The following is a 144,179-nucleotide window of genomic DNA, read 5'->3' as shown; positions in this document are numbered from 1 at the left end:
AGCAGCTCAGTAGCTAACATAACAACTGTGGTTAAGGCCTTTAACCAGCAGCTCAGTAGCTAACATAACAACTGTGGTTAAGGCCTTTAACCAGCAGCTCAGTAGCTAACATAACAACTGTGGTTAAGGCCTTTAACCAGCAGCTCAGTAGCTAACATAACAACACTGTGGTTAAGGCCTTTAACCAGCAGCTCAGTAGCTAACATAACAACTGTGGTTAAGGCCTTTAACCAGCAGCTCAGTAGCTAACATAACAACACTGTGGTTAAGGCCTTTAACCAGCAGCTCAGTAGCTAACATAACAACACTGTGGTTAAGGCCTTTAACCAGCAGCTCAGTAGCTAACATAACAACACTGTAGTTAAGGCCTTTAACCAGCAGCTCAGTAGCTAACATAACAACTGTGGTTAAGGCCTTTAACCAGCAGCTCAGTAGCTAACATAACAACACTGTGGTTAAGGCCTTTAACCAGCAGCTCAGTAGCTAACATAACAACACTGTGGTTAAGGCATTTAACCAGCAGCTCAGTAGCTAACATAACAACACTGTGGTTAAGGCCTTTAACCAGCAGCTCAGTAGCTAACATAACAACACTGTAGTTAAGGCCTTTAACCGCAGCTCAGTAGCTATAACAACACTGTGGTTAAGGCCTTTAACCAGCAGCTCAGTAGCTAACATAACAACACTGTAGTTAAGGCCTTTAACCGCAGCTCAGTAGCTAACATAACAACACCGTAGTTAAGGCCTTTAACCAGCAGCTCAGTAGCTAACATAACAACTGTGGTTAAGGCCTTTAACCAGCAGCTCAGTAGCTAACATAACAACACTGTAGTTAAGGCCTTTAACCAGCAGCTCAGTAGCTAACATAACAACACTGTAGTTAAGGCCTTTAACCAGCAGCTCAGTAGCTAACATAACAACACTGTAGTTAAGGCCTTTAACCAGCAGCTCAGTAGCTAACATAACAACACTGTAGTTAAGGCCTTTAACCAGCAGCTCAGTAGCTAACATAACAACACTGTAGTTAAGGCCTTTAACCAGCAGCTCAGTAGCTAACATAACAACACTGTAGTTAAGGCCTTTAACCGCAGCTCAGTAGCTAACATAACAACACTGTAGTTAAGGCCTTTAACCAGCAGCTCAGTAGCTAACATAACAACACTGTAGTTAAGGCCGGGGACGAGTGTCTGCTTTTATCTGAGTGCTACAGCCCAGACACTACGAGGCTTCAACAGCGTAGAGCGTACATCTATTTAATTAATTCCTTCTTTTTTTGCATTCGACTGAGAGATTGGCACTCGACTACGGCTCCTTTCGATCGATTAGTCGACTAGTCGAGGTCAGCCCTAATACATACATGCATAAATAAATACATACATAGTTGCAGAAAGGATTAGATCATGTAGAATGACAAGAGAAGCTATTTCTTTTATGAAAATTCAGAAAGTTGGCTCCCAATTTTTTTACACGCCAGAGTGGCTAAGTAGCCTCCGTAATTTACCAGCCAAAGACGACAGCTCAGTAGCTAACATAACAACTGTGGTTAAGGCCTTTAACCAGCAGCTCAGTAGCTAACATAACAACTGTGGTTAAGGCCTTTAACCAGCAGCTCAGTAGCTAATATAACAACTGTGGTTAAGGCCTTTAACCAGCAGCTCAGTAGCTAACATAACAACACTGTGGTTAAGGCCTTTAACCAGCAGCTCAGTAGCTAACATAACAACACTGTGGTTAAGGCCTTTAACCAGCAGCTCAGTAGCTAACATAACAACACTGTAGTTAAGGCATTTAACCAGCAGCTCAGTAGCTAACATAACAACTGTGGTTAAGGCCTTTAACCAGCAGCTCAGTAGCTAACATAACAACACTGTGGTTAAGGCCTTTAACCAGCAGCTCAGTAGCTAACATAACAACACTGTGGTTAAGGCCTTTAACCAACAGCTCAGTAGCTAACATAACAACACTGTGGTTAAGGCCTTTAACCAGCAGCTCAGTAGCTAACAAAACAACACTGTAGTTAAGGCCTTTAACCGCAGCTCAGTAGCTAACATAACAACACTGTAGTTAAGGCCTTTAACCAGCAGCTCAGTAGCTAACATAACAACTGTGGTTAAGGCCTTTAACCAGCAGCTCAGTAGCTAACATAACAACACTGTAGTTAAGGCCTTTAACCAGCAGCTCAGTAGCTAACATAACAACACTGTAGTTAAGGCCTTTAACCAGCAGCTCAGTAGCTAACATAACAACACTGTAGTTAAGGCCTTTAACCAGCAGCTCAGTAGCTAACATAACAACACTGTAGTTAAGGCCTTTAACCGCAGCTCAGTACGCTAACATAACAATACTGGTTACTGATTTATTATTTACATTGAAAAGATACAGAGATAATTTGTTAAAGCTGGACCAGCACACTACACTACACGACCAATGTACGGTGTACATGTCAAAATACTTCCCAAAGGTGAGTGAATACCACGACCACAACACAGGGAGCTCCACAAATCATGTTAAACCCAGATTCGGCTAACAGGGGAGCTAACAGGGGAGCTAAAGAGGCTAACAGGGGAGCTAACAGGGGAGCTAAAGAGGCTAACAGGAGAGCTAACAGGGGAGCTAAAGAGGCTAACAGGGGAGCTAACAGGGGAGCTAACATGGGAGCTAAAGAGGCTAACAGGGGAGCTAACAGGGGAGCTAAAGAGGCTAACAGGAGAGCTAACAGGGCAGCTAAAGAGGCTAACACGGGAGCTAACAGGGGAGCTAACAGCCGCAGCTAAAGAGGCTAACAGGAGAGCTAACAGGGGAGCTAAAGAGGCTAACAGGGGAGCTAACATGGGAGCTAAAGAGGCTAACAGGAGAGCTAACAGGGGAGCTAAAGAGGCTAACAGGGGAGCTAACAGGGGAGCTAACAGCCGCAGCTAAAGATGCTAACAGGAGGGCTAACAGGGGAGCTAAAGAGGCTAACAGGGGAGCTAACAGGGGAGCTAACATGGGAGCTAAAGAGGCTAACAGGGGAGCTAACAGGGGAGCTAAAGAGGCTAACAGGAGAGCTAACAGGGGAGCTAAAGAGGCTAACAGGGGAGCTAACAGGGGAGCTAAAGAGGCTAACAGGAGAGCTAACAGGGGAGCTAAAGAGGCTAACAGGGGAGCTAACAGGGGAGCTAACAGCCGCAGCTAAAGAGGCTAACAGGAGAGCTAACAGGGGAGCTAAAGAGGCTAACAGGGGAGCTAACATGGGAGCTAAAGAGGCTAACAGGAGAGCTAACAGGGGAGCTAAAGAGGCTAACAGGGGAGCTAACAGGGGAGCTAACAGGGGAGCTAAAGAGGCTAACAGGAGAGCTAACAGGGGAGCTAAAGAGGCTAACAGGGGAGCTAACAGGGGAGCTAACAGGGGAGCTAAAGAGGCTAACAGGGGAGCTAACAGCCGCAGCTAAAGAGGCTAACAGGGGAGCTAACAGGGGAGCTAAAGAGGCTAACAGGAGAGCTAACAGGGGAGCTAACAGCCGCAGCTAAAGAGGCTAACAGGGGAGCTAACAGGGGAGCTAAAGAGGCTAACAGGAGAGCTAACAGGGGAGCTAACAGCCACAGCTAAATATGCTAACAGGGGAGCTAACAGGGGAGCTAAAAAGGCTAACAGGAGAGCTAACAGGGGAGCTAAAGAGGCTAACAGGGGAGCTAACAGTAAATGTCCTAACCCGACCCCATCCAATGTACAGTAAATTACCAAACATGGTTTTGTCAATATTCCGGGATGGAGTGTGCTGGTGGAGGAGATCAGACAGGTATCGGGGGGGGGAGGCCATGGAGGGACTTGTAGGTGAGGAGCAGGAGTTTAAAAGAGATCGGGAACTTGACTGGGAGCCAGTGGAGGTGGATGAGGGTGGGGGTGATGTGCTGCCAGCTAGGGCTTGGTGTGAGTGAGAACCCTGGCAGCTGAGTTCTGTACATACTGGAGCCTGTCCAGGGCTTTGCTGGGTACCCCGAACAGGACTCCGTTGCAGTAGTCCAACCGGGAGGTGATAAATGAGTGGATCAGGGTCTCAGCCACAGAATCTGAGAGTGAGGGTCGGAGACGGGAGATGTTTTTGAGGTGGTACACTGTAAAAAATAAATGTTTTTTCACAGGAAATTCACTGTATTATTTTACAGATTACTTTTGTTTTTTTTACTTTAAGAGTAAAAGCCATACAAATTATTTAAGGGGACCGCAAGGATGTTCTGGTGGTGTCCGACTGATTTTTGGTCCCAGTCCAGCCCTGGTTGGAGCGTGCGGCTGTGTGATGTCCTGCACTCAGCTGACTTATCACTGGGGGCAAATGGTGTGTTACAAAAATATAGCCTATAATGTAATGTCATTCTAAACAATAATAATAAACAATTTAACATAAATATCTATTAGGCTATTCTAGACCAGATTTATGCCTATTCATGTATACACTTTATGCTACAATAAAAATTATATTTTAGGCTATTCAAATAATGTAATTATCAAAAAGTCACCCTATAATTCAGTGTGGCAGCTCCCACCCTCTGGAACTCCCTCCTCGCTGAACTCCGCAACGCCCCAACTCTGGACTCATTCAAAAAACTGCTCAAAACCCACCGAAATGTCATGTTCATATGCAAATGTACAAATCCAAAACTGCATAGTGCACTTTAAAGATAATTAGATTAGTATCTTTGTGAGGTTACTGATTTATTATTTACATTGAAAAGATACAGAGATAATTTGTTAAAGCTGGATTTTCTACACAAGATGTATTAATTCGAACATTATTTCATATTATTTTACTTGAAAAGAGAGCTATTATTATTATTAGTATTATTTTAAGTTATTCTTGTGCCATTGAGATTTGTCAGAGAGATTGTAGGCATAAAGCAAGTTGATTGAGTAACTGTTATATAAAATAATATAAATAATAATTGCCATTTGGCAACACTGACTAACAGCTGCGTTGCATTGTGGGGGGGGATCCCCACAATGCATTGTGGTTTTTGAAATTTTGAATTGATGCGCGTCGCGCGCGGCACAGTCAGACCAGACCAGTATGACACGGTTGCATTTCTTCTCATCTCAGGTAATTTATGCAGATATTTTTGATTATTTATAAGTAATACCGCTAATATAAATGAGTGCTGTTTAGTCTGTGTTTCAGTGAGTGTAGCGCAAGCTCACGTTAGCTACTAGCTCTACATACACTGAGTGTAGCGCAAGCTCACGTTAGCTACTATAGGCTACATACACTGAGTGTAGCGTGAGCTCACGTTAGCTACTATAGGCTACATACACTGAGTGTAGCGCAAGCTCACGTTAGCTACTATAGGCTACATACACTGAGTGTAGCATGAGCTCACGTTAGCTACTATAGGCTACATACACTGAGTGTAGCGCAAGCTCACGTTAGCTACTATAGGCTACATACACTGAGTGTAGCGCGAGCTCACGTTAGCTACTATAGGCTACATACACTGAGTGTAGCGCGAGCTCATGTTAGCTATATAGGCTACATACACTGCTACAGGCAGAGCCTCACGTTGTCACCAACTGTTCTCATCTCAGGTAATTGTGCAACACATATATAGGCTACATACACTGCTACAGGCAGAGCCTCATGTTGTCACCAACTGTTCTCATCTCAGGTAATTGTGCAACACATATATTTTATTATTTATAAGTAATGCGTGCTGCTGATATAAATGCTGTTTAGTCTGTGTTTCAGTGACTAGTCTACTGTAACGTTATTTACTCGATATTATGAAACTGGCGGGATCTGTAAACTACAAGCACTACTGCTAGCAGGCCTAGACTGTAGAATACTGACGTTAGCTAACCAATGCATATCACGCAGATCTTTCATGGTTTAATTTAATTATAAAATATATAATTTCATTGTTAATGTAGCAAATACTGTTACAGTGCTGTCTCTCAACAACGACATGAAAGCAGAAGACAGCTCAATAACAACTACCGGTATACTTCAAGTGGTCGTGGTTTTTATTGTGTGTGTGACTGTGTATATATAATATATACTTTTTAATCTGGGACATCATTTTCAAAGAGTCATCCTGTAATGCCTTCTCTCTCTCTCTCTCTCCCAAGACGGTCAAGATCTACCAAGTCTTCAAGATCTTCAAGTGGTCATGTTTGTAAGTGATGTATAAAATGTTTTATTGTGTGTGTGACTGTGTATATATATATACTTTTCAATCTGGGACTTTCATTTCAACAGCTGGAAAGAGTCATCCTGTGTTGATGGATGCTACAGTATATTGTATGTAGATGTGCATGACGTGGACTAAATTAGAGGTCCTAGATATGCAAAATAATATTGAGAATCACTGGCCTTAGACTATCTACTAACGTATTCTCGCTCTCTCTCTAGGTTCATGGCCACTAATGACTTCAGACCTTCAGAAGGACAGTATGCTGGATGAGGAAGGTCTTGGCCATGCTGCGATGGCTCCTAGAAGACAAGAACGGAGGTGCAGGACCTGGCTGTCAAATGGTTTGTAATGCTACAGTATATTGTATGTAGATGTGCATGACATGGACTAAATTAGAGGTCCTAGATATGCAAAATAATATTGAGAATCACTGGCCTTAGACTATCTACTAACGTATTCTCGCTCTCTCTCTTTAGGTTCATGGCCACTAATGACTTCAGAGCTTCAGAAGGACAGTATGCGTGTAGCTTATTGCCAGCGGAAGAGTGCAAGAATGCTTCCGCATTCGTCACCGCACGCCAGTACGGTAATGTGCCTTTCCTTTCGCCCCGCTCAGACAAATGTGTCACGTACCAGCGCTTGCGACCACAACTCGGCCCGCCCCTTTTTCGTCTACACGTGAAAACGTTTTTTTTTTTTTTTTTTTTTGTCTTTTTTTTTTTATATATTATTATAAATTGAATGTATAAGCACATATATACTATAAAAACGAACAGTTAGAATATTTAAAAATAGTAACAACCTTTGTTTAAAAGTAGGCTGTTCACGACATGATTTCAGTGGAACGGGAGGCGTAATAACAATTTGCATTTGAATCGAATCTAAACCTTGGGGGGGTAGCCAGCCCACAGCGCAACGCCCCCACAAGACCTATACATACACCTGTTGGCATCTGGTGACACTTTTAATGTGTCTTGCGTTGAGATTGAGAGATGGATGCGAAGACGATCGCTGCTGAACTCAACAAGATATCTGCTGCGGGGAGAGCCATCGATGGATCGCATTTAATGAGTGGGTACTTAACGGACTATTTTCACCCAGGTGTCCCCGAACCACCGCCCAAACCGGACTCTTCAGATGAAGAAGAAGATTCGGATGACGAAGTAGTGCCTGATATCGATCCGATACCGCAGCGCGCTGATGATTTTGAAGAGGAAGATGAGCACGCGGATCAATCAGATTTAGAGGATGATTCTATTCACAGCGGGACCGTCACACCGGGCTATTCAACGGAATTAACGGCGAGACATGTCGCAGATATGATGTCTGTTGTAACCGTAGACAGTGACACCAATGAAGAATTGAAAAAAATAAGAACGTTTGATTGCAAATGCTATAAAGAGCGGAAAGAGAATTCCGAACGGCAGGCGTTGTCGTGTACAACAAAACTGTCGGAAGAATTGATATACAATAGCAGACTGGACATGGCCTCATTGACGCCGAAAGAGAGGGACATGTGTCTGCTCTCGGCTATACAAACAGGCATCAATGATTCTGAAGTCACACAGAGCACGAAGAGAGTAAACACCATTCGCAAAGCTTCACGGACAGTGTACAGATTCCATAACGTCGTGGTCTGCCGGGCAACATTCTGCTTTCTCCATGGGTAAGTGTGCCATTATTATTCTGTGTGCATGTGTAACTATGACCGGTTAGTACAGGCTAGTATACATTCTGGAACATTCTGAATTGTGTTGTCATAGTAGTGATGTCATAGCAGACCCTTGATTGATTAAGTTTATTAACAGATTGCAGAATGGGTACAGTACAGTACAGCTCAATACATACAATTGTTAAGAGGATGCAGACCTGAGAAAGACTTTCGTCTTGTTTCCATCAGGGTCCCCCATTTTCAATTCATTATATGACACACATGACATACAGATAGACAGTACTGCTACATCTATACATTTATGACATACCAGATTTTCAAATACAGTACTGTTTGTGATACTAAAAAATATACATTTGACATAGAAACATGTGCATTGGGGAGGTTGGGTAGGTGGGGTGGGGCTGTACATTGGAGGTGGGGGGGGGGGGGTTGGGTAGGGGGGGGACACTGTACATTGGAATACTCACATACATTTGACATAGAAACTGTACATTGGAGGAGGTTGGGTAGGTGGGTTGGGTGGGGCTGTACATTGGAATACTGACATTTGTAGGGGCCAGTTTTGAATTGCAGTCTCCCGTAGGTGTTCTTTGAGAACTATAGAGAACTACAGTACTATACAATAATATTCTATATAGTGCAAAGCACGTGACTGTATTGAAGACATTATCATTGGCTCTAGCTAGCAGGGACTGTGTGTATGTGTGTATAATAATTATTTCACATTTGTTTAGGATAAGCTGTGGACTTCTCAAAGCTATTATCAAGCACTACAAGACAAATGGAATGACACCACGTGATAGGAAAAAACAACCGAGAACTCACAAAAAGTTTCTCTGTAAAGACGACTGTCAACGTGTGGTGGATTTTCTCACCAATTATGCAGAGGTCCATTCTATTGTCTTGCCTGGTAGACATCCTGGCCACAGAGACTACACTGCCAAGTTACTTCCAAGCAATCTGACAAAAGCGGCACTCTGGCGTCAATACAAACCTGCTGGGGAGGAAGCAGGTATGTGTGTTTGTTATTTATTAATTTATTTCATGACATGAGGTACAGCCGCCTGGACTGCAACATTCCATAATGTTGATAATTTTCTACTGTTCTATAATAAGCATGATCTGTTCAACTGTGAAATGCAATGTTGAAGGAGCCAAGCTGCTTTCATCAAATATCCTTCTCACAATACAATATCTCCAATGTACTTATTGACATCACTTAAGTTCAAGCCCCCCTCCATAAACCACTTGTGTTTACACATCAATTGTGTAAATTTGCAGCATAGACCAGTCCTCCTGAGTAGCCATCCTCTGGCATTGTGTATAATGTAATGTGTACTATTACCAAGACAAAGACATTAACGATCTAACATTCCATAAACCACTTGTGTTTACACATCAATTGTGTAAATTTGCAGCATAGACCAGTCCTCCTGAGTAGCCATCCTCTGGCATTGTGTATAATGTAATGTGTACTATTACCAAGACAAAGACATTAACGATCTAACATTCCATAAACCACTTGTGTTTACACATCAATTGTGTAAATTTGCAGCATAGACCAGTCCTCCTGAGTAGCCATCCTCTGGCATTGTGTATACTGTATGTAATGTGTACTATTACTATTTTATTCTAGGACATCGCGTTGTTGGTCAGGGGAGCTTTCTTCAGCTGTGGAAAACCCTTCTGCCCCAGATAACAATCATCAAACCGAGGACAGATTTGTGTTGGGAATGCTACAAAAACAACTACCAGTTGAGTCAAGCGGCTGGCAAGCCGGATAAATTGCAGACAGAAAAATTGCAGGTGCAATTACAACATCTGGCCCGTGTTAAGAGAGAGCGCAAGCTGTTGCAGGCTATGACTGCTTCCACCCAAAAGACCTGTGCGGAATTGCAGCTGAGTCTAGGCCCTGCCACACCGGCAAGCAAAGACATCACAATGCACTACAGCTTTGATTATGCACAGCAGGTGAGAATCCGATCCTATTACAATGTAGCTTTTTGTTGTTAACTTACTTGACAAAAATCGTTTGTTTGCTGTATTACAGCATTACATCATGTTGTGTAATATTTAAAATGACAATCACCATCACAATTACTACAGCACTACTGTACTACTACACTACAACATTATTTCAATGTATCATTATTCTTCCGCCAGGTACACTACCCCTCTCACCCTCTTCAAGTTGGGCCGATGTATTTTGCAACACCGCGCAAGTGTGGCCTGTTTGGCGTACATTGTGAAGGGCTGACAAAGCAGGTGAATTACCTTATTGACGAAGGGATGGCCACGAGTAAGGGTAAGAGACTCCAAGATACCAACATCTTCCCAGCCATAGCAGAGCTCTTGGTCACTTTATCTGTCTGTAAACTGTCCTTTCATTGTGTCCTTTAATATTTCCCATTACAGGTAGCAATGCTGTGATCAGCTATCTGCATCATTACTTCAACAATTACGGCGTTGGAGAAACGAAAGTCGACCTGCACTGCGACAATTGCTCGGGCCAAAACAAGAACAACTACGTCTTGTGGTATTGTGCCTGGCGTACACTCCACCGACAGCACCTGCAGCTTGGTCTCCACTTCCTAATTACAGGCCACACTAAGTTTGGCCCCGACTGGTGCTTCGGTTTGATAAAGCAGGTCTACAGGAAAACTGCAGTCGATACCCTGGCAGGCATCGCCGACATCGTGAGGAAAAGCTCTGAGGTAACCTAGTAAGGTTTAGTCGATAAACCAATGTACAGTTCCCCCCCCCCCACAATGTACAGTTTCTGCATCAAATACTCTCTTCTTCTTTTTTAACTCTTTTTGTATCACAAACCGTACTGTATTTGTAAATCACACACACACACACACACACACACAGATGGACCCTGCATCCATACACTCTGTAGACATTGACTTTTATTTTATCTTCCTAAAATTGTTTATTCTATTAGTCCTATACTGTCCAGATAGATGGACCATAGAAATGGACTATTTTATTGTATCTTCCTAATAATAATTATTGTTTATTAATTGTGCACTGTTGACAGCACTGTAAATCACACACACACACACACACACACACACACACACACACACACACACACACACACACACACACACACACACACACACACACACACACACACACACACACACACACACACACACACACACACACACACACACAGATGGACCCTGCACTCTGTAGACATTGACTTTTATTTTATCTTCCTAAAATTGTTTATTCTATTAGTCCTATACTGTCCAGATAGATGGACCATAGAAATGGACTATTTTATTGTATCTTCCTAATAATAATTATTGTTTATTAATTGTGCACTGTTGACAGCACTGTAAATCACACACACACACACACACACACACACACACACACACACACACACACACACACACACACACACACACACACACACACACACACACACACACACAGATGGACCCTGCATCCATACACTCTGTAGACATTGACTTTTATTTTATCTTCCTAAACTTGTTTATTCTATTAGTCCTATACTGTCCAGATAGATGGACCATAGAAATGGACTATTTTATTGTATCTTCCTAATAATAATTAGAAGAAGAAAGAGGGGGAAGGGATACCACTTATTTTGCTTGATTACAGACAGATTACAGACTTCTGAATGATTGTATTGTACCCATTCTGCAATCTGTTAATAACATTTTCAATCAATCAATCAATCAGGTGAAAGGAGTCAATATCCCCCAACTTGTGGGAAGCGAAGATGGGACAGTGTTTGTCCGAAGCTACGACTGGCAGCAACATTTGGGTGGCTTCTTCAAAAGGTTCCCACAGATAAAGAAATACCAGCACTTCAGGTAATTGTCTATATTTTATTGTATATTGTATATATATTTTATCATAATAAAATAAGTAGAAGAAAGCAGGAAGCCGGACCAGCACACTCAGGTTTTCGCAGCCGAATACAGACATGTTTCGGAACAGGTGTTCCTTCTTCAGTGTATTATTATTATTATTATTATTATTATTATTATTATTATTATTATTATTATTATTATTATTATTATTATTATTATTATTATTATTATTATTATTATTATTATTATTATTATTATTATTAATATTATTATTATTATTATTATTATTATTATTATTATTATTATTATTATTATTATTATTATTATTATTATTATTATTATTATTATTATTATTTTTTTTTTTTTTTTTTTTTTTTTTTTTTTTTACGAATGAGGAAATGTTTTCCTCCTGTTTTTTCTGTTCTTATCTTAGAGAATTTTGGTTTGCAAATATTGCAATAGGCTAATTTACTTAGCCCTATTAGCTATGATGAAGAAGGTTTATTTTGTTTCTGGTAATCAATGTACGAAATGTGTTGACATGGATGCTTGACTCACAGTGTCCTGGGACCAGTGTTTTCTTTACGAAATAGACAATATTTTAAATGTGTTCTTTATTCTATTACAGCTTCGATGCCAGCAGACCTGGCATGGTGACGGCGAAATTACACCGTGATGATGCTGAACCATTCGAGTTTCAACTGCTGAAAGACCCAAAACGCTACCCGACCATCTCCAATTTTCCAGTGATACCCCCACCCGGTCTTGACAATGACAGGCAGAATTATCTTTTTAAGGAGATAAGACAATACTGTTCTGATGCGGGAAAAGACATCACATGCCCGCGACCAACGTCTACAGCACCTCAGAACAAGACTGTACGATGTTAGATACCCTCAAGACCAACGTCTACAGCACCTCAGAACAAGACTGTACGATGTTAGAAGACCCAACACACACAAAGATACAGATAAGTGCTGAGATCACACACACACACACACACACACACACACACACACACACACACACACACACACACACACACACACACACACACACACACACACACACACACACACAGATGGACCCTGCATCCATACACTGTAGACATTGACTTTTATTTTATCTTCCTAAAATTGTTTATTTTTTATTGTGATGTTACCTACTAAGATAAGATGATCCTTTATTAATCCCCTTGGGGAAATTCTGGTGTCAAAGCAGCATGGGGGGGGGGGGGGGGTACATAGAAATGGACTATTTTATTGTATCTTCCTAATAATAATTATTGTTTATTAATTGTGCACTGTTGAGCTATATAACGCTGTCTGTATAATGACAATAAAGACTCTAGAAATATTCTATTCTATTTAATTTTATTAAAGCACTTTGGTTTGTGCTTAAGCTCCTGTCTGTACAAGCTGGCAGAAGACGAGCCAAATTAACTTCAATTAATATCTGAAACTACTAACCTTCATACCATCTTTTACTAGTATCCATCTTACTACTACTACCTACTATGCTAATAATGTCTATAGCTCAATACAAACAAGAGAATGAAGATCGGGTCCTGAGGAGAGATAACTGCCATGGCAGCACTTAATTATGTTAATGCTATTCAGGTGAGGGGCGTTGCTGGAGGGGGTTTGTTGACGCCCAGTTGAAACTGTCTGAAGTGTGAAAAGTTGCCTTCCTTTGAGACACCTTTTCACCTCTTAGGCAATCTAGAACACAGCCAGTTTTAGAAGTTATAATTGGGCACATTGTGTTCAAAACATTCTCAGATGTCAACATATGACACATCATTTGAAAGCTTAGATTCTGTACTTTAGCAATCTGGAATAATCTGAAAAATGAAAATGTAGAGATCTGGCATAAAGCGCTGTGAGGTGACACAAATGCATGTAGTACATTGCAACACAACGCAGCATTTCCGCATACATTGCAACGAATTACTTGGAGTTTGAAAGTGATATCAGAAGAAACTACTCAACCTCGGCTGTCTTTAACTAGCAGGACGCTAGTGGGCTAGTCGCTAAAATATATATCGTTTTATATATAATTGTACAAACACAGATATTAGGCAGTACGCACATTGTCCTGCAATACATACAGTGAATGCACAGCTACATTCGCCATATATTTCTATCGCTGCTGCGGTCTACAGTGAAATGCAATATTATTATTATTATTATTATTGTAAAGATTATCATTACAATCGCAGCCTGGCAATGTTACAAGTGTACGAGGGTTGTGTGCAAAGAGCACAGCCTCTCAATTTGCACAACGTGCACAAAATAATAATTGTAATGATCTTTACAATAATAATAATATTGCATTTCACTGTAGACCGCAGCAGCGATAGAAATATATGGCGAATGTAGCTGTGCATTCACTGTACATGTATTGCAGGACAATGTGTGTACTGCCTAATATCTGTGTTGGTACAATTATATATAAAACGATATATATTTGAGCGACTAGCCCACTAGCGTGAAGGGGCTCCTTTCCTCAGAGCAGCCCGCTTGTATCACCACGCTCGGCGCTGCTGCGATGGTGCAGGAGGTTGCCTCGCTAGTGGGCTAGTCGCTCAAATATATATATCGTTTTATATATAATTGTACCAACACAGATATTAGGCAGTACACACATTGTCCTGCAATACATATACAGTGAATGCACAGCTACATTCGCCATATATTTCTATCGCTGCTGCGGTCTACAGTGAAATTGTGAGGATTGGTTCTTTCCCCACCACAGGCTTCCTAAAGTACTGTGATGATTGGTCCGCTCCTCACCCACACGCTCCGTTCCTTTAAGGTATTTTGTTAATTAATTGTATTCCCCGCCACACGCTTCTTTCCTGTAAGATGCCGTGTTGATTGGTGCTCTCCCCACCACACGCTTCTGGAGCAATGATCAATTTCATCCCGCAGCTGTCACAGCTTGTCATTTAGCGCCCCGTGGCTTTATATACCCTGATCTCCCTAATATCGATGTTGGATCGTTTTGAATATTCCCTGCATCTGCCTTCTTTCCCGTCGCTGTCTGTTGCTCCCCAGGACTCTCGTGAAGTATCCCTGTTGGAGAACCTGATTCCCCGTACGAAGCTACGCCTCTTTTATCTGCCCGCTTTACGCGTTGCGCTCTGGTGAGTTTTTGGAAACAGTCCTTTTTGGATCAATCGTTTTTGTGTGTTTGTGAAACACCGAAGAGATCCCATTTTTGTTAGACTGTTCTCACCTATTTTTTGTTGTTGGATTTACACGTTGGATTACCATATTGTTTTTTCTCTGGACACTGCTAACTGTGTGTATCACACCGAAGATCAAGTCACTTGGATATATTGTTTGGATCAGTCACCTCTCTGTTTCTATTGTGCGCTGAGCTAACTGGGATTTCTCTCTCTCTCTTCGCTTCCACCTGGAGTGTATGCTGGGGGGATCTGCAGAGCGGCTCAGACGTCACAGGCAAATTCCTCACCATCACCTTCTGGGAGAATCTGCAGAGCCGCAAACATTCTTCACATGCCAGATTCCCCGTTTGTTCTGTTCTCCACCTAATTCAATCTTGTGACTATGTGAATAAACACGCCCTTGTTTTTGGCTAACTCTGAAACAACTCTCTCTGTGCCGTTGCGCTTGGGGTCGGTTACAAACCCTAACATTACGATCCAACCATGACGACCCCAGCCGACACAGAGAGAGCCCCTGCAGCTTGCCAGGCCTCTACTACCAGCATGGCCCCAGTCTGCTAGCTTAGCCCCGGCTGCTAGCACAGCCTCTATGTTAATGCAGCCCTTGCAGCTAGCATAGGCCCTGTAGCTAGCCATGCCCAGGCAGCTAACCCAGTCCCTCTGCTAGCCCCACTATATGTGTAGCTTCCCCAGCTAGCATGGCCTCCACTTTGTGTGTAGCTTTCCCACAGCTAGAACGGCCCTTTCAGCTAGCTTGTGCCCAGGCAGCTAGCCCTGCCTCATCGCCTGGTCCGGCTCCCACGCCTGGCCCGGTCCAGCTTCTACGCCCGGCCCGGCCTCCACGCCTGGTCCGGCTCCCTCGCCTGGCCCAGCCGCTACGCCTGGTCCACATAGTTCCTCCTGGTCTACATGGTTCCTCCTGGTTCCTCCTGGTCTACATGGTTCCTCCTGGTTCCTCCTGGTCCACATAGTTCCTCCTGGTCTACATGGTTCCTCCTGGTTCCTCCTGGTCCACATAGTTCCTCCTGGTCTACATGGTTCCTCCTGGTTCCTCCTGGTCTACATGGTTCCTCCTGGTTCCTCCTGGTCTACATGGTTCCTCCTGGTCTACATGGTTCCTCCTGGTCTACATGGTTCCTCCTGGTCTACATGGTTGCTCCTGGTCTACATGGTTCCTCCTGGACTACATGGTTCCTCCTGGTTCCTCGCCGGTCCTCTGTCCCCGTGCCCGGCCTCCGCTGTCGGGCCCCTGTCCCCGTCTCCGGCCTCCCTCGCCGGTCCTCTGTGCCCGTGCCCGGCCTCCGCTGTCGGGCCCCAGTCCCCGTCTCCGGCCTCCGCTGTCGGGCCCCAGTCCCCGTCTCCGGCCTCCCTCGCCGGTCCTCTGTCCCCGTGCCCGGCCTCCGCTGTCGGGCCCCAGTCCCCATCTCCGGCCTCCCTCGCCGGTCCTCTGTCCCCGTCTCCGGCCTCCCTCGCCGGTCCTCTGTCCCCGTCTCCGGTCCCCCTCTCCGGGCCTCTGTCTTTGTCCCCCTCTCCAGTGCCCCTGATCGCCGGCTTCCTTCGGTCCCGTCCGGGCAGGCCGGGGCAGAGTGGGTCGCCGGGTGGCTCCCGTGGAGGGGGGGGGTACTGTGAGGATTGGTTCTTTCCCCACCACAGGCTTCCTAAAGTACTGTGATGATTGGTCCGCTCCTCACCCACACGCTCCGTTCCTTTAAGGTATTTTGTTAATTAATTGCATTCCCCGCCACACGCTTCTTTCCTGTAAGATGCCGTGTTGATTGGTGCTCTCCCCACCACACGCTTCTGGAGCAATGATCAATTTCATCCCGCAGCTGTCACAGCTTGTCATTTAGCGCCCCGTGGCTTTATATACCCTGATCTCCCTAATATCGATGTTGGATCGTTCTCTCGTGAAGTATCCCTGTTGGAGAACCTGATTCCCCGTACGAAACTACGCCTCGTTTATCTGCCCGCTTTACGCGTTGCGCTCTGGTGAGTTTTTGGAAACAGTCCTTTTTGGATCAATCGTTTTTGTGTGTTTGTGAAACACCGAAGAGATCCCGTTTTTGTTAGACTGTTCTCACCTATTTTTTGTTGTTGGATTTACACGTTGGATTACCGTATTGTTTTTTCTCTGGACACTGCTAACTGTGTGTATCACACCGAAGATCAAGTCACTTGGATATATTGTTTGGATCAGTCACCTCTCTGTTTCTATTGTGCGCTGAGCTAACTGGGATTTCTCTCTCTCTCTCCGCTTCCACCTGGAGTGTATGCTGGGGGGATCTGCAGAGCGGCTCAGACGTCACAGGCAAATTCCTCACCATCACCTTCTGGGAGAATCTGCAGAGCCGCAAACATTCTTCACATGCCAGATTCCCCGTTTGTTCTGTTCTCCACCTAATTCAATCTTGTGACTCTGTGAATAAACACGCCCTTGTTTTTGGCTAACTCTGAAACAACTCTCTCTGTGCCGTTGCGCTTGGGGTCGGTTACAAACCCTAACAGAAATGCAATATTATTATTATTGTAAAGATCATTACAATTATTATTTTGTGCACGTTGTGCAAATTGAGAGGCTGTGCTCTTTGCACACAACCCTTGTACACTTGTAACATTGCCTCCAGGCTGCGATTGTAATGATAATCTTTACAATAATAATAATAATATTGCATTTCACTGTAGACCGCAGCAGCGATAGAAATATATGGCGAATGTAGCTGTGCATTCACTGTACATGTATTGCAGGACAATGTGTGTACTGCCTAATATCTGTGTTGGTACAATTATATATAAAACGATATATATTTTAGCGACTAGCCCACTAGCATCCTGCTAGTTAAAGACAGCCGCGGAAATGCTGCGTTGTGTTGCAATGTACTACATGCATTTGTCTGAGCGGGGCGAAAGGAAAGGCGCATTACCGTACTGGCGTGCGGTGACGAATGCGTAAGCATTCTTGCACTCTTCCGCTGGCAATAAGCTACACGCGGACAGTATGCTGGATGAGGAAGGTCTTGGCCATGCTGCGATGGCTCCTAGAGGACAAGAACGGAGGTGCAGGACCTGGCTGTCAAATGGTTTGTAATGCTACAGTATAAATTATTGTATTACATCACACTCACCATCAATGACTCCACCATCACCCCCTCCCCCCTAGTCCGCAACCTCGGTGTCATCCTCGACCCCACCCTCTCATTTGACCCCATGTCCGCTCCATTGTCAAAACTTCATATTTTCACCTCCGCAACATTGCCAAAATCCGTCACTGCCTCTACCCCCTGCTGCTGAATCCCTCATACACGCCTTCATCTTTTCCCTCCTGGACTACTGTAACTCCCTCATCACTGGCATCACCTCCCGCTCCCTCCATAAACTGCAGATGGTCCAAAACTCAGTTGCCCGCCTCCTCACTAACACCCGGTCCCGCGAACACATCACTCCTGTCCTCCATTCCCTCCACTGGCTCCCGATCAAGGAACGCATTAACTTCAAAACACTACTCCTCACCTTCAAAGCCATCCATAGCCTGGCCTCACCCTGGTCTTAAACTTTTTACACCAAGAGAACGGTGGGGAGAGAATATATACATATGATGGGGAGAGAATATATACATACAGTGGGGAGGAGACTGTACATTAGGAGGGGGTGGGTGGGAGAGAAATATACATATAATAGACTATGTATATATTCTCTCCCCACCATATGTATATTTCTCTCCCACCCACCCACCCCCTCCTAATGTACAGTCTCCTCCCCACCGTATGTATATATTCTCTCCCCACCATATGTATATATTCTCTCCCCACCATATGTATATTTCTCTCCCACCCCCTCCTAATGTACAGTCTTCTCCCCACCGTATGTATATATTCTCTCCCCACCATATGTATATTTCTCTCCCACCCACCCACCCCCTCCTAATGTACAGTCTCCTCCCCACCGTATGTATATATTCTCTCCCCACCATATGTATATATTCTCTCCCCACCATATGTATATTTCTCTCCCACCCCCTCGTAATGTACAGTCTCCTCCCCACCGTATGTATATATTCTCTCCCACCCCCTCCTAATGTACAGTCTCCTCCCCACCGTATGTATACATTCTCTCCCCACCATATGTATATTTCTCTCCCACCCCCTCCTAATATACAGTCTCCTCCCCACCGTATGTATATATTCTCTCCCCACCGTATGTATATTTCTCTCCCACCCACCCCCTCCTAATGTACAGTCTCCTCCCCACCGTATGTATATAGTTTCTCCCACCCCCTCCTAATGTACAGTCTCCTCCCCACCGTATGTATATATTCTCTCCCCACCGTATGTATATTTCTCTCCCACCCACCCCCTCCTAATGTACAGTCTCCTCCCCACCGTATGTATATTCTCTCCCCAACGTATGTATATATACCGCCATCTTTCTCCCGGGTTGGTGTGATCACATGACTGACAAAGCCGTGCAGTGATAGGCCAGAAGTCAATTCGATTGCATCCAGGCTCGATTGCTTATCCTGTCTGGGTAGCCCGGATGATGGTTTTTTACATCGAATTTTATACACCGCAATTATGCATCAAATTTTTTACATTGAATTTTATTATACATTCGAATTTTTTACATTGAATTTTTATTTCACATAGGTAAATTCGGAGCAAAAAAATTCAGATATTTTCAAAGTAATTATTTTCAATGCTATAAATTCGGTGTCTGAAAAAATTCAGATACATTTTTCAAAGTAATTATTTTCAATGCTATAAATTCGGTGTCTGAAAAAATTCAGATACATGTTTTCAAAGTAATTATTTTCAATGCTATAAATTCGGTGTCTGAAAAAATTCAGATACATGTTTTCAAAGTAATTATTTTCAATGCTATAAATTCGGTGTCTGATAAAATTCAAAAATCAGATACATGTTTTCAAAGTAATTATTTTCAATGCTATAAATTTGGTGTCTGAAAAAATTCAGATACATGTTTTCAAAGTAATTATTTTCAATGCTATAAATTCAATTCAGATACATGTTTTCAAAGTAATTATTTTCAATGCTATAAATTCGGTGTCTGATCAAATTCAAATACTTCTGTCACTCATTTGCTTCTATACTGTGGCTCTTGTTGTATTTTGTTATCTTGCTTTCCTTCTCTCTCTTCTCTCTCTCTTCTCTCTCTCTCTCTCTTCTCTCTCTCTCTCTCCTCTCTCTCTCTCTATCTCATCCTCTTCTCTTCTGTCGTTGAATTTGTGGTTCGTTCTTTTTATTTGCCTTTTTCACTTTTCGTGTAGGGCAGTAGTTCAGTGAGTGGAAGTCCCGTCCCCTCCACGTCGGGGACCAGCACGCCTCGCCGGGGCCGGCGACAGCTCCCCCAGACCCCCGCCACGCTACGCCCCCACGTCACCTATTCCCCCGTGGTCCGTAAGGCTATGCCCACGCCTCCCGGGGTGCCCCAGGGGCGCCTCCCGGCCCGGCCCCCTGGCGCTTTTCTCCGGAGCCCCCCCCAGGGCCAGGGGCCTCCCCCTGCTGGCCCCCCGCCACCCCACCATGGCTCACCTCGTCAGGGTCGCCACCCACCACCTCGCTGGGGTGACGCGGGAGGAGGGGGGTCTCCATGGAGGGCGACGGTTGCTTCTACAACCAGGACTACAAGCCACGCCACGAGCCGCCCGCCTATGAGCAGAGCCCCGCATAACATTGGGGTCTTGTGCTTGGCACTCCGAGCATGGCACTAACACTGTCACGGTTAGGGGTTTGATTCCTGCTGGGGCCACCCGTTGTGAATGATGTATACAGTCATTCCAAAGCACTTTATGTCCTAGTAATAGAGCTGTGCTATAGAGATGCTGTCATTCATTCATAACCAAACCAAAATAAATTTATAAACAACGTCTTACTAAATGCAGGCTTTCATTTACAACTGAACGGCCATATCACTCGGTTTTTGTATTAATTCTCCTAATTTTTTTTGCTAAGCTAGACTAACATGAACGTTTAAGTGAAAGTACACACTTGAGTAAAAGTCAAAGTTTCTACTTTTAAATGTATTTAAGTAGTAAACAGTGAACTTTTTTTCTGACTGTCTATATTCTTCTGATAGCAGGTGTTTAATCAAAGATCCCCTGTGGGAGAAGCTGTTGCAGGGGAACAATGGGTTCATTTCATTGGAGGCTTTGTCGTTGGGTTCAGAGAGGATGTGATATTTTTTGTTAATAAATGTTTAAATATCTATTCAAGTTGTCATTTTTAACTGGAAAAAGTAGCATGTATGGGGGTAATTGTTACTTTACTTGATATTTGAGCTTCACTGCAGAATGGTGTATATTGTGTACAATGTGCACATACACTGAGAATATATTTCAGTGAGGTAGGAGACAGCATGTAAACTTCTGAATTGTTCAATGAGGGACATGCCAATACTCCCCGGACCTGGCCCAGTGTACTCGGGCTGGAATCGGCCAGTCAGTCATTGCCGCCTACTTGGCCGACTCTGGCAACCGGACTTGGGCCGATTAATTTCTTCCGGCCTGCCGGATACAGGCCATTAATGGGCCGGAACTTTTTGGCCACCTGGGTGAAGGCATTCTAATCTGACATCAACACTGTTGCAAACTGGTACTGTATGTTCTGTTTCTCAGACAGACAGGCCTTTTCTGTTCTACACAATCACAGGCCGTTCAGCAGAATGCCAAGACATACTGTCATGTGTCATCATTCATAGCTAAAACAGTCGTACATTTTCATTTTAAGCAATAGTGCAGGTGGTAAAGTCAAATGGACATGCATGCATCTGATCACATGCAAAACTCCCAGCAAAAGCCAGCCATTTTACGTTAGATAACTTCATACTGTAACTGAACTGGCTAGTTTCCTAGTGAAAGTTCAAAGAGCCCACAGTAAAGTGAGTGAAATCTCAAAAGGTCACAATTTCAGCCAACCTACACTAATATGAACCATGCAGCCGGGGCGCCCCTAATAATATTTTGCAGTTGAGAATTTTGGAACAATAAATGAGCCCACAAAGAGAGCTATGCTAAGGAAATGAGTTGTGGAGAAGCAGTGGTCTGACTGTTTGGCTGTGAGAAAGTGTGTGAAGTATAATAATCAAGAATGAGACGCCTCTTCTCTCCACCTGCCATTTCTCCCTTTGTTCTGCATGGCTTGGATTTATAATTAAAACGGCCCATAAAGTATTGTGTCAAAAGCAATATAAAGCTGTAGGGAAAATGCTATGGCATGTTAAAATGCAAGGGTGAAGGGAAAGATTCTTAGACACATTGAGATGACATCTTGTTATTTAGTTTAACCCTTTCGCTACCATACTACAGAAGGTTAACAGCCTATAGTGTGGTAGTGAAATGTTAACCCTTTGTAGTGTGGTAGTGAAAGGTTAACCGTCTGTAGTGTGGTAGTGAAAGGTTAACCTTCTGTAGTGTGGTAGTGAAAGGTTAACCCTTTGTAGTGTGGTAGTGAAATGTTAACCTTCTGTAGTGTGGTAGTGAAAGGTTAACCCTTTGTAGTGTGGTAGTGAAAGGTTATCCTTCTGTAGTGTGGTAGTGAAAGGGTTCTGTATCACACTAGCTCCCGCTCAGCATCTCATTGCATATATCTCGCTTCAGCATATATACACTGAATAAATTTCAAAATGTACCTTTAAATGCCAGCATTCATCTGGCCACACCCCCATCCGCTTACCTACATAAGCAGGGGTGGTGCCACACACTCATCTCCTTCTCAAATTTCATCACAAGCAACGTGTTGCTCATATGGGGGGGGGTACTGTGAGGATTGGTTCTTTCCCCACCACAGGCTTCCTAAAGTACTGTGATGATTGGTCCGCTCCTCACCCACACGCTCCGTTCCTTTAAGGTATTTTGTTAATTAATTGCATTCCCCGCCACACGCTTCTTTCCTGTAAGATGCCGTGTTGATTGGTGCTCTCCCCACCACACGCTTCTGGAGCAATGATCAATTTCATCCCGCAGCTGTCACAGCTTGTCATTTAGCGCCCCGTGGCTTTATATACCCTGATCTCCCTAATATCGATGTTGGATCGTTCTCTCGTGAAGTATCCCTGTTGGAGAACCTGATTCCCCGTACGAAGCTACGCCTCGTTTATCTGCCCGCTTTACGCGTTGCGCTCTGGTGAGTTTTTGGAAACAGTCCTTTTTGGATCAATCGTTTTTGTGTGTTTGTGAAACACCGAAGAGATCCCGTTTTTGTTAGACTGTTCTCACCTATTTTTTGTTGTTGGATTTACACGTTGGATTACCGTATTGTTTTTTCTCTGGACACTGCTAACTGTGTGTATCACACCGAAGATCAAGTCACTTGGATATATTGTTTGGATCAGTCACCTCTCTGTTTCTATTGTGCGCTGAGCTAACTGGGATTTCTCTCTCTCTCTCCGCTTCCACCTGGAGTGTATGCTGGGGGGATCTGCAGAGCGGCTCAGACGTCACAGGCAAATTCCTCACCATCACCTTCTGGGAGAATCTGCAGAGCCGCAAACATTCTTCACATGCCAGATTCCCCGTTTGTTCTGTTCTCCACCTAATTCAATCTTGTGACTCTGTGAATAAACACGCCCTTGTTTTTGGCTAACTCTGAAACAACTCTCTCTGTGCCGTTGCGCTTGGGGTCGGTTACAAACCCTAACAGAAATGCAATATTATTATTATTGTAAAGATCATTACAATTATTATTTTGTGCACGTTGTGCAAATTGAGAGGCTGTGCTCTTTGCACACAACCCTTGTACACTTGTAACATTGCCTCCAGGCTGCGATTGTAATGATAATCTTTACAATAATAATAATAATATTGCATTTCACTGTAGACCGCAGCAGCGATAGAAATATATGGCGAATGTAGCTGTGCATTCACTGTACATGTATTGCAGGACAATGTGTGTACTGCCTAATATCTGTGTTGGTACAATTATATATAAAACGATATATATTTTAGCGACTAGCCCACTAGCATCCTGCTAGTTAAAGACAGCCGCGGAAATGCTGCGTTGTGTTGCAATGTACTACATGCATTTGTCTGAGCGGGGCGAAAGGAAAGGCGCATTACCGTACTGGCGTGCGGTGACGAATGCGTAAGCATTCTTGCACTCTTCCGCTGGCAATAAGCTACACGTGGACAGTATGCTGGATGAGGAAGGTCTTGGCCATGCTGCGATGGCTCCTAGAGGACAAGAACGGAGGTGCAGGACCTGGCTGTCAAATGGTTTGTAATGCTACAGTATAAATTATTGTATTACATCACACTCACCATCAATGACTCCACCATCACCCCCTCCCCCCTAGTCCGCAACCTCGGTGTCATCCTCGACCCCACCCTCTCATTTGACCCCATGTCCGCTCCATTGTCAAAACTTCATATTTTCACCTCCGCAACATTGCCAAAATCCGTCACTGCCTCTACCCCCTGCTGCTGAATCCCTCATACACGCCTTCATCTTTTCCCTCCTGGACTACTGTAACTCCCTCATCACTGGCATCACCTCCCGCTCCCTCCATAAACTGCAGATGGTCCAAAACTCAGTTGCCCGCCTCCTCACTAACACCCGGTCCCGCGAACACATCACTCCTGTCCTCCATTCCCTCCACTGGCTCCCGATCAAGGAACGCATTAACTTCAAAACACTACTCCTCACCTTCAAAGCCATCCATAGCCTGGCCTCACCCTGGTCTTAAACTTTTTACACCAAGAGAACGGTGGGGAGAGAATATATACATATGATGGGGAGAGAATATATACATACAGTGGGGAGGAGACTGTACATTAGGAGGGGGTGGGTGGGAGAGAAATATACATATAATAGACAGTATGTATATATTCTCTCCCCACCATATGTATATTTCTCTCCCACCCACCCACCCCCTCCTAATGTACAGTCTCCTCCCCACCGTATGTATATATTCTCTCCCCACCATATGTATATATTCTCTCCCCACCATATGTATATTTCTCTCCCACCCCCTCCTAATGTACAGTCTTCTCCCCACCGTATGTATATATTCTCTCCCCACCATATGTATATTTCTCTCCCACCCACCCACCCCCTCCTAATGTACAGTCTCCTCCCCACCGTATGTATATATTCTCTCCCCACCATATGTATATATTCTCTCCCCACCATATGTATATTTCTCTCCCACCCCCTCGTAATGTACAGTCTCCTCCCCACCGTATGTATATATTCTCTCCCACCCCCTCCTAATGTACAGTCTCCTCCCCACCGTATGTATACATTCTCTCCCCACCATATGTATATTTCTCTCCCACCCCCTCCTAATATACAGTCTCCTCCCCACCGTATGTATATATTCTCTCCCCACCGTATGTATATTTCTCTCCCACCCACCCCCTCCTAATGTACAGTCTCCTCCCCACCGTATGTATATAGTTTCTCCCACCCCCTCCTAATGTACAGTCTCCTCCCCACCGTATGTATATATTCTCTCCCCACCGTATGTATATTTCTCTCCCACCCACCCCCTCCTAATGTACAGTCTCCTCCCCACCGTATGTATATTCTCTCCCCAACGTATGTATATATACCGCCATCTTTCTCCCGGGTTGGTGTGATCACATGACTGACAAAGCCGTGCAGTGATAGGCCAGAAGTCAATTCGATTGCATCCAGGCTCGATTGCTTATCCTGTCTGGGTAGCCCGGATGATGGTTTTTTACATCGAATTTTATACACCGCAATTATGCATAAAATTTTTTACATTGAATTTTATTATACATTCGAATTTTTTACATTGAATTTTTATTTCACATAGGTAAATTCGGAGCAAAGAAATTCAGATATTTTCAAAGTAATTATTTTCAATGCTATAAATTCGGTGTCTGAAAAAATTCAGATACATTTTTCAAAGTAATTATTTTCAATGCTATAAATTCGGTGTCTGAAAAAATTCAGATACATGTTTTCAAAGTAATTATTTTCAATGCTATAAATTCGGTGTCTGAAAAAATTCAGATACATGTTTTCAAAGTAATTATTTTCAATGCTATAAATTCGGTGTCTGATAAAATTCAAAAATCAGATACATGTTTTCAAAGTAATTATTTTCAATGCTATAAATTTGGTGTCTGAAAAAATTCAGATACATGTTTTCAAAGTAATTATTTTCAATGCTATAAATTCAATTCAGATACATGTTTTCAAAGTAATTATTTTCAATGCTATAAATTCGGTGTCTGATCAAATTCAAATACTTCTGTCACTCATTTGCTTCTATACTGTGGCTCTTGTTGTATTTTGTTATCTTGCTTTCCTTCTCTCTCTTCTCTCTCTCTTCTCTCTCTCTCTCTCTTCTCTCTCTCTCTCTCCTCTCTCTCTCTCTATCTCATCCTCTTCTCTTCTGTCGTTGAATTTGTGGTTCGTTCTTTTTATTTGCCTTTTTCACTTTTCGTGTAGGGCAGTAGTTCAGTGAGTGGAAGTCCCGTCCCCTCCACGTCGGGGACCAGCACGCCTCGCCGGGGCCGGCGACAGCTCCCCCAGACCCCCGCCACGCTACGCCCCCACGTCACCTATTCCCCCGTGGTCCGTAAGGCTATGCCCACGCCTCCCGGGGTGCCCCAGGGGCGCCTCCCGGCCCGGCCCCCTGGCGCTTTTCTCCGGAGCCCCCCCCAGGGCCAGGGGCCTCCCCCTGCTGGCCCCCCGCCACCCCACCATGGCTCACCTCGTCAGGGTCGCCACCCGCCACCTCGCTGGGGTGACGCGGGAGGAGGGGGGTCTCCATGGAGGGCGACGGTTGCTTCTACAACCAGGACTACAAGCCACGCCACGAGCCGCCCGCCTATGAGCAGAGCCCCGCATAACATTGGGGTCTTGTGCTTGGCACTCCGAGCATGGCACTAACACTGTCACGGTTAGGGGTTTGATTCCTGCTGGGGCCACCCGTTGTGAATGATGTATACAGTCATTCCAAAGCACTTTATGTCCTAGTAATAGAGCTGTGCTATAGAGATGCTGTCATTCATTCATAACCAAACCAAAATAAATTTATAAACAACGTCTTACTAAATGCAGGCTTTCATTTACAACTGAACGGCCATATCACTCGGTTTTTGTATTATTTCTCCTAATTTTTTTTGCTAAGCTAGACTAACATGAACGTTTAAGTGAAAGTACACACTTGAGTACAAGTCAAAGTTTCTACTTTTAAATGTACTTAAGTAGTAAACAGTGAACTTTTTTTCTGACTGTCTATATTCTTCTGATAGCAGGTGTTTAATCAAAGATCCCCTGTGGGAGAAGTTGTTGCAGGGGAACAATGGGTTCATTTCATTGGAGGCTTTGTCGTTGGGTTCAGAGAGGATGTGATATTTTTTGTTAATAAATGTTTAAATATCTATTCAAGTTGTCATTTTTAACTGGAAAAAGTAGCATGTATGGGGGTAATTGTTACTTTACTTGATATTTGAGCTTCACTGCAGAATGGTGTATATTGTGTACAATGTGCACATACACTGAGAATATATTTCAGTGAGGTAGGAGACAGCATGTAAACTTCTGAATTGTTCAATGAGGGACATGCCAATACTCCCCGGACCTGGCCCAGTGTACTCGGGCTGGAATCGGCCAGTCTGTCATTGCCGCCTACTTGGCCGATTCTGGCAACCGGACTTGGGCCGATTAATTTCTTCCGGCCTGCCGGATACAGGCCATTAATGGGCCGGAACTTTTTGGCCACCTGGGTGAAGGCATTCTAATCTGACATCAACACTGTTGCAAACTGGTACTGTATGTTCTGTTTCTCAGACAGACAGGCCTTTTCTGTTCTACACAATCACAGGCCGTTCAGCAGAATGCCAAGACATACTGTCATGTGTCATCATTCATAGCTAAAACAGTCGTACATTTTCATTTTAAGCAATAGTGCAGGTGGTAAAGTCAAATGGACATGCATGCATCTGATCACATGCAAAACTCCCAGCAAAAGCCAGCCATTTTACGTTAGATAACTTCATACTGTAACTGAACTGGCTAGTTTCCTAGTGAAAGTTCAAAGAGCCCACAGTAAAGTGAGTGAAATCTCAAAAGGTCACAATTTCAGCCAACCTACACTAATATGAACCATGCAGCCGGGGCGCCCCTAATAATATTTTGCAGTTGAGAATTTTGGAACAATAAATTAGCCCACAAAGAGAGCTATGCTAAGGAAATGAGTTGTGGAGAAGCAGTGGTCTGACTGTTTGGCTGTGAGAAAGTGTGTGAAGTATAATAATCAAGAATGAGACGCCTCTTCTCTCCACCTGCCATTTCTCCCTTTGTTCTGCATGGCTTGGATTTATAATTAAAACGGCCCATAAAGTATTGTGTCAAAAGCAATATAAAGCTGTAGGGAAAATGCTATGGCATGTTAAAATGCAAGGGTGAAGGGAAAGATTCTTAGACACATTGAGATGACATCTTGTTATTTAGTTTAACCCTTTCGCTACCATACTACAGAAGGTTAACAGCCTATAGTGTGGTAGTGAAATGTTAACCCTTTGTAGTGTGGTAGTGAAAGGTTAACCGTCTGTAGTGTGGTAGTGAAAGGTTAACCTTCTGTAGTGTGGTAGTGAAAGGTTAACCCTTTGTAGTGTGGTAGTGAAATGTTAACCTTCTGTAGTGTGGTAGTGAAAGGTTAACCCTTTGTAGTGTGGTAGTGAAAGGTTATCCTTCTGTAGTGTGGTAGTGAAAGGGTTCTGTATCACACTAGCTCCCGCTCAGCATCTCATTGCATATATCTCGCTTCAGCATATATACACTGAATAAATTTCAAAATGTACCTTTAAATGCCAGCATTCATCTGGCCACACCCCCATCCGCTTACCTACATAAGCAGGGGTGGTGCCACACACTCATCTCCTTCTCAAATTTCATCACAAGCAACGTGTTGCTCATATGCCCACTTGACGTGGAGAAAAATATTGGCTGGAAGAGCAATGTTTACGAGGAAAGGAAGAACAAGGAGATACGTTGACATCATATCTTTATTTTCTCTCTCACTATTTTCGAGAAAATACGGCGATATTGTCTTCGTCACTGGAGTGTCTGGAAGATGGTGATCATTCTAAAATCCTCCACCGGTTTTCGTATTGGGAGCACGCCGCTGCATGCCTCTCAACTGCAGTTCCTTGCTGTGTTGGTTGGGGTGAAACCTTTCAGGACACAGCTGAACTATAGGACGCGCCGCTGTTGTGAGAAGCGGTGGGTTTCAGGTTGGTGAGTACTGTTTTGCTTGCGGCTCCACTTGTCTGTTAGTGCTATGGGGGCTAACTGACAATGTTTACGAACACCGGCCCCAGATTAAGGTCTTTTGTTCAGCCTCTTAGGCAGCAGCGGAAGATCTTGATCTGAAGCCCATTATAGTTTAACTAGTGGGCCACGACCATTAACACTGGTGATCCCTGTGTTTTCTGGACGAGTGGATGTCTCTCTGTCACCGTGTTAGGCCCCATCTTTCATATCCAAATGAGAGTATTCCCTCACGAGGAGATATGGGCATAGATGTTCATTAGCGGAAGATCTATGTTCAAGTCAGCTACACAGGCCAGTTGGGTATTGTGCTGGCTCCGTCGGGTGTTGGTAAAATCACCGTTGTAAAACTGTGTTAACATCTTGTTTCTCTTTTCTCTTAAAAAGTGAGGAGGGTTTCAGAATGGCAGCCTGTCTGGGTGAGTGTTATATCATTGTGTACAAGTTCAGGTGATAGCTGCTTAGCTTACGTGCTAGTGGTGGCCTACTGTTAGCCAGTCAGCTGTTAGCTGCGGCGCTAGCCTGCTGTGATCACTAGGTGGCCTACCTGGGTTAGGCTAGGAAACGTTAGCTTGCTGCTATCGCTGCTTAGCTTACGTGCTAGTGGTGGCCTACTGTTAGCCAGTCAGCTGTTAGCTGCGACGCTGGCCTACTGTGATCACTAGGTGGCCTACCTAGGTTAGGCTAGGAAATGTTAGCTTGCTGCTATCGGCCGAGGCTACGGTGCCTTGAGACTGCACTTCGCTTGATCTACGCTCCGGGTAGGCAAGGTTTGGCAAGACCTTGTACACTTCTTCTGGCTTTCCCTTCTAAATGTTTTGTAAATAACGATGTTTTCAAAAAAGAGTGTTGCTGCACTACATTTAGGATACGACGCGAGTTGTGTGTGAATTGTCTTGTCACTGGTATTTAGCTTCTCCATGCAAATCGGGTTGTTGTTACAGACGTGAGAATGATCTGGTTTGTTGTGTTGAGAAACATCATGTGTGTTTATATGTACCGTGTACTCACAACTAAGGGGGTTAACTAACCTATAAAGCTATGCTTAGTGACAAATGAGTAAAGAATGATTCTTTTCTCAGCCTGTAATGACAATGAACAGTGTGTTCACATATTAACAGGTTTTCCTGTTTTAACTGGCCGTATTAAGGGTAAAGTAGGAGGATTGTGTTTCCCCCCGGTTCCCTGGGGACTTCTTCATCCTCCTCTCAGACATGTTGTTGCACTACATTGTGTCACTGTGTGGTAGGGATACGATGTAACCCTTAGCTTGATTGCTGAGGTTGTGCTAAAACTGAGAAACTTTATTTTCCTAAAAGAAAAGATTGTTTGGTCGCTTTCGTGTGTGCTTAGCAAAGCCTGTGGCCGATACTAATCGAGAATTATGTATTCTCTCATTATGGAAAACGGCGTTCCTCTGTAGAGTGTTTTTTGCCATTTTTTGTAGGTGATGATGGGTTGTGTGTGTCATGTGACCTACAACTGGGTTGGACTGGCCACAGAAGCACATGTGTAAGTTTGGTACCGGGGCTCTTGGAGAGCCCTCTCTATTCTGTGTTTTTTCCTTAGTAAAAATCAGATGGCAGGTTAGCTCATGCGCTGTGTGAAGCTGTCAGACGCTTCATGGAGCTGACTATGACTGTGTCATACTCTCTTTTTGTCATTACATCGTATCATGGGTGTGGGGTCGTAATGGGGTGAACTGGTAACGTTTCCTCCCCCTTTTTTCTGTTGGTCAGGGGTAAACCCACCTGTCCTTCAAGGTTCCTGTCACGTTGCATTTCGGCACGTTTCAGGGGGGGGGGGGGGGGGGGGGAGTTTCCTGGTCCCACGCCCTGGAATATTGGGCGTGTGCACCGCAGAAATTCCCCCGCCATAGAGTACGTCACCATGCGCGTCTCTGTTGGTAGGACTTCCGTGTGCTGTTCAGGTCCATGTGATGGATCTGTTTCGGGGGGGTGGTCAGGGCTCCTCCTCACCAAGCTCCTATTCGGGCCTTCTGTGAGTTGGGACTCCTTCCGTGAGGAGGGAGCCTCCTTCAGAGTACAGTGCCTCCTCCTCAGATTGTCAAGGTGAGTGGACCCTCTAAAAGGAGTCCTACTCTATTCTGTATGTATTCGATTCAATTCGATTATTGAGTGTGTATGGGTTCAGTGCCTCCTCCCCGGAGAGCCCTAAAACCAATTTTTTACATGGCTCAAGGTGCAATATATTCTTTTCAATCTGTACAGCTCGCGTGGGAAGTCTCTCTGGGGATTCCCGTCTCCTTCCTATGGGAGGGTGGTGGGATGTAAAAATGTGAAAAAAATTTACCCCCGGCTGTGTAGACTGGGATACATACTGTTGGTGCTTCCTTCTTTTCTACTAAAAAAGAGTTGGAGTTGGAAGTATCACACCCCTCTTGTCGTTCCCCTGGGCGCCTTGGGGATTCAATGACAGGTCTAAATAGCCTGTTCATTGATGTGGGTGTGTCCCGACGCACGTATAGTGCTAGCTCGGGGTGTTCTGTAAACAGGCGACTGACTGGCACGCCTTGGTTGCTTGAGGTTAAAACAGCGTTTTTATAAAGCAACTGGGATGGAGGTTTTTCCTCTTCCGACGACCAAATCCGACGACCTGGTTTTGGTTATCGACGGATTCTCGTTCATATCTGGGGGATGATGATGGAATGGATCTGAACATATGTAGAGGGGTCTCACGCCCTGGGGGTGGGCCACCGGGCGCGGTTCGCCCGAACGTCTGGGTGGCGCCTTCTTTTCATGTTTAAGATCAACTGGTTCTGGTCACGCTGGTCCGGATCAGTTGAACCCGTTGTCCGCCGGGGATGCAGATCTGCTGTTCTGGTACCCTGAGGGACTTGGGCTTTTTTCAGGGGGAAAAATGCCAGGTCGGTCCGGGTGTCACAGGGTTAAGCACTATGGAGACCCTGGTTGGGTACGTTTTTTACTCAGCACTGTCGTAATGGCTTACGGCCATGCCAACCTGTACACGCTCAATCTCGTCAGATCTCGGCCGCTACACAGGTTGGTCCTGGTTAGTACTTGGTTGGGAGACCGCCTGGGAATACCAAGTACGGTGTGCTTGGGGCTGGTTCTCCATTCTTTTTCGCTCCTCTCTCACGCATGGCGAAGAGGGGCCTGTTGGGGTGGTCTTTGACCTCCTCTGGTGACCCTGTGCTTCCCGTATCGCCGGGCCCGGTCCGAAGTAATGTTTTGTCGACCCGTAGGCCTGGGTTAACCCTTTTTTGAAAAACTGAAACACTTGTACTGCGGTATAGCCGGTGTATACCCGCAGGTGTGTTTTGGAGTTTTTTTCTTGAGGGGTTATAGGAACAACCACCGCATTGGGTAACACCAAGGTGGTTGATTCCCTGGTGTGTTGGAGCAGTGTCAACTCCCGGGTTCACCGGTTGAGGGTGCCCCTGCACGTTCATGACGTCTGCCAATCGTGTCAGCCTTCTCTGCCTCAACCCCTCTGGGTGGGTTTTTTTTAAATGGAGGCTTGGTCATGCAACACCACCAGCTTATGCCCCTTCCGCCGGTGCGGCTGTGTTCAGCTGTCCACTCTGGCGCCTGTCTCGTCCGCAGTCTCCAGGCTAGGGTTAACCGCCTGTTGCCTGGTTTTTCCCCGGTGCGCTGCCTGCTTCCGTTGGTTAACCTTTTTTGTGTGCTTACGGCCATGCTGACTGCCTGTTCTGCAGGGTCAGTGTGCCAGGCGGTGTACTATTTGGGGGGACAGGGCCCGCTCTGCTGAGGGGCCTTTGTCCGAATACGCTGGCGATGTGGGGGGCGGGGTCACTAAGTGCCCACCTGGTGGGGTCTTGATGCTGCCATCATGGACTTCTCCGGGCCCCCGTTCCAGGCGGTCTCCCAACCAAGTACTAACCAGGACCGAACCTGCGTAGCGTCCGAGATCGGACGAGATCGGGCGTGTACAGGTTGGTAAGCCATTACGATAGTGCAGAGTACAATATGTACCCAACAAAGGGTCTCCATAGCGCCTAACCCTGTGACACCCGGACCGACCCGGCATTTCCCCCCCCGAAAAAAGTCCCTCAGGGTACCAGAACAGCAGATCTGCATCCCCGGCAGACAACGGGTTAACTGACCTGGACCAGCGTGACCAGACCAGTCCCGTGTCCTAACCACGCCGACATGCCCACTCCAGAAGAGGGGGTAGGTATGTGTGTCGATCTAAAACATGAAGGGCGTGAGACCCCTCTACCTATGATCAGATCTATTCCGTTAACATCCCCCAGATATGAACGAGAATTCATCGAGACAACCTAGTAAACTGGCGCTCGGAAGAGACAAAACTCCATCCCAGTTGCCCTATAAAAACGCTGTTTTAACAAGCAACCAAGGCGCACTTAGCCCCTGTGTGATTCTTTAACAGAAACACACCGAGCCAGCACTATGTATGCGTCGAGACCCAAACACATCAATGGATAGTCTAGCAAGACACCAAACATTGTTCCTCCAAGTCGCCTGGGAGAACGACACGGAGCCGTCGTGCTTCATGTACCTTCCTCTTTTTATTCAAAAAAGAAAAAACACAGACTGACATGAATCCCTCGTGATGCAGCTGAGGGTATTCTTTTTTTTCATTTTTACATCCCACCACCCTCCCATAGGGAGGAGACTTCCCACGCGCGCTGTATAGATTGAAAAGAATATATTGCAACATTGAGCTATGTAAAATTTGGGTTAGGGCTCTCCGAGGAGGAGGCACTGAACCAATACATACTCAAAAATCGAATTGAATCGAATACACACACAATAGAGCAGAACTCCTTTTTGAAGTTCTACTCACCTTGACAATCTGAGGAGGAGGCTCTGAACTCTGAGGAGGCTCCCTCACAGGGAAGGAGAGTCCTAACTCACAGAAGGCCCAAGGAGGAGCTTCGTGAGGAGGAGCTCTGACAACTCCTGAAACAGATCCATCACATGGACCTGAACAACTCACGGAAGTCTTACCAACAGAGACGCGCACAGTGACGTACTCTATTGCGGGGGAATTTCTGCGGTGCACACGCCCAATCTTCCAGGGCGTGGGACCAGGAAACTCCCCCCCCCCCTCTTAACCTGTAACGTGCCGAACAGCAACGTGACAGGAACCTTAAATGACAGGAGGTTTTAACCCCTGCCCATCAAAAAGGGGAGGAAAGGATTACCAGTTCACCCCTTTACGACCCCACCCCCATGATACGATGTAATGACAAAAAAAGAGCATGACACAGTCATAGTCAGCTACATGAAGTGTCTAACAGTGTCACACAGCTCATGTGCTAACCTGCTATCTGATTTTTACTAAGGAAAAAACACAGAATAGAGAGGGCCCCTTTAAGAGCCCCGGTACCAGACTTACACATGTGCTTCTGTGGCCAACCTAACCCAGTTGTAGATCACAAGTACAACCCTTTATCACAACAAAAAATGGCACGTACACTCTTGCTACAGAGGAACGCCGTTTTTCATAACGAGAGAATACAGAATCCTCGATTATGTATTGTATCGGCCACAGGCCTTGCTAAGCACACACGATAAGCGACCAAACAATCTTTTCTTTAGGAAAATATAGTTTCTCAAGCGGTTAGCACAACCCTAGCAATTAACACTTTGATCGCCATGGGTTAAATTCATAATTTACCATCCCTTGCCAGCTCTATTTGTCTATGGAGAAGTTCCCCTTCTTTGCAGGGCTATAACTTTTTAAATTCTATTGCTAAATTGCCATTATTATGGCCCATTCAATGTCCTATATGTATTGTTCAGGGTGTAGCAACGTTAAACTTTTTCATTCACATATTCATACAAAAATATGGTCTAAAGTATAAGTATGTTTTTATCGTTTTCTGCAGCTTTCTCCAGAACTTGATTTATAGCTCCAAATGCATTATATTGATGATGAAATGCAGTTTGATAGCAATCGGCGCGAGATATACAATTTCAACTGGACGTACTTCTAGAATGATCTACGTATGATCTGATGATGACCGGATGAGCGGGGGATCGTTTATAATTCCGTGGGCAGCGTTAGATGATTCATCCAGAGTGGGTCATATGTTCATCATAGCAGTTTATATGGAATACGTTAGAAAATAACGCTGAATCTTACCGTATGTTCCTCGCGCCGTTTGACGATCAGCGTGGAGTAGACCGTTTTCGATTATGGGATGTTGATCCTGATGAACCATTTCCAGGTTGTATAATACTCTATACGTTCAAATAACGTTGTTTATTGAGTTAGGGCGAGCGATTGATCATCCAGTGTGTTGAGATGGAGTCCGGCTACCGATCGCGAGTGCCCCGACCACATATGGATGAACACTTCCTGTTTGGCGCGCCCCTCCCTCTTGGCAGATCTGCCGATCGGCCACCAGATGGCGCTCTCGAACCGTTAGACAGTTGAGTGGAGCTCACCAGTACATCTCAGGGCTCCGGAGGGGAAATATGATTTCGATCACAGATTTTTGAAATATTGACATCAAAGACAAGTTACGGCGTCTTCGGCAGAATGAGCATGGCTAGGAATGACGTCTTAACTCGTCCCCGGCGATCATAGTGTTAAGCTAAGGGTTACATCGTATCCCCACAAACACAGTGACACAATATATTGTAAACAACATGTCTGAGAGGAGGGTGGGGAAGCCCCAGGGAAACCGGGGGGATCACCCCTCCTACCTTACCCTTGATACGGCCCACTTGAACAGGTAACCCTGTTAATATGTGAACACACTGTTCATTGTCATTACAGGCTGAGAAAAGAATACATTCTTCACTCATATGTCACTAAGCATAGCTTTATAGGTTAATTAACCCCCTTAGTTGTGAGTTCACGGTACATGAACACACATGATGTTCTCAACACAACTAACCAGATCATTTTTACACATGTAAAACAACAACCCGATTTGTATGGAGAGAGAAGCTATACCAGTGACAAGACAATTCACACACAACACGCGTCGTATCCTCAATGTATTGCAGCAACACCCGTTTTGGAAAACATCGTTATTACAAAACATTTAGAAGGGAAGGAAGAAGAAGTGTTTAAGGTCCGGTCGGGACCTTCCTACCGTGAGCGCAGGCCAAGCGAACTGCAATCTGGCTAACGGGGCACCGACGTTAAACACAGCATTCCTGTGTTGACGACGAGGGCAGCGTCGCTGCGCCACCCAGCCGCTACGGTTCTCCATGTTGACGCAGTCCTCGCCGGCCGGGCTCCCGGTAGGTTCGACTAACATCCTCTGTCAAAGATGACGTCGTAGTCAGAGTGTTTAAGGCATGTTATAGTCACATTCACGTTCGGCTGATAGCAACAAGCTAACGTATACCAGCCTGGTAAACACAGCGAGCTAACGCCGCAGCTAACAACTGCGCAGCTAACAGCTGACTGGCTAACACAGTAGTCCACAACTAGCACGCAAGCTAAGCAGCTATCACCTGAACTGTATACAATGACATAACAAGCCACACTTCAGACAGGCCGCTGTCCCAATCCCTCCCCTAACAGGGAAAAGAAAAAGAAATGTCAGAACACAGTTGTCAACGGTGATCCAGACATACACAGGGCCCTTTGAGCATGGAACTTCCGATAAAGAAGATCCTATGCCCACATTTCCTCGTTAGGGTATACTTCCATTTGTATATGAAAGATGGGGCCTGCACGGGACAGAGAAGCATCCGCTCTAGAATCCTGGGATCACCAGGACCTAGCGCGGCCCACTAGAGTAGCCATCATGGGCGTCAGACCAAGATCCCCCGACCGCCGTTTAAGCCGAGCAGAGGACCCTAGCCTGGATTCAGCGTTTTGTAAATTGTTAGCTAACCCCCACAGCATCAACAACAACCAGAGCTCGCAAGCAAAACAGTACGTACCCAACCTGGAAACAACCGCTTCTCACAATAGTCAGTGCGTCCTACAGTCCAGCTGTGTTGCTGGAGGGTAACCCCATCCAGCCGCAGCAAGGAGGATTGTAGTTGGGAAGCATGTCAGCGGCGTGAGCTCCTAATACGAAAAAAAATGTGAAGGTCGGAATGATCCAGACACTCCAGTAACGAAGACAATATCGCCGTATTTTCTTGAAAATAGTGAGAGAGAAAATAAAGATATGATGTCAACGTATCTCCTTGTTCTTCTGTTTTCCTTTCCTCAGACTAAATATTTTTCTCCACGTCAAGTGGGCATGTGAGCAGCACTTAGCTTGTGATGAAATTTGAGAAGGAGATGAGTGTGTGGCCCCACCCCTGCTTATGTAGGTAAGCGGATGGGGGTGTGGCCAGATGAATGCTGGCATGTAAAGGTACATGGTGGAATTTTTTATTCAGTGTTTATTCAGTCTGGATATATGCAGACAGGTGCTGAGCAAGCCATAATGACATAGAACTATGCTTTTTAAGAGATTTCCCAGGAATCTAGCTAGACCCCGCTAGACTAGAGTCTCGGATAAGAGCTGTAGTGGCTGTGGATAAGAGCTGTATCACGCCAGCGGCGCCGGATTGTACCACGGGGACACAAAGGGACAATCGCGTTTACTCTAATGAAAGTTAGAAGAACTCCAAGCACAACATTGTGTTTAAAAAAGGACTCGTTACTGCAGCAGGGTCTCTCTTACAGCAGCAGGGTCTCTCTTACTGCAGCATGGTCTCTCTTACTGCAGCAGGGTCACTCTTACTGCAGTAGGGTCTCTCTTACAGCAGCAGGGTCTCTCTTACAGCAGCAGGGTCTCTCTTACTGCAGCACGGTCTCTCTTACAGCAGCAGGGTCTCTCACATTACTGCAGCAGGGTCTCTTACTGCAGCAGGGTCTCTTACAGCAGCAGGGTCTCTCTTACAGCAGCAGGGTCTCTCACGTTACTGCAGCAGGGTCTCTTACTGCAGCAGGGTCTCTCTTACAGCAGCAGGGTATCTCACGTTACTGCAGCAGGGTCTCTTACTGCAGCAGGGTCTCTCTTACTGCAGCAGGGTCTCTCACCAATTATTTCCCCATAATACCTGTAAGTGGGGGGACTATTCCGGTGCAAATGTACCACACACAATAATCACAGTGGATAAGGCTGAAAAGCTTTGTCTATTTTATTTAGCGTGGTGAGCTCTTGTGGTTGTTGAGAAAGTATTTATGACAAAAGGTTTTTGTCACTTGGCATCCAAAATTAAGATGTTCTCCCATTGGTCAAGGACCTACAGTATCAGTCAGTTGCATGCTGCTACTCATTGCTGCCATATGCTATTACTACTCATTACAGGTTATGACGTTGTATATCATCCTGACAGCTTTAACAACACAGATAAAGCGGCCTTGAGACTGGCTGGTTCATTAAATACTACATCATCCTGTTCAGACACCCATTAGACATTCACCCTTTTTGGCTGAAAACTACGAAATGTGCAAAAACCTTTTTTGTCGCACAAATGTGTAACGTTCTGGGTCTCTGTCCTCTCCCAGGAGTATAAACCCTACTGCCATTCTGGAGTACTTCACCCTGTTATATATCGTAATAGCTTACGCTCTGCTCGTAGTGGAACTATCCCTTTATCCAGTCTAATAATGAATAATTTTCTCCACATGCACACACCCATCCGCCTGGCCACACCCACATCCGCTCCTCTACATAAGCGGGGTCGTGGTCACACCATCAGCTCCTTCCCTATTTTCACCACCGAAAAGTGTCTGTAACACACCACTTTAAGTTTAGTGCCGAAGATAGTTGTTGGAGAGTAGACCAGGTGTGTCAGTTGTGGGGGGACAACTGCACAGCTTACGAAGGTCGGCTTCAGGATAGAATCCTTTTCGCTGCCCCGTAGCGGCGTGGAGGGGGTTCTAGTCTGATGCCCCACGATAACATTAGCTCCTCCTCAGTGAAGTCTTCATTTAAACTTGTGTAATTCAGCAGTTCAACAAGTTGAACGTACTAAACTCCTTGGACTGATGCTGGATTGCACTCTGTCTTGGTCTCAGCATATTAATTATATTGTTTTAAAAATGGGAAGAGCAATTGGTATTTCCAGGAAATGTGCTTCTTTTGTTGCCCGTCCTCTTTTATGTCAGATAGTGCAAAGTTTAGTTTTATGTCATCTTGACTATTGCTCTGCGATGTGGTCATCTGCTGCCAGTGGTGACCTCAGGAAGCTCCAGGTGGTCCAGAACAGGGCAGCACGATTGGTACTGGGCTCCTCACTAAGGTCTAATGTGAGCCGTATGCATGCCCGCCTCTCTTGGCTTAACGTTGAAAATAGATTGTCTTTTAATATACTTGTGCTGTTCAAGTTGGTCATGAGCAGTAAAACTCCTGTTTTTATACATAATCAGCTTGTTTTTAGTAATACTGTGCACGAGCATTACACTAGGTTCCAGTAGTGGGCAGCTTGAATTGCCAGGTCCTAGAACCAGCGCTTTGGGGAGATCTTTTATTTTTAGAGCATTAACTCTTTGGAATGGCCTGCCTCGGAACCTCTGCTGCATGTACAGTAGATTCACTTTTAAAAAGAATCTTAAATTGTTTTTAAATTGTTTTTAACACTGTAAAGTAATTTTTTGTTTTTGTTTTACACTAATGTAATTTTAGCTATCTTAATTGTTACAGTAGTTTCATTATGCATTGTGTGTACTGACTTTTAATCATTTTGTTTTTGCAATAGTGATTGTTTTTGTATGTTTTTTTTGTGTGTGGACCCCAGGAAGACTAGCTGGTTGCTATCGCACCAGCTAATGGGGATCCCTAATAAAATCAAAATAAAAAAAGTCGTAGCTTTGTTTTCCTGGGAGCGTGATTCAGAATCTGCGGTTCAATTCCCCGGGTCTCTGGACAAACGGATACCTTCTGCCGCCGCGCTGGCCCCGCTTTTCAAGATGAAAAACAACCGGCACGAGGGGGGTGAGCTTGGTGTTTCGTTATGAGAATATCTCTGAGCTCAGGTCAGCTGCAGCCCGCGTACAACGAGGGGCTTGCTGCCGATACTGCTGTGTCTGGTAAACACCGTTCTGACGAGGGGCGTGTGTTGCCTTTTTTCCTTTTTTCTTCGGATAAGAAGATGAAAAGACAGCGACTGTCTGAAGTGTTGGCCTGTATTGCTATTTCTCACGTTGTACAGTTTTCAGTAGTAGCCGCTTAGCTTGCCACTGTGTTAGCTGGCGGCTACGCTCGGCTAGAAACGTTAGCTTGATGCTATCAGTTAGCCTAGATTTTGCTGTTTAGCTTATGCTACAACCATTGGCGCACTCTGACTACGACGTCATCTCTGGCAGAAGATGTCGTCAGGCTTGCGCCATGTTCAAGCAGGAGGGGGGTGTCACGCCGGAGCGAGGCTCCAGCCATTGCCTCTTCTGGCCTTGCCAGCGAGAGGCCTTCGTCAACGTGGTAGACCAACCTGTGTTGCAGCCTTTTGTCCTGCGTTCGTAGGTGCAGGTAAGATGTCCGTAGGACATTGCTCCACTCTTCCTTCCTCCCCCTCCCAAATGTTTTGGTTAATAACGATGTCTTTGTTTAAACTAAACATATGTTGCTTCACTACATTTGGAGATACGACGTGTGGTGTGAAAATTGTCTTGGCCGCTTTGTATAGCTTAGGTTAGCATTGGCCAAGGCTTATGTCTTCTCTCTACCTGAAAACCTGTTTTCAAATCGGCTGTGGCTAGCGTGCATGATGTAAAGCTTTACTCTACAGTAGGGCTGACCCCTATTAATCGATTAGTCAACTAATCGGTCGAAAGGAGCCGTAGTAGTCGACTGGCCAACCTCTTAGTCGAATATAATAATTTTTTTATTTTATTTTTTTTTATCATTCTTTCCAAAAGAAAAGAGGCCTAGAAGCGTGGCTAACGCTAATGGCACGCATACCAGAGGCTAACTGCCTATGGAAACAGGCACAGAGGCACTGAAAGAGGATTTCACCCATCTAATGAACACACTAGACTAGACAAATAGTTCAAGTTCAAGTTTCTTTATTAGTTGACATGCAAAAATACAGAATACCTTCACATGGAATGCTTTTTTCTGTTATGCTCATATGAGGATCGTAGGACGCTTGGATCATACATATACAGCTCATTACAGTAATATTCCACAATTATTACATTTGAGATAGTAATAATGGTACAGAGCCTTGAGACAAACATATGCGTATTTTCACCACCGCAAACAGACTGGCAGCCGTCATAGGCAGCGCCATGTACGGAAGGAGGGGGGAGTGGGTTGGGGTTATTACAGGGCTGTAGGGGGGGGGGGGTGGGAGTGGGTGATGAGACAGTCATTTAGGCTCCCCCCTCCAGCGCGCGTACTAGTCGGCTGCCGTCACCATCGTGGGAGTGGCGCCGGGCGTACACGCGGAAGGGGGGATTGGGTAGGGATTGGGGGTGGGGGAAGCCGCTCGCCACTCTTATCTCCCAGAGGGCCTTCGACTCCAGCAGCTCCCTGTTTCGACCATGGTCCAGGAATTAGTTTTGGCTGACTGACTGGCACATTTATCCCAGCCACGTCACTTTAAATTTGATTTGAATAGAGTGAAATATAACTCTATTGATTTGAGTGGAGTGAGTTTTAACAACTCCGTCCAAATGACTGAATGCATTATTAGTCCAAGTGTCCAAGTGTCTTAATCAGTTCATTTTGGTAGGTCCTGTGCGCGGTAAACAGATCCAAAATCTTCTTATTGCAATCCAAAAGCTTCGATAATCCAAAAATGACCACGTCCTCAAGTTGGTAGCCCGATTATGATGTCCCAATAGGCAGAGATAGCCTTATTCTGCTTCTTGAAGAGAATATGCAATCCACTGATTAGATCCATTTAGAGTTGATTTGAGTATAGTCCGGCCACCGGCACGAAGCAGAGCATAGCAGCGTCGGGCTCCATGGAGCAGTAGAGGCGGCGGTAGGAACGGCCTTGAGGAGCCTGGGGAGAGGAGAGAAATGCGACTGTCTCTGGGAAGGGCTGGGAAGAAGCCCTTCAGTATCCAAGCCCTTCAGTATCCATCAGTGGACCAATTGCATGCTTTTGCAGAGCACAAGAAGCCTTCAGTCGACTCCTTCAGACATTAAGCACCCCCACAGCCCAAATGGAATGATAAAAAAGTTAAAAAATAAAAATAAAAATAAAAAGGTTTAAAAATATTATATATATATTATATACCAATAGTCGACTAACGGCAATTTTTGGCCAATCCTAGTCGACCATCCAAATCCTTAGTCGGGGACAGCCCTACTCTACAGGTATAAGTATGTGCTTCATCTGGCGCGCCATGCGCCTGGTATCACGGCTCTGTTTTTTCATTTGGCGTCGTATCAGCGGTGAGGTGGTGAGGTGGTGGGTGAAGTTATTCCCCGGTTTGCACCTGGCCCTCCCCCAATCCCCTCAAATATGATTTTGTTTACAAAATGTGTGTTGATTAACTATATTTTTGGGGATACAGTGTAAATCCCTCAGCTTCTGCTGGGGTTGTGCTCTTGCTTAGGGAGAGGCAGTTTTCTCTGAAAATTGTTTGGTCGCTGTTATGTAGACTTAGCAAGACCTGTTACCAGCACTTGATCGAGGACTTATGTCTTCTCTCATCATAAAAAACGGCGTTCCTCTTGCAGTAGTGAGAGTGAACTTTTTGCCCTTTTTTATTGTGATAGAGGGTTGTGTGTATCGTGTTTTCATGTTTGAGTAAACATTTACTCATTGAATCCACAACTGGGTTAGGTGTTGGCCTACAGAAGTTTACATGTGTAGCTCTTGTACCAAGGCCTTTGGCCCCTCTCTTTGGTCTGTGTTTTTCTTACTTTAGGGTAAAGGTGTAAAAAATTCAGGTGGCAAGTTCGCACATGAGCCTGAAGCCATGTATAAAGCCAGTTGTTGCACAGACGAGGTTATCATCTGTGGCTGGCGTGCAGAATATGAAGCTGTTACCCTAACAGGTATAATGCGCTTTCATGTAGCACGCTACGACTGGTGTCATGGCTCTGCTTGGCTGTTGCATCGTATCAGGGGTGAGGGGTTATAAGGGGTGGGCTAATAAATCCTTCCCCCCCCTTTACTGATTGGCCGGGAGGTGGGACCTCCTGCCTGTCAGTCTCCCTGTTGGCTGAGGAGCAGCGCGTCACAGGGAGGGGGGAGGTGGGGGAGGGTTCCCTGGTTCCACTCCATGTTAGGATGGGTGGGTCACAGGATTTCCCCCCGGCCATGGGATACGTCACTGGGCGCGTTTTTCTATTGGCCAGGAGACATCCGTGAGGTTACAGGCTCTGTGCTGCAGACCGCTGTCTTTGTCAAAGTTGGATGATGCCGTTGGTCACTTGGCCCAATTATGTATCTTTTTCAATTGTTACTCACATAGAGGTCTCTCTGGGGGAATTTCTGTCTTCCCCTCTTATGTAAGGAGCAGAATTGACGGGGTTGCCCTCAGACGCGTCATATAAGACCCGTGTCTGTGTCTTATTGACCGGCTTCCTGCTGCTCGTCTCAGACAGCATGGAGGGAACATTGTCTGGTGTTTCTTATTAGAATTCACCATTGATGTGTTTCGGGTTCTTGACGTGCATATAGCGCTGGCCCTGGGTGCTTCCAATGTGGAACCACATTATGGGCTGGCGCGCCTTGGTTGCCCAATTCATAGAAACAGTGTTTTTTATGCGGGCGACTAGGAAGGATATTTTTAGCTCTACCGAGCGCCAGTGCACTAGGTTAGACTCGATGACTCACGTGCATCTCCGAGGGGAGATGACGGAGTAGATCATTACATTGGTGGAGGGGTCTCACGCCCATGAGGTGAGCCGCCAGGAGCAGCGCATACCCCCCTCTTACGACTGGAGATGGCGGCGTGACTAGGACGCGGGACTGGTTCTGGTCGCGCCGGACCAGGTCAGTTAACCCGTTGTCCGCCGGGGCGCAGATCTGCTGTTCTGGTACCCCGAAGGACTTTGTGCTTTTCCGGGGGGGAAATGCCGGGTCGGTCCGGGCTTCGCGGGGATTGATGTCATGGATGTGTGTGTCATATATATGCCACTACGACTTGCCCATAACAGTGACGTGCTTGGTCCATACCAGGCCCAGGCATAGCTGTCAACCCTCCCGTTTTTCCCGGGATTCTCCTGTTTTTTCAACCTTCTTCACGCCCTGTTCACGGTTCACGGAATTGGCACGTATTTTGTACTTATTAATTTTTACAAAATGGCTGCAATTCCCCTCCGTGACAACAGGAGGGAGCAGTGTAGATTAGAACATTATCACAGGAAGTCAGACCGTTGCAACCCGAAGAAGAATAAGACCAGCGACCGGATAAAGCTCAGAGCTCAGGGGAGAGACTGATGCACCGAGGGTGTCAAATCAACTTAGCCAGTGTCTCTTGATTGCCCACTCTGTGGCTTTTGTCTCTGGAACAAAAGGTTTGCAAATCTTCTGTGGATAAAACAATACAAAGTTACTGTATGTGATGCAGGAATGTGTAAATGTGTTGGTGAACAGCCATTTGCTCTGCGCCTCCCCTGTCGTCCCCTAAGGTTCACGCGTCCCCTCCTCCCATTCCTCCACGGAGAGCATGCCTTCACTCTGACGCCCAATTTCCTGAATGCAATTTATAAATATAAATTGATCCGTTTTAAAAGTTGTCGTGAATTGTCATGGTATGACAAATACAGTTACTGGTAACTCGCAGGCATTGCAGAGATATTGAGAAAAACACAAAATCGCATTGGCTTTTTTTCTATCTCACTTTTCTCTGTAGACACACACACTGTTCCAAAAATATGTAGCCTACAGTGATGAAGGTATAAAGACACTATGGTAATACATTGATTGATTTCTAAATTTAACAGATTGCAGAATGGGTACAATACAGTATTGCGCAATACACAATTGTTATGGGGATGCAGACCAGCTGGGACTTCCCCCATTTTCAATTCATAACATTTACAGTCAAATCAAATACATTTACAGATTACAACCTTTATTTAATGGTTAATATTTTGATAAAATGTAATTTACTGTATTTTTATAGCATTTTGCACTTTATAATATTTTATTTTCAGCTTTTATAGTTTCACAAACACACATCAAGACAAATCACAAACACAAAGAAAAAAGAAATAAAAAGAACACAAACAGTATGTTGCCAGACACTGTCACATCAATGAACAAACATACACCATGTCATATGTTATACACTAATGACGCAAGGGGCTGATTCTCTGACATATATACACACATTACATATATACACATACGCATATATAATCAGGGCCGCCTCAGGGGGTGTGCGAGCAGTGCAGTCGCACAGGGCCTCGCGGGAAGGGGGGCCTCGCAAAAAAAATATAAAACATTTTTTTTTTTTTTTTTTTATTATTATTTATTTATTTATTTATTATTATTTTTTTTTTGCGAGGCCCCCCTTCCCGCGAGGCCCTTTTTCATCACAGACATACAATCTAGTTTTGCTTATATGCTTATATATTTCACATTAGACACGTTTGTAGAATGTGTCTGACTTGTTCCTGGGTCTGCAGACATACTCACTATTGGAGCTCTGTCTGGGGCTCTGCAGCAGACATACTATTGGTTTCAACGAAGGGAGTGGTTACTTACATCATGTGTAGTACGCCGGCGCGCGTCAGCTGCGTTTGACTATTTCGCGCGTGCAGCTTTTGACTATTATGCTTAGTTATGCCAGCCAAGACGAAGAGGTCGGTCATTATCAGTCGGTCGGTCACCAAGGAACGTTGACGAAAGGCCTCTCGCTGGCGGGACAAATGGCCGGAGCCTTGTCATGGTGCAGTCGGGATATAGCCATGATGATGTCGGCTAGTAGCTAGCTTAGCTAAAGGCTAACTAGCGTTAGCTAACCTAGAGACCGCGCATGCAGCCAAGATGAAGAGGATGGTCGTTTGGCAGATGAACTTCGTCAACTCCACGCGGTTGTCTCCATCCTCTTGGACGTTTGGTGAGTTTTTAACCTATTCTATTAACTCTATTCTATTCCCGCCGTGGACATCTCTCTCTCTCTCTCTCTCTCTCTCTCTCTCTCTCTGGAGCTAAACTGGCCGACTAGCTGTTGTAGTACTACTAGTAGCTAACGGTGTGTGGCCTGGTGTCAGCACCTGTATGTAGCCGCATAGCTTGCTTCTGCGTTAGCTAATGGTTAGCGATAGCCTGGTTGAGCTAACTGTTAGCCAGTTAGCTGTTTAGCTACGACGTTAGCTGCCGGCTGCGCTCGGCTGGGAACGTTCGTTTGATGCTATCAGTTAGCCTAGAGACTAGTTAGCTGTTAGCTTGTGCTACGACCATTGACATTAGCTGTGAGAATAGCAGGGGGTTCTGGCACTCTGACTACGACATCATCTTTGACAGAAGATGTAGTCGGGCCTGCACCATGACAAGGCTCTGGCCATACATTAGCTTATTTTTGTCCTGCCAGCGAGAGGCCTTTCATCAACGTGGAGACCTGTGTTGCGGCCTTTCGCCCTGCGTTCCTTGGTGCAGGTAAGATTAATGAAAATGTCATGACATTACCCCACTCTTCCTTCCTTCCCCTCCCGAATGTTTTGTTAATAACGATGTTTTTTTCCAGGCAAAACATATGTTACTTCACAACATTTGGAGATACGACATGTGCTGTGTGTGAATTCATTGTCTTGGTCGTTTGTGTAGCTTGGGTAGCGTTGGGCCGTTGGCCAAAGCTGTGTGTGGCCTGGTGTCAGTAGCCTACCTGGCTAGCCTTTAGCTGATGTCGGCCAAATGGCTCTTTGCTGCTTTGTTTTCTCTGGTATAGACCCTCTTCTCTTTGGATTTAAGTGTTGATCTTTGTCCTTTTGGATCTATGTATATTCATGTTGCCTTTGTGAAGTTATCTTTTCCTTCTGTTTTGTTCTTTCATTAAAAGTTGAATATCCTTTAGGGGGTCATCTTTGCTTATCTCTCTCATACATGCTCTCTCTCTAACACACACACACACGACAAACACACATGCTCTCTCTCTCTCTCTCTCTCTCTCTCTCTCTCTCTCTCTCTCTCTCTCTCTCTCTCTCTCTCTCTCTCTTTCTAACACACACAGTTTGCCTATGGCGTCCTCTCGATGGCTAGGCTGTGCTCGCTGAGTCTGTACCTAGTCAAGGATCTTCAGTCACAGTGCTCAGGTATTCTGCCACTGTCTACTCTCTGTTTAGGGCCAAATAGCATTTCAATTTCTTTCCAATGTGTCTCTCTCTCTGTACACTGTATATTGACTGTAGAACGGGAGCTCTCTCTCGCTCTCTCTCTTGCTATATGTTGACTGTATCATGCCCAGCCTCGGGCAGCGCTATTATTTAAGAATATGTTGATTTTTTTTTTTTTTTACCCTTTGGGGGGGGGGGGGGGGGGGGGGGGCTTGCGTTTAAATCTCGCACAGGGCCTCGCATTTCTCCCAGGCGGCCCTGTATATAATATATACACCAGCGCCGCCAATAGATAAAAAAATATTAACTAATCAACCTCACAATTTTCTGTAATCAATCTAGATTAATCTAGATTAAAAACAGCATTTTTCTACATAAAACCGAAGCTTGTAACAGATATTTACTTGAGTAAAATCATGGAATTAATGTAAAATCAACACAAAGAAAGTATATTTAGATTCAAAGACTATTTTAATAGCTTTCTTTGAATACAGTTTCTCTCCTGTGAAATACAAAAGTTCAACAAAACCATCATTTACATAGCATTTACACTTAAAGTAGGAAAAGTTTACCCTACAACGAATGGCTGGGTACATACAGGTTTTGACCAGCAGATGGCAGCGACGATGTAGCTCCATTGGGAGGGGGCGGGGCCGAGGCCGGGGGAAGGGGCGGGGCTAAAATGTACACGTTTTGTCTCCTGCCAATGTTGACAGCTATGGGCCCAGGTCCGGACTCGTTCTCGTCGGCCTGGGTTAACCCTTTGAAAACTGAAACACTTGTACTGCTTGTATAGCCTGTGTATACGCGCAGTTATGTTTCTAAGTTTTCTTGGTGGGTTAAGGGAACAACCGCCTCCTGTTAAACTAAACATAGGGAGGTGGTTGGTTCTCCGATGTGTTGGTAGCAGAGTCGACTCTCGGGTTGACGCCGGGCTTGACCCTGTCTGCCCGAGAGTATGCCCCCGCATCTTTCATGACGTCTGCCAATTGTGTCAGCCTCTCCTTTGATTTGGTTTGTGGAGGTCATGACATGGTGCACAGCATACCGAACACCCCTTCCGCCGGGTACTGTTCTCACAGTAGACCCCTTAGGCGCCTGTCTAGTCTGCAGTGCTCCAGGCACAGGTCGAGTTCTGGCCTGTTGCCTGGATTGAGGGATCAACCCCCTTGGGGGTTGTCTCCCCAGCGCGCCGTCTGGCCCCACAGTATTGTGGGGGGGTAGCATCTTGGGGCTTACGGCCATGCCAACCTGGACACGCCCGATCTCGTCAGATCTCGGAATCTAAGCAGGTTCCGCCCTGGTTAGTTCTTGGATGGGAGACCCCCTGGGAATACCAGATGCAGTAAGCTAGAGTGCTTCAGAGCGGCGTGCCAAAGGGGGGAAGGGCCTACTCTTGATTTGGGCCCTGTCCGATACGCTGGCGATGTGGGGGGTGGTGTCATCAGTGACCGTCTGGTGGGGTCCCGATGCTACGGCATTGTTGACCTCAACAGGCCCTCTTTTTCGGGGGGTCCTGGCCCTCAGGTTGTTCCTAGGGCTGGGTCCTCCTCCGCGCTCCACTGCTACGGCCTTGCCACAGGGTTGGGTTCTTGACCTTCGACCCTGTGATGTTGGGGACTGTGACGGGGGTGTTTTGCTTCCCGTCCGTTCCCTGGTGGCATATGGGATGCGCGTCTGAGTGGTTGCGGGTCCTTCTGTGTAAAGGTAAGTCCCACAGTCTGCTCACCCTGTGCATTTTGAGGTGCTAAACCCTCTTCGCACAGTCGGATCCGATTCCCTCCCGTCCTCCTCTAGGGGGGTCCAGGGGGCTCGGGTCCTCCCCGGTTCTGATGGTTGTGGGAGCAGAGCGTAAGCTATTACGATATATAACATACGGTTATTCTATAACCATAGTTATATGAGTATAACGAGCGCTCTGCTCGGACTCACTGAGGGCCCCGTGGTCTTCGCCTTCGGTGGTGAAAGACTTGGGAAGGAGCTGATGGTGTGGCCACGACCCCACTTATGTAGAGGAGCGGATGTGGGTGTGGCCAGGCGGATGGGTGTGTGCATGTGGAGAGAATTATTCATTATTAGACTGGATAAAGGGATAGTTCCACTACGAGCAGAGCGCTCGCTATACTCATATAACTATGGTTATAGAATAACCGTATGTTCTCTATAATTAGCGCTGATTGACTGTCACCTGTGGTTTGTTGTCACTAATTACTGCGTGTGGTTTGCTGGGATTTTTCCTTCTTTCTCTGTCTGTTGTCGGATCTTCAACAGAACTACTGCGAGCAGTCGGCCACAGACAAGAAATGGAACCTCTTGTCTTTGCTGTTATTATTTAATTCTCTTTTCCTTATATACCCTCAGTTGAAGCCTGGCTTCTTATTCGTTATGGTTACAGTTTCTTAGTGATTCTGATCATAAAATAACACGTTTTCTTGAGAAGAGCAACCACATCTCTGTCTCCTTATTACCTTCTACTATTGGAACTCAACTCCTACCTTGACTCGTAACACAGATGTACCACCAAGTGCTCATAAGAACACATGCAATAGATCTTTATACATTTCCTGTGTAAATATTTCCAAAAAAATCTTCCTTAGTGTGAAAAGGCTTTTAATGAAAATGGAAATTTTCGATAAAAATACTGAAATTCAAGCCAATAAACTAAATGTATTAGAAACTCGCTCAGCTTCCAATACCTGTAGTTTCTTCTCTGTAAATTCTGGTTCAGATAGATAAGGTCTGTCCAGAAGTAATAATCCTCATCCTCTCGAACAAAGTTGGTCATGATGCTAGATCCTAATGTGAAACACTGTGATTTACCTTACCTTGTTAACTCTCTATCTTTTTTTATGCTTGCTTATGCCTGTATTTTTTTACTGTTGTGAAGCACTTTGAACTGCAACTTCTGTATGAAAAGTGCTACACAAATAACGTTTATTATTATATTATTATGATTAGCAGTCTTTCTTCTGTAGGTTAGCTTGTTGATGGAAGTTATGGTTTTTAGATACTGCGTGTGGCCTAGCGGTTGTTCATTAACACATTCCCTGCCACGCATTTTGAGCATCTTATACCATTCTCTGCCAGCACTGTAAGTCTATGGAGATGTTCACCTTCTTTGCAGGGCTATAACTTTTTAAATTGTATTGCTAAATTGACATTACTATGTCCCATTCAACATCGATTATCTATCGTTCAGGATGTAGGAACGTTTTACTTTTTCATGCATACATTCATACGAAAATACCGTCTAGAATATAAATATGTTTTTATCGTTTTCTGCAGTAATTCCTAGAACGTGAGATATAGGCATAAACGCATATATAGATTATCAAATGCCGTTTGTTGCCGATCCACGCTATATAAAAAATGTCAACTGTACATGATCCTAAACGTTATGACTGATCATGCGCGGATGAACGGAGGGGGGGGGGTCGTTTATAATTCCGTGATCGTCGTTAAATGCTTTATGTAGTATGGGTGATATATTGATCAGAGCAGTTTGCATGGATAATAATAAACAAACAGGCTGAAAGTAACGTCAGCGTCCTCTTACCGTTCGACGATGAGACTGGAGGAAAAAGATCCCACTTATTTGACGGCGATCGCCTAAATCCATTTCCGGTTTGTATAATCATAATACACGGCCAAATCGTATCGATTATTGCGTTATGGCAGCGATCGCTACACACGGACGTGTGTCTACTGTCCGCAACAATATGCGAGTGGCCGGACGCATTTTGAGACGCGCCGAGAACGACTCAGCCATTTCCGGTTTGGCAACTCGCCGATCATCCACCAGGGGGCAGTATTGAAGCGTTGCAGAGTTGTGCCGGCTCACACTGCATCAGACCAGGCTCCGTGAGGGAAATATGAATAACATGTCGAAAAAATGAAATATGATCTCAATAACGTTGTACGCCGTGGATTGGCAGAATTAGCATGAACTTGAAACACGTTGTACAACGTTTTTGGCGCAGGATGTGTTAAGAAAATGATCTAAAACTCAAATGTTTTCATTTGTACGTGGTTATTTCTGTGGATATGATACAACATACTTTATTGTCCCCATAGGGAAATTAGTCTTGGACTCAATTTCTGCACATGACAAATGTAAAAGCATAGTAATAGTAATAGTAAAAGCACAGGGTTGTGTTTAGCGCGGGTTGTGTTTAGCGCTGGGTCGTGTTTAGCGTGGTGTGGCCTTTGCAGAATTTACAGCACAACGAACACACATGCATATGTGATGAAAGAGTAACATTGCACACCACTGTGAATATTGGCCGAGATACTTGTAAAAACAGACCTGAGTGATTGGTTCATCATGTATGACCACTTGACTATGATCCTCCACTGACCTACACTGTAAGAAAAAAATCGGTAAAAAAACAGTAGAAGTCCGGCAGCTTGGCGCCAGAGATATTCTGTAGAATTTACATTGAAATACCCTAATTAAAATAAAGTGGAAAAGCAATAAATTTACAGATAATTCTGTTTATTATTTGAGAACCAGAGAACAGAGAACCACTGTTAATTGACAGGTTAGGTTCAGCAGTGAAACACTGTTATTTTACAGGTTTTTTCCTACATTATTATGATCAAACACCTTCAATAAAGTGACAGAACTTAAAGTTCAGCAGTGAAACACTGTTATTTCACAGGTTTTCCCTACATTTACGATGAAACTCCTTCAATTAAGTAAGTTCAGCAGTGAAACACTGTTATTTCACAGGTCTTTCCTAAATTATTACGATCAAACTCCTTCAATAAAGTGACAGAACTTAAAGTTAAGCAGTGAAACACTGTTATTTCACAGGTTTTTCCTAAATTATTATGATCAAACTCCTTCAATAAAGTGACAGAACTTAAAGTTCAGCAGTGAAACACTGTTATTTTACATGTTTTCCCAGAATTATTACAATCAAACTCCTTCAATTAAGTGACAGCACTCAAAGTTCAGCAGTGAAACACTGTTATTTCACAGGTTTTTCCTAAATGATTACGATCAAACTCCTTCAATAAAGTGACAGAACTTAAAGTTCAGCAGTGAAACACTGTTATTTTACATGTTTTCCCATAATTATTAAAATCAAACTCCTTCAATTAAGTGACAGAACTCAAAGTTCAGCAGTGAAACACTGTTATTTCACAGGTTTTTCCTAAATTATTACGATCAAACTCCTTCAATAAAGTGACAGAACTTAAAGTTCAGCAGTGAAACACTGTTATTTTACATTTTTTCCCATAATTATTACAATCAAACTCCTTCAATTAAGTGACAGAACTCAAAGTTCAGCAGTGAAACACTGTTATTTCACAGGTTTTTCCATAATTATTACAATCAAACTCCTTCAATTAAGTGACAGAACTTAAAGTTCAGCAGTGAAACACTGTTATTTCACAGGTGTTTCCTCAATTATTACGATCAAACTCCTTCAATAAAGTGACAGAACTTAAAGTTCAGCAGTGAAACACTGTTATTTTACAGGTTTTCCCATAATTATTACTATCAAACTCCTTCAATTAAGTGACAGAACTCAAAGTTCAGCAGTGAAACACTGTTATTTCACAGGTTTTCCCATAATTATTACAATCAAACTCCTTCAATTAAGTGACAGAACTCAAAGTTCAGCAGTGAAACACTGTTATTTCACAGGTTTTTCCTCAATTATTACGATCAAACTCCTTCAATAAAGTGACAGAACTTAAAGTTCAGCAGTGAAACACTGTTATTTTACAGGTTTTCCCATAATTATTACTATCAAACTCCTTCAATTAAGTGACAGAACTCAAAGTTCAGCAGTGAAACACTGTTATTTCACAGGTTTTCCCATAATTATTACAATCAAACTCCTTCAATTAAGTGACAGAACTCAAAGTTCAGCAGTGAAACACTGTTATTTCACAGGTTTTTCCTCAATTATTACGATCAAACTCCTTCAATAAAGTGACAGAACTTAAAGTTCAGCAGTGAAACACTCTTATTTTACAGGTTTTCCCATAATTATTACAATCAAACTCCTTCAATTAAGTGACATAACTCAAAGTTCAGCAGTGAAACACTGTTATTTCACAAGTTTTTCCAAAATTATTACGATGAAACACCTTCAATTAAGTGACATAACAGTGAAACACTGTTATTTGGCAGGTTTTTCCAAAATTATTACAATCAAACTCCTTCAATAAAGTGAGAGAACTTAGTTCAGCAGTGAAACACTGTTATTTTACAGGTTTTTCCAAAATTGTTACAATCAAACTCCTTCAATAAAGTGACAGAACTTAAAGTTCAGCAGTGAAACACTGTTATTCCACAAGTTTTTCCAAAATTATTACGATGAAACACAGTGAAACACTGTTATTTGGCCGGTTTTTCCTAACTTATTACAATCAAACCCCTTCAATAATGTTATGCCACTAAAAACTCAGCAGAGAAACACTGTTATTTTACAGATCTTTCCTAAATTGTTACAATCAAACTCCTTCAATAAATTGGCACCACTAAAAGTTATTCAGACAGACACTTTTATTGTACAGATTGTTAGAAACAAAAAGCTTCAAGTGTTAACAAACGCTCAGGATTGTAAAACTGCTTTATTTTGGAAGCAAGTGTGCTGTATAAAACAGATTCAAATGATTTAAAACTTTAGCTTGCAGTGTTTGTTCAAATGTAATGTTTAAATACAGTATGTAAAGTTAAAAACCTATAGAAGTACAATCTAAACACTATTTATGGATCAATATGCATGGCAGCTGCCACCATTGGTGTGTGAATGTGTGTGAATAGGTGAATGAGAGGCCATACGCGCTTTGGATAAAAACGCTATTGCTATATAAGTGCAGTCCATTGAACATAACATAATGGCCAAGTAGTAAATTAAACTTTATGTCCACAATTCTGAACTATCCCTTCAATGTCATCAGATGATTTCAACTTTTAAAAGCGGAGAAAGCAACATATTGTGCTGTTGAACCGAGGGGGTTGTGGTCAGGTCTACAGTTTTTTAGCTTTACCATTTCAGTTTTATATTGTTTTCCACAATATTCTCCCGATCCCTGGGGGCTCCATAATATATGTGAACATTATACTGTTTAATTCAGAATCCCAACTATACAGTGTATTACTAAGTAAAAATCAAAACATACCACACCACAAAAGGTCAATGAATCAGTGGCACAAGTGAAGAGCAGATAAGGAACAATCCTCCAGATTGGCAGTAATCAGCTGGATCCTTGGTGCATGGTGCATCTGGGAAAATGAAAAAAAAGGACACTATGATTCACTGGAAAGTCCGGGACTGTACATTAGGAGGGGGTGGGTGGTAGGAAAAAAGATATATACGGTGGGGAGGAGACTGTCTACAGATACACCTGTGTGATGTTGCTACGGAGTTAAGCTAATAAACGTATACTATACTCACAACCACAGCAGGGGACACAACTATTTTGTTACCCTGCCATGTGGCGGACAGACCTCGCAAATGTCACTCGCCCAATAGCCTCCAGCTGCAACCACTCGAGTCCCTGAGTGATGACTGCTTGGCGCCGCCTCGGTAGAAAAAATTCCCTTTTCATGATATTTGGCGCCTCTGATTGGCTCAATTTTGTTTCAATCTGTATGCATCTACAAATCATATTATACCAGGTAGTCAATTCCGTTAGACTGCGAATCAAATTGACGGATCTCCCCAATCAAATTGACGGAAATCCGTCTTGAGACGGAACACTTTAATGCCTGCATTCAACATCGATTATCTATTGTTCAGGATGTAGGAACGTTATACTTTTTCATTCATACAAAAATACAAAAATACCTTCTAGAATATAAGTATGTTTTATCATTTCCTGTAGTAATTCCTAGAACGTGAGTTATAGACCTAAATGCATCGATTGCCGTTTATTCCCTAGACACGCTATATTAAAAAATTCAACTGTATATGATCGTATACGTTATGCGTCATCATGCACGGAGGAAAGGGGGGGGGGGGGGGGCGGCATTTATAATTACGTGATCGTCAGTAAATGCTTTATGTAGTATGGGTGATATATTGATCAGATGGTTTGCAGTGAAATGAATAAATTGGGCTGAAAATAACCAAGGTTTAGCCCAGTCAGATTTAAGGCTTTAAGACTTTTTAATGCCAATCAGAATTAAATTATAACAAAATGGCAAAAATCATGGGTACTCTCAGTACTCATTCAAGGGTACTACGACTATGCCTGCACCTCATGGTACCAAAGCACCTCAAAGGCACTAAAAACAAGATTACAAACATCACAAAACAAACTGGTCAGACTACTGCTTAACCTCACTCCTAAAACCCACTTTACCCCTGCCCACATTCAAAACCGCTCTTAAAGAGCACCTACGGGAGACTGCAATTCGAAACTGGCCACCGTAAATGTCCACCCCCCCCCCCCCCCCCCCTCCTCCTAATGTACAGTCTCATCCCCATCATATATATATAATATTTTCTGTTAGGATCTCTGGGTAACAGTACTGTATATTATTTGCATATCGTATATGTCACAAATGTAACAGTACTACAGTATATACCTGTATGTCATGTATGTCCCTATGCCATAAATGTCATGATGTCATGTATGTTTTTACTGTATTTATTTCTGTATATGTTCGGACAGAGATACGGGATGGTTTGAAAGCTCGGCGTTGCTAATAAATATTTTTAATATTTTTTTATAAACTGCTCAAAGCGGCATTATTTCCGCCGTTGGGTGATCACAGCGCCTGCGCACCATCCCGTATCTCTGTCCGAAACCCTCGTGCAACTGTGAGCACATTTGTAATGTCTCTGTGATACTTGTATAACGAACGGTTCGGCCAGAACCAGTCCTTCAGGGTAAATCTAGGTTGGTTTCCCATTGAGGAGCAAGTGACTGTGGATTCGCTCGGTGCAGCACAGTCACGAAAGGGGCTAGTATGGACCCTGATGTAAACAAGACAAACGTCTTTCTTTTTTTTTTTTAATTTTTTTTATTATTGCAAAACAAAACTTATTAAAAGTCAGTACTCAACACACAATGTATAATGAAACTTTCAGTAAAGGTGGTTAAAATATATGCAAGTACAGAAACAGGATAAAACAAAAATAGTCAATAATAACATTTTAACCGTATACCGTGTATATCCAGCGAAGTTACAATTATATAAATGTTAGTATATAATATACCCCGAATACCTATTTTCTAAAACCCTACACACATATGCTCCAGCTCAAATCCCCCCCTCCCGGACCCCCTCTTGGATAGTACCTCCATTATCCCTCACTCCTAACCAGACATCACCATTATAGGCTAGCTTTTATTCTCTCCACCACTTCTAACCACATTAACATTTTGGATTCATTGAGCCCTAGAATTCTTGCTGTTGATATTTCTTGATATATCACATCAAGATATGTAAGAAACCACACTTTCCGGCACATTTTTTCCGGTTGAAACCAACGTGATGCAATCAGTTTTTTAGCTACTGTGATACCCGATAAAACCAATCTTTTTAGTTGTGGGTTCACTGCAAACTCAAAAACATCATTCAATAGCAATACCGCGGGGTGTACAGGTATATTCCAAAATACGAGTATTGATAATTGTTGGGACACATCTTCCCAGAATGCCTTAACTGGTGGGCAGTCCCAATACATGTGCATAAATGTTCCTTCGTCCCCATTTGTACATTGGGAGCATTTGGAGTCTTGTATAAGCCCCATTTTGCACAGCCTTATAGGAGTCAAGTATGTCCTGTGAATATAGTTCAGATTGATTTGTTGATGATCCGGGTTCCTTGATGTAAGTCGGACATTTGCCCAGGCTCCTTGCCAATCAAAGTCATTTTCCAGGTCTGGTATATCCCTCCTCCAGACATTGTCTAGTTGAAGGGTTTCGTACGAGGACGTTAGTAATTGTGAATAAAAACCTGATACAAAACCTCCCAATGTATCTCTGTCATAGAAAAATTTGTGGTATCTGTGGTGTTCAATTGGTATGTGTAATGGAACACCGTGAGATCTCATACAAAGTCGTAACTGTATGTAAAAAAGCCATGTGGACTCGGTGAGGTTAAACTTTATGCATATTTCGACATAACTACAGAGGCCCTTGTTATTAAAAATATCCCCTAATGAGTGTATGCCTCTTTCTTCCCATACAGGGAATCTTATAGGTCGTTTTCCCATTAAGAGAGCATTGTTATTGAATATGGGAGTGTGATTATGCCATACTTGATTGTTAGGAAATTTCCTTTGAGTTTCCCGCCATGTCCTGATTGCATGGGTTATTATTGGGCCAAATTCTCGCTCACAATGCTTGATTGAAAGTTTAGTGTATGCTATGTCTTTCAATCTCTGTGGGGCTACTATGTTTTCTTCTAATTGTCTCCAAGATACCAAAGCCTCGGGGTCAAACCATATCTTCTTCAATGGTCTTAATGTGAAGGCATTAAAATATTGTAAAAAATCTGGGACTGCCATGCCACCGTCTGCTTTACTTCTCTGTGCGGTGGATCTTTTTATGCGAGGTGGTTTGTTATTCCAAATAAATTTGTATGTGGAGGTTTGTAATCTTTTCCAGTAGCCCTCTGGAGGAGGTAACGGAAGCATTGAGCTGAAGAAATTGATTCTTGGTAATACATCCATCTTAACTATTGATACCCTTGCCTGTACTGAGTTTTTAAGTTTTGCCCACCTGTCCAGGTCGTCCTTGATTTTGTTCTGTATTTTTGTGTAATTGTGCTTCACCGTTTGTCTTATGGTGGGGAATATTTCCACTCCCAAGCATCTGAAATGTTTTACCATCGGTATCGCACCTGGGAGGGTTATATCTTTTTTTGCAGGGGTGTTAAGTGGAAGGAAAGCCGACTTCGGCCAATTTATCTTAAATCCCGATAAATCACCAAAGTTCTCAATCAACTTGAGCAGATGAGGCAATGTGGTGTTGGGGTTTTGCATGAACAATATTACGTCGTCCGCATATAAACTAATTTTTTGTTGTGTGCCCTTGATTACGATTGGTTCTATGGATTGGGATTGTCTTATATATTGTGCTAAAGGCTCTAATGATAAATTGAATAGTCCGGGACTAAGAGGGCAACCCTGTCTGGCAGAGCGTGATACCGGAAAGATTTTGGAGATGATTGTGCCTGTTGTAATCATGGCCGATGGGTCCTTGTATAGTACTTTAATCATATCAATGAAACCTTTTCCTAACCCCATCCTTTCCAATACTGCCCATAGAAACGACCATTCCAACCTGTCAAATGCTTTCATAGCATCCAGGGATAGTATCGCCTTAGGTGTGATGTCCTCTTTGTCTGTATCTAGTACGTGCAGTATTCGCCTTATGTTATCATTGATCAGGCGACCTTTTATGAAGCCTGTTTGGTCCGTATGAACTAAAGACGTCATATGCTTTTGCAATCTGATGGCTAATATCTTAGAGTACAGTTTGACATCGGTTCCGAGGAGGCTTAAAGGACGGTAACTACCGCATTCAGTGGGGTCTTTGTCTTTTTTGTGAAGAACTGAAATGAGTGCGGTATTTTGGTGTTCGATGAAGCTTCCCTCTTTGACTGAGTATAAGATCATATTTAGTAATAAGGGTCCAAATATGTCCCAGCAAGAAATGTACATTTCTGATGGGATACCGTCAATTCCCGGAGCTTTGCCGTTTTTCATTCCGGATATGGCCTTCTTGAGTTCTTCTAATGTGATCGGTACTTCTAACTGTTTAGCGTCTTCATCCGTAAGTTTAGGGAGAGTAATTTGATTAAGATATGTGTCTAATTTGTCTTGATCAAAGGTCGTTTCTGAGTTATATAAATCGGAGTAGAATTCTTTGAATGTATCGTTTATTATTTTGGGTTCTGTTACTAGAGCTTGTTGTTTCCTAATGGCAGTTATATCTGCAAATTTTGCATTAATTCTTAGTCGCATGGCTAATAGGTGACTAGGTTTAGAACCTTGGAAGTACTGCTGTTGTCTAGTGCTGCGTATTTGCAATTCCGATTTTTGTCTGTACATTGCTTTGATCTCGGTCTTTAGAATGTTAACTTGGTTATCTAGTCTAGTAGAGTTGTTGTATTTTAAAGAATTAAAAAGCATTGAGTAAAGCGTTTCCATTTCAGACAGTTTTGTGTTTTGATTTTTGCGCAATATGGAGGTAAATCTATCCGAGAAATCCTTGATCATACTCTTTACCGACATCCATAATATTCTGGGATCTTGCACCGAGTTAGCATTAACTTGTAGGAATACTGTGAGAGCTTCTTTAATTTGTGTAATGAATTCCTTGTTGTTAAGCAGCATCGAATTAAAACGCCATCTTGGGGCCCGGGTAGATAATGTACCAAATGTTGCTTTCAGGATTAAGTAGCAGTGATCTGATAGCGCATTGGGTGTCATTTCCACTTCGTATTTATCAAATATTCTCGGGGATGCAAAGACGTAATCAATTCTGGATAGTGTGTTGTGTCTCGCCGAACGACAGGAGTACTTGCGGGTCATGGGGTTAAGTGAACGCCATAAATCAGTTACTCCTGTTGATTTCGACCAATCTTTTAATGCTTTAGATGAATTCTTTTGTTCGCTGGAGAAGGAAAGGTAAGTTTTGTCCATCCTTGGGTTCCAAATGGCATTAAAATCCGCACCTATTATGTATGAGTACTCGGGATGGTTTAACATTTCTCCTGTTAGTGAAGTGAAGAAACCCACTTCGTACAAATTCGGGGCATATACCGCTGCCAATGCAATTTTCCTGTTATTGTGTATAATCCTAGCTATAGTTATGCGCCCCTCAGCATCCGACCATACCCCTTTCAATTCGATATTTAATTTGCGTCTGACGACTATGGCTACCCCTCTAGTTCTCGTAGCAAAAGAAGAGTGACCAATATTATGGTATATGTTATCCGCTAACGTATTTATGTCTCCCTCTAAAATGTGCGTTTCGCTTAATAGTGCCACGTCCACATGTTCTTTTTTCATCAGTGTAAGCACGCTTTTGCGCTTGTGTTGTTTGTTTATCCCACCGGTGTTCCATACCATTATATTCAAACTAGCCATAGTCTATGCATGTTTTCGTGTAGTTTTTGGTAATGTTTCTGGAGTATGAAGCTACAATAGATGCACATCCAATTAATGAGGTCCCGTTGAGAGCTGAGCTTAAAAACATATATATATACAAATAAAAATCCCCTATTTTCCCCTCTCCCAGAAAGTCGAACATGCCTGTGTTCCAAGAACACATCCTCCGCGATTGACTTTCTCCCATGGTCCACCGGATTGCCCAACCTGAGCATTGTAATCCTAATTTTCCTATGCTCATTGCCATAGGATCTAACATTTCCATTCTATTGCAATAGAATGTCGCTTTTGGTCTTGCACCTTCCCTTACTGTAATGAAGTATTGTGATAAATAACCTAAAGATAAAAATAAAAAATAAAATAAAAAGAGAATAAACCTTTATCGACATATTCCTTTGAACCCTCCACCAACGTGTGAGGGAAAAAAAAAAAAAAAGGAAAAGATTGTAGATCAGTATTGACACTTAATGTGAAGAACATTGGAAAAGAATAATGTAAGTTACAATATATTTAAAAAATATATAGTAATATTGACACCTTAATGTGAAGAACATTGGAAAAGAACAATGTAAGTTAAATTATATTTAAAAAATATAGGGTGATGAGAAGAAAAAATTTAATAAAATAAAAATCAATGGAAAGATATAGATAAGGAATAAGAGATAAATAATTATCAACGTGGAGAAGCCACTAGAACCGATTTAACTGATTAGATAAGATAGAAAAGCAGCGCCTTTTAGCGCTTCAATGTGCCTTTAATGGAGTGATTACTTAAATTGTTAGAATAACCTTGCTGTGCTCATACGTTTATGTGTGGATAATTTTAAAGTATTATTAAGGGCTGATTGCACTTCATTTAATTTATATATGCTATGTGTATGCTGATATGATGATATTCAGACTCTAGATCTATTTGCAGAGCCAGATGAGATGAGGCAACCTGTGCGATTGGCTCTTGACAACTAATTTTGCACGTACTGTATAGGCTACAGACAGTATGTGTGTATGCGCGCACTGCGGGATGTGGCCAGAAGCGCGCAACTAGCCAACTACTATTATTACTACTATATTAATACAGTTTGATCCATCGCAAAGCGCTCCAGCGCTTGAATACGGCCGGGGGATCCGCTCTATACAATGCAGACCCACGGCTCTCGTATTATAATGAGCCCGCGAGGCGTGTTATTATTAGAGTTAATAATATTGTATATTGTTTCCACTGCCTTTTTATTCTATTTTTACTTCTCCACTGTACTATAATTATGTGACCTGTACCTCTATGTCTTCTACTACCTGTACCTCCCCTCCCCCCGGCCCTCCCCATGCTGCTGAATTTATATTATTTTATGAATACAACGTTTAATGTTCGCTAACGTAGAGAAACGTCAGACGTAATTCGAGATACGTCAGACGTACTTCGAGATACTTCCGTACTTTCCGCCAATCAGCGCATTGCTCTGTCACAGGAGTAATAGTCCTGTGGCAGGGCGGAAGTTCCAATCTGGACGAGGCTCCGAGCGGAAGTTCCAATCTGGACCGAGGCTCCGAGTCTGCAGCTCGACCCTACTCGCGAGATCTGGCGGTCAAAGCATGGCGGGCAATAACCCTTTACAGCGTGGATGTGTTAATAATGATTTGAAGATGTTTACACTTTTTTTTACAACCCTACTGTTCTCCCAAGAATTAAATAAAGGTTTGATGATGATGACATGTCCTAGAAGAGAGATATAGATAGAGTGGGTGTGTTTGTGTTTGTACATGGAAGTTATACTCACATCAGCTTAAGGGAGATGCCATCCATGTCAATTCAGCATAGGATGATTCAGATGGCCTTGTGGTCAGCAGGGTCCCCCTCTGGCTGCTGGCCTCTGGTAGAGGTGTAGATCACCAGTGTCATCCCTCTGAGAACACAATTAGACTTTAGACAGTGGCTTGCGAGCACGATGAGCCTAATTTCTTTATTTTGTGATTGCTCTATCTATCTGATCTTATTACAAAATACTTGCCTCCTAGATCACTAAATGCGGGGCTCCTATCCTATTGAACATATTTTACTTTGTGTGTTTATTTTAACAATAATTTGTGATGCCATCACACAAACGGGCATTTAAAGGGTAAAATTTCAAAAAGTCCTGCACCAGAATGCAGGAAATTAAGTTTTTGTAACAAAATAATTGTGTGTGTGTGTGTGTGTGCGTGTGTGTGTGTGTGTGTGTGAGAGAGAGAGAGAGAGAGAGAGAGAATGATGGACAATTGCTTGCTGTGTGAGAGAGAGAGAGAGAGAGATAGATAGAGATTAAGTACATTTGCTGAAATACAGTTGTTCTTAATTTTCTCACTTGCTATGTGAGAATGTTAGTTATTATGTTCTCAATGCCCTTGCATTGTATGAGTTGTGTGGACGCGTTTGCTAGTTCTAGTGCTATCCCTTTGTACATTGTGGCTGTGTCTGACAAAAGTTAACAATAAATAATGGTATTAGGAATACATTTGCCTCCTGCGTGAACTGTGCATAGCTGAATAGACTGTATTTTAACACCGGTCATATGGTGGTACTTGGAGAGCCAGCTACATTCTCAGGTGGTACTTGGTGTAAAAAGTTTGAGAACCACTGATCTATCATGTATAAAATTCAACTCACAATTCTACATGGGCTTCAGGTGGTGGTCTGCGTCTTCAGGTGGTGACATACTTCCCGCAACTGGCGAAGAATCTCTGAAATATTGGATTGTTTGACAGTGACACACAACAGAATATTATTTTATGCCTGAATTTCCCCAAAATGGCTAATTGGACAGCACTTCTCCACCATCAGTGGCTATACGTGTCAGATAGGTGCAGATAGGAGAATCTGTCTGAATGACAAAGAAATCGCTTAACTCTCCCTCCCTCGGCCGCTATTGGCGCGACGGTGTAGCGGTCATTCCTATATGGCTATGACTATAAGCCCAGATGCAACGAGTACTTGTCTACTCAAAATCAACTAAGTGTCATGATTACGTCATTACAACCTGGGACTTGGATGGGAGAGCAGGAAAGATCCAATGGTAATTCAGGAATGGCTTCAAGTTCCTCTGGCGAAGAATCTCTGAAATATTGAATACGACAATAAAAATGTTATGCCAGTGAGAGAGGGAGACGGAGATAGAGGGAGAGACAGACATAGCACTGCTGTGTCATCAAATGACAAAGGCTTTGGCAATGTAGGTGTTGTGTGAAGTGGAGGGGGTCGAGGTGAGAGAGACAGAAAGACAGAGATGAAAACACAGATAAAGGTGTGAAGTTTGAAGTGGGGTGAGAGAGACAGACAATATTGAATTGAAAGATAATACTTACTGAGCTGAATCAATGGCAGTGTGGTAATAGGGGCTGGAGTTATACATTGGCATTCCTAGAGAAAGAGCAACATAATTAACAAAATAAGGAACAAATAAGCACCATCAAAGTAGTTATCAATGAGCACCATATAACCTACAGTAGCAAGTGTACCTAGCTCCATATACCTAGCGCATGTCTGGTGGTAAAAACAAAACATGATTTGAGAATGTGTTAGTTAACTCACCTTGATAGCGGCGATGATTGCCAGCGAATTCTAAAAAGAAGACGATCAAAATATTCAAAAAACCTTGTATGCAATTTATCAAGACTGTGTATATTATATATATATATATGTTTAGAGTAGCAGGAGCTAGAAGTTCAAATATGTCAGTCTTTCAAAGCCCCATTTTTTATATATAACAAAAGGCAGAATGAACATCACTGCCGCCCTGCTGGATTAAATTCTGAATTGCAGGTAGGCCTGAATAAGTATTTACTGTGCAAAATAACCAAAACCAGATAAATAATATCTTTTTTTTATGAAGCACAGATCATGTTAATTAAGTATTCTGAGTCTGAGCAGACAGAAAACCATCTTACCCTCAGCAAGGGATTACTTTGTGCTGAAGACCCACAATGCAACACAACAACTGCAAGCTAAAATGCCTCACATACAAAACGAAATAAAATAGAGCCATGGCTGTGTCCCAAGTTTAACACAATTGAACTATAATAAAGTATTTGTTAACACTAGTTACAACAATGCTTATGTAACTATTAAAAACGTACATTTTAATCACGAAACAAAATGGCAGAATAACGTTAGCTAGCATGCTAGCTAGCTAACGTTAGTAGCTATAATAATATGCATCACTATTTGCTCAAACAAGCTCCAAACTATTTGCCACGGCACAGAGATAACATTTAGTCAAACGATAACAGCCTGGTGATGGTATCTGAACGGAATCATACTATTCCCATAAGAACTCACTTACCAGTTAAGTATACCATCTAGCATGTTAGCTAATAATGCTAACAAGCTTCGTTCTAGCCTACTAGTTGCCACCACGGTAATAATTCACAAAGTAGCATGTAGTCAAACGATGACAGCAAGATTATGGTATGTGAATGGCATAATACATAATATTGTCAATGACTTACCAAGGAGTTTGGCTCAGACTATTTGTCAAGCCAGTCAGTGAAGACACCATCCATCGCGCCAAAGTGTTTGAATACCTCAAGTCCCGTGAGATCTTCTAGGTCTTGCGAGTTGCTTAGGACTATACCCTCTCGAAGGGGAGGGGAGGGGGAGGAGGGGAGGGGGAATCTACTAAATTGATTCAACGACAGTTTTTCAAATGTTGAAATGGTATCTGTAATTAAATATTGAATCAACATAGCTTTTTCAACCTCAACCAAAAATAACCAATCTGACTGTACATTGGAGGTGGTTGGGTGGGTGGGGGGGTTGGGTAGGAGGGGTGGGTGGGGGACACTGTACAACTGTATAAATATTACAGTGACAGTCCAGTTGAGTTAATGGATGGAGGGGGGGGGGGGGGGGGGGGGGCGTTGACTTGCAACGGATGGACTATAGTGCAGCAATGCAAGTTCAATTCACAGTTATTACTACAGACCGGTGGCACTCACCTCTGTGGTCATGAAATGTTTCGAGAGGCTGGTCAAGGACCACATTTGTGCCTCCCTCCCCAGTGATATGGACCCTATGCAATTTGCATACAGGACAAACAGGTCCACTGACGACGCGGTCTCCCAGGTACTGCACAGCACCCTCTCTCACCTTGACCGTCAGAAGGGGGGCTATGTGAGACTGTTGTTCATACAGCTCAGCGTTCAACACCATAGTCCCCATCACCAGACTGGTGGACAAGCTGATCGAGCTGGGTCTGAGCTCCGCCCTGAGCGCCTGGGTACTGGACTTTCTGAGTGAAAGACCCCAGGCGGTCAGGGTGGGGGGTCAGACCTCCAACACCATCACCCAATTCAATTTCATCAATTTCATCTCTGTGCGTCAGAGTAAATTTTTTTACAGAGCGCTAGCTGCTCCCTACTTCCAGTCCTTGTGCTAAACTATAGGCTATAGTTGCTTGCTTCCAGCCCTTGTGCTAAGCTATAGCTAGCTGCTCCCTACTGCTTCCAGCCCTTGTGCTAAGCTATATAGCTAGCTGCTCCCTACTGCTTCCAGCCCTTGTGCTAAGCTATAGGCTAGCTGGTCCCTATACTGCTTCCAGCCCTTGTGCTAAGCTATAGCTAGCTGCTCCCTACTGCTTCCAGCCCTTGTGCTAAGCTATAGGCTAGCTGGTCCCTATACTGCTTCCAGCCCCTGTGCTAAGCTATAGCTAGCTGGTCCCTATACTGCTTCCAGCCCTTGTGCTAAGCTATAGCTAGCTGCTCCCTACTGCTTCCAGCCCTTGTGCTAAGCTATAGGCTAGCTGGTCCCTATACTGCTTCCAGCCCTTGTGCTAAGCTATAGCTAGCTGCTCCCTACTGCTTCCAGCCCTTGTGCTAAGCAGGCTAGCTGGTCCCTATATGCTTCCAGCCCTTGTGCTAAGCTATATAGCTAGCTGCTCCCTACTGCTTCCAGCCCTTGTGCTAAGCTATATATCTAGCTGCTCCCTGACACATGCCTCCTCTATTTGAACGACCACATCAAACAAGAGGTGGACGCGGGCAAATACTGCGGCATGGTCATGCTGGACCTACAAAAGGCCTTCGATACTGTCAATCACTCCATTCTGATTGACAAGCTAAAAGCAATTGATTTTGATAGCTTATCAGTGAGCTGGATGCAATCCTACCTGGAGGGGAGAGAACAGATGGTAGAGGTAAACGGTATACTCTATCCCCCCCCCTCACAGTGAGCTGTGGTGTTCCACAAGGAAGCATACTAGGACCGCTACTCGTCCTAATTTATGCAAATGACATGTCGTCAGCCTGTGACTGCAACTTGTTCCTGTTTGCGGATGACTCAGCCATGCTGGTCTCTGACAAGAACAAGTTGCAGGTTGAAAAAACCCTCAGCTCGGAACTATATAGGCAAAATCTGCATATGGCTCGCTGATAACAAACTATCATTACACATGGGCAAAACAGAGTCCATTCTCTTCGGTTCAAATAACAAACTCAGCAAGACCGACGGCTTCTCAGTTGCAGTGCATGGGTGACAATATTGTCACAAGGAAAGACGAAATTACCTACCTGGGTTCCATCCTAGAGGCAAATCTTTCCTGTGACAAAATGGCATCCAATGTAATAAAAAAAAGTCAACCAACGAACTAGATTCTTGTACCGGATCTCCTCTCAAGAAACAAGAATACCCTGAAGACTCTGGCAGGAGCCCTCATTCAATATACTACGACTATGCGTGCACCTCATGGTACCAAAGCACCTCATAGGCGCTTAAATCTAAATTACAAACATCACAAAACAAACTGGTCAGACTACTACTTGACCTTACCCCCAGAACCCACCTCACCCCTGCCCACTTTGACAACCTAGGATGGCTTAGAGTAGACGACAGAGTACAGCAACTTGCAATGGGCCTGGTCTACAAGATACACTATACGACTAAGGTACCCATGTACATGTCAAAATACTTCCCAAAGGTCAGTGAATACCACAACCACTAGAGGAAGCTCAACAAATCATGTTAAACCCAGATTCGGCTCAAACAATGAACTAAACACGTTTCGCAATTATGCCACATCAATGTGGAACGCCCTACCCAAAGCTGTAAAGGAATGTGAATCACTACCCACTTTCAAAAACACCCTCAAAGAACACCTATACGGGATACTGCAATTCGAAACATGGCCCCTACAAATTTACATTTACATTTACATTTAGTCATTTAGCTGACGCTTTTATCCAAAGCGACTTACATGTTCTGTACGACAAGCCATCAGGAAGGGCACAAGCTGAGCAACAATGTTCATCAAAGTGTTGAGTGCTGGTTAGTTTATTAGGACAAGTGCATGACAGTACGGTTAGTTAGGGTTAGATTTTTTTTTTAATTCAGATAATGGTTGAAGAAGTGCGTCTTTAGTCGACTGCGAAAGATTGGACGTGTTTCGGCTGTCCTAACTGGGGTGGGTATAGTTCATTCCACCATTGTGGGGCAAGGACTGAGAATAGGCGACTTCTCTTTGATGACCCTCCCGGAGCTTGGATAGGAGTAGGTCTGAGGCGGCCAGAAGATGCAGAGCGTAGGGGTCTTGAGGGTGTGTAGTTAGAAACCATTGACCGGAGGTAGGCGGGAGCGGTTCCCTTTGCCGCACGGTATGCTAGGTCGAGGGCCTTGAAGCGGATTCGTGCAGCAATGGGGAGCCAGTGCAGGTCCCTAAGAAGTGGGGTGACATGGGCCGACTTCGGTAGGTTTGAGATCAGGCGGGCCGCTGCGTTCTGAATGAGTTGAAACATTTCCTAACCCAGTTGTCCCCCCCCCCCCCTGCCCAACCCCCCCCCCCCCACCTCCAATGTACAGCCCCCCCCCCCCCACCCCACCCAACCCCACCCCACCTACCCAACCTCCTCCAATGTATACAGTTTCGACGTCAAATGTATATACACTCTTTTTCTGGACACTTTTTGTATCACAAACAGTACTGTACTTGCAAATCTGGTATGTCATAAATGTATAGATGTAGCAGTACTGTCTATCTGTAAGTCGTGTACATATGATGAATTGAAAATGGGGGAAGTCTTTCTCTGGTCTGCATCCCCTTAACAATTGTATGTATTGAGCTGTACTGCACTGTACCCATTCTGCAATCTGTTAATAAACTTTTAAATCAATCAATCAATCAATCAATCAATCAATCAATCAATCAATCACATTATAATTACATTGTCATTTAGCTACCGGCAAAAGACACAGATACCTATGCAAGCTGTTCTGCGCATGGGAGGTTCTTATATAAATCCTCATCACACAAAAAAAAAAAAATGTCCGCCCTGAAAGACAGGAACAGCAGCAAGACCCGACCCAGTAAGACATTTATATTAAGTCATTGTTTTCAAATAGTCATTATATAATAGAAATCTGCGACTGTCGTCTTGTCTTAAAATGTACATTTCCACGTATTTTACCGTAACAATATGCTAGCGTACATGTTTGTTCGTGCAAAGCAGCTAAAGCAATGAATGTGTTCATGCACACATGTAAGAATTAAGAATGGGAAATTCAGAAATAAAAAGTATACACTTGGTAGAATCAATATGAACAAAACTTTGCATTATATTCGAAAATCATTTAAGGTGTATTCGTGCACACGTGTCCCGCATGTCTTTGGAAAGACCAGATTACTTATTTGCCATGAAAGAGTTCTCTGCAGTATATGACAGCAGTCATAGAGTGTATATTTTCAGCAATACGTTTGTTTAGGTTAAGGTTAAAACTTAGGAGATTTTATCTTTTTTTAAATGTGATAATATTTCCACAGAGGTTGTTACAGCAGGATCTCACTGCCACCTATAGTATAGCCTATGTACATGTATGTACCACGTGGATGGTTTGCAGGTTATTGTTACGAGACCGCCGCCATCTTATGACCGCCGCCATCTTATGAGTGAAAACAAACGAATTTCTACCATCAAATGGCATTTCACTATTTCGAAAGCCTTTCTAGGCGAGATATGCGTCAAATAAGCTTGCCCTGATTGACTTGTCCAAATTGGTTCAGTTATCTGCAATATTGGCTGAGATATATTAAACAGATTTGTTTGCGGTTTTTTGATAATCATGTCCTTAATTTGCATATAAATGATACATGGGACACTCTGACAACTTGTTAACATAAGCCTATAATTTTTTTCAAATCTAGAAACACTGGTTAGAAGTATATTTCCGGGGGGTGCATGATACCCCCCTCTATCCTAAAGATGATTAAAGCCCAACCTCCAGGTTAAACCCTACTGATCAATTATGGGTAGTTGTCGAATGCCCACGCTCGCTCTTAGGTCAGATCGATAACTTCATAACTCATTGGTCTGCCTATCTTGACCTCAAACAGCGTCCTGTGAAGTGGTTGACACGCAGAACCAACCGAGTCTACAAAATGTTGTTGTTACCACTGACCGACAAGAGACAGCGAATGCACCGTTCCGACCCCCGTCAGTCATCGACCTTAGGTGGAGTGATTGAAGTTGCGGAATCTTTTATTTTATTTGCACTGGGACGGACTCTCTATATTCAGAGGAGGTCCATTTCCCTAATCCGTTACACGTATTATCACTATATGGCTTTACTTGATAATCCCATTATACAGAATCCACCTTTAGTCCTTAATGCAGGGATAAAGCCACTTATTCTATTTTGCCTTAATACATAATCATATGTCTCCTAAGTACACGTATTATCACTATATGGCTTTACTTGATAATCCCATTATACAGAATCCACCTTTAGTCCTTAATGCATAATCATAAGTCTCCTTTTACTCCGTAGGGATAAAGCCTATAGTTATAGTTATATCCCCATTATAGCTAGGGATAAAGCCACTTACACATATTATCACTATATGGCATTACTTGATAAAACCAGGTTTATCAGAATCCACCTTTAGTCCTTAATGCATAATCATAAGTCTCCTTTTACTCCGTAGGGATAAAGCCTATAGTTATAGTTATATCCCCATTATAGCTAGGGATAAAGCCACTTACACATATTATCACTATATGGCTTTACTTGATAAAACCAGGTTTATCAGAATCCACTAAAGTTTTTATCATTAATCAAAACGCAATAGGGTGAAGTTACAAGGCAAAACACATTTCATGCTTACCCGGTCGTCTGGTCAGAAGAAAGGATACAAATCATATTTATAAAGAGGTAATTTTAATTAGAAAAAGCTAGTTACAAGAAGAGACTGAAGTGGAAAGCACCCAATTCAGTTTAAAATAAGCAGAAAACAGAACATCTCATCTCTGTACGGCTTGTGCCCCGTGTCTGGCACCATTCTTCTTCTCTCCCCAAAAAGTCAGGCTCTTGAAAGGGCAACCGTCCCTTTTATATCCATCTTACAATATTTCCGATTGGTCTAAACACAGTGAAGTCACAGGCTGTCATTTTTGTTTAGCAAACCAGAGTACAATACGTAATTCGTATGAGCTCCTCCTTCTTGGTACTAACGTTACTTCTCGTTACCTAGTGGTTTTTAAGTAACAGAAAGTCCCTTATTCCTTCAGAACAGACAACTGCTTTGTCTGTGGGGATCACGTGACATGGTACCGGGCACGAAGCCATCCCTAGGATTTCTTATCAAGCTTCCTAAAAGATCTCCTCCAGAAAGCAGTTTTTACCCATCATTCTTTTAGTATTATTCTCTAATGACAGTTAATTCCTATTAATTATAAGCATGCCATTTATGAAAACTTTTACTGTACACATTAAACATTTAATTGTTATATAGTTTTTTTAAGATTTCCCTCTATAGATTCAGGACTCCCTGTTCTTGGCCTTGCATTCCAGCCGGTCACTCCCTTACTGCATGGGGCCTCTTTCGTTCTGACTCACTCTAACAGTAAGAGAAACAGGCAGAACAGTACAGAACAGGCAGAACAGTAAGAGAATGCAGGCAGGACAGGCAAGGGTTATGATACCTTCTGTAGGTATCATCGCCAAGCATATCATTCTTTTTAAGCAGAGAATTATGAAACATATAATTAATATAGCATTATATATATATACCTTTATACCAACAGTATATATGTTTCCATAATTATTACATGTGAAAAATAGTTTATACGGCTATAGTGGCCCCTCTCTTCTCCATGGCCTCACATTCCGCAGGTTCACTCCCTTTTCACAGACACCGGCCCCTTCTATGGAGACATTTAAAGGCTCAGTTCCATTTTTTATAAGTAGAGCCATCATAGAGCTATTTATACTGGTCATATAGGAACGACCCAGGATGTCATTGTCCAAAAGTGTCACTTGTTCTGTGGCACTTCACACCCACTCTGTCATTCTGGGAGATCATTGTCCATCATCAATTGAATAATGAAGCATATAATTACATGTGAAAAATAGGTATATACGGCTATATTGGAACGACTCGGGATGTCATTGTCAAAAAGTGTCACTTGTTCTGTGGCACTTCACACCCACTCTGTCATTCTGGGCGGTCATTTTCCATTGTCTTAATAGCGTCTGTACTGGGGGACGAGATGGCGATTGTGGGGTCACGTGGCTGTGACTCTCCACACCCCCTCTGCCATCTCGGTACCTTGTTACCCTGGTAGCCGGCGGGAAGACTTGCATCTGTTGTTCCCTGGCTGGACGGCTCGACAGGATAGGGGTCACGTTGTTGCTTGGTATCCGGCGGGAAGACTTGCATCTGTTTTTCCCGGCCGATGCACCCAGGTTGTTGTCGTCTTCGTCATCTGGGTCATCTTGGTCATCTTGGTCATCTTGGTCATCTTGGTCATCTTGGGGTCGCCCCCTCTGACCTCTTGGATCTCTCCCATAGTTTGAGGTAGGTTGATTTGTCACTTCTCGGGCAACCCCCACGGATCCCAGAGAATTGTAGCAGCAGTCCTCTATTGAAGTGTGGTTGGCCTGGTCTTGTGACCCTGTCCGTAGGCCTCGCAGGACATCACAGATACAGTCCACAGAGGACTCATTCCTTTTCTCTCTTTCAGGTCCATTCAGGGCTCTCGTCGCCCTGTAACCTGAGTCCAGGCCGATGTCTCTCTGTCCGGTCTGGGAGGTCTAGGAGGTCTGGGAGGTCTGGGAGGTCTGGGAGGTCTGGGAGGTCTGGGAGGTCTAGATGAGGACCCTGAGGATGCTCTGGAGCTTGACCTATCCCGGTCTTCCTCCATTTCCGATTTCTGACCTGAGTCAGTATATTCCTTCTTGCCATTCGCTGCTTCTTCCACTGACTCCGGGGGACTGCCCCCCCCCCGGAGTCAGTGTGGCACTGGTTCAGGTTTTGTCCCTTTACCAGCGCACCTTTACCAGCGCACATTGTTCACAGGCCTTTCGGACTGTTATCGCTCTTTGTTTGGCTTTAGGTATGAGAATGTTGTTAGTTCTCAGGTATACCAACATCCTCTTACTTCCGGCATGTCCAAGGTTATCATATACCTGTCTGATCATGTGAGTAGCCTCGTCCTTTTAGCAATGGCTAGTTAGCCTGCTATTCGCTCCTATTTGCAATGGCTATTTCAGCCTGCTATTTGTCTCGATGGTACTGGTTCAGGTTTTGTCCCCCTTACCAGCGCACATTGTTCACAGACCTTTCGGACTGTTGTTTCCGTCCACTTCCTTCTTGCACAGGGGGTCTACCCTGTGTTGTGCTTGTCTCGGTCCAGACTGGGTAGTTAGTTACTGTTTATGTCTGGTATTAGCTCCGGCTAGTTAGCCAGCTTGTAGATTCAGGCTATGTAGCCTCTTATAGACTCAGCTCCTGCTGATAACACCAGCCTGTATTATTACGCCGGTTCCATTTCCGTCACAGTAGCAGGACTTATGCAGGACTTATTCTGATTTTAAGTAAACATTAGGTTATTTCTAGTTCAGGTGACCTGGTACCTATTTTTCTACTTAGGTTTCGACTGTAAGTAAACATTACTGCTCGCAATGGCTATTTCAGCCTGCTATTCGTAATGGCTATTTCAGCCTGCTATTCGCAATGGCTATTTCAGCCTGCTATTCACAAAGTAGAGTTTTTTTTCTACTTAAGTTCTGACTTTAAGTAAGCATTCAGTTACTTCAAGTCATGAGTAAACCTTTTTACCGTAATCACAAAAATATACTTTAAGCGTGATTATTTCTTTAAGTAGAACCTTCTACGTTTTTGACTGTAAGAAAACATTACGTAACTTTTTAGTCATGAGTAAACCTTTTTACCGTAATCACAAAAATATACTTTAAGTGTGATTCTTTCTTTAAGTAGAACCTTCTACGTTTTTGACTGTAAGAAAACATTACGTAACTTTTTAGTCATGAGTAAACCTTTTTACCGTAATCACAAAAATATACTTTAAGCATGATTCTTTCTTTAAGTAGAACCTTCTACGTTTTTGACTGTAAGAAAACATTACGTAACTTTTTAGTCATGAGTAAACCTTTTTACCGTAATCACAAAAATATACTTTAAGCGTGATTCTTTCTTTAAGTAGAACCTTCTACTTTTTTGACTGTAAGAAAACATTACGTAACTTTTTAGTCATGAGTAAACCTTTTTACCGTAATCACAAAAATATACTTTAAGCGTGATTCTTTCTTTAAGTAGAACCTTCTACGTTTTTGACTGTAAGAAAACATTACGTAACTTTTTAGTCATGAGTAAACCTTTTTACCGTAATCACAAAAATATACTTTAAGCGTGATTCTTTCTTTAAGTAGAACCTTCTACGTTTTTGACTGTAAGAAAACATTACGTAACTTTTTAGTCATGAGTAAACCTTTTTACCGTAATCACAAAAATATACTTTAAGCGTGATTCTTTCTTTAAGTAGAACCTTCTACGTTTTTGACTGTAAGAAAACATTACGTAACTTTTTAGTCATGAGTAAACCTTTTTACCGTAATCACAAAAATATACTTTAAGCGTGATTCTTTCTTTAAGTAGAACCTTCTACGTTTTTGACTGTAAGAAAACATTACGTAACTTTTTAGTCATAAGTAAACCTTTTTACCGTAATCACAAAAATATACTTTAAGCGTGATTCTTTCTTTAAGTAGAACCTTCTACGTTTTTGACTGTAAGAAAACATTACGTAACTTTTTAGTCATGAGTAAACCTTTTTACCGTAATCACAAAAATATACTTTAAGCGTGATTCTTTCTTTAAGTAGAACCTTCTACGTTTTGTTTTTTTCAAATTTGTAATTAATTCTACTCCAGAGGCACCTGACAGCAGTCATTTCGGTTCATATTCTTTCGGCTTTTGATACCTATTTAAATAGTATAAAGCCCAACTCACTTGAACTTATGTTCTTAGCCCCGGAACCTCCAATCCGTTTTGACAGACCTATAAACCAGTGACTTGGCCGCCCAAGCACCACAGCGTCCTGTATGCTGAGGCTTCCAAGTCCCCACAAATCTGATAGGCCCGTCGGATACAGAGACCCTGATGCTCGCTCTGTCCCCCCGCGTCAAGGTGCTAAGCTTGATGAGAGTTTGCAGAGTCTCAATTTTTTACCCATAGGCGCCGGTGAGTGTACATCTCATGCAGCTGATATGGCTGGTAGGGTGCTAACCCACCAAATGGTTGCTGTCAGGAAATCCCTTCCGACTGAAATAGATTACAAATTCACTTTACTTTACTCTGGGTGTAGAGCAAGGACGGACATCTTTACATATTATACTTAGAATATACACAAAATGCATGTAGTATTCTATGTCATGTTTCTTCCTAAATGACAATAACACTTTATATTATTCCTCTTGACAGATGAGCTGTATGTCAAGTGCAGTTTGCACTTGCTTGAGTCACTTGTGTCAGGGCCCCAGAGGGTAAGGATACTATTGATTCTCCTTCCGGGCTTTGAATTCCTCCCTTGTTGTCCTCACCTCTGCTTGCTGTTCTGGGGTTAGTGCGGCCCACTCGTCTGGAGGTAGGTATATGTAATTCTTCTTCCGGGATCTAAATTCCTCCCTTGTTGTCCTCACCTCTGCTTGCTGTTCTGGGGTTAGTGCAGCCCACTCGTCTGCAGGTAGGTATTGGTACTTCCTTTTCCCTGTTCTGTCCTTGGTTGTTTTCGGGGGGAACTCCTGGGAGGCCCCCCTTTTGTCAGATAGCATGTTGGCTTGGTCATACAGCATACATTCGATACGTAACTGGTCTTGTGACCATGCTGCGCATCGGGCTGCCAGTGGGTTACCCCCTGGGACTCCTCTGAATAGCTTTTCAAGCAGTAAGCATGATCCTTGCATAGGTGTTCCATTCATGACTGATCCTGCTGCATCATTGAGAGACATGCTCCCGCCTCGCACCTGTGGGATTAGTTTCTCCACCATCTTATACCCTGGATCTTGACCGGGGGTCCTTACTTCTCTTTCCATCAGTTGGTCCATTGAGGCCCTTTCGGGGATCTCTAGTCCTTTGAGATGTCTCAACATGCGAGCTAGCGTCTTGTGTGCTTGTATCTCCTGAGCGTGCATCTGCTGCGCCAGCTTCTCATGAGCTAGCACCTGCTGCACCAGTTTCTTCTGAGCTACCCGTGCCAACTTCTCCTGAGCTAGCATCTGCCGCGCCAGCCTCTCCTGAGCTACCCGTGCCAGCTTCTCCTGGGCTAGCTTCTCTTGTGCTAGCTCCTCCTGAGCTAGCTTCTCTTGTGCTAGCTCCTCCTGAGCTAGCTTCTGGCGTGCCAGCTCCTCCCGAGCTAGCATCTCCTGGGCTAGCTCCTCCTGAGCTAGCGTTGGTCGTGCCAGCTCCTCCTGAGCTAGCTTCTCTCGTGCTAGCTCCTCCTGAGCTAGCTTCTCTTGTGCTAGCTCCTCCTGAGCTAGCTTTGGGCGTGCCAGCTCCTCCTGAGCTAGCTTCTCTCGTGCTAGCTCCTCCTGAGCTAGCTTCCCTTGTGCTAGCTCCTCCTGAGCTAGCTTCTGGCGTGCCAGCTCCTCCTGAGCTAGCATCCCCTGGGCTAGCTCCTCCTGAGCTAGCGTTGGTCATGCCAGCTCCTCCTGAGCTAGCTTCTCTCGTGCTAGCTCCTCCTGAGCTAGCTTCTCTTGTGCTAGCTCCTCCTGAGCTAGCTTTGGGCGTGCCAGCTCCTCCTGAGCTAGCTTCTCTCGTGCTAGCTCCTCCTGAGCTAGCTTCCCTTGTGCTAGCTCCTCCTGAGCTAGCTTCTGGCGTGCCAGCTCCTCCTGAGCTAGCATCCCCTGGGCTAGCTCCTCCTGAGCTAGCGTTGGCTTGTTAGCCGATGGTGAGCTAGTTAGCTTGCAGTCCTGTGAACGGTCTTTTTGACTGCGCTTCACATCCAGTCTCTCCTCCTTACAAACAGTGTATTTGGGCTAGGGAGCCCTCGCTTTTCTGTGAACGGTCGTTTTGACTTCGCTTCACATCCACACTCCGCTCCTTACAAACAGTGTCTCTGGGCTAGGGAGCCCTCGCTTTTCTGTGAACGGTCGTTTTGACTTCGCTTCACATCCACACTCCGCTCCTTACAAACAGTGTCTCTGGGCTAGGGAGCCCTCGCTTTTCTGTGAACGGTCGTTTTGACTTCGCTTCACATCCACACTCCGCTCCTTACAAACAGTGTCTCTGGGCTAGGGAGCCCTCGCTTTTCTGTGAACGGTCGTTTTGACTTCGCTTCACATCCACACTCCGCTCCTTACAAACAGTGTCTCCGGACTAGGGAGCCCTCGCTTTTCTGTGAACGGTCGTTTTGACTTCGCTTCACATCCACACTCCGCTCCTTACAAACAGTGTCTCCGGACTAGGGAGCCCTCGCTTTTCTGTGAACGGTCGTTTTGACTTCGCTTCACATCCACACTCCGCTCCTTACAAACAGTGTCTCCGGACTAGGGAGCCCTCGCTTTTCTGTGAACGGTCGTTTTGACTTCGCTTCACATCCACACTCCGCTCCTTACAAACAGTGTCTCTGGGTAGTTGGCTCTCGTCTTGGGTAGGGCCAGTTCGCTTCCCGGTCGTCTGGTCAGAAGAAAGGATACAAATCATATTTATAAAGAGGTAATTTTTATTAGAAAAAGCTAGTTACAAGAAGAGACTGAAGTGGAAAGCACCCAATTCAGTTTAAAATAAGCAGAAAACAGAACATCTCATCTCTGTACGGCTTGTGCCCCATGTCTGGCACCATTCTTCTTCTCTCCCCAAAAAGTCAGGCTCTTGAAAGGGCAACCGTCCCTTTTATATCCATCTTACAATATTTCCGATTGGTCTAAACACAGTGAAGTCACAGGCTGGTCATTTTTGTTTAGCAAACCAGAGTACAATACGTAATTCGTATGAGCTCCTCCTTCTTGGTACTAACGTTACTTCTCGTTACCTAGTGGTTTTTAAGTAACAGAAAGTCCCTTATTCCTTCAGAACTTACAACTGCTTTGTCTGTGGGGATCACGTGACATGGTACCGGGCACGAAGCCATCCCTAGGATTTCTTATCAAGCTTCCTAAAAGATCTCCTCCAGAAAGCAGTTTTTACCCATCATTCTTTTAGTATTATTCTCTAATGACAGTTAATTCCTATTAATTATAAGCATGCCATTTATGAAAACTTTTACTGTACACATTAAACATTTAATTGTTATATAGTTTTTTTAAGATTTCCCTCTATAGATTCAGGACTCCCTGTTCTTGGCCTTGCATTCCAGCCGGTCACTCCCTTACTGCATGGGGCCTCTTTCGTTCTGACTCACTCTAACAGTAAGAGAAACAGGCAGAACAGTACAGAACAGGCAGAACAGTAAGAGAATGCAGGCAGGACAGGCAAGGGTTATGATACCTTCTGTAGGTATCATCGCCAAGCATATCATTCTTTTTAAGCAGAGAATTATGAAACATATAATTAATATAGCATTATATATATATACCTTTATACCAACAGTATATATGTTTCCATAATTATTACATGTGAAAAATAGTTTATACGGCTATAGTGGCCCCTCTCTTCTCCATGGCCTCACATTCCGCAGGTTCACTCCCTTTTCACAGACACCGGCCCCTTCTATGGAGACATTTAAAGGCTCAGTTCCATTTTTTATAAGTAGAGCCATCATAGAGCTATTTATACTGGTCATATAGGAACGACCCAGGATGTCATTGTCCAAAAGTGTCACTTGTTCTGTGGCACTTCACAGTAGTTTACATCATTGGTATATAATTTCATTATTTATTTTTTTCCATTTGACACCGGAAATGCCACTCTGAAAGAGTTAAAAAGGTCCACGCACGAATAACATGCACGTGCGAATCAAAAAAGCTTATCAAACGCCGACGTCACTACAGCCAGGTGCATATTAATGAGCCGAATCTAAAAGCTAGCACGGCCGTGACGTCACTTCAGGAAATGCCTTGCCCGTCCGGGTCATAGTACTAGTTCAATGGTGGCCCACTAGGTGCATCACAGTTAGCCTATATAGCTCCGCCGTCCCTGCTGCCTACAGTCAGGACCACTACACTGACGTTAGCCTATGGTTCTCTCCTCTTTGTGTGCCCCCGTCCTCGCGGGTGTCCTGCGGAGGAGCTTGTGGACGCGACAACAGCGGCGGCCGTTGTTAGCTCATAGCTATCGTGAACCACTAGCCTTTACGGGCTCGAGCACCCTACAGCATAGACATCTATATTCTATTATAGATATCTATGCCCTACAGGCTGCCACCATTGTCGCCGTTGTCGCGTCCATGGCCCCCCGGCAGGGTACCCGTGGGGACGGGGTGTACAGAGAGGAGAGAACCATTTTGGGTCGGCCGTCCATGCCGGCCAGCGAGCCGGATGTCGGGATATTTTGTTAGCACAATAGCTACCAAGCTAAGCTATGTTAGCTACTAACGTTATAAACACAATATGTGTACAACGACACAATGATTTACATTATTACAAATATGGTAACGTGGTTGTGGCTTTAGAGATGGGTGGTGGCTTTAGAGATGGGTGGCTATAATCACGGAGCAATAGTGTTAGGTGAAACAGATACATTTTCATTCGGCTAGTAGTAGCAAGCATATATCAGTGCCTGCCACTAGCTGTGTGTGACTCTCAGCGCCCCCTGGTGAGCCCCCTGGTGCCCTGCAACTGTTGTGACGATCATTTCGATTACACACGCACGTTATGAACCATTGATTAAAATATGCACGTGCGTGGTGATTGTGTTGGGCAGACAAAATGTTTGATAAAAACGCTAAAACTGGGTCAATTTCAATACTTTTTTTCCCCATTCTTCATGAAAGTCACTGTTGGCCTAGTCCACATTGTTTATTGAACAAAAATACAACAGAAGGTTTTGTAGATACAGTACTGAATTCTGCCATCCGGACACATGCAATTTGAAATATGATTATAGAATATAAAATATCAGGCCTAAAATGGTTATGCGGTTAAAATGCGATTAATTAGATAAATTTTTTTAATTGCCTGACGGCACTAGAAATAACCTTTTTTGAAGTTTATTTGTGCTTCACTTACACTTATTTTGTCTCAACAGTTTGGATTGCAGTTCCGCTTCATCAGTTGCAACATTTAGCCTAACTGTATACACAAGTTTGCTAAACACCAATACCTTACTTGTTGTCATATCCATACACATGCACACACACAGAACTTCCTGGAATTGTTAGATGGAACATGAGATTTGAGGGAATACTTAACTTCTGAAAAATGCCTGGTCATACATGTAAATGTAAGTCCTGTGGCCTGTCATTCAAATCGCTTAAACGTTATGTTGACCATCAGTTACTTCATAGACATGAAGCAAACAAGCAATTCCCTTGTGGTGTGGCTGACTGCAAACATCAGTTTCTGAAGTATACTGCTTTGAAAACACATATGTACCGTGACCACAGGACCATCTCTGCTTCACAAAGAAATTATATAGGATGTTCATTCAAATGCGAGGCCGCAAGTTGTCAGGAGCAATATACTAATCTCAGGGATGTCATTGCACATCTGAAATTGCATATATTGAAAAAAGAGACAGTAAAATGTCCATTTGCAAATTGTGACAAAACCTATAAAGTAAAATCATCATTCACTAGCCATATCGCACGGTTGCATATGAATCAAACAGAGTTGTTTGTAACCCCTGGCCCTACACAATCGCAGTCTACTCAGGATTCCGCTGAGGTGCAAAGGGATTTAGATGAAAGTCATGTAGCAAGTTCATCTGACGACATGCCAGATGACACTGAAATGAGAGCCCTGTATCAAAAAAATCTATGCCTTTTTTACATGCGTCTGCAGGCTAAATGCCTCATTCCATCATCAACAATACAGATTATTGTTGAAGAAATTGACAGTTTGAATGATACGTGTCATCGGTACACTAAGAAGGAATTCAAAAAGTTAATGGGAGCTAAAACAAACTTGTCTGAGACTGATATTGACAGTGTTTTGAGTATTTTGGGAGAAGCAGATTTGCATTCACTGTGCAGCTCTCACCTTTCCACTGGGCACAGAAGAAAGATGTTCTTCCAAAAGAACTTTTCATATGTGCACCCACAGGCTATTTATCTTGGCACAGACGAGAATAGAAGGGAGTGTTATGCACAATATATCCCACTTCAGGATACTTTACGATCCATGTTAAAAGACCCAGTTGTGTGGCAACAGTGTGTGAAGCCACAAAATAATGCTGCTTCTACTAATGTGTTCACTGATATTTGCGATGGATCTGTTTTCAAGTCCAACGACTTATTCATGGAGCCAGGTATAAGCTTAAAGCTTATCTTGTACCAGGATGCATTTGAGGTAGTGAACCCTCTTGGATCATCAAAGAAGAAGCACAAAATTGTAGGAGTTTACTTTACACTTGCCAACTTCGAGGCCATCTATTATTCTAGTGTTGACAACTTGCAGCTTTTGCTTCTGTGTCCTGAGAGGTACTTTAAGTACTTTGCACATGAAAAGTTGTTTGCACGGATGCTGTCAGATATTAGAGAACTTGAGAGGCATGGACTGGTCACTTCATCTGGCCAGGTGGTGCGGGCAACAGTCGTATGTATTCTGGGGGACAATTTAGGCTCTCACTCGATCGGTGGCTTTACTGAGAATTTCAGTACTGCTAGTCACTGCTGCAGGTATTGCTTAGTGCCTACAAATAAAATGGACAACCCGACAGACCAGTTTCCGGTAAGAACAGTTGAGACCTACAAGGAAGCACTGCGACAACTACAGGACTCTGAGGCAACACATGTAAAGGGACTCAAGTTTGACTCTGTTTTCAACTCTCTTAAGTATTTCCATGTATGCCAGCCAGGGCTCCCACCATGCATAGGCCATGACTTGTTTGAAGGCGTAGTAGCCTATGACCTTACCCTTTACTTGAGGTATTTTGTAAAGGTGAAGAAATGGTTCACATACACACAGCTGAACCGACGAATCGCACAGTTCAAATATGTGGGTTCTGATGCTGGTTCTGCTCCTTGTGAAGTAAGTATAAGTGGTATGAAGATTGGTGGTCAGGCGGCTGAGAATTGGTGTCTTTTGAGACTTCTACCAGTGATTATTGGGGATAAGATGTCGGATACTAAGGATCCAGTGTGGCAGTTACTGATCTTGCTGAAAGAGCTTTGTGAGTTGGTCTGTGCCCCCAAGATATCTGTACCTCAAATCTGTTTCCTCAATGTTCAGATTCAAGATTATCTTGAAACAAGGAAACAACTATTTCCCACAGAGAAACTCAAACCAAAACATCACTACCTCGTCCACTATCCCTCTTTGATCATGAAACTTGGTCCACTCATACGGTTGTGGACAATGAGGTTTGAGAGCAAACACTCATACTTCAAAAGATGCATAAGGAGGACACAGAACTTCAAAAATGTGTGTAAGACACTTGCAAACAATCATCAGCTGCTTCAGTCATATCTGAACTCCAGCTCTTTCTTTCCTGCAACTTTGCAAGTAAAAAACATGTTTCCTTACCACACTGACTTGTACAGTGACCAAGTGCGTGATGCGGTTAAAGCAAGCTCGCTCCCACATCCTGAGTTGGTGTCCACAGAAGTGCAGTGGAAGGGTACCCTGTATAGGAAAGGCTATTTTCTATGCATTAAGAATGAAGAGTCAGTGGAATTTGGACAAATTGAGCTCATTCTGATGAAGGAAAACAAGTGTGTGTACTTCCTGGTGATACCACACTCGTCATCCTATCTGGCAGAGTATGGCCTCTATAACCTTGGAGAAGCAGCTAGACAAATGGTTTGCATCAATGCTGAACAGTGTTTGGACTTTTATCCACTAGCTGCATATAGTCTATGTGGAATGACAGTCCTGTCCCTTAAACACAGTGTTCTGGATCAGTAGCTTACTGAATTCGCTACTGACGATATATGGGGTGGCTGATTAGTTGGGGAGGGGATGGGAATCTCAGTTATATTTGATCTTGATTCTTGGGAGTAATGATTCGATTCATAATTGATTGGGTACATACATTCTAAATTCTAAATTGCTGCACGAGGCATATATAACATGTAGTATAGGCATCCAAATCATTCTCATACACACACACACACACACACACACACACACACACACACACACACACACACACACACACACACACACACACACACACACACACACACACACACACACACACACACTGAGGACAGACTCAGGCAAAGTGGCAGGATAGGTGTCAGCAGTTGGGCGTTCAGTGTCTTCACACACTTCCACACACTGCAAGGAGGAGCTGGCATCAAACAGCTGTGCCCCTCAGCCAATGGCACCCCAGGTGAGCCAATAAAAACAGCCGTATTTATTTAGCATTGAACTACCATCCTAAACAGCTTTCATTACTGTTTTTTTTTTTTTTTTTTTTTTTATCTACTTTTTCTGCCTTTTCTGTGATTTTTCTCCCCATCCCAATTTACCTCTTGTGCCAATTCTCCCTCCCCTGTCCTGATTGTTGCTTGCATATGCCCCCCACTGGTCGGTTGTAGGGAGGATCGAAGCCTTGCATCACATGTCCCCTCTGATACATGTGGAGGCAGCCTGTCGCATCTTTTCACCTGCTAGCTTTTAGCTAAATCTGGGCTCAAGCTGTGTTTATCTTTCTTTGTAGTCATGGGTGACCTGGCCAGTTACATAAATGCCGTGCTTCCAGGCTCTGGACTACAACCTTTACTACTGGATTTACTTGACGGCCTCGGAGTGACTAGTGTGGACGATCTACAGTTTTTGCAACCGCATGAACTTGAAGGTGTACTGAAGCCGGTGGAATCCAGAAAGTTACTTGCTCATGCCAAGCGTAAGTGAAACATTGACTGTCACTCTATTTGAGCATGTCTTCATTTTTATATAGTAGAGTGTATGTCAAACTGACTTTTGTTTAACAAAATGGGATTAATAAAGTATCTATCTTTAGGTTACAACCGCAGAGAATCGGAAGAAGATTCCAGTAGCCCGTCTACAGCCTTTCCTGCCAGTTCAGGCATTTTTTCTTCTAGCAGCAGTAAGTAAAACCATTGTGCACACTTTCCTTTCAAATGACAATACTTGAGAGGTCTGTTACGACCAGAAAGGAGATTGCACTGTGCTCATTACATAATTAGCTGCTGCCTTAATGAGGTACACATGGAATGAGTTCAAGTATTAGGGTTCTAATGGGTTCTCCTATTAAGGGGGGGGGGTAGGCTCCCAGATATACACAGTACATTTCACAGAGTAAATTTTACTCAAACTGAGTAAATTGTACTCAAACTGAGTACATTTTACTCAAACTGGTTTGGGTAAAATCTTACTCAGTTTGAGTCAAATGTACTCAGTTTGAGTAGAATTTACTCTGTGAAATGTACTGTGTACTTTTTTTTTTGTTATAACCTCTGCATTTGTCATGTCTCGATGGTAATCAATAAATTATGATGTCAAATCAAAATCCATAATGGATAAGGGGTCAGGGGAAGATTTACCTCCACCCAATCAAAACTCAAACCAGCAGGTTTAATTGGACGGCCTAGTTGTGCGTCAGAAGCCGAACCAGAATGCACCTATCATCATAATCTATTGATTACCATCGAGACATTATGACAAATGCAGAGATTATAATAAAAAGTACATAGAAATCTGGGAGCCTACCCCCCTTAAATACACTGATTTAAGCTTCAAATTTGAGTTTCATATTGTGGGCTCAATTTGTTGCCGTCTTCACTGTTAACATCCAACCATGGTCGCACTGAGTAGTGTACTTGCAGAGGTGGTGGTCCAAACAATATGATAATACTCCTCTGTGCCTGTTTTGAAAATAACGTTATCATTCACTACCATTTTGGACCCCTCTACAGACTTTCCCAACAACACTCCAGACAGAAATGCGGATGCGCTGTTTGACTCCTGCTCGCCTACAAGCTCCTTGTCACCTCCGTTCACGCCAAGACTATGCCCCATCACAAATAAACGTGCGTACATTTACCATGTATACTGTTGGGGATGTTGAATTCAATTGGTAAATGGTCGGCCCAAAACTGTTCTTACTGACTATGTAAATGTGTTTAAAAAAAAATAAACACCTGTCATACAGAATGGCACTATTCTAAAATGGTTCAATGTATGTTAAAAAATAACACATGAATTGAAAGCAGACATTCTGAACTTTTACCTCATAGTTCATTGTTTCATTTAAAATATAAATGATATTGTCTCAGAGGCAAAACAACCAATCTCTCATATCTGTGCTAATTATGGCTTACTGTATTCCAGGTCTGCCGATGTCCTCATTGTCCTCCACCAATGAGTGCTCCATCAGCCGTGAGAAGGGAACAGCAGCACTGGACAATAACTGGCACTTCAGTTTCAAGATACAGTGGAACATCATGCCGTCGAATATACAAAAAATATTGGAGAATAAAGAGCGGCCAACGGCGAGGGATAGAAGAGAAATAGTCAGGTTGATTTCCGCAGAAATCCTGGTTGTCTGCAAACATCCTCAAAAGAAACATTTGAATGAAATTGCCCGCAAGATGGTACAAGATTATCCTAAGTCATTCAAGGATGTGATTGAGGATCAAGTCATAGGTAGTGGCTACGATGCTCTAGCAAAACAACTATGAGTGGACAACCACAAAAGGATAGGTCCACCAACGATGACTCCCAGCAGTGTTGACAAGGGAAAGACAGGAAGGAAAATGTCTTATGGATGTGTGAACCCAGAACCTCAACTGCGTGCTGCAAATGACGAATCACAGAGGAAGATGAAAGAGGACCTACATAAAATGTTTGAGGAAAATGAGAAAGATGAGAAGAAAATAGAAGCATTGATGACTAACACGTTTGCCTCCCAGAGAAGAGATGTCCTAGATGAGAAAGACACACGGACTTTGAAAAAAGAATGGCCCTATCTTTTCAACACAACTGGCTTGAAGGCTCATTTCAATGAACTGACTGGGGTCCAGATAAATGAAGAATTCCAAGAGGCCATGAATGTAAAATACAAAAGAGTCCTGGGATTTTTCAAGTGTCTGCGCCCAGAAAGAGATAGTGTTGCAGGAAAACTCCAACCTCAAATCCAGGCTGCGGGTTGTGATGACTCCGTTGGGACTGTGTTACTGCTTTTAGCTCACTTCAAAGAAGACCAAAACAAGATGCTCATAAATGTTGACGATACCGATCTTGCAGCAGATGTGAACTCGCAGGATCTTCCCACAACCCCATGCATATTGCTGTGTGGTAAGTTAAGTAAAGGATAATGTATAGCTATACTCTGTCATTGTCGCAAAATAATTGACAGACACTGCGTTCTGGAACACCGAGGCACAGCCGAGGTGTTCTAAACCCAGTGAAGGTCAATTATTTTGCGACATTGACAGAGTATAGCTATACATTATCCCGCTTATTACATGGCTAACTTACTAACAATGTACCTAATTCATTTTACACCATCGACAAGATGAGATCAAATGCAGACTCAGTTGTTCTGTGGCTCCTCTGTCATCGCCGGCACCCGGCAGGTGTGTGGACTTGATTGCACTGATGTAGTGCAGTTGTGCATAATGGTAATGCTTAGCTTTCGTGACTGCGATCAAAATGCTTGATTGTGATTGGTCAATAGCGCTCTGTTGCCCCTGACAGCGGTCATTATTGCGCGTTGCCCATGACAGCGGTGAATTATCGAAAAATAAATGTTTTTTTTTATCTACTTTTTCTCCCCATTTTTCTATTTTTCTCCCGTCCCCAATTTCGTATTGTCCAATTACCCTACCCTTCCCCCTACCCTCCCCTGTCTCGAACGCTGTTAGGCCATGCCTCCCACAAGCCGGCTGCAATGTGGACGAAGCCTTGCATCACGTGTCCCCTCCGGTACTCAAGGAGGCAGCCGTCGCATCTTTTCACCTGCACAGCGTGATCTCTCATCGGCGAGGGTCTGCGTGGGAGAGACACGCCGCCCTCGTTGCTTCCTGATTCTACTGCGCAGGCGCACCAACCGACCTGTAGGAGTCGCTGTCCACAACGTCCAATCCCCACCCACCAGCTTCCCACCCCCTAATACTGCCAATTGTATTAGTATGAACAACCAGCCAAGCTGGTAGCAACGCCGAGAGCTGGGCTCGAACCCAGCATCTCCTGCATTGGTGGCGAACGCCTTGCCCACTGCGCCACCTAGCCGCCCGCATTTTGGCTAATGTTAAAACTTGTCAGCTCAGTTTTGTCTATTTTTCTGTGTGTGTGTGTGTGTGCGCGTGTGTCTGTCATACCTTCACAGGACAAAGCCCACTGACTGCATCTGTCTTCATGGTAGCAGTGGACCAGGTGGTGGTCAATGATGGAGTCTCAACGTTCACTGAAGCAGTCAATGCCATGTTCATGATCTATTATGCCCTCAACATCGACTATCCTGTAGAGCTGGGTGCAACAATGGAGTTTCTTCAAAGGTAATTGTATATTTTTTTCATCTTTTTATTCATTTACCAGCATAATGAACTTTTTTTTTTTTTTTTTTTTTTATCTTTTTCCCCCTCCATTTTCCTCCGATTTTCTCCCATCCCAATGTTAGTCGTATGCCAATTCCCAGTCCCTTCCTGGTCGCTGCGCACTTACCCCCCACAGTCAGATCATCTGGGAGAGTGGAGGCTACCACGTGCTTCCTCCGACACACGTCCAGCCAATCACCGCTTCTTTTCACCTGGCAGCGCGGATTCTCATCGAGAGGGCGTAGCGTGTGGGAGGATCACACTATCCCCCTCAAGTCCTATCCGCGCTTAGCAGGCGCCCCGACCGAACTGTAGGAGTCGCTGTTTACAACGACCCGGACCCACCCCGCCAGCTTCTCCCACCCTCTAATACAGCCAATTGTATTAGTGCAGACGGCCAGCCAAGCTGGTGACAACCCCGGAGCTGTGAGCTGGATTCGAACAGGCGAATCCAGCTCACAGCTCCGGGGTTGGTGACGAACGCAATCTCCGCTCGGCCACCTAACCGCAGCATAATGAACTTTTAATCATAAAGTCCTTGTAGCAGTTTGAGAGTGAATCAATGCAGTGCAGAAGGCAGGGCATGAGTGACAGAGCCCATTCTTTCAAACATTCATTGAGAGCAGCACACACATAGGCTATAGCAGTATCACGGTATGCAGCCAAGGCCCACCAATGTGAGAATGAACGGAATTGTGTAAATGTACACCATTTGATAACGATGTCAATCCTTTTATGTACCACTCCTCTACAGATGCATGTTCAAGATAAATCCGGACAAGGGCTCAAAAGTCCACAAACAAGGCAATAAGAAGTGTCTCGCAGTCAATCCCAAGGTCCTGTCACTCATATCGAAGATATCAGAGCATGACTGGCTGGAATGACTGGTGAGTTTGCTGTTAATTCATTTGATTACTTGTGATTTATTTCATGTCCCTTTTTTCAAAACTATTTGGCAGGTGATCGGATCAACCTCTATTCAGGTAAATCTAATTCTTTCCACCACAAGGTCGGGAGTAAAGCGAATACAGTTTCCACAGGAAAGAAAACCTTCAGTGCTGTTCTTTGCTCTTCCAATTAAGAAACTCATTTAATTTCAGATATAACTAATGTTAATAGCAGCATCTACGCTAACCTCCGCCATTGGTGTTTTGAAATGAACAGTTGCTTCTCACTGTTGTCACACCTAAACCACCTCTTCTCGTAGATTACAAACTTCTCTCTATGGAGATTTGCCAGATAGATGTGGGCAGTGAAACGTGAGCTCACAAGATCAGAATGGTCTCATGTCCAAATTCTGAAGATTTGGACATCAATCTGATGCAATTTCTTCTTTATTTCTCCATGAGGTTGATTGAAATAGTATTTCTGTTTGTGTGTATTACAGAGAATCCAGAGCCATCAGGACTAAAATGAAGCGAAACAAGATACAGCAGCACTGGAAGAAAGAGGATGAATAACATTCTTGTTTTCAGTTCAGTTAATTTTTATATTGGACACATGACAATGGTCATAAATCGCAAGTTTTACCAGCTGCTGTTGCAGCATTGTCCGAAAAGGGCTAGGGAGAAGCACTATATAGCTTGCCGGGCCTACGCCTGAAGACTCCCATTTTTTATACACATATATACCTGCACATATTCATTCATGATACATATTCATACATGATGTTTATAGCATTGTTCTGTATATACTGTATACATACACATATACACACACGCATATATATTTATCCCATAAATACTGTATCATATTATAAATAATAAGCTGTACACCAACTGGGGTGCTCTTTGCCATGGATATGTATGTGTGTGTATGTATATATATATATATATATATATATATATATATATATATATATATATATATATATATATATATATATATATACATACACACATGGCAAAGAGCACCCCATAGTTGGTATACACAGCTTATTTACAATATGATTAATAAATTAGTGTTGGCATGTATATAAAGTGATATACAGTACATATACACATTATAGTATATTATGGTTGAGCACTTTGGTTCCGCACGGACGTTTACACTGTTATAGAATACAGCACTGACCATCACCAACCGTAACTTAGGGGTTAGAGTTAGAGGTGGTCTAGGTCTGGTTAGGGGTTAGAGTCAGAGGTGGTCTAGGTCTGGTTAATAGAGGCCATAACCAGACCTAGACCACCTCTAACTCTAACCCCTAACCAGACCTAGACCACCTCTAACTCTAACCACTAACCAGACCTCTTCCATGTGGCACTTTAACAGTACACTGACCTCAGAATGTATATTTTTATGCAAGCAGATTGCAATCAGTGTGTACTACTAGTACTACTGTATTTAGTTTACAGTATCATGTTGTTATAGAATAAACCGCTGCCAGCAGCAGCCCAGCACTGACCAATGACCATCACCAAACTTAACTTAGGTGTTAGAGTCAGAGCCTAGGTGGTCTAGGTCTGGTTAGGGGTTAGAGTCAGAGGTGGTCTAGGTCTGGTTAATAGAGGCCATAACCAGACCTAGACCACCTCTAACTCTAACCCCTAACCAGACCTAGACCACCTCTAACTCTAACCACTAACCAGACCTCTTCCATGTGGCACTTTAACAGTACACTGACCTCAGAATGTATGTTTTTATGCAAGCAGATTACAATCAGTGTGTACTACTGTGTTTAGTTTACAGTATCATGTTGTTATAGAATAAACCGCTGCCAGCAGCAGCCCAGCACTGACCAATGACCATCACCAAACTTAACTTGGGGGTTAGAGTAAGAGCCTAGGTGGTCTAGGTCTGGTTAGGGGTTAGAGTCAGAGAGGTGGTCTTGGTCTGGTTAGGGGTTAGAGTCAGAGGTGGTCTAGGTCTGGTTAATAGAGGCCATAACCAGACCTCTAGACCATCTCTAACTCTAACCCCTAACCAAACCTAGACCACCTCTAAATCTAACCCCTAACCAGACCTTCCATCACCATGTGGCACTTTACACAACAACCTCAAAATGTGATTTATCATTTTATGTTTATGCAAGCAGATTGCAATCAGATTGCTACTGTGTGTACTATACACTATTGTACTGTACTATTATCTACTCAAGTTCAACTACTACTGTGTTTGTTTGTTTACAAAACACAGTATCCTGTTAGTGTTGTTGACACTGTTACACTGGCTGCTGTTACTGTTATTTAATATTTTCAAATAAATCGCTGCCAGGTGAGCAAGGCCAGACATAATGTGACTGTCTTATTAAGTTATTTCTCCATTCACAGATCGACAGTGAGTGCTGCACCCTTCCTGTTTATTACTTGTGCCGCCGACTCAGATTCCCCTATAGGTTAAAAAATAAATACGCAATTTAAATCAGAATATGTTCCATGTTGACTATTTCTGACTTCTGTTTTTTTCCATTGACTAAAAATAGACAAAAATGTCATCCGTTTACTAAAATGCTCAGACATTTTAGTTGACTAAAACTGACTAAACGAAAAAAATTAATGAAAATGACTAAATATGATAAACGAAAAAGGAGCACTTGACACATTACTAAGACTAAAACTAAAATGAAAATAGCTGCCAAAATGAACACTGGTTTACAGTGACATTCCATATAAATGTTGTGATTTCCATATAAAATGTTGTGCTAATAAATACCGCTCTCCTTCGAGACACCACCGCCGACTCATCTCTCAGCACTATACAATATTATGCTAGATATAGTCGTTTCCTTTTCACCATTGGCAGATTATCATCCACATTGGAGAATAGAGCTTTTAAATGCTTATTTCTACTTTTGACACATTAACTGTACTGACTTTTACAAGGTATATCAACTGTATATATAAACTGTATGTACTCCAAATATACTGAGAAGAGTGCTTGCTTGTGGGTTGTTGAACTGGAGTGCAGCTGAGACCATGCAAAATGAATACTTAACCCATTTAGACATAAAACGCCTGCTAAAAACTCCTATTAAAACCTATGCAATTAGGGTGTTTTGGAAAGATTTTCAGAATTGTCAGTTAATAAAACCTTTTATATCAGCCTCTGGAGCAGATTGAAACATGAAATGAAAACCGATAGATTAGAACTTGGGCTTTTATTTGAACATCATTCATTTTCCCTAATGTGCATTGACATTTAAAAAAGAAAAATGTCTTGTCTAGATACTTTTAAAGGGATTTCAAATAATAGGTAATTTGAATGTAATTTTGAATTTGTATACAGCAGTTGGGCTGTAAAAATACAGAGAATATATAGCAAATATCTGTAAAAAAAAATTCACTGCTGAACTTTGTGTTCTGTCACTTAATTGAAGGAGTTTGATTGTAATCATTTTGGAAAAACCTGTAGAATAACAGTGTTTCACTGCTGAACGAAGTTCTGTCACTTAATTGAATGAGTTTGATTGTAATAATTATGGGGAAACCTGTAAAATAACAGTGTTTCACTGCTGAACGTTAGGTTATGACTATAACCAAGTTCTGTTAGTTAGGGGCGATGCTTGGCATCGCCTTCTGCACTATCTCGCGTACGTGCACGCGTACTGAATAAACCACAAATGTACCTCTAATACCAGTATTAGTCTGACCACACCCCTCATCAGCTTACCTTCATAAGCAGGTGTGTGGTCACCTGCTCTCCTCCTTCCCAAGCTTTCACCACAAGGTGAGTACAAGGGCTGCAGCGGCGTCCGATGCCAAGCATCGCCCCTAACTAACAGAACTTGGTTATAGTCATAACCTAACGTTCTGTATCGTTAGTGGCTTAGCTTGGCATCGCCTTCTGCACAAGGGAGGCCAAGCGGAGCCACTTGGCTGACAAATACACCCCGCTGACAGCCCCCCAAAACCATCAGAACAGGGAGGGCCGAGCCCCCCCGACCCCCCCTAATGGAGGGTAGCCCCCCTATTAGGGACGTCACGGGAGGGCGACGGACCCGACCGTGCGAAGAGGCACTCAAGCAACTCAACGCACAGGGTGAGCAGACCGTGGCTTGACCCCACGACTACACACACGCACAACCCGCATGCCACCCGGGAACGAACGGAGGAACAACCTCGTTACTGCCCCCAGAATCACGGGGTCAAGGGCAAACCCAACCCCGTGGCAAGGCCGTAGCAGCGGAGCACGAAGGAAGACCCAGACCCACCAAAAGGACTGGACTCCCTGGAATGGGGGCCCGGAGAAGTCCATGATGCCAGCATCAAGACCCCACCAGGTGGGCACGTAGTGCCCCGCCCCCCACATCGCCAGCGTATTCGGACAAAGGCCCCTCAGTTACTGCACCTGGTATTCCCAGGCGGAACCAACCAGGCCAGAACCTGCCCAGCTTCCGAGATCGGACGAGACCGGGCGTGTTCAGGTCGGTATGGCCGTAAGCCGAGCGGGCCCCGTCCCCCCAATAGTACACCGCCTGGCACACTGACCCTGCAGAATAGGCAGTCAGCATGGCCGTAAGCACACAAAAAAGGTTAACCAACGGAAGCAGGCAGCGCACCGGGGAAAAACCAGGCAACAGGCTGTTAACCCTAGCCTGGAGACTGCGGACGAGACAGGCGCCAGAGGGGACAGCTGAACACAGCCGCCCCGGCGGAAGGAGCGTAAGCTGGCGGTGTTGCATGACCAAGCCTCCATTTAACAACCCCCACCCAGAGGGGTCGAGGCAGAGAAGGCCGACACGATTGGCAGACGTCATGAACGTGCAGGGGCACCCTCAAACGGTGAACCCGGGAGTTGACACTGCTCCAACACACCAGGGAATCAACCACCTCGGTGTTACCCAATGCGGTGGTTGTTCCTATAACCCCTCAAGAAAAAACTCCAAAACACACCTGCGGGTATACACCGGCTATACCGCAGTACAAGTGTTTCAGTTTCCAAAAAGGGTTAACCCAGGCCTACGGGTCGCAAACATCACTTCGGACCGGGCCTGGCGGTACGGGAAGCACAGGGTCACCAGAGGAGGTCAAAAAACCACCCCCACAGGCCCCTCTTCGCCATGCGTGAGAGAGGAGCGAAAAATAATGGAGAACCAGCCCCTAAGCACACCGTACCTGGTATTCCCCGGCGGTCTCCCAACCAAGTACTAACCAGGACCAACCTGTGTAGCGGCCGAGATCCGACGAGATCGAGCGCGTACAGAATGGCATGGCTGTAAGCCATGACGACAGTGCTGAGTAAAAACATACCCAACCAGGGTCTCCATAGCGCTTAACCCTGTGACACCCAGACCGACCTGGCATTTTTCCCCCTGAAAAAAGCCCAAGTCCCTCAGGGTACCAGAACAGCAGATCTGCATCCCCGGCGGACAACGGGTTCAACTGATCTGGACCAGCGTGACCAGAACCAGTCCCGTGCCCTAACCACGCCGACATGCCTACTCCAGGAGAAGGGCAGATATGCGTGTTGATCTTAACATGAAAAGAAGGCGCCATCCAGACGTCGGGACGAACCGCGCCTGGTGGCCCACCCCAAGGGCGTGAGACCCCACTACATATGTTCAGATCCATCCCGTCATCATCCCCCAGACATGAACGAGAATCCGTCGACAACCCACCCAGGTCATGGGATGTGGTCGCCGGAAGAGGAAAAACCCCCATCCCAGTTGCTTTATAAAAACGCTGTTTCAACCACAAGCAACTAAGGCGTGCCAGTCAATCGCCTGTTTACAGCGAGCTAGCACTATACGTGCGTCGGGACACACCCCCATCAATGAACAGGCTATTTAGACCTGTCATTGAATCCCCAAGGCGCCCAGGGGAACGACAAGAGGGGTGTGACACTCCCTAACTCCAACACTTCTGGAATAGAAAGAAGGAAGCATCAACAGTATGTATCCCAGTCTACACAGCCGGGGTAAAAAATGTTCACATTTTTACATCCCACCACCCTCCCATAGGAAAGAGACGGGGATCCCCAGAGAGACTTCCCACGCGAGCTGTACAGATTGAAAAGAATATATTGCACCTTGAGCCATGTAAAAAACTGGTTTTAGGGCCTCCGGGGAAGAGGCACCGAACCCATACACACTCAATAAACGAATTGAATCGAATATACATACAATAGAAAAGGACCCTTCTAGAGGGTCCACTCACTTTGACAATCTGAGGAGGAAGGCTCTGTACTCTGATGGAGGCTTCCTCACATGGAAGAAGGAGTCCGAACTCACAGAAGGCCTGAGTAGGCGCTTGGTGAGGAGGAGCCCTGACCACCCCCCCTGAAAACAGATCCATCACATGGACCTGAACAGCACACGGAAGTCCTACCAACAGAGACGCGCACGGTGACGTACTCTATGGCGGGGGAATTCCTGCGGTGCACACGCCCAATATACCAGGCCGTGGGACCAGGAACTCCCTCCCCCCCCCCCCCCCCCCCCCCCCCGTAACGTGCCGAACCGCCACGTGACGGGAACCTTGAAGGACAGGGGGTGTACCCCTGACCGACAGAACAATGGGGAGAGGAAAGGTTACCAGTTCACCCCTTTACGACCCCACACCCATGATACGACGTAACGACAAAAAGAGAATATGACACAGTCATAGTCAGCTCTATGAAGCGTTTCACAGCTCCACACAGCGCACGAGCTAACCTGCTATCTGATTTTTACTAAGGAAAAACACAGAATAGAGAGGGCTCTAAGAACCCCGGTCCAACATACACATGTGCTTCTGTGGCCAGTACAACCCAGTTGTAGGTCACATGACACACACAACCCATCATCACCTACAAAAAATGGCAAAAACACTCAACAGAGGAACGCCGTTTTTTTTCACAATGAGAGAATACATCATTCTTGATTAGTATCGACCACAGGCCTTGCTAAGCACACATGACAGCAACCAAACCAATTTCCCTTTAGGAAATAAGTTTCTCCAGCAGATTTAGCACAACCTCAGCAATCAAGCTGAGAGTTACATCGTACCCCTACCACACAAAAGACACAATTAATGCACAACATGTCTGATAGGAGGTGATAAAGTCCCCAGGGAACCGGGGGGGGAAACACAATCCTCCTATTTTACCCTCAATACGGCCAGTTAAAACAGGAAAACCTGTTAATGTGTGAACTCACTGTTCATTGTCATTACAGTCTGAGAAAGAACATTCTTTTACTCACTCGTCACCAAGCATAGCTTCATAGGTTAGTTGCCTTAGTAGTGAGTACACGGTACACATAAACACCATGATGTTTCTCACACAACAACCAGATCAATACATCACGACCTGCACGGAGAAGCTATGCCAGTGACAAAAACAGCTCACACACAACCCGCAACGTATCTCAAATGCATTGCAACAACACACGTTTTGGGAAAAAACACCGTTATTCACAATACATTTAGCAAGGTAAAACCAGAAGACGTGTTTATGAGGTCTGGCCAACCCCGTACCTGCCCGGAACGCAGATCAGCGAAGTGCAGTCACAAGCCACCGTAGAACACAGCCGTCCCGTGTTGTTCGATCCGGGCAGCGTCGCCGCTCCACCAGTCGCTACAGTCCTCTTTGTTGACGCAATCCCCGTCTAGGCTCAGGCAGGGTTGACGAACATCCCCTGTCAAGGATGACGTCGTGGTCAAGAGTGTAAAACATGTTAAAAATCAAAGCACGTTCAACAGAATAGCATCAAGCTAACGGCTGCTCCAACCGTTCGGGTGCTATTGCTTCCGCTCGCGAGACGCCGATCTACGACGCACGCGATCAGGAGCGAGCTCCCGGCGGCGCGCGAGAAGCCAAGCTACCCCGCGCCAGGCCACCGACCGGCTAACCGTAAGCTATGAACATGTAAACAATGACATAACACTCACCCAGACAGGCCGCCGTTCTGAACCCTCCTCACTTTTTAAGAGAAAAGAGAAAACAAGACGTCAACACCGCTTCACAACGGTGACATTAACACGTCCGGCGGAATCAGCACAGTACCAACTGGCCTGTATAGCTGACTTTGAACATGAATCTGCCGCTATCGCACATTACATGCACATATCCCCTCGTGAAGGAATACTCTCATTTGGATATGAAAGATGGGGTCTTAACACGGTGACAGAGAGAATCCACTCGTCCAGAACACACAGGGATCACCAGTGTCAATGGTCGCGGCCCACTAGTTAAAACTATAATGGTCGCCAGACCAAGGCCTTCTGTCGCCTAGACGGCTAAACAAAGGACCCTAGCCTGGGGCCGGTTTCCATAAACTTTGTCAAGTAGCCCCCATAGCACTAACAGACAAGTGGAGCCCGCCAGCAAACACTACTCACCCAACCTGGAACGCACCGCTCCTCACAACAGCGGCATGTCCGACAGTTCAGCTGTGGCCTGACAGGTTTCACCCCAACAAACACAGCAAGGAACTGCAGTTGAGAAGCATGCAGCGGCGTGCTCCCAATACGAAAACCGGTGGAGGGTTTGTAGAATGATCATCATCTTCTAGACACTCCAGTACGAAGACAATATCGCCGTATTTTCTCGAAAATAGTGAGAGAGAAAATAAAGATATGATGTCAACGTATCCTTGTTTCCCAAGCTGTTCCTAATCCAATTTCTTCCATCATGGTGTCAAGTGTGGGGATCTACCGAGGCACCTCTTCCTTGTGGTGAAAGCGAGAAGGAGGAGAGCAGGTGACCACACACCTGCTTATGAAGGTAAGCTGATGAGGGGTGTGGTCAGACTAATACTGGTATTAGAGGTACATTTGTGGTTTATTCAGTACGCGTGCACGTACGCGAGATAGTGCAGAAGGCGATGCCAAGCTAAGCCACTAACGATACAGAACTTAAGTTATGTCACTTAATTGAAGGTGTTTCATCGTAAATGTAGGAAAAACCTGTGAAATAACAGTGTTTCACTGCTGAACTTTAAGTTCTGTCACTTAATTGAAGGAGTTTGATTGTAATCATTTTGGAAAAACCTGTAGAATAACAGTGTTTCACTGCTGAACGAAGTTCTGTCACTTAATTGAATGAGTTTGATTGTAATAATTATGGGGAAACCTGTAAAATAACAGTGTTTCACTGCTGAACTTAAGTTATGTCACTTAATTGAAGGTGTTTGATCGTAATAATTTAGGAAAATACTGTCAAATGACAGTATTTCACTGCTGAACTTTTAGTTATGTCACTTAATTGAAGGTGTTTCATCATAAATGTAGGAAAAACCTGCCAAATAACAGCGTTTCACTGCTGAACGAAGTTCTGTCACTTAATTGAAGGAGTTTGATTGTAATAATTATGGGGAAACCTGTAAAATAACAGTGTTTCACTGCTGAACTTAAGTTCTGTATCGTTAGTGGCTTAGCTTGGCTTCGCCTTCTGCACTATCTCGCGTACGTGCACGCGTACTGAATAAACCACAAATGTACCTCTAATACCAGTATTAGTCTGACCACACCCCTCATCAGCTTACCTTCATAAGCAGGTGTGTGGTCACCTGCTCTCCTCCTTCTCGCTTTCACCACAAGGAAGAGGTGCCTCGGTAGATCCCCACACTTGACACCATGATGGAAGAAATTGGATTAGGAACAGCTTGGGAAACAAGGATACGTTGACATCATATCTTTATTTTCTCTCTCACTATTTTCGAGAAAATACGGCGATATTGTCTTCGTACTGGAGTGTCTAGAAGATGATGATCATTCTACAAACCCTCCACCGGTTTTCGTATTGGGAGCACGCCGCTGCATGCTTCTCAACTGCAGTTCCTTGCTGTGTTTGTTGGGGTGAAACCTGTCAGGCCACAGCTGAACTGTCGGACATGCCGCTGTTGTGAGGAGCGGTGCGTTCCAGGTTGGGTGAGTAGTGTTTGCTGGCGGGCTCCACTTGTCTGTTAGTGCTATGGGGGCTACTAGACAAAGTTTATGGAAACCGGCCCCAGGCTAGGGTCCTTTGTTTAGCCGTCTAGGCGACAGAAGGCCTTGGTCTGGCGACCATTATAGTTTTAACTAGTGGGCCGCGACCATTGACACTGGTGATCCCTGTGTGTTCTGGACGAGTGGATTCTCTCTGTCACCGTGTTAAGACCCCATCTTTCATATCCAAATGAGAGTATTCCTTCACGAGGGGATATGTGCATGTAATGTGCGATAGCGGCAGATTCATGTTCAAAGTCAGCTATACAGGCCAGTTGGTACTGTGCTGATTCCGCCGGACGTGTTATTGTCACCGTTGTGAAGCGGTGTTGACGTCTTGTTTTCCCTTTTCTCTTAAAAAGTGAGGAGGGTTCAGAACGGCGGCCTGTCTGGGTGAGTGTTATGTCATTGTTTACATGTTCATAGCTTACGGTTAGCCGGTCGGTGGCCTGGCGCGGGGTGGCTTGGCTTCTCGCGCGCCGCCGGGAGCTCGCTCCTGATCGCGTGCGTCGTAGATCGGCGTCTCGCGAGCGGAAGCGATAGCACCCGAACGGCTGGAGCAGCCGTTAGCTTGATGCTATTCTGTTGAACGTGCTTTGATTTTTAACATGTTTTACACTTTTGACCACGACGTCATCCTTGACAGGGGATGTTCGTCAACCCTGCCCGAGCCTAGACGGGGATTGCGTCAACAAAGAGGACTGTAGCGACTGGTGGAGCGGCGACGCTGCCCGGATCGAACAACACGGGACGCTTGTGACTGCACTTCGCTGATCTGCGTTCCGGGCAGGTACGGGGTTGGCCAGACCCTCATAACACGTCTTCTGGTTTTACCTTGCTAAATGTATTGTGAATGACGGTGTTTTTTCCCAAAACGTGTGTTGTTGCAATGCATTTGAGATACGTTGCGGGTTGTGTGTGAGCTGTTTTTGTCACTGGCAGTAGCTTCTCCGTGCAGGTCATGATGTATTGATCTGGTTGTTGTGTGAGAAACATCATGGTGTTTATGTGTACCGTGTACTCACTACTAAGGCAACTAACCTATGAAGCTATGCTTGGTGACGAGTGAGTAAAAGAATGTTCTTTCTCAGACTGTAATGACAATGGACAGTGAGTTCACACATTAACAGGTTTTCCTGTTTTAACTGGCCGTATTGAGGGTAAAATAGGAGGATTGTGTTTTCCCCCCCCCGGTTCCCTGGGGACTTTATCACCTCCTATCAGACATGTTGTGCATTAATTGTGTCTTTTGTGTGGTAGGGATACGATGTAACTCTCAGCTTGATTGCTGAGGTTGTGCTAAATCTGCTGGAGAAACTTATTTCCTAAAGGGAAATTGGTTTGGTTGCTGTCGTGTGCTTAGCAAGGCCTGTGGTCGATACTAATCAAGAATGATGTATTCTCTCATTGTGATGATGATGGGTTGTGTGTGTCATGTGACCTACAACTGGGTTGTACTGGCCACAGAAGCACATGTGTATGTTGGACCGGGGTTCTTAGAGCCCTCTCTATTCTGTGTTTTTCCTTAGTAAAAATCAGATAGCAGGTTAGCTCGTGCGCTGTGTGGAGCTGTGAAACGCTTCATAGAGCTGACTATGACTGTGTCATATTCTCTTTTTGTCGTTACGTCGTATCATGGGTGTGGGGTCGTAAAGGGGTGAACTGGTAACCTTTCCTCTCCCCATTGTTCTGTCGGTCAGGGGTACACCCCCTGTCCTTCAAGGTTCCCGTCACGTGGCGGTTCGGCACGTTACGGGGGGGGGGGGGGGGGGGGGGGGGGGAGGGAGTTCCTGGTCCCACGGCCTGGTATATTGGGCGTGTGCACCGCAGGAATTCCCCCGCCATAGAGTACGTCACCGTGCGCGTCTCTGTTGGTAGGACTTCCGTGTGCTGTTCAGGTCCATGTGATGGATCTGTTTTCAGGGGGGGTGGTCAGGGCTCCTCCTCACCAAGCGCCTACTCAGGCCTTCTGTGAGTTCGGACTCCTTCTTCCATGTGATCCATGTGAGGAAGCCTCCATCAGAGTACAGAGCCTTCCTCCTCAGATTGTCAAAGTGAGTGGACCCTCTAGAAGGGTCCTTTTCTATTGTATGTATATTCGATTCAATTCGTTTATTGAGTGTGTATGGGTTCGGTGCCTCTTCCCCGGAGGCCCTAAAACCAGTTTTTTACATGGCTCAAGGTGCAATATATTCTTTTCAATCTGTACAGCTCGCGTGGGAAGTCTCTCTGGGGATCCCCGTCTCTTTCCTATGGGAGGGTGGTGGGATGTAAAAATGTGAACATTTTTTACCCCGGCTGTGTAGACTGGGATACATACTGTTGATGCTTCCTTCTTTCTATTCCAGAAGTGTTGGAGTTAGGGAGTGTCACACCCCTCTTGTCGTTCCCCTGGGCGCCTTGGGGATTCAATGACAGGTCTAAATAGCCTGTTCATTGATGGGGGTGTGTCCCGACGCACGTATAGTGCTAGCTCGCTGTAAACAGGCGATTGACTGGCACGCCTTAGTTGCTTGTGGTTGAAACAGCGTTTTTATAAAGCAACTGAGATGGGGGTTTTTCCTCTTCCGGCGACCACATCCCATGACCTGGGTGGGTTGTCGACGGATCCTCATTCATGTCTGGGGGATGATGACGGGATGGATCTGAACATATGTAGTGGGGTCTCACGCCCTTGGGGTGGGCCACCAGGCGCGGTTCGTCCCGACGTCTGGGTGGCGCCTTCTTTTCATGTTAAGATCAACACGCATATCTGCCCTTTTCCGGGGGCATGTCGGCGTGGTTAGGGCACGGGACTGGTTCTGGTCACGCTGGTCCAGATCAGTTGAACCCGTTGTCCGCCGGGGATGCAGATCTGCTGTTCTGGTACCCTGAGGGACTTGGGCTTTTTTCAGGGGGAAAAATGCCAGGTCGGTCTGGGTGTCACAGGGTTAAGCGCTATGGAGACCCTGGTTGGGTATGTTTTTACTCAGCACTGTCGTCATGGCTTACAGCCATGCCATTCTGTACGCGCTCGATCTCGTCGGATCTCGGCCGCTACACAGGTTGGTCCTGGTTAGTACTTGGTTGGGAGACCGCCGGGGAATACCAGGTACGGTGTGCTTAGGGGCTGGTTCTCCATTGTTTTTCGCTCCTCTCTCACGCATGGCGAAGAGGGGCCTGTGGGGGTGGTTTTTTGACCTCCTCTGGTGACCCTGTGCTTCCCGTACCGCCAGGCCCGGTCCGAAGTGATGTTTGCGACCCGTAGGCCTGGGTTAACCCTTTTTGGAAACTGAAACACTTGTACTGCGGTATAGCCGGTGTATACCCGCAGGTGTGTTTTGGAGTTTTTTCTTGAGGGGTTATAGGAACAACCACCGCATTGGGTAACACCGAGGTGGTTGATTCCCTGGTGTGTTGGAGCAGTGTCAACTCCCGGGTTCACCGGTTGAGGGTGCCCCTGCACGTTCATGACGTCTGCCAATCGTGTCAGCCTTCTCTGCCTCGACCCCTCTGGGTGGGGGTTGTTAAATGGAGGCTTGGTCATGCAACACCGCCAGCTTACGCTCCTTCCGCCGGGGCGGCTGTGTTCAGCTGTCCCCTCTGGCGCCTGTCTCGTCCGCAGTCTCCAGGCTAGGGTTAACAGCCTGTTGCCTGGTTTTTCCCCGGTGCGCTGCCTGCTTCCGTTGGTTAACCTTTTTTGTGTGCTTACGGCCATGCTGACTGCCTATTCTGCAGGGTCAGTGTGCCAGGCGGTGTACTATTGGGGGGACGGGGCCCGCTCGGCTTACTGGCCTGGTTGGTTCCGCCTGGGAATACCAGGTGCAGTAACTGAGGGGCCTTTGTCCGAATACGCTGGCGATGTGGGGGGCGGGGCACTACGTGCCCACCTGGTGGGGTCTTGATGCTGGCATCATGGACTTCTCCGGGCCCCCATTCCAGGGAGTCCAGTCCTTTTGGTGGGTCTGGGTCTTCCTTCGTGCTCCGCTGCTACGGCCTTGCCACGGGGTTGGGTTTGCCCTTGACCCCGTGATTCTGGGGGCAGTAACGAGGTTGTTCCTCCGTTCGTTCCCGGGTGGCATGCGGGTTGTGCGTGTGTGTAGTCGTGGGTCAAGCCACGGTCTGCTCACCCTGTGCGTTAAGTTGCTTGAGAGCTCTTCGCACGGTCGGGTCCGTCGCCTTCCCGTGAAGCCTCTAATAGGGGGGATACCCTCCATTAGGGGGGGTCGGGGGGGCTCGGCCCTCCCTGTTCTGATGGTTTTGGGGGGCTGTCAGCGGGGTGTATTTGTCAGCCAAGTGGCTCCGCTTGGCCTCCCTTGTGCAGAAGGCGAAGCCAAGCTAAGCCACTAACGATACAGAACGTTAGGTTATGACTATAACCAAGTTCTGTTAGTTAGGGGCGATGCTTGGCTTCGGACGGCCGCTGCAGCCCTTGACCTCACCTTGTGGTGAAAGCTTGGGAAGGAGGAGAGCAGGTGACCACACACCTGCTTATGAAGGTAAGCTGATGAGGGGTGTGGTCAGACTAATACTGGTATTAGAGGTACATTTGTGGTTTATTCAGTACGCGTGCACGTACGCGAGATAGTGCAGAAGGCGAAGCCAAGCATCGCCCCTAACTAACAGAACTTGGTTATAGTCATAACCTAACGTTATGTCACTTAATTGAAGGTGTTTCATCGTAAATGTAGGAAAAACCTGTGAAATAACAGTGTTTCACTGCTGAACTTTAAGTTCTGTCACTTAATTGAAGGAGTTTGATCGTAATAATTTAGGAAAATACTGTCAAATGACAGTATTTCACTGCTGAACTTTTAGTTATGTCACTTAATTGAAGGTGTTTCATCATAAATGTAGGAAAAACCTGCCAAATAACAGCGGTTCACTGCTGAACGAAGTTCTGTCACTTAATTGAAGGAGTTTGATTGTAATAATTATGGGGAAACCTGTAAAATAACAGTGTTTCACTGCTGAACTTAAGTTATGTCACTTAATTGAAGGTGTTTCATCGTAAATGTAGGAAAAACCTGTGAAATAACAGTGTTTCACTGCTGAACTTTAAGTTCTGTCACTTAATTGAAGGAGTTTGATCGTAATAATTTAGGAAAATACTGTCAAATTACAGTATTTCACTGCTGAACTTTTAGTTATGTCACTTAATTGAAGGTGTTTCATCATAAATGTAGGAAAAACCTGCCAAATAACAGCGTTTCACTGCTGAACGAAGTTCTGTCACTTAATTGAAGGAGTTTGATTGTAATAATTATGGGGAAACCTGTAAAATAACAGTGTTTCACTGCTGAACTTAAGTTATGTCACTTAATTGAAGGTGTTTCATCGTAAATGTAGGAAAAACCTGTGAAATAACAGTGTTTCACTGCTGAACTTTAAGTTCTGTCACTTAATTGAAGGAGTTTGATCGTAATAATTTAGGAAAATACTGTCAAATGACAGTATTTCACTGCTGAACTTTTAGTTATGTCACTTAATTGAAGGTGTTTCATCATAAATGTAGGAAAAACCTGCCAAATAACAGCGTTTCACTGCTGAACGAAGTTCTGTCACTTAATTGAAGGAGTTTGATTGTAATAATTATGGGGAAACCTGTAAAATAACAGTGTTTCACTGCTGAACTTAAGTTATGTCACTTAATTGAAGGTGTTTCATCGTAAATGTAGGAAAAACCTGTGAAATAACAGTGTTTCACTGCTGAACTTTAAGTTCTGTCACTTAATTGAAGGAGTTTGATCGTAATAATTTAGGAAAATACTGTCAAATGACAGTATTTCACTGCTGAACTTTTAGTTATGTCACTTAATTGAAGGTGTTTCATCATAAATGTAGGAAAAACCTGTGAAATAACAGTGTTTCACTGCTGAACTTTAAGTTCTGTCACTTTATTGAAGGAGTTTGATCGTATTTTTTTTAAATACTGAAAGTTGCCTTATTTTCACATTCAGTAAAATGATTAGTATCTTATGTGTTTTTACATACAATTCAATGTAATTTAACATTCAACACAATTAAGCAAATACATGTATTTAAAAAGAATTACCTGTAGAATAACTGAAGGTTTTTACTGTTTTTTAATTATATTATTCTCTTTTTTAACATTATTTAACATTACATTTAAAGTTTAACAGCAAAAACACAGAAAGTTGCCTTATTTTCACATACAGTAAAATGATGTATATTCTAGGTGTTTTACATGTAATTTAACATTCAAGACAATTAAGCAATGGAATAATCCTGTAAAAAAAAGATAATTTCTTATTAAATCAATCTACAGATTACAACCTTTATTTAATGGTTAATATTTGTATTAAAGGTTATTTACTGTATTTTTATGGAATTTCCTGTATTTTTATGGGATTTACACTTAAAGTAGAAAAACAAAAGTATTCTGTAAAATAATACATTGAAAGTCCCGTAAAAATACATTTTTTTTTAAGAGTGTAGGGTCCAATACCATCTGCTCAGTTTTTCTCACATTTAAAAATGAGATGGTTGCCATCACACCACTGCACAAACCTCACTATGTCGGTGAAATAGGCTGAAGGACCGATGTCTTTGTGCAGTAGGCTGAGGATAGCAGTGCCATCTGAACATTTTAAAATGTGGTTCCTCGGCTGGCTGCTTGTACACTCATTTGTGTTTGAGTGTTGGCTGCAGAGGGGGAAGTCAGGGGTGACTCACCAAAGTAGCCATAGGGCCGGGGTGAGTTAATTGACACAGGTGCACTGCAGCTGGTCTGTGTAATTAACCTCTCTCTCCTATTACAAAGTGAGATTGGACTGGAGACACACACAGACCATGGAACAAAGCACGAGTGGTGAAGCTTGTGGGCAGTAGATGGCCGATATGGGCTTTGAGTTAACATGATTGTACAAGGTACATTATTGAATCTAAAGGAACATGTCAACATTATTGGAAATGTGCTTAGCGTCTTCTCCAGAGTCAGACAAGAAGATAGATACTCTCTGTGCATTCAGCAGAAAGTTATCCGGCTACAAGCTAGCCTAACTTAGCACAAACTAATGCAAATGGATACGGATCAGCTAACCTAGCTGTTGACCAAAAACACCTCTGCTGGAGTTTTTAGCTAGGCTAGTGGTCCGTATCTGATTCCATTAATTTGTGCTAAGCTAGGCTATAGCTTGCAGCTTGATAGCATTCTACTGAACACAGAGAGGAAATTGAAAAGCCCTCATGGTAGACTTCTGGATATAGACCTGGGGAGTCATGTGATAGTCCAGAACCGCCTGGTTCCAGACACAATTTTTCCACAAGTCTTACGCCTCTTTTCTATTGCATGGTACCTACTCGACTCTACTCTACTCTACTCTACTCGCTTTTGGTACCTGGCACTTCGTTCGTTTTCCACTGCAGGTAGTATCCGCCATACCATAGGAGTTTCTCAATGTAGCAGGGTTTATACGACTTATTTTTGGTCTGACATTTGATGGGAAAATAGTTGAGCATAATTAAATCAGCATTTTTACATTTGAGAAAAACAAGAAAAAGTAAAGGTACAAGACTGTGTACCTAATGCAAACATCTTTCCAGGAAAGGGTTCATTTCATTTCAAGCGCATTTCAAGCAAATGCTGTGAAGCTGAGAGGATGATGTTACAAAACCAAAATAGTCAAAACAACATACATTACACTATTGGAATTATAATACTCATGATTACCTCACTATAGTTTTTAGATGCTGTAGTTTTTTGCATGTTATTGATGGTTAAAATTAAAACAAGGATGGCGGCGAATGCTGCAATAACCAATGGGAATGAAAAGGGTTGTGTTCTTTGCTTATGGGTACTGTAGTAGTTACCATGGAAACCAGTAAAGATTATGATATAATCTTAATAACACATTTTCTCAAAGATTAAGTTATTTACCATTTATTTATTGGTTGTAACAGTATACAAATTAAATAATCCATAATAATACAGATTATAAAAATGTTGGAACAATATGGTTTGGCTGAAATACTGTACTTATAGTTTTGATTTTCAACGGGTGACTACAATGGGAGAAAATCAAAGGTGGAACCTCACTCCCATAGGTCTATATGCTCAGTGAGCACCTATAAACATTACACAGCAAATCGAGTGACTTCGGTGACTTTAAATGGAATTATCTGCGAGTATCTCAGAAACAGATGCTGTCTACACACAATAAGTTAAGGGTTTGCAGAGAATGGTGCGACAACCAAAAAAATCCAGTCAGCAACAGTCCTGTGGTTGAAAACAGCTTGTTGATTAGAGGGGTTGAAGTTATTTAAGCTAACAGTTGGGCCACACACGCGCACGCACGCATTTTCTTCCCCACATTGTGATGTACATTTTTACGCAGATGATACAATCATCTGCTCCACTCTTAAACTGGCCGCTTCAGATTTACTGTCTGCTTTTGATGCCTTTCAGATATCTCTCATTAATCAAAAGCTTATCTTAAATGTTGAGTTTCACTGAGGTTCACGCCGTCTCCCCCAGATCCCCTCTCTGCTCCCTACCAACCAGTAGGAGTCGATATTGCAACAAATGCCGCCTAAACCCTGTTTACTCCCCTAGTTGTTTCCCCACCAAAAAGAGGCACGGTGATGACATCATAGCACAGATGATGCGCTGCCAGTGTGATGTATACAAACAGAGCATACAATAAGCAGCACAGTAAACAAGCATGGAGTGCAGAACAGAATGTACAACTTGTGGCTCCTTGTCACAAATGGGCTGGAGAAGCCACCGACCACACTGGCTTCCAATCCTGTACCTACTGTAATAAACTGGCCAACAAGAATGCAGGGTGCAAAAAGCAGCCGATGAGCCTAAAATAACAAAATACCTGTAGGTGAGGCATTAGGTTGTTCTGGACAATTGACCAAAATGTTTTACAATTGACAAAAGAAAAGGGGGTTAGATAGTTCTCATGTTTGTAGTGGGCGGAGATGGAGCAATAAATACATGTAGTGAGCATATGCATACATGGTGACAGTAGAATCATAGTATATAAGAAAATTGTAAAATTGAGTAATATATAGAACTACTGCAAGCGTATGGATACAGGATGGGATACAAGACAATAGCTCAGGGCCGTATGGCCCGGGGGGCAGGAGAAGCCACTCAGAATTGGTCAGGGTGGAGCAGGTAAGGTTCAGCACTGCAGGCCAGACAGAAGGCGGTATGAAACTGTTCCATGGGACCGGTTGAGACAGAGACAGAGGTTAAAAAGGTTCTCCCATGTCTGCAGAAAAGCATCCTAACTAAACTAGACAGATTAATCTAAGCAGGGCCTCCTCAGGGGGTGTGCGAGCAGTGCGGTCGCACAGGGCCTCGCGGGAAGGGGGGCCTCACAAAAAAAATTAAAAAAAATAAAAAATAATAATTTCTTTTTATTTTTTTTTATTTTTTTTGCGAGGCCCCCCTTCCCGCGAGGCCCTTTTTCATCACAGACCTAAAATCTAGTTTTGCTTATATGCTTATATATTTCACATTAGACACGTTTGTAGAATGTTCCTGGCTCTGCGGCTCTGCAGCAGACATACTCACTATTGGAGCTCTGGGGCTCTGCAGCAGACATACTATTGGTTTCAACGAAGGGAGGGGTTACATCATGTGTACACCGGCGTGCGTCAGCTGCGTTTGACTATTTCGCGCATGCAGCTTTGGAGGTTATGCTTAGTTATGCCAGCCAAAACGAAGAGGACGGTCATTCGGCAGATGGACTGAAGATGAAAGTTGTTGCATGTTAGACAGTTCAGTCAGGCTAGCCATGTCGGCTTAGCTAAAGGCAGGGACAGCTAGTTAGCTTTAGCTACGTTATAATATCAAGTGCTAACGTGTGGTTCAGTTGGGATAGCCATGATGATGTCGGCTAGTAGCTAGCTTAGCTAAAGGCTAACTAGTGTTAGCTAACCTAGAGAGAGCGCGTGCAGCATTGTTATGCCAAGATGAAGAGGACGGTTATTCGGCAGATGAACTTCGTCAACTCCACGCGGTTGTCTCCATCCTCTTGGACGTTTGGTGAGTTTTTAATGCACTCTATTCTATTCCCGCCGTGGATATATCTCTCTCTCTCTCTCTCTCTCGGGAGCCAAACGGGCCGGCTAGCTGTTGTAGTAGCTAACGGTGTGTGGCCTGGTGTCAGTACCTGGCTACTCTATTTGCAGTTAGCCTATTTAGCTGATGTCGGCCATTGGCTCCTTGCTACTTTGTTTTCTCTGGTATAGACCCTCTTCTCTTTGGATTTAAGTGTTGATCTTTGTCCTTTTGGATCTATGTATATTCATGTTGCCTTTGTGAAGTTATCTTTTCCTTCTGTTTTGTTCTTCCATTAAAAGTTGAATATCCTTTAGGGGCTCATCTTTGCTTATCTCTCTCATACATGCTCTCTCTCTAACACACACACACACAGACATGCTCTCTCTCTCTAACACACAAACACACATGCTCTCTCTCTCTCTCTCTTTCTAACACACACAGACATGCTCTATATCTCTCTCTAACACACAAAATGACATGCTCTCTCGCTCTATATTTCTCTCTCTTTCTAACACACATATACATGCTCTCTCTCTAACACACACACACAAACAGACATGCTCTCTCTCTATCTCTCTCTTTCTAACACACACAGACATGCTCTATCTATCTATCTCTCTCTCTTCAATTCAAATGGGCTTTATTTCACATGCTTGTATTTCTCTCAGTAGGTATGGGAGTTTTGAGTTATTGTCGATGTTTTCAAAGTCTCTTTGGGTGTTTGCAATTTGTGGGAAGTATGTCTTGGTATAGTGGGCAGGTTGTTAAGAAGTGGAGCTCGGTTTCCACCTCATCTTGTGTGCAGTGGGTCTGTCTTCGCTTGGGAGCCTCGCATTTCTCCCAGGCGGCCCTGAATCTAAGGGTCAGTCCCCGACCAGGTGAGATCAGGGTAGGTTGAAGGAGAGAGAGAAAAGATGGGTCTTAAGCAGGGATTTAAAAGCTTCGACAGAGCAGGCGCCCCTGACGACGGCAGGTAATTTGTTCCACAGGTAGGGAGCAGTTTTATCTGCATTAAGGAGTAGAACGTTTTGCGACATCCACTTGTTAACCGCAAGCAAGATTTTGTAATTGGGAGGAATCATTTGGCTTAATAGGTATATATAATTGGGTGTCATCAGCGTAAAAATTTACGTTTATGCCAAATTTGCGTATGATATTGCCAAGGGGTAGCATGTAAATCGAAAATAGCAAAGGGCCCAGAACAGAGCCTTGTCGGACACCGCATTGCACTGGGAGGGTCTCAGATGTTAAATCATTATAGACCACGCAGTGTGTTCTATCAGTTAAATAAGATTTAAACCAAGCAAGTGCGTGACCACGAATGCCAACATGATTCTCGAGCCGACCTAGTATGTACACAGTACTCAGTAGTGGTGGGGGAAAATATCTATCTATACAGTATAGTATCGCAATACTTTGCGTGGCAATACTGTATCGATACAAGGACGCCATGTATCAATATTTTATTATTATTATTATTATAATTTTTTTTGTATAAGGAAGTTACATTGTTCATTTCAATACCTGTAATAGGATTATGTAAGGGATAATCTATAGCTACGAGGTCATTGTCGCAAAATAATTGACCGACACAGAGTTTAAAATACCGAGCCGCCTCGGCGAGATGTTTTAAACGTCAGTGAAGGTCAATTATTTTGCGACAATGATCGAGTATAGCTATACATTATCCCGCTTATTACATGGCTAACTTACTAATAATATACCTAATTAATTTTACATCGACTCGCAACACTGGTTCTGGCTCCGTTCGTCGCTCCGCCCCCTGTCATTGCCGGCAGCTTCCCCGGCAGCAGAACACCGGCAGTGTCTAATTGCACTGAAACAGTGTGCGTCAGTGGGCTTGATTGCGAACAGCTGCGCACAGCGGTCATTATTGTCCCACAGCGGTCATTATTGTCTGATAACTGACCTCTGACGCGCGCTATTGACCAATCACAAGCAAGCATTTCGGCGAATGTGAAAACGCCATGTAATAATTGTTGATAATGACGTTATCTGGCTATTTTGAACTTAAGTGGAAATAATAACCCTGTTATCAACAAAAGTCCCACTTTTGGATATGGAACGATTGTGTGATTTTGGGGGTATTATCCCTGCTTCTGGTCTGATTGCTTTCTCATCTCAAACATACTGCTCCAGGGTTCACTTGGAAGCAGACCACCTCAAACAGGTGGCCAGGGTTGCGGGTTGCTTCACACCAACTCAAGCGAACCAAGGGGGTAAACGCCCCAGAGTTTTATTCACCCAGACTACATGAAGCAGGTGTGAACACATGCCATGGAAATGCCAGTATAGATGGGCAATAAGCCAAAATAGGTTGAAAACATATTTCTTTTGTTTTTGAGTGGTTCAGCTGCTTCTATTTCCGTACTAAAATATGGCGTGTGTGTGTGTGTCCATGACAATGAAAAGGAAAGTGTTTCTTTACTGAGTACTGAGCCAGCAAAGCCGCTTAAGGTTACAGCTGATAAAGGGGACCACATTCTAGTGAAGAGTGTAATGCTAGCATGAGGACTCACAAGCTGCTGCAGTGTCCAGAACGTGACACAGATAACACTAGCTCAATAAGAAATACATCTAACACACATCAGTTAGTCAGGAAACAAGTAGGAGACTCTAACTTACAATAAATGTAGCTGATAGCTCTTTTCTCAACTTTAATAGGCAAGACAATGTAAAACCAGTGCCTCCTTGTATTTCCACATGATTAAATGTTATCATCTGGCAGCAAAATATGACAAGCCTCAGTAAAACAGGCATGTGCTCTTTTTCCTCTGTAAGCTCTTTTTCTTCTGTAAGCAAGTTATCCAAGTATGTTGACTGGCGAAAGGGAACAGATTCCAATTGGACTGTCATCACATCTCCAGCTGTCAAAACATCCCTTGCGAGACTCCTGTGATCGGTTTGCTTGCTCCACGTCAGATGGCCGTAACACTTTAGGTGCTCGCCCCTGCGTTCACAACACCACACAGGCCTGTTCCCTGAAACGTTAGTAGGTCTTGATGGGGGAAATTGGTGACACAGGTTTCCCTGGATATCAATCCCTGCTTCCCATTCACACCTGACCCTGAGCACGAAATGTTCCCGGTAAGAGTGCATGTGTGAACGGCCTTTAACCTATATTTAATTTAGTTTATATCTCACACAATTTTATTCAACCTCTTATACAGTCGTACAGCCCTGGCCTACAATTTATACAAAAGTATAAAAACAAGGGGTAGCCTACAAGGATAACATGTGAAAGTCTGTCGACTTGTTTCCAACATGGTCCCAAGAAGAATACAATAAATCACAAAGAAAGAGAAGATAAGATAGATACAACAAGTAGATAAAATAGACAACACAATTGTCTGAAAGAGCCTCATTACAGCATGTCATGTTCCTGTTCTTCAAGAGTGGTGGCCAAGCACCCACTGCAACCTATTGTTGCAGATGTCGCTTCACACTCCTCTTGAAGACACCAATAGTGGGGGAGTTTTGGATGGCCCTGGGCAGAGAGTTCCACAGCCGGCAGGCTGTAGACAGAAAGCCATTCTGTGAATAGGAACCCTTTCTAGGCTCATAAACTGAGAGCTGTCCAGACCGTAACTGTCGTCCGTGGACCTGGCCACGCAGGACAATGCGAGAGCATAAATATCTGGGGGCAGATCCATTTAACATTTTATACATATGTCCCAGTTTCAGAAAGGAGACCCTCTGCTCCACAGGGAGCCATCCCACCTCATTGAGGTGACATGGCTCAATATGGGTTCGAGGTGGCAGATTTAGGACCAATCGTATGGTCTTATTTTGGCTGGTTTGTAGCCTGTGTTTACTTTCCACTGTAACACCATACATATATTATTCTATTGTGCTTAACTTAGCTCATATTTAATTTAATTTTACTCCAGCACTTTATTGTATTATCTGTCTGTTAATGTCTGTCCGCTAATGTCGCACCAGTAACGTCCAAAGAAAACGCCTTGTATGTGAAAAGTATACTTGGCAATAAAGACCTTTCTGATTCCGATTCTGATTCTGATGTCTGCCCAGTGGTGGCACCCTGTCGATCTTGGCGTCCTTTTTTCCCTCCTTCACCACCCCCAGCGTTCTGCCTGCGGGACCAGGATGTTTACGAGGGCACGGCGCAATGTTTAACTGAGGGTTGGGGTGTTTACAAAATGCAGGATATTACATTCAACTGGGGCTTTAACCCTGGTGTGGGTTCTCCCGGTCCCACGCTTGGTGGCACTGGGGTGGTGTGGCTGGTGGCGTGAGGGGGTTGACTGTGTGTGTGTGTGTGTGTGTGTGTGTGTGTGTGTGTGTGTGTGTGTGTGTGTGTGTGTGTGTGTGTGTGTGTGTGTGTGTGTGTGTGTGTGTGTGTGTGTGTGTGTGTGTGTGTGTGTGTGTGTGTGTGTGTGTGTGTGTGTGTGTGTGTGAATGCTGACTATTTTGGGTTATGCCTTCATCTGAAGTCCTACCCAGATGTATCATTGGTACCATTGGTAATTACACACTAAAAACAGATGGGTCAATTCTATAACCCAATTTCTTGGTTAATCGTGTTGGGTTAAAATTATGGGTTAATTCTCTGAGCATAACCATTATTTGGGTTATTGAGATTAAATTTTGACCCAATTTTGACCCAATTTGTGAGTTATAATAATTATGGGTCAATTTTCTGAGACATAACCCATGTGTTGGGTCAGAGAGCTGGGTGTTTCCGCCGGGATCTGCAAAGCTACACCCCTCCGCCACTGGGAACTATATGTTCCAGTCAGTCAGACGGTCATGTTCACAGTCAACACGGTCCCACGTTCACAGTCAACATGATCCAACAAACCCTCTTCACGATCACGGAAAAGACTTCACTGACTCAAGGTAAGATCTCGTTTCGTTAGCACAGTATTTATATCTCAACCCATCCATTGTACATATTGCGTCGTGTTAACCATGCAGTGTGAACGTTGTGGAACTAAATTAGCTAGCTCTTCACAGCTATCTGTCGCGTCATCAGCTAGCTAGCTAGCTATCCACCGCAAGTTGCAACTTAGCTACTCATTTCTATAATCGGTTCATCTCTAACCTTGTAAAAATATGTGGTAACCTCTATTAATAAATAAGCCACACGACACGACACATAAATCATTACCGTTCAAGCATGCTACCGAAAGTGACCAAGTCTATGAGTATTACAAAGGTTCTGGCAATTAGCTAGGCCTAGTTAACCAGTACTAGTAACGTTACTGTTATTGCTAATTTTACCGTGTTTTGGGTTGTAATGATACCAGATTAACTGGAGACTATCTATAGCTGTGTAACGTTATATGATTGATATCTTTATTAACCATATGTGTGTAATAAAGCTGTTGTCCTCTCAATGCGGTGACATAGCTGGTTCGCTAGCTAGCTACATACTGAGATTTAGCGCCATTTTGCGCCATTTTGAGGTCTACATTTCCATCATCTCTCTAATGTCCCGCGATTCGGGCATCAATTTACAACATCCTATACTAAATTAAGCAGTAGACTGCGGAAGCCAGACATGTGGTGAGGCTTTTTACACCTGAAATCAGTGCTAAATATTCTAGGCTGCTATGTCAGCAAGTATACTTGGCCTATCGTTCACACGTGGCTGAGTACTTGGGCACGCATGAGGCATTAATTAATTGCAGATGTGTTCATTTCCACATTGCTTTCTCTTTTGTTTCAGGCCAGTCTTGATGGACAGCTTTGTCGCAGAAAAGCTTATTGAGTGGCAATTGCCAGAGCTCACAGACAGTTTTAAAGGTGAGACTTTTTACTTTCTTGACCATGAAAATGTTTCCATGACAAAGCAGTATTGTATAGGGTTTCAACACACATGCAGGCACACACACATTATTCTGTTCTTCATCTTGGTTCTCTGGTCCTGCCAGCCTAGTCCTGTGTTGGAGTTAGCTTCCACTGGATGGCACTGAAATTACTGTAAAAGTATTTTTGTTTTCTGTCTTTGTCTTTCAGATCAAGATATCGATGAGGAGGCGTTTCACCTTTTAGATGGCGAAACAATCCGGAACCTCATCCCCAAAATAGGCCCCAGGCTCAAGTTTTCAAAACTTTACAGAGAATTTGTAAGTGATCACTAAGTGTTCTAACATCAAGGCAGATGGCGTATACATGCTTTAAATGCAAAAGGCTAATTCCTGGTGATGCCAAGTCTCTCTTTTCACATTTACGATTAGCACACAATATAATACAAGACTGATGCAGAGGGCTTCCAAGGTTCTTTAAATCATTCTTACTTATTACAGAGGGCTTGTTTCCCACATCACAAAAGCCATAATCAAAGCTGGTGATACGATAGTTTAGCTTATCTGGTGAGATAAGCTTTTGTTCTATGAGTGCATTTAACACAAGTTTAAATTCGTATGGCCCTACCCCTTCGAGGATGTCATGCATTATGTCCAGTGCCATATTGTCCGTAACATGATAAAAAGACAGACTGTTGAGGACACTGTCTCTTTTAAGGCCTGTCTGAGAGGGGTTGTCTGTCCGTAAATCCTCTGCGTGAGTATTCACATCTCGGGACAGCGTATCGTCTACCTGTGTCTGTACTTTCAAGACATCTCTGTGTATTTTGCATAAACGGCACACATGGTTCCCCGAAAAACTCTCTATGTAACCAAGTATTGCGTTCAATCCTAAATTGTCTCCCACTACCTGAACAACGGCGAATTTGACAACGCCTTGGAAGCTAGGCGTGTTAACAGTTATGCCATCCCTCTCAAGACACTTTAGTTCTTCCACAATAGGGCGCAACACTGCATCAATGCCATAGGTTTTTGCATCATCTGATTTATAGACTGCCAACAAGAAGTGTGACTGCAAATTGGATAGGATGTCTGGTGGCAAACTCTTCAAGATAAAATATATAAATCCTAACTTGTGAACCCCAGTCTTTGACCCGAGGGGGTTCACAGTTTCACAATCATCATTGTATAACAGCAATGGGATTGACACCTCTTTCAAAAAGAGTGGAGGATTTTTACAGAAATCTCCATCAAATATATCCTGAAGAGCATCACTCTCTCTCTGTTGCCATTCCATCATGGCCTGTAAAACACCAGGAAGCTCCAGTATCTTGACCAGAAGACGCTTTAGTGGAATACGCTGAAATGTATCAGTCAGAGCAACTTGTCGAACGGTGCCAGTGGCAGAGTCTCTCCGCTGTACAAAGGTTTGGTTATCGGAGAAACACTCCTCAATTGGCTGGATGAAGTTCCCAGAGTTAGTAGTCTCCAGACCCTCGAAAGGGTTAGCTGCATCTAAAAAGTCCTGCCTGAGCTCCTCTACCTGTGGGTTTTGATCATGCCCAAACTGACTGAAAAGCGACATGGTCTTTGTTTGTAGTCTGCTCACTAAATCTCCAATTAAACTTGAGGTTTGCTGAACCACAACATTTATATTTGTAAAGGTCTGGGAAGATTTTAATCTAAGATGAGCTATAAAATGGGCTACTCTCTCTGTGATTCCCTCTTGCTCTAGTTCGTCCCATTCATCATCATTATCTTCATCTTCCTCCATGGCTTATCGACATCAGATAATGCAATGCTACAGTTTCATGTGTGGGTCTGTGTTAAGCCACAACACAGAAATTGGTCCAGGGTATGCTACCTTTCTGACTAATTTTGAAGGCTATAATGAAATTCAAAGTGGTCTCACAGGAATCCCCCTTTTTGCTGAATTGTATGTACCGGCCAGGGTCACTGTTAAGGGTACAACATACAGACCAGGCATGACAGTGTTTATGTCCTATGACCAAGATGGAGAGCCTCAGTTTGGGCTTATTAAAGCCATTTTGGTTTTAGAGCCATCTGTAAAGCTAGTTGTTCAGAGGTGGGAGACAATGGGGTTTGAGAAGCATTTCTTTGCTTACAGTGTGATCCAAACCAAAGATTTGTTGGCTATCGATGTGAAAGAGCTGCTTGATCATCACCCACTACATGCAGTCCAGTCATACAGAGATGTTGACACTTTATTCATCTCTCTGCGCTATAGACGTTTTTAGACTGTGAATGGCCATCTGAATGGTCAATGCCACTTGTAAATAGTGAGGACAAAAATCAGGAAAGAAACACTGCCTTGATTTACTAGAAACACAGTGATAGCCTACAGTATATATTCCGAACATATTTTGAATAGTTAGTCTTTAGTTTCATGCTGTGGACTGCCTTACTCTGCTACAACTCTTCGATGACTGAGATACATTGTTGGACTGCTGGGATGGGGAAACTCCTTGGACTACTGAGATGACATTAATTGTTGTAAGTAAGAATGTGTTTAATTAAAATAGTTCTACAACTAAACACTAACCACTTTAAACCCTATGACAAAATAAATCTTCACCAGTATTTAAATTTTTCCATGTGTGTAGGCTATTGGCCATCTTGGGTGTCAATCAGTTAAATGGAAAACGACACTGCTGACTGCAAATATATTTTGTATCTGTACACAACAACTCACTTTAACCTAAAATGCCTCTAAGCTGATAACCTTTCTTTGCTGCAAAAGGCTTCGAATGCTGAGCCACCTGCAACAAGCCTTGTTGCTACCATATCCCCCATGGAGGAATCTGCAGCTTCTGGATCAAGCCAGGAGGTCTCCACCGTAGAGGATTCGAGGGCAGCAGACCAGATTGTGATTCTACGACGGTTCCACTATTTGTAAGTTGTTCAAGAAGCATGGATGGATCTGGAAGCACTTGGAGCCAGTACATATCTCAAAACTTCAATACTTAAACTAACTCATCTATACTCTTGTCAGTATTTAGACCGTGGCTATGTAAGTTTTCTTCCTCCAGCCGAGTTCATAGAGAAATTGAACATTTGATGAGTAGTAATATTAGTAGAAAATAAGGAGTCATATTTCTCTCGCTCACATACAGGACACCCAATGTTAACCCGTTGAGTAACATGTTTTTCTACAACTCAAGTTCAGACCTATGTTGCTCTATTTCAGTAGCACTAAAAGTGAGTTTTCTTTATTGTATCAGAAACTTCAGAATGTAATCTTTCAAAAGAGACCAGGATCATGCATGTGCTATACGTATAAAGTATAGTATTTTGTGTTGTGTTTGTAAATAGCTGTTTAAAAAAAATTTATGGCATTTTACAATACAACACTTTCCATTCCTGCACGAAAATCAATCAGATCCAATTTGATTGTACTCCAGGTACAGGGTTGATGCATTGTATCCCCCCCCCCCCCCCTCCCTGCTCTTTGTTTCAGGTACAGGACTTTTTCCATAATTTAAGCATAACATTGCAAAGGGTGACAGAGTTCTATCTTGTCTTATCGTTTCCAGGACATATGGTGCATCAAAGGCCGGAAGGGAATGAAGAATGGCAAACCTTTCTACTATCCAGCTACTGGATTCATTGAAGAAAGTCTTCGGAATGTCCGAAAGAGGCGGGGTTCTGGGTCCAGACAGCGAATGCCTGATATACCAGGTAATACCTGGGGTCGGCAAAAAGGGCCATGTTTTCCTGTGTCCCCAGGGGGTAACTATATTCTTCACCAGGGGGAGCTTACTGCACATGAATCCTCAAGGGGGGCTCCATGGAGCAAAAATGGCTGATTCCTGACTTTACCTCGTTTAATATACCTTGTTGAACCCCTCACCAAAACATGCAACAATGCTGGGCAATAGCACCTCCCTCTGGTCAGCCGGGGCGCCTGACTGGAGGGAAAGGATCTGATTGTAATAATGTGCTAAGTCGACTGGTGAAAATGGGTTACGAAATTGGAGATCATTTTTAGATAGTTAATTTACAATGTGTTGTATATATGTTTCTATAGAATCGACCCTGCCAGAAGAAAGGGCCCAGCAGCAAACGGAGTGGCTGAAACATAACCTGGAGCCCTTCACTCAAGTTCAGGAGTACATGAAGGACACCGTCCCCTACTGAGCCAAGTGGATTCGGGGAAATCACTCCAAGGACATAGAAGAGGTCATTACGGAGTACCCTCGCCTCACCAGCCCAGGCATGGTATGGATCTACTGTAACATATTGCATCTACAAGGTTTTGTACTGCTTTACTGCCCTGTTGGAACACTCCCCCAGATATTGATAGATCAAAACACATATATACTAAGGCTGTCAAAGTTATTAACGGTATTAACGGTATTAACACGTTATCGCCCGATTCTATTAACGCCACTATTTTTTTTAACTCACGATTAACTTTTAAGATTTTTTTTTACTAAACTATCAGGTGTATTATTGATGCTCTCATTGATACTATGTTTGTTTCTGAAATGTGTGTGTGTGTGTGTGTGTGAGATATATAGAGAGAGAGGGGGGTGAGAGAGAAGGGAAGGGGCAAGAGAGAAAGAGAGCTGGCAGAGTGTGTGTGAGAGAGAGAGGGGGGGGGGGTGCGATTACTCAGCCCTTGTGTGGGTGAATGTAACAAGTTCCTAACATTTTCTTTCCCCTATTATTTCATGTACACTTTATTCATTGGTTTAATGAATTTTCTTTCTTTTAAGTTATTTTGTGCATCACTCTGTTTTGAATTTGATGCAAATTTGCAATGCATGAGGGTCATCCTTTTGTGTTAAATGACTGCATAACGAAAGCATTTGTTGACTCGCATGTTGATAAGAGAGTATTACAACTTGGAACTTGAAAAAGATCTGTTTAAGGTAGAAAACATTTGATTAATTTGTGATTAATCGCGAGTTAACTATGGACAATCATGCGATTAATCGTGTTAAATATTTTAATCGATTGACAGCACTAATATATACATATAGAAATACGGGACTTAGCGTCTACCCATCTCCCTTCTCCTCCATCTCTTCCCCCACCTTCCCTCCTGCTACTTCACCTATTCCACCTCCTCCTCATTTGTACATTTTGCATTACGTACGGCTGTCCTTAAGAATGCTACATGCTTGGACTCTGGTCCCTCAATATTATATATAACGTGCTGGAGAAACTCCCATGCATGAACACACTGCCTGGGGTACTTTATGTCAAATACATAAAATGCTTTAAAACACGTATCAACTGCCCCGAGCATTGTGCTTTCAGGGTGTGCCCGACCTGCATAGATCACGAATGCCTGAGCACAACATGTGTGTGCGATTACTCAGCCCTTGTGTGGGTGAATGTAACAAGTTCCTAACGTTTTCTTTCCCCTATTATTTCATGTACACTTTATTCATTGTTTTAATGAATTTTCTTTCTTTTAAGTTATTTTGTGCATCACTCTGTTTTGAATTTGATGCAAATTTGCAATGCATGAGGGTCATCCTTTTGTGTTAAATGACTGCATAACGAAAGCATTTGTTGACTCGCATGTTGATTACAAAGGTACTCACAGTTGCACGAGGATTTCGGACAGAGATAAGGGATGGTGCGCATGCGCTGTGATCACCCAACGGCGGAAATAATGCCGTTTTGAGCAGTTTATAAAAATTATTTAAAATGTTTATTAGCAACGCAGAGCTTTCAAACCATCCCGTATCTCTGTCCGAAACCCTCGTGCAACTGTGAGCACCTTTGAAACGTCTCTGTGATTCTTGTATAACGAACGGTTCAGCCAGAACCAGTCCTCCATGGTAAATCTAGGTTAGTTTCCTATTGAGGAGCAAGTGACTGTGGATTCACTCCGTGCATCACAGTCACGAAAGGGGCTACATTGTCATCAAACGGTCCAATATTTCCAATAACCCAAGCCATTTCTGTTGTAAACACTCACGATAGTCCAGTCGATCCTTCCTTTAGTGTGTAAAGTGGATTTCCTCCTCTTGTAGATGTTTCCCAGTGCCGCCCGTATCAACGTGAGCTAACATGCTAACTCGCGTTAATAATGTAAACAAAGCTTGCAACGGACTTCTTTTTTTCAGACGTCCTCATCGCCGAATTGTGTTATATCCTGAGGACTTCTTAACCTCACCTGTATAACAATGATTACCGGACCACTACTTTAGTTTAACACATTATTCTGACTACAGCTCCGGTAGTGCAATCACTTCCTGGTACCACAGCTGGGAACTACGGCAAGTATTTAAGGACAATACAGACCCAACGTTGAGAAAAAGATTAACGGCGTCAATTATATTATCGCGCGATACTAGTCTCGCGATAACGCAGCACGTTAACGCCGTTAACGGCCCAGCTCTATATATATATATATATATATATATATATATATACAGTAATTTCATTTCCTCTAATCAAACTGACAAGTGAATGACATCTCTCTGGTCACTGTGAACCACAGCAGCAACGCTGTGAACATTTCATCCACTTGGGCGAGCCTCTGGAATACATTGGCCAGGCTTACTTCTAGTCAGCTCTGATTGGCATACACCACAGACAGCTTGGCCAGTGGCTGGTTGAGCTGCTCCAAAAGGCCTCTGCCATGTTTACTGTGCTGCACACGGCACGGCACAGCATGGGTGGCCCTCGCTACAGTCGCCTCCAGTCTCACTGAAGATGCAGAAGAGTATTATGGAAAATGCCGCAGACCCTCTGGCTTGAGTTCTACCCGGCACATAAAAGGTTGCCCCTCCTAAAAAATGCTATAAAACACGGGTTCCTTTTTAGATGTGAAGCACCTCACAGACATGCCATTCAGTCAGTCACAGTTAGGCACTCTGCCCCTAGCCCCAGCTCAAAGGCATGACACATTGTGTGACAGCAGTTGAATCCATGCAACGATGCTTGACATCTGTGTCCTTATTTTCCCTCTTTGATCAATATAAATGATTTGACAATAGGGGGCATGGTTTTTATTTGTATGCATGTGCTATACCCTCATGTCAGCAACTACAACAACAACAAGAACAACAAAAAAGCTTTGTTTATCTTTGTTCTTTTGGTGCTCGGATAGAACTAGGCTGCTCTGTGCGCGTGCAGACTGCAGAGCTGTCTGTCTGACACCTGCAATAAGTCAGTGATCAGCTATAGCAGTGGTAAAGTCTTGACTGGTATGTAATTACAAATAAAAAGTCTTTCTAAAGATAGATTAGAACAGGGGTTCCCAAAGTTTTCAGGCCGCGACCCCCGAAATAACGGTGTCCAGCACTATTATAGGAGGTACATTTTTTTTTTTTTTTTATTATTATTATTATTTATTTGTTTATGGAAATGTATGGTTGAAACATGCAAACGTTCAAACGCACACACACTAATAAGCATTGGAGGCTTTTAACCAGGGCCGGACTGGGGAAATCATTCAGGCCAGGAAATATAGTGCGAAATATAGCCCCAGTCAGGCCACTTTTTAAGCGGGGGGCTTAAATGCCAGTGTTTGTGATGGCATCACAAATTATTGTTAAAAGACAGGCTAGCATATGTATGATTAGCAACAACACTGATTTTGATGGATTTTCAGTTTTTTTGTAATGTCAGATTGAAAAAAATACTCACTCTTATCATAAGGGACTAAATTGTCCTCTTCAAAAACGCCATAAAAATATTACTATATATTGAAATAATTGACCACTTTTTCTTTCATAAATCTTTTATTCAACTTCAGCCCTGATCATAACACCACATATTGTGTGAATGAAAGAATGTTCGTTCTCCTATTGGACAGCGACCCCCCTAGGCGCCACGGCCATACCCCCCAATGTCTAGTTCAAAGTCACCGCTAAGACATGTCTCAACATGCCCAGATTTGCGCAGTAATACGAGACATAACTGAGGTTGGCACTAGATTATTCACCTTACGTATAAATACGTTGCAGGTGGATACAGCAGTTAGTTACCCTCAAACGAGTTAACCCAACAAGTTGAAGCCTTCATCACGAGTCAACGACCAAGTGAAGTGAGCAACCTTGCGTCTAAATAGAGCACTTAGAACCGCGTGCGAATAGGATAGTAAAAGTGTCAGAACTTAGTGAAATAACGTCAAGTTCGACCTAGTTAAATGTGAAGTACCGTGCACAGGAGAATCTACACCGGTGAATGCAGAGCCTTTTCCGGCTGGACTATTATTGCTTTGGTAGCGTGGCTGCTGGAGCAGAGAACCGTCTACCCCGCTGCTGTGTGGGATTCACCCGTGAGGAGCATCACTCGAGCCCGTCTCTAGGAAGAGGCTGGCTGGCTTTCATCCATGCTGTCCCGCATACTTGGATTATAGCTGCTGCTTTGTCTGCCGATCGAGGGGAGTATATGTACCGCCTCCCGTAGCTGGAGCTTATTGATTCCTCGTTGATCCAGACTTTTGCTCCCGAACATTCCTCTCCCCTGCTGGCTTACAACCGGAGGGAACCCCCTTAGTATCTCCAGCTGACCTACGAGTGTACCTTATATAATTCTTATGCTACAGGTGGTATTAATGATCCCCTTCGTAATATGCTCATGGACTTACGCTCTTGACCTATTCATGCACATTCTTCGCCTTATAAGCGCGACTCTAATTATCAATGATGTAAGATAATATTGATGCTCTTCTAATAAATATTACAAACAGTACTTTCCTTGTTAAGCCGTGTTATTGTGTGGGTGTTCATCACATATACATGTGTACTGTATGGCCAGTAGTAATGTACATAACGCAGTAGTGGTTTAATGATACCATACTTATTCAATACAGTCAGGGAATTGTACCCCTCAGTTACAATTGGTCCTTCGAGCCGGATGGTAATTAGCGTAATTTTAATATAATATTAATATTGACATGGCCAGCGATGAACACTCCACAAACGGTTCTCCCGAGCTAGAACGCCCGCAGCGCAGACGTCAGCCACCTCCCTATCTAGAGGCATACGCTGTCAGTCTAATACCTAGCTTTATAAAGAAGTTAAATGCGGATAAAATAACTAAAGCGGATAGTCAAAGCATGTCAAATCCTACCGACCAGACGACCCTGCCAGTAGAGACCCCAGTGGGTTCTAACGAAACTGACCAAGCCCACGGGGGGGACCAGGAGGGACATGACATGACTATACCCCCAGACAACGTCAACGGGACGGTCCCCGGAGAGCTCCAGGATAAAGAAAGCGCTCCAGGGACAGAACCCGACCCACTACCAGAAGAGAAGCGCGCCCAGGAGACGGACCTCGAGGCGCGCCCAGAGAACAGATCTCCAACAAGCACTGCCAGAAGCCGATCACCTCCGTCAGTGTCTTCCCCCAGCGAAGCGGACAAGATGCTGGCGCAGGCATTCATCGCCACCCTGGCAGCCTCCACAGAACGCGATCGACTTCAAGCGCAACAACTAAGTGAGCGCGAACATTCTACCATGGAAAGAGAACGCCTCCAGGCTCAACAGACGAGCGAGCGCGAACACGCTGCAATCGAGCGAGCGCGCTTCCAGGCGCAACAAAGGAGTGAAGACGACCGCATAAGACTGGAGACCAGACACCTTCAGACGGAAGAGAACATTGAAAGAAGCCGCGCCGATGCGCAGCACGCCGCCGCCAATGCACAGCACGCCGCCGCCAATGCACAGCGCGACGCCGCCAATGCCCAGCCTGAAGCAGTGCGCGACGCCGCCCATGCCCAGCGCGAGGCAGAGCGCGACCGGCTGCAGGCGCAGATGGTAGAACAATTGATCGCCATGGCGACACCCACTCTATCCGCACGGAGCTCCCGGAGATCATCACGACAAGGGTCTAGGGCACATTCCCCTACCCGACCAAGCGACCCGGGACCCCGCCAACAGGAGGATCCTGTCCACGTCTCCGAACCCCCTCCCCGGCCGGTCCATACGAGACCCAGCAACCGGGAAGAACCGGCCTACGTCGCCGAGAGACTGAACAGAAGACTCCAGGACCTAGCAGAGGAAGAGGAAGAGGAAGAGGAGGAATGTCAAGCCGACCAGCAGCAACGTACTCTGGACCAGGAGGCCCAGTACAGCCCCGACCAGCAGCAACGTACTCTGGACCAGGAGGCCCAGTACAGCCCCGACGTCAGCCCCGAGGCCCTGCGTTACAGACCCCCGACTCAACTCAAGGGTGAGTTTGACGCACCGCCTGCAGCACCTGGGTACCCGGGCCTTGGTACCCACCGAGTACCAGCCCACGACGACACGTACGGGGAGACTCGCCCAGGAGACCTCTCCCCCAACGCTCACCGATGTGCCAGCCATCCATGGCATCGTACCTTGGCACACCGACGTTCCCGGATTTTACACGCGAGGACAGAGCACAGTACACGGAGCTACGGATGTGCTTAGAGACTATGATGTCCGACGTCCCAGACGAGACGTACAGATATGCTATCCTCCTCAAGCACCTGAAGGTGCCCAGAGCGCATAATATAGCGCTGGCATATTCCAACTCAAGTACCCCATACACCGCGGCTCTAGTAGCCCTCGACCAACGTTATGGACGCATATGGGACTACGTGATACAGGAGATAAGAGACATCGACCATCTCCCCCCAGCAAGACACAACAGAGCATTGGATGACCTCTCTATCAAGGTACAGTCCCTGGTAGGGATGCTGGGGTCCCAAAAGGAAAAAGGGATATACGAACTGTACGCTAACTCTAATGTAGAAAGAATATTAGAGAAGCTCCCTCCCGCCCGACAAGAGCGTTTTCGGCGGCAGCGAGACCACCGCGACCCCAACGGCCCAGAGGCATCCCTCCTAGACTTATCTGACTTCCTCGCGAGAGAAGTCAGCAGCCTACGACTGGACACGTTCGTGTGGAGTGGACCAAGCCCAAGACCAGGACCTCGGGGATCAAATGATAACCGCCGGTCGGTGACCGTTATGCACCAAGCCGAATCAGTACCGCAGCACAAGAACCACAACACCCCCTCGACGAAAGAGGAGTGGAAGATTGAATGCCAGTACTGTGAAGGGGAACATCGGCTGTATCAATGTGACAAGTTCAAGAAGCTGACCACGGACGAGGTGAGTCAGTGGATCAAAGACCACCGCCGCTGCTTCCGCTGCGAGCGCAGCCATATGGCAGCTGAGTGCCGCTTGAAGAAGAAGTGCAGTAGGTGCGGCGGCGCCCACTTGGAGGTCCTGCATGACATCAACAGGCGTCCGCCAGGACAACAAAGTGGGCCCGTCACGGTAATGTACCAGGCCGAGGCGGTGGCACCAGTACCGAAGATCCACCAGACCGCCCCCTGGTGTACCGACTGTTACAGCAGACACTGGGAGTCACGGTGCTACTCGGACGACCGCGAGTCGGCACCACCCCAGACGATCCAAGGCAACCGACCAACAGGAGTGCTCCATATAGACCAGCATAGCGGGACCCCCCGAGTGCTCATCAAAGTGGTCAGAGTGCTCCTGAGCTACGAGGACAAGGTCCTGGACACTTACGCCGTCCTAGACGATGGGTCTGAAAATACTCTCCTCCTCGCTTCCGCCGCAGCCCAGTTGGGCCTGCGGGGTGCCAAAGGAACAATGACAATACGTACTGTAACTGAGGGGTACAATTCCCTGACTGTATTGATAAGTATGGTATCATTAAACCACTACCGCTTTATGTACTTTAACTACTGGCCACACAGTACATGATATAGATATGATGAACACTTTCCCACCTGATGAAACCAAGTCCACACAAATGTATCCGTCGAATCTTTAATATATAGCAAAGGGTATATACAACGTTCACGTAATGACATTTATGATTTGAATGCACTTGTAAGGCAAATGAGTATTCGTAGGCAAATCAACATTGAATGTCCAATCTCTGGTTACGCAGGAAGCAAGTATACAACCTGGTTCTTTAGGGAACTATAGCGATGGTACTTAATGATTATAGCTGGATATACTAAAGGGGGGTCCCGCTGGTTGTAAGTCAGTAGGGGGGGGGGGTTAGGAGAGCCGCTGGCGATATCCCATCTGGCCAACGATTTCTTGGGATAATTCAGAGTGCTGAACACGGTGCCCACAGAACTTTGGTCCACAGATGAATACAGTTGGGCCCTCTTGTAGACGGTAGCTGCCGGTCCACAACGAAGAGACGTGAGGCGACCTCACTCGGGTTAGAACGCCGTCTCACCTGGACTCCTCTCGGGGGTAGTTCCAACACTTACCAGTGTTGGCTGTTATCCATGGCATAATCAAAGCACCCAAAGCAAGTAGATAATCCAAGCCGTGTAGGGCTCGCCGTCGTCCGGGTAAGGTAATCCAATGTGCAGGTCCACTCGTCCTTGCCCAGAACTCCTCGGATGAAAGCACCACACGTGGTCTGCCCAGCCTGGTTAAGACTCTAGATAACGCGAGGAAAACGATGGGGGTACTGCTCACTTTATAACTCTAACCGAACGATGCACCATACATAATAGACTATTATTAACTTAATAGAAATACGTCCCACTCGACGGTATAGTGCCAAACTATGACAATTCAACTATTAATCCACACGATGTCTCAATGCCATTCTGAGGCCAAGTTGACCATACTGCACCACACGTGTATCGTGGGTGAGGCTTAACGTCTTGCCACTAGGTTGGAGGGTAAAGAACTAAGGGCTAAGGGAAGTTCTACTTTACTTGCGCCATATATATATGCGCTGTGAACAAATAGTACCATTCGTATTTCGGCAGACGTATTCCTACGCGGAACCGGGGCTAGTAACGACATGTTCGTCGGCACGATTGAACTTGAACCAAGGGGCTTGGCTGCTGGCGCCAAGTTCTTGTCCAATGAGAGAATGAAACTATTATGGGCTGTTAGTAGACCAAAGGGATATTCAGTGTATATGTACAAGGAATATACAAGGGATATCAAACGATATACAAATACTATTAAATATATATCCATAAATAAATATATATATTCGGTTTAATCTGATCCTTCACAACAGCCGCCCCCTAATTAGTCCCACCTAATTAGCTAAGCAGAGACAGATTGACCGCACTGTCTACCACTCAAGGTCCGCTGTAAGGGTCAGTCAACTCACAAAGTCATGGGGTCATGGTCGTCATCGATAGTGTCTGGGAGTCTGGGCAGTTCTATTAGCCTCGCCACGGGTCGTGTGTAAGTTCGCCCTTGGACGAGCACCTCAGCTGCTCGGACCTTGCCATCGGCACCGGTGATCACTTTGCTTACGCGGCCAGCCGGCCACATAGCTCTGGGTAGTGACTGGTCGATAATCATGACGACTGTTCCTTCTGTCAAATTGTCTCTCTCTTTTACCCACTTCTGGCGGGTCTGTAGAGACGGTAGGTAGTGGAGTAGAAAGCTGTTCCAAAACTTGTCAGCTAGTACTTGACTGTACCTCCACATTCTTCGGCCGTTCGCTTCTTCAGGCCTGTACATTGTCTGGGGTAGCGCGGGGTCCAGCCGCCCCATCAAGAGTGTGTTGGGGGTGACTGGGTCAACATCTGCTATATCACTGGAGACGTAGCCGAGGGGCTTGGAGTTCAATACTCCCTCGATCTCCGTGAGGACTGTCATTAGGACTTCTTCCGCTACAGTCTGGGCCCCAAGCACGGCGTACAGGGCTGTCTTTATAGAACGTACTTCTCGTTCCCAGGTTCCACCGAAGTGGGGTGCGTTCGGGGGATTAAACTGGAAGTCAATCTGGGATGGAGCGAGGTGGGTCTTAAGTTCTGGGCCCATAGCGTGGAAGCTCTCTCTCAGCTCTCTTTCTCCGCCTTTGAAGTTTGTCCCGTGATCAGACAACAATGTAGACGGTTTTCCTTTCCGTGATGTGAATCTTCGGAAGGCCATAAGGAATGAGTCTGTGCTCATGGTTGGAAGGAGTTCGATATGTATCGCTCTGGTGGTCATGCATTTGAATACAATACCCCACCGCTTCTCGGTTCCTCTTCCTTTCTTTATATACAACGGGCCAAAACAGTCCATGCCTGTGGAGTGGAATGGCTTGTCGCCGAGTCGGAGGCGACAGGGAGGTAGGTCAGCCATCCGGGGTATGCTGGGCTGCGCGCGCCACTTTCGGCAGTCTAGACAGGTTCGCTGGAAGCGTCGCACTGCTTCTCTCCCTTGAAGTATCCAATAGCGACGTCTGATCTCCGCGAAGACTCTCTCTGCTCCTGCGTGGTGTACATCCTCGTCGTATTTCTTTATGATCAGCTCTGTGACCTTGTGTCTGCTGTTCAAGACTATCGGGTACTTAACGTCATCCGGTAGATCGGGGGCTCTCCGCAGACGACCACCCACTCTGATGAGATTATGGGCGTCGCTCTCGGGTGCCAGGTGGAGCAATCTGCTGTCTGATGGGACGGGCTTTCCTCCCTGTACACAGTCTAGCTCGTCGGGGAACGAGTCTCTCTGGGCTCGTTGTAGTAGAAGAAGTTCTGCTTCTTCGTAGTCAGCTGCTGAAATGTCGGCAGTGGGCTAAATCTCTGGGTGGTGACACCGAAATGTCTTTAGTTGCGCACTCTGTAGGGTGAGGCAGTCATCTATGTTGGGGTCTGTGGAGGCGACTGTGCTCAGTCCACAGAACATAGGTTTCTTGTTCTCAGCCTCCTCTTTACTCGCCTCCCGTGGGGTGGGCGTAGGCCACTCTCCTTCCTGGAGCTTGAGGAACTCTGGTCCGTCACTGTAGATGTTGTGACGGGTGAGGTGATCTAGGGACATTCCCCGGGTGATGACGTCAGCTGGGTTGTGTTTGGTGTCCACATACCGCCAGCTCGCTGCTTCTGTTAACTCTTGAATCTCGGTGACTCTGACTCCCACGAAGACTTTGTATCTGCATGAATCAGACTTGATCCATGTGAGTACTGTCGTGGAATCTGACCACAAGATTGTTCTGTGCACCGGAATGGTGAGTTCACGTTGGATTAACGTGGCTAGATGCGCTCCTGCTAGGGCTGCGCAGAGCTCTAGACGCGGGATAGATTGTTGCTTTCGTGGGGCTATTCTTGAGCGAGCCAGGATGAAAGCAGTGTGTATCTCTCCTCCCTTCTCTTGGGCACGCAAGTAGGCCACCGATCCATAGGCTACTTCGGAGGCGTCACTGAAGACGTGTAGATCCATCTTGCATGTCTCTGGCCTCACTGTGGGTGGGAAGTAGCTGCGGCGTATGTTGACGCCTGGGAGTGAGCGGAGTTCCGTCTCCCACTCTCTCCATGTGGAGGCAAGGTGTGCGGGTATTGGGTCGTCCCAGCCCTGGTCCTTGTCCCATAGTGCTCGTACAATCATCTTTGCCCTGGTGGTGTAAGGTAGAATACATCCCAACGGGTCATATTGTCTGGCGAGTGTTCTGTACACACTCCGTCTGGTGGTCGGTATCGCCGTCGACCTTCCCTGCTCCGTGGTCAGGGGTTTGTGTCTATAGTGGAGCGAGTCTGTTTTGAAGCGCCAGACTAGTCATAGTGTCATTTCTTGGGCTTCTCCTGGGATTGTCGCCATCCAGGTCTCACTGCTGGCAGCCTTGTCCGCGGGGGAGAGGCTGCGCAATACGTGCGGGTCGCTGCTGGCCCACTGCCTGAGATCAAAGCCGCCTTTGATCAGGGAGGCGCGTAGCTTGAGTAGGAGAGCCTCGGCTTCTTCTTGAGTCGAAACGCTTTGTAAACAGTTGTCCACGTAGAAACTGTTCTTCACACTGTGTCGGACCTCTTCATCTGCTGCTGGGTCCTCTGCGACATGTTTCTGTAGTGCAAATGTAGCACAGCACGGGCTGCATGTGGTTCCGAAGGGGATGACTTCCCACTGGTAGATGGCTGGGTGCTCATCTCCGGTCCTCTCTCTCCATAGGAACCGCAGCAGGGGCTTATCCTCCTCCACTAGTCTCACCTGCAGGAACATCCCTTTGATATCCCCGCTGATAGCCACCTTGTCCTGGCGGAAGCGTAGTAGCACGTCTAGTAGAGAGGGGCCGAGTGTGGGGCCGGGCAAGAGCTCTTTATTCAGATTCTGGGATCCGATCTGGTAGCTGCAGTTAAACACAATGCGATCCTTGCCGTTGTGGTGGACCTTGTGGTGCGGCACGTACCATGATTCGGTCGTCTGATTGGCCTCTTTAATGTCAATCTTCATTACGTGTCTCGCTGTGATTAGCTTCTCAATCTCAGCGCGGTACACACTCTCTTGAGCGGGGTCTTTGGCTAGGCGCCGCTCTGTGTTCAATAGATACCGCTCCGTAGCTTCTTTCGTGGCGTGAAAGGTGGGCATTCCCTCTCGCCTCAGGAGTGGAGTTGCGTATCTCATCACTCCGCCGACTGTGACTCTCTTTGTCCCTTGCTCGAGGAGGTTTATGGCGTAAATGTCTTCTTTAGAACGAATGTCTTTCTTTTCGTTCTTAAAGGGCATTGTCTCTAGTGTCCATAGCCTCTCGACATGCTGCAGGAGAGTGGTGTCTTCTTCTGTCACTCTGGAGTGGAGGCAGCTAGTGGCTGCTGTTCGGTTGAGAGATTTAGCGAGGGGGCCTTGTAGTGTCCATCCTAGGCGGGTCTCGACTGCTGCAGGACAGCCTCTGGGTCCTGTATGGACCCGGTCTATCGGGACTATGAGGTCTGCATGGTCGGAGCCTATCAGCAGGGTCGGGGTGGCACCGTCTATGAGCGGGATAGGTAGTTGACGCAGGTGCACATATTTATCCATCAGCTTGGCGATGGGGTAGGTGTACTATGATAGTCCTATTTCTTGGCTGGTGAAAGCATTTGTAATCCTATACCGTCGCTCTGGCTGCCCGCTTGCTGCGATAGTGAAGGAGACATTCTCGCCTTTTATCGTCTTTAAATCTCTTCTTATTGTCCGAATCGTCATTTGGTTCTCGCTCCCCCGCAGTCCCAGCTGGGCCGCAGTGGACGCGAGCAGAAGGGTCTTCTCTGACCCGTCATCAAGGACGGCGTAAGTGTCCATGACTTTATCTTGGTAGCTCAATGTTACACGGACTACCTTTAAGAGCACTTGGGCGCCGCTGCTGCTGGCGGGGTCAATGTACATGACACTTGCCTTTGTGCTGCTCGATGGTGCAGGTGCAGGCTTTCTTCTGTTACTGTCGTGTAGGACATCTAGGTGGGCTCCGTCACACCGACTGCACCTCTTCTTTAGGCGGCACTCGGCTGCCATGTGACTGCGCGCACATCGGTAACAGCGCCTGTTGGACTTTATCCATTGACTCACTTTTTCTGCATTCATCTTTGTGAACAGGTCATATTGTGACAGCCAGTGTTCCTTCTCGCAGTACGGGCACACCATCTTCCACTTCTCTTTTCTCGAGGGGGTACTGTGGTTCTTACTGCTCGGTACTGATTCTGATTGGTGCATGACAGTCACCGATCTTCTTCCATCGTTTATTCTCCTGGGTCCCTCTCTGGAGCTTGGTGTGCTCCGCATGAACGTATCCAGTCGTAAGCTGCTGACTTCTCTCGCCAGGAAGTCGGCTAGATCGAGGAGGGATGGTTCGGGACCGTTAGGATCACGGTGGTCTCTCTGCCGCCTAAAGCGCTATTGTCTGGCGGGTGGCAGCTTCTCTAAAATCCTCTCGACGTTAGAGTTGGCGTATAGCTCGTGCATACCCTTTTCTCATTGCGCTCCCAGCATCCCTACCAGGGACTGCACTTTTATAGACAGGTCGTCTAATGAGCGATTGTCTGTTGCTGGGGGTAGGCGGTCAATATGCCTTATCTCTTGGATTACGTAATCCCATATACGTCCATATCTCTGGTCCAGCGCTGCTAGAGCCGCGGTGTATGGGGTCGTAGAGGTGGCATAGGCTAGCGCTATATTGTGCACTCGGGGTACTTTCAGGTGCTTCAGTAATATTGCATACTTGTGACGTTCATCAACGACATCCACCATCATTGTCTCTAAGCACATTCGGAGCTCCGTGTACTGTGCCCGATTCTCATGGGTGAAGTCTGGGATGGTCGGTGTGGCAATGTATGACGCCGTGGATGGCTGATACATCGGCGAGCGTTGGGGGAGAGGCCTCCTAGGCGAGTCTCCTCTTGCGCCTCTCTGTGGGCTGGTACCGGCAGGGTACCATGGCCCGCTGGTCCAGGTGCTATTCCTCGGGGCTGGTCGTGCGTCGTGCTCACCCGTGAATAGAGTCGGGGGTCTGTAGCGCAGCGCCGCGGGGGTATAGCCTGGGCTGTACTGGACCTCCTGGTCCGGTGGAGTACTGTGCTGTCGTCGGGCTTGGTTCTCCTCCTCTCCCTCTTCTTCTTCTATCAGGTCCTCTAGATCCTGTAGTCGTTTATTTAGCTTCTCCGCAGTGTATGCTGCTCCTTCCTTGTAGCTGGGTCTCGCTTGGACCGGTCGGGGAAGGGGGTCTGCGGGGGGTATAGGCTTGGTCTGTTGGTCAAGTTCAGGGTCGCTTGCTCGGTTAGGAGACGCTGCCCTTGACTGTTGTCTCGACGAGTTCCTTGAACCCCTGGCGGAGGGAGAGGGTGTTGCCTTGAGGATCAGCTGCTCCATTAGTTGCGCTTGTAGCTTGTCGCGCTCGGCTTGTAGTCTGTCGCGCTCGGTTTCGCGCTGGATGAGAGCGAGGTCGCGCTCTGCTTCTCTTTGGGCACCGGCAGCGGCACGCTGGGTGTCTGCTCGGTCTCTTGCCATATTCTCTTCCGTCTGAAGGCGTCTCATCTCCAGGCGTATGTGCTCTTCTTCGCTCCGTTGCTGTGTCTGGAGTCGATCGCGTTCACCCTGAAGTCGATCGCGTTCACCCTGGAGTCGATCGCGTTCGGTAGAGGCTGTCAGGCTGACGAGGAACGCCTGTGATAGCATCCTCTCCGCTTCGCTGGGGGAAGACGGTTGTAGAGGTGAGCCGCTCCTGGCGGTACTCGTTGGGGAGTCCTGGAGCTCTATTTCTTCGGCGCTCTCCTCCTCTTCTTCCGTGCAGAGTTCTCTCTCTGTAGGGTTGTCTTCCTCCCGGGGCTGGTCGGGGACTACTTCTTCGGTATTGGCGGGGGGTAAAGGCATGTCAGCTCCCTCCTGGTCCCCACCGTGAGCTTGGTCAGTTACATTAGAACCCACTAGGGCCTCTGTGGTCGGGGTAACCTGGTCGTTAAGGTCAGACATAATTTTACTTTCTACTTTTACCGCGTTTACCGTTTGTAGAAGGCTAGGTAGTTGACTGACAGCGTAATCCTCTAAGTACGGAGGTGGCTGTCATCTGCGCCGCGGGCGTTCTACGTTAGGAGGACCGTTTCGTGGAGTGTTCATCATAGGCCATTTCAATATTAATAACACTATATTAATATTACACTAGTTACCCTCCGGCTCGAAGGACCAATTGTAACTGAGGGGTACAATTCCCTGACTGTATTGATAAGTATGGTATCATTAAACCACTACCGCTTTATGTACTTTAACTACTGGCCACACAGTACATGATATAGATATGATGAACACTTTCCCACCTGATGAAACCAAGTCCACACAAATGTATCCGTCGAATCTTTAATATATAGCAAAGGGTATATACAACGTTCACGTAATGACATTTATGATTTGAATGCACTTGTAAGGCAAATGAGTATTCGTAGGCAAATCAACATTGAATGTCCAATCTCTGGTTACGCAGGAAGCAAGTATACAACCTGGTTCTTTAGGGCAGTGGTTCCCAAAGTCGGGGTCGCGACCCAAAGGTGGGCCGCGAGCAGCCACGGGTGGGCCGCGAGATAATTAAAAAAAATAAAAAAAAAATAAAAAAAATATATATATATTTTTTTAATTTTTTTTTACATTTTTTTTTTTTGTCAGGCCACTGAACTTAGAAGCAGGCCAGGACAGTGTTTCTAGTTGTATTCTAAAATTCTATTCTATTCTAAAATGTGACTATATGGTTTTATATTAACTTAATAAATAAACAAAAACGAAAAATCTACTTATTTCAACGAACATTTCAAACTAAATAACAGATTATGCACATAAAACGCTGAAAACAACCGAAGCAACAATAGTATTTTAATGAGGCTATTATTATTATCATTATTATTTTGCAACAAGTTAGCCCTCTCATAAATAGCACATATAAATGAATAACTAACTTGAACTAACTTAATAGGATTGAAGTGATATTTGGCTTAAAAAATCGGTCGCCTGGCAAAAAAAAAAAAAAAAAAAGCCAGACGATGTGCATTGGGCCGCGGCTCTCTGACGCCTTATTTTCTGGGCCCCGGCCTGAAAAGTTTGGGAACCCCTGCTTTAGGGAACTATAGCGATGGTACTTAATGATTATAGCTGGATATACTAAAGGGGGGTCCCGCTGGTTGTAAGTCAGTAGGGGGGGGGGTTAGGAGAGCCGCTGGCGATATCCCATCTGGCCAACGATTTCTTGGGAGAATTCAGAGTGCTGAACACGGTGCCCACAGAACCTTGGTCCACAGATGAATACAGTTGGGCCCTCTTGTAGACGGTAGCTGCCGGTCCACAACGAAGAGACGTGAGGCGACCTCACTCGGGTTAGAGCGCCGTCTCACCTGGACTCCTCTCGGGGGTAGTTCCAACACTTACCAGTGTTGGCTGTTATCCATGGCATAATCAAAGCACCCAAAGCAAGTAGATAATCCAAGCCGTGTAGGGCTCGCCGTCGTCCGGGTAAGGTAATCCAATGTGCAGGTCCACTCGTCCTTGCCCAGAACTCCTCGGATGAAAGCACCACACGTGGTCTGCCCAGCCTGGTTAAGACTCTAGATAACGCGAGGAAAACGATGGGGGTACTGCTCACTTTATAACTCTAACCGAACGATGCACCATACATAATAGACTATTATTAACTTAATAGAAATACGTCCCACTCGACGGTATAGTGCCAAACTATGACAATTCAACTATTAATCCACACGATGTCTCAATGCCATTCTGAGGCCAAGTTGACCATACTGCACCACACGTGTATCGTGGGTGAGGCTTAACGTCTTGCCACTAGGTTGGAGGGTAAAGAACTAAGGGCTAAGGGAAGTTCTACTTTACTTGCGCCATATATATATGCGCTGTGAACAAATAGTACCATTCGTATTTCGGCAGACGTATTCCTACGCGGAACCGGGGCTAGTAACGACATGTTCGTCGGCACGATTGAACTTGAACCAAGGGGCTTGGCTGCTGGCGCCAAGTTCTTGTCCAATGAGAGAATGAAACTATTATGGGCTGTTAGTAGACCAAAGGGATATTCAGTGTATATGTACAAGGAATATACAAGGGATATCAAACGATATACAAATACTATTAAATATATATCCATAAATAAATATATATATTCGGTTAAATCTGATCCTTCACAACACGTACCATCAGAAGAGACCAGAAGACCATAAAGGGTGAAAATGTCTCCTTCAAGATAGCAGCGGTGGACCAGCCCGAGAAGCAGTATAGTATTACCAACGTCTTCACCAGCCACGACATAGGCCTGTCACAGTACACATACCCCATCCCACAGCTGATGGCAAAGTATGTGCACCTACCTCAACTACCTATACCGCTTATGACGGCGCCACACCGACCATGCTCATCGGCTCCGACCACGCGGACCTCATTCTCCCAATTGAGGCGGCCCACATCGGACCCAAAGGATGCCCAGTCGCGGTTCAGACCCGACTGGGGTGGACGCTCCAGGGCCCCCTCTACGGACTTGACAGTCAACCCACGTCTACACGCTGCCTACACACAAAGGTGAGCGACACCGGCCACTCTCTCGTACAGCCCGTTGAGAGGCTATTGACATTAGGCGAGAGGCCTGTGAGAGAACCGTGGGCACAAGAGGGAGTTCGGAACCCCACCCCCCTCAGCTGCGCTCCAGACGTAGCTGACCTCGAACCCAGCACCCCAAGCGACTCCTTGATGGGGCGGCCGGAACCGGCCCCTCTTCAGACGGGGTACAGACCAAACAAGAGAAACAGACGGAGGAGGTGGAGGCACAGCCAAGCACAGATCAAAGCAGTCTCAGGCCCGCTTCCTCCTAACCCCCCCTCCATCCCTTCCAGCCTGTCAGAAGCGGGTCAATGACGGGGACAACTTAAAAGTGGACACAGTCGTCGTGATCATAGACCAGTCACTACCCCGAGCTGCGTGGCCGGCCGGCCGCGTAAGCAAAGTGATCACTGGTGCCGACGGAAAGGTCAGAGCGGCAGAAGTGCTCGTCCAGGGACGGACATACACCCGACCCGTGGCGAGGCTGATAGAGTTGCCAAGGCTCCCTGACCCCCTTGATGACCCACTGACTTTGTGAATTGCCCTACTCCTCACAACGGACATTGAGTAGTGGACAAGACGGTTAATCTGTCTCTGCTTATCTAATTAGGTGTGGACTAATTAGGAGGCGGCTGTTACAAAGGGTCAGATTAAACCGAATATATATATTTATTGCTTGAGATCCCATGTATAATATTTGTATATCGTTTGATATCCCTTGTATATTCTTTGTTTATATACACGGAATATCCCTTTACCTAGGTACAAGCCAGACCATAATGTTCGTTCTCCTATTGGACAGCGACCCCCCTAGGCGCTACGGCCATACCCCCCAATGTCTAGTTCAAAGTCACCGCTAAGACATGTCTCAACATGCCCAGATTTGCGCAGTAATACGAGACAGAACTGAGGTTGGCACTAGATTATTCACCTTACGTATAAATACGTTGCAGGTGGATACAGCAGTTAGTTACTCTCAAACGAGTTAACCCAACAAGTTGAAGCCTTCATCACGAGTCAACGACCAAGTGAAGTGAGCAACCTTGCGTCTAAATAGAGCACTTAGAACCGCGTGCAAATAGGATAGTAAAAGTGTCAGAGCTTAGTGAAATAACGTCAAGTTCGACCTAGTTAAATGTGAAGTACCGTGCACAGGAGAATCTACACCGGTGAATGCAGAGCCTTTTCCGGCTGGACTATTATTGCTTTGGTACCGTGGCTGCTGGAGCAGAGAACCGTCTACCCCGCTGCTGTGTGGGATTCACCCGTGAGGAGCATCACTCGAGCCCGTCTCTAGGAAGAGGCTGGCTGGCTTTCATCCATGCTGTCCCGCATACTTGGATTATAGCTGCTGCTTTGTCTGCCGATCGAGGGGAGTATATGTACCGCCTCCCGTAGCTGGAGCTTATTGATTCCTCGTTGATCCAGACTTTTGCTCCCGAACATTCCTCTCCCCTGCTGGCTTACAACCGGAGGGAACCCCCTTAGTATCTCCAGCTGACCTACGAGTGTACCTTATATAATTCTTATGCTACAGGTGGTATTAATTATCCCCTTCGTAATATGCTCATGGACTTACGCTCTTGACCTATTCATGCACATTCTTCGCCTTATAAGCGCAACTCTAATTATCAATGATGTAAGATAATATTGATGCTCTTCTAATAAATATTACAAACAGTACTTTCCTTGTTAAGCCGTGTTATTGTGTGGGTGTTCATCACATATACATGTGTACTGTATGGCCAGTAGTAATGTACATAACGCAGTAGTGGTTTAATGATACCATACTTATTCAATACAGTCAGGGAATTGTACCCCTCAGTTACACTAACCCTAACCCTAACCCCAACCCTAACCCTAACCCTAACCCTAACACAAATGGGAATATAAGGGGTTACAATTCGGAAATATTTGGAATATTTGATAGATATGTTGAGTTAGGTTCATAGTGGTATTCATAAAAAAATTATTGGAACGAAATATTACAAATTCTGTTTTTTATGACCTTGAACGTGATGCAATCTTTTCATGCACTGATGTGCCAACTCTGTCAGTTACCTAACAACGCAGACGTGTTAAAGCTAACGTTACAGCCATTGCTAACGTTAACACAGAGCCAATTTATTTAGGCTACATGCCACAAAAGTGATGTTATTTTCTGTGTCATGCAACAACTTTATTTAGAGTGTCAACGGATTGACACTAGCTATAATAGCTAAATACACGGCACTTCACACCATGTCTGTTTTATTTGGCTGCCGAGGATAGAATGCACACATTGATACGTCAATTATGTGTTATACAGAGCAGACAATTACAAATGTTCACAACACAAGAACAAACAACAGTACATGTACAAGTTACTAAATGACATGAACGAAAAAATATATAGACAATAGATGAAACAGTGTGGCGAGACAAACTAAAATAATAGGGGAAATAGGAAAACTAAAGAATGTTGGATTACTACTACATGGTATTTCTAATGCTGATATAAGCAAATTTTTGGAGTGGTAAAAAGAAAACACCACAAAAAACATAGAAAAGGAAGCATTCAGGTCAGACCTAGTATCAACAACGTTAGGTTATGACTATAACCAAGTTCTGTTAATTAGTTGTGACGCTCGGCATCACTTATGCACTGTCCTCGCACGTGCACGCGCACTGAATAAAATTCCACAAATGTACCTTTAATCCCAGTATTCGTCTGACCACACCCCTCGTTAGCTTACCTTCATAAGCAGGTGTGTGGTCACCTGCTCTCCTCCTTCCCAAGCTTTCACCACAAGGTGAGGTCAAGGGCTGCAGCGGCGTCGGATGCCGAGCGTCACCACTAATTAACAGAACTTGGTTATAGTCATAACCTAACGTTCTGTATCATTAGTGGATCCGCTCGGCATCACTTATGCACATAGGGAGGCCGAGCGGAGCCACCGGCTGACAAATACACCCCGCTGAAAGCCCCCCACGACCATCAGAACAGGGAGGACCGAGCCCCCCCGACCCCCCCTAATGGAGGGCACCCCCCCTATTAGAGGTTTCCCGGAAGGGCGACGGACCCGACCGTGCGAAGAGGCACTCAAGCAACTCAACGCACAGGGTGAGCAGACCGTGGCCTGACCCCACGACTACACACACGCACAACCCGCATGCCACCCGGGAACGAACGGAGGGAACAACCTCGTTACTGCCCCCAGAAACATGGGGTCAAGGGCAAACCCAACCCCGTGGCAAGGCCGTAGCAGCGGAGCGCGAAGGAAGGCCCAGACCCACCAAAGGGACTGGACCCCCTGGAACGGGGGCCTGGAGAAGTCCATGATGCCAGCATCAAGACCCCACCAGGTGGGCACTTAGTGACCCCGCCCCCCACATCGCCAGCGTATTCGGACAAAGGCCCCTCAGCCGAGCGGGCCCTGTCCCCCCAATAGTACACCGCCTGGCACACTGACCCTGCAGAACAGGCAGTCAGCATGGCCGTAAGCACACAAAAAAGGTTAACCAACGGAAGCAGGCAGCGCACCGGGGAAAACCAGGCAACAGGCTGTTAACCCGAGCCTGGAGATTGCGGACGAGACAGGCGCCAGAGGGGACAGCTGAACACAGCCGCCCCGGCGGAAGGGGCGCATGCTGGCATTGTTGCATGACCAAGCCTCCATTTAAAAAACCCCACCCAGAGGGGTTGAGGCAGAGAAGGCTGACACGATTGGCAGACGTCATGAACGTGCAGGGGCACCCTCAACCGGTTAACCCGGGAGTTGACACTGCTCCAACACACCAGAGAACCAACCACCTAGTCGTTACCCTATGCGGTGGTTGGTCCCATAACCCCTCAGGAAAAAAAACTCAAACATACCTGCGGCACTGCCGCAGTACCCGTGTTCCAGTTTCCAACAGGGTTATCCCGGGCCTACGGGTCAACGAAAACATTACTTCGGACCGGGCCCGGTGATACGGGGAGCACAGGGTCCCCTGAGGAGGTCAAAGACCACTCCAACAGGCCCCTCTTCGCCATGCGTAAGAGAAGAGCGCAAGAATGGAAAACCAGCCCCAACACCCCGTACTTGGTATTCCCAGGAGGTCACCCAACCAAGTACTAACCAAGACCAACCTGCGTGGCGGCCGAGATCCGACGAGATCGGGCGTGTACAGGCTGGCACGGCCGTAAGCCATTACGACAGTGTAGAATACAATGCACCCAACAAGGGCTCCATAGCGCTTAACCCTGTCACACCCAGACGACCTAGCATTTTTCCCCCTGAAAAAAGCCCAAGTCCCTCAGGGTACCAGAACAGCAGATTTGCATCCCCGGCGGACAACGGGTTTAACTGATCCGGACCAGCGTGACCAGAACCAGTCCTGTGCCCTAACTACGCCGACATGCCAACTCCAGGAGAAGGGGCAGATATGCGTGTTGATCTTAAACATGAAAAGAAGGCGCCACCCAGACGTTCGGTGCGAACCGCGCCCACACAGGTCGTCGGAAGAGGAAAACCCCCATCCCAATTGCTTTATAAAAACGCTGTTTTAACCCCAAGCAACCAAGGCGCGCCAGTCAGTTGCTTAATGTCCAGCAGAACATCCCGAGCTAGCACTATGTGTGCGTCGGGCATATCCACATCAATAATAGGCTATGTAGACCATTTTATTGAATCCCCAAGGCGCCCAGGGGAACGACAAGAGGGGCGGGATGCAACCAACTCCATGAATGAATGAATGAATGAAAACTTTATTTAACAGATTGCAGAATGGGTACAATACAGTACGGCTCAATACATACAATTGTTAAGGGGATGCAGACCTGAGAAAGACGTTAGTCTTGTTTCCATCAGGGTCCCCCATTTCCAATTCATATAGATTCATCCAACTCTTTATAATAATAAAGAAGAAGGATCAACCGTATGAACCCAACTGCACAGCTGGGAGTAAAAAACTGTTTATTTTTTACATCCAGTCACTCCTTTTGTCAGAGAGTACAGACCGAACTTTCCCAGAAGCCTTCCCACATGAGTCGTAGTTATGAAAAAGACATGCCAACTGTGAGTCACGTGACCAACTGACTCAAGTTTACACATAAATCGAGCGTAGCAGACCCGCAAGCCCTACGCTCTAACTCGACACCTTAACACCACAACCTTACGTAAAGATCTTAACTCACGGAAGCCGTCGCCACAGCAACATTGCTATGACGGGGGGAAACCCTGTACACGGCTCCTGTTTGTAATAGGAGTCACGTCAGGACAACCCTCCCCCCCCCTGCCAAGACGTTCGAACGACTCGGCCCTGACTGGCTCAGCAGAATGAAAAAAAATCTCCTAAACCAACCAAGTGGAAAGGAGGGGTTTATTCGACACCCCCTCACAAAAAACCCTTTTTCCCTACACACAATAACAACTGTAGCATTTTTAAACCTTCGGTAGAATGCCAATGTATAGCGTAAGCTAATACAATGCCCGCTACCCACAAATGTGAACAGGATTTATAACAAAACAAGTCATATGTGTGTGAATCCTACACCCGCTTTCTATGTCATACATAGCAAACGCTGACAGAGAGTAAAGGCCTCTGCATGCTACAGAAACTTCAAAGCAACTGCAACACAACATCGACAAAGCAACGGTGTTTTAGACACTCTGCCTTTATGCTTCTGCAACATCGACGCGCAAAGTTAGTGTAACTAAAGTTAGTTTAGGTTCGTGTTAACGTTAGATAATGTACAAAATAAACGTATTTCCGGTGATTTTAGACGTCGCTCTTTTATTTTGAAATCCCCCGACCGGAAGTGTTATAGTGTCTGTTGCTAGCAGCTTAACTTTCTTTGCTTTTCGAGCTAACGTTACTGTGACGTCATTAGTTTCCAATGGAGAGGACCTCGGCTCACATGCAGCTCAAACTACCTATTGGAATAAATTTATTGATTGATGTTTAACTTGTCCCTGTGTGTGTCCAGTCATTTCGACTAGCAAACGTTGTATTTAACCTTAAAGTTACCTCAGGATACCATTGTATTTAGTTGGTTAGCTATGTAGCTAATGTGGATAGCATTTTAAATAGCACCAATGCTAGCTGGCTGGCTACAGCTTTATTTTCTAAATTATGGAGGCTTTTTAATCGTCAAGGTAAGAGAGGATTTGTCATGATCAACTGAAGGCGTATGCTATGGAACAATATGTGCTTGGGTTTTCAGAAAAAGGCCAGCTATGTGACGCTAATTATTTAGCATCAACGCTGGCTGGCTACAACAATGGCGGATGGTATTCTCTGCGAGACCAATATTATTCTATGACAGCCCCGCCCCCATTCGCTAACCAACCAATCACTGCTACGCAATATCAACGCAACGGTTGTTTAGGTTAGATTTTGGAGACATGTACGCAGCATCCTCGCAACACAGTCTACAAGACCCTAAACAACAACCGCGCTGAAATCGCGCTGATGTTGTGTTGAAGTTGCTTTGAAGTTGCTGTAGCATGTAGAGGCCTTAACGGCCAGGCCGTGGAACGTGTGTGTACGAGTATTACTGCAACTAACACAACAGCGTTGTGGGACACATTTACTTTGTTCAAGCAATGGAAATACCACCAGTTTCTACCTGCATGTGGAGCGTCAGGCTAATAGAACCTCCTACGACTGAGTGTATGCTTGCAGACCTTGCCTAATCTCGTAACACAACATGACTCATCCCTCAATGTAATAGTGCAGATTCACATTTACGCAACCCCATCATATGATTTGTTGAAGAAACACACAGTTTGTTTGGCCAATAATACAGTTCCCCTTATATCGGGGAACTCTTTATTTCCATGGCACAAAAACACAATCATGAGGGGCCGGGGAGGGTGTAGAGGAGAGGGGACACAGAGGGAAAAGTCACTTTTAGCGGCGTCTGCCACCTCGCGCCGCTCGAGTCTTGCCACCCCGAGGAGCCCCGGAGGGACGGTAGGTAACTGTCTGCTGGTCTCGACGTTCCCTACCGTCTCCTCCGGTCGTGGATGGGCCGGCGGTAGCAGAAGCGCCATCTCTTCTCCTGGCCTTCTTGGAGGGGCCAGCAGCAGCGGCGGAGGCAGTGGTAGGCACGGCGGAGGGAGCTCGACGTCGTGGAAGCCTTCTGACTCCACCGGCAAGGATGGGAGGCGGAAAATGGGGTTGGAGAACGGATCTCTCCTCTGCCATCTCTCTGCACGTTGAGGTCATCAGCTGCAGGGCCTTCCCGAACAGTCCAGCATCGGAGAGGCTGGCCGTCAGAAGAGGGGTTCTCTTCTTCTCCGGCACTCGAGCCTGCTCTAGCCAAAGGTGGCGCTGGGTCAGGGTGGCCAGGGCGCGCGTCTTCCCCGAGGCTATGGCCAGCACCTGGGTAAGATGCAGGACAGCTCCTGCCGCCTGGGTGATCTGATCGCATTTTACCTCGGTCAGATCCATGCCGCCCGTCAATATCCCCGATACAAATCTAGCCAGGTGGGCGATGTTAGAAGCCGCAGCCAGCGATTGTGTACCAGCGATAAATGACTGGTCACCCCAATATGCCAATCGCCTAGCCGATCTTCCATGGAGAACCGGCTTGCATAATGGTTCCCACACCATATCCGGACAGAGGAGAGCGGCCATCGGCCTATCAAGCCGTGGCACGCCCTCTCTCATACATTTGACCAACCCCGACACCCGCGTAACTGGTACGTAGGCGGGGGTAAGTCCCATGATGTTAGAAACCGCCTGATCCTGACGAACATAGGCCCCCATTGAGGGGAAAAATGGGTAGACAACGTCCACCCCTCTCACCGGGCGACGCTGCCAGAGATGACCTATGAGATCGTCTGGGACAGGAGCAGGCAATGGCAGCGGCACGCCGTTTGCAGCGGCAGCTACCGCCATGAGCTCGGGAAACAAAGCCTGCAGTTCCCCCTGCTGACCTTCCTCCACCGAACCTGCATCCCTCACATGCAGCAGGCTTCGACCCATTGAGGAGCCACAGTCTGATGCGGCTGATAGCAGGGCATCCTGCTGATGAGGCCGAGGTGGTTCCCCGACATCCTCGAACAAGGCGTCCCAAGGAGCCATTTCTCCCCCCTCCGGTGTTTCCTGGATAGGAGCGATACTCGCCTCCACAGGACCTTCGAACAAGAATCCGTCCGACTCTTCCATGAAATCCTCAGTTTCCATCGGACATGCAGAGCCCGACGCATCCTCGCTGGTCTCCAGCAATTCCCCAAACCCAGGCCGTTCGCGCCTGCATGCAACCATCATGCGACGTGAACGGGCAGACGCAACGTTTTTTTGTCGCAAATCCTCCGGACCCAAAATAACCGACCGTTCAACAACGGACGATTCCCTGGAACCAGAGGAACCAGAGTCGAGATCATGCCATCGCCGGAGCGACGGCACCGGTGTCTCGGCTCCTCGGAGAGGCAAACTACCCATCGGCTGCCTCCTGGGCTGGGTCGGCAACCACGAAAGTGGCAGCAGCCCCGCACCAGAACGCACGACGGAGGCGGGAATGGAGAACCGCTGGTGAAGAGTGGGTCTACTCTCCGAAGTAGACATTATGACTTAGCTTTTTCCTTTGAACAGTTATGAGAG

At 45.0% G+C, this 144,179-nt stretch overlaps 1 long non-coding RNA gene across 1 annotated transcript; it reads right to left on the bottom strand.

Annotated features, from left to right (window-relative positions):
- Positions 1–63,405: 63,405 nt before the first annotated feature.
- Positions 63,406–64,917, bottom strand: LOC311224565. Its single transcript, XR_014619456.1, has 4 exons — positions 64,840–64,917; positions 63,923–63,952; positions 63,697–63,751; positions 63,406–63,448 (listed from the first exon to the last, which is right to left on the bottom strand). It is a non-coding gene; the product is annotated as an uncharacterized lncRNA (long non-coding RNA).
- Between the last annotated feature and the right edge of the window lie 79,262 nt (positions 64,918–144,179).

Source organism: Notolepis coatsorum (genome assembly GCF_963971535.1).
Source record: "Notolepis coatsorum genome assembly, chromosome: 3".
Lineage (NCBI taxonomy): Eukaryota > Metazoa > Chordata > Actinopteri > Aulopiformes > Paralepididae > Notolepis > Notolepis coatsorum.
Note: the sequence above shows the minus strand (reverse complement) of the source record. Positions and strands in the feature narration are given on the sequence as shown.